The sequence below is a fragment of the Triturus cristatus genome, chromosome 6, assembly GCF_964204655.1.
Source record: "Triturus cristatus chromosome 6, aTriCri1.1, whole genome shotgun sequence".
NCBI lineage: Eukaryota > Metazoa > Chordata > Amphibia > Caudata > Salamandridae > Triturus > Triturus cristatus.
This window is the reverse complement of record NC_140589.1, coordinates 1,924,398,339-1,924,542,517: the sequence shown is the minus strand read 5'-3', so window position 1 is coordinate 1,924,542,517 and position 144,179 is coordinate 1,924,398,339. Positions and strand designations below refer to the sequence as shown.

The following is a 144,179-nucleotide window of genomic DNA, read 5'->3' as shown; positions in this document are numbered from 1 at the left end:
TTCCAGACTTCCCCGAGGCTACCCTAAGTCCACAGCAAAGCTAAGGCCCGTGGCTATCGTGGGTGACGTGGACTTTGCAGCAACACTATCTTCCTGGTCCTCCTCGAAGTTGTGCATTGGGCTCCGAGTAGCCCCAGCCTTGAGCACCTCCTGCACCGAAGATTGTTGGCCTCCACTCCACGAGTGACCCGCGGGCCAGCTTCAAGTGCGACCGCTCGAGGCTCCTACGCGATCACTAGCCCGTTGTCTAGCAGGTCCCCACGAAGGCAACTCCTTTTCTGATTGGGCGTTCCTGGTTTCTCCAGACATGCCCTGACTTACCCTCGCTGGGTGAGTCCCTCACACCTTGCTGGTCTGCACCGCAGTCCTTTCTCTGAATTCCAGTGACTTGCCGTTGCCAAGGCTTGTTGGGTCCATTCTGGTCGCCGACACCACAGCACTCGACAGACTTCATGGAACAGCTCAAATCTGGCTCATGGACTTCTTCAACGCCTCCTGGACCTCGTGGCTGAAGAGTCAAGACACCCATCAACTCACCTGAAGCACCCGACATCTGTGGGCATTAGTCCATCTTGACCTTGTCACTGGCTAGTGACCCAGACTCTGTCCCCTCTGCTTTCAGGTTACTTCCATCCTAGATCCAGGCTTGGATCTCTTCGGACACTTCTCCTCTTCACGGCAGCAGCAGTTCTTTGCAGGCTCCCATTGAAATCAACGACGCGACCCGACACCAAAAGACACCTATGCACCCGGCTTCCCTGGGTGAGGTAACTCGAGTACTCCGGTGCTCTCGTGGGTGCTAGCCCTAGAACTTCTTAAGTCCAAAAGGGTTTGGTCCAGACTCGATTAAAAGTGTCCCTAATCTTTGAATTTCCAACCGTGACATTGCCCATAGAAGATAACGGGAACCCAGGGTTGTGTTTACACACTGCATACAGTCCCCGTGGGTCCCCTCTGTCACTACCTTGGGTGGTTCCTTGGGGTCCCAGCGATTCTAGAGGCTATAGGTCTAGTGTCTATTCCAGTCGCGGTTCTTTTACCACTTTTTCGGTATATGGTTTGGTATGCCTCTAGGGCTCAAACGTGTATTTGTGCTATTACTGATAATTGCTGACTTGTAATCTAAGTACTTCGAACTCCAGTCTCATAAAGAGACTAGAGGGGATGTGTTTTATACTAAATACATATATTTTAAATATATACCTGGTGTGGTTGTCTTTTCATTTGATCATTCAAGAGATTATAGACTGGTAAAACAAGCTGCTTTACATTCCTTCAAGACTTAGCCTGAAGGCTGCTCTCCATAGCTACCACTAGGATAGCTTTCAATAAAGGTTGTCTTTAACCATTTCACCATAAGGGGTTGTTTGGACTGATACAAGGTGCCCACTAGAACTAGTGGACAGCATATATCAGGCCACCTTCTCACAACGCTTAGCTATAAGTACCCTCCGGAAGCATTGAAAAGACACGCTGGAGCGGACGCGCGCAGCGGGCGCGCCGCTGGCGTGCCGAAGGCACGCCTAAGGCAAGCCCGTCTGCGCCCGTCCGCGCCCGAACGGGCCCAGGGACCAAAAACTCTGCCCTTGCTTTCAAATACTCACACAATGAGCTTCTAAGTCTAGGCACTGACGTACATCCCCTAACATCAGAAACTTTGCTTGCCCTCCAGAGAGAAGGTATTCTTAATTCACAGGTGAAGGGGACAGGCTGCGCCTCTCCCCCGCCCAATCCGGACCTCACCCACTCTAAGCATCTTATCCCAATGAAACTCGTCTCCCTCAATACAAGATCACTCCATAAACACGCCCCAGAAATTTTCACCCTCCTACAAGAGGATGCCCCCGACGCCCTCTCCCTGACCGAAACTTGGCTCGACGAGGACTCAGAACCCACGCTAATCGCATCCCTACCTCCAGGCTTTGATGCCCTTTGGCACGATAGGTCAGCAGGGAAGCGTGGCGGTGGGGTTGCCCTTATCTTCAAAGATCATCTGACAATTGAGAAGCTGTCTGGGGAAAACTTGGAGGCAGCAGACATACTGGTCACCAAGGTCTGCAACAGCGCCTCTAACATAGTCATCGTGACTGTTTACAGGCCACCTAGCTGCTCACCCTCCTTTGTCGACCTCCTCACCGATTGTATTACTAACCTTCGTTCACGCTTCCAACAAATGTTGATAGTAGGTGACTTTAACTACCACTGGGATCAGACACCCAGAGGGGGACAGGCTCTACTTATTGAGACAATGCTTACCTCCCTCGGATTCACCCAGTTGGTGTCAGGCCCCACCCATGAGAAAGGTCACACCCTTGACCTGGCATGGACTACTTCCCCCTCCGTGAACTTAATAAATATCATCCCCTGTGGGTGGTCTGATCACTACTCTATTAACCTTTTACTCCCTCCGGTTAAACATAACCCCAGTCCACCTTCTACCTGGAAGGTAGTTAGAAGCTGGAACAATATTTCCGGTCCTACCCTAGAGAGTACTCTTCGGAGTAACCCTGTCAAGAGGCCTATTACATTGGATCTGGAAAAATGGACAGATTCCATTAATAACCATCTTATATATGCCATAAACACACTTGCCCCAATTAAAAAGAAAAAAACGGGAAATAAGGGCAAAGGCTCCCCTTGGTTTTCAAACGAACTCCGAGTCCTGAAAAGCACACTTTGCCAATATGAAAGACGTTGGCGCAAAGCCTATGAACCACAAGCTCATGCAGAATATAAGGCAAAACTAGCCATCTACAAAAAGACCTTGTTGAGCTACAAGGCCAAACATTACAAGAACAAGATCCAGATGGCCACTAACAAACAAAAATAAACATTTAATATCCTCAATGAACTAAGTCAAAAACAGGTGCCAGTTGCCCCTTCTAGTAAGGAACTATGTAACAAATTTTTATCCTTCTTCTCGGATAAAGTCCAAGATATTCTGACGGACATTAACAATTCCCCCTTTAAACTCCCCCTTAACATGAGGGTGGAGGCAAAAGGGAAAGGAACTGAGCTGATATCCTGTTTCCAGCCCCTTGACTTGGAGACACTGCGAAGCATTGTGACCAAAATAAAATCCGGCTCACCATTAGACCCTTGCCCTCCCAAGATTTTCAAACTGGCCCTTCCAGCAATCGAGGATGAAATCCTGGCCCTGATGAACTCCTCGCTGGATTCAGGAAGTGTCCCACCCCAATTCAAAGAAGCTAGAGTTATCCCCCTTCTTAAAAAGCCTGGGGCTGATGTATCCAACTTGAAAAACTTCAGACCCATATCTCAGCTGCCCTTCCTCGCTAAAACACTGGAGCAATACGTCCTCCAAACCCTTTCCAAATTTATGGAGTCCCACAATCTATTTGAGGACAGGCAAGCCGGCTTCAGGGCTCACCACAGTACAGTCTAGTTCTAGATGAAATTAGGACCAAAGCAGACAACAAAAAACCCTGCGTCCTAATTCTTCTCGACCTGTCGGCAGCGTTTGACACGGTCAATCATGCCCAACTCCTGGATAGAATTAGAGACACCGGCATTGGAGGGTCGATCCTCCGCTGGATTGAATCATTCTTGTCAGATCGTACCCTCAAAATACAGATGGGGGATCTGACGTCAGAGAAGGGATCCATTCCTTGCGGTGTTCCCCAAGGGTCAGCACTATCCCCCCTCTTGTTCAACATCTACCTGGGCCCCTTGATCAGGAAGCTCGCCCTACTGGACTGCCAAGTCTTCAACTATGCGGACGACACACAAATCATTATCCAAATAGACAACAGCACGCAAGCACACGATAGGGTAAAAGATATCTTGAGATTTGTGGTCAGGTGGATGACCTCTAACTCACTTAAGATCAACCCCGATAAAACTGAGGTGTTAGCAATCACAACCAATAGCAACCCTTGGAACTCCCAGTTCTGGCCCGATGAACTGGGGGCAATCCCTGCACCAGCCACAATGGTAAAAAGTCTGGGAATTAAAATCGATGCGAATCTCTCCTTGTCAAATCAGATCACCTCCGTCTTCGGGACTTGTGTGAGCCTTCTCAGGCGATTAAGAAAACTCTCCCCCATCCTCTCTTTCTCAACAATGAGAACCGTAGTATCCGCCCTGATCTTGGCCCGGCTCGACTATGGTAATGCACTATATATTGGTCTTCCTTCCACACTACTGCACAGACTACAGGTGGTTATGAACGATGCAGCCAGATTAATATTTAAACTACCCAGACACACTCACGCTTCCCCTTTACTACAACAACTACACTGGCTGCCCATCAAGCAGAGGGCCAAATTTAAAGGCCTCTGCATCACACACAAGGCCTTGTTTGGGCATGCCCCCAAATATATTAAAGAACGTCTGACAATCTATACCCCCGGTCGCACTCTCAGGTCCTCCGCGGAGGGTCTACTAAAATGCCCACGTTTCCACTACTCCAAAACGGGGGGCCGAGCCTTTTCCACCCTTATGCCTCAAACTTGGAACAAACTACTGTTAGACCTGGCACCTTGGCGTGAGTCTCCCTTCCTCTTTTTGTCACTGTGCCTCATGTGATTTTATGGTGTTGGCCGCTCAGCGCGCTGTGCCACTGCCAACCAGTGTCGCGGTGCGAGTGCTCCCTTGTAAATTGTATAGGTTGGTTGGATTCCATGATTGGATTGTTTGATTTACTATCAGACCCCAGTAAAGTGCGCCAGGAGCGCCGGGGCATGTAAATGCAAACACCGCTGGTGGGCTTGCAGCACGGGTTGTGCCACCCACAGAAGCGGCCGGTAAAATATGTCTAAGGTCTGCCATCGCAGAACCTGCGTGCAGTCTGGTACTGACATGCTGACTGGCAAGTGCCCACACTTGCCGGTCCCAAAAACCTTCCCTTAGCTGCATGTTAGTCACCCCTCTGGTAGGCCCACGGGCAGGGTGCGTTGTAAGCCTAAGGTAGGACAATCCTGGATGCGTGGCGTGTCCTAGTAGTGAATGACCGCCATCTTGTTGTTCACTACTGCAAGGCTACCCTGTTCTCATAGGCCAGTATGGGCGGCCTGGATTGTTACACCCTATGATCCTAACCGACCCAGGCAACATGGTAGAAGATCGAGTTTAGTATGCCTGAACTCGGAATAATAAGATACATCTTTTCGCAAGGTTTATTTTAATATTCCGGGTTTGCAAATGCCGCTTTTAGAAAGCTGGCCTTTGCTTGCCTAAACATTTCAGCCGCCTCTGCGTGATGTGTATCTGATGTCTGGCTGGTGTGAGTGACAGGGCTGGGGGAACCCAGATGGGCAGGGCTAGGTAGCCTGGTGGTGAATAGAACGATCGACAGGTAGATGGGTGGGAGGAGTGCTCCTAGGCTCTGAATAGGACAGTGCTCTGCCACCTCAATGCCGGCTCCGCCCCCTGTGGAGCGTCTGAGGACTCTGCCCTGCACTCTGAAAGAAGAAGCCTGCATCGCGTAAACAAAGTGCTCAGAAACCGGACTGAACTAGGCAAGGGCCCCCCTGGCCTGGGAGAACAAAAGATTTGCTGTATAAATGGAGGAGCCCTGCTCCTAAGAAACTAGATCCGCTTTTGACTAAGAAGAATCTCTGCCTGAGGAGGAGGCTCCGGGAAAGCTGTAGGAGGAAGACTGTCCCTGTCCTGGGGGATTGGCCTGCAGTGGTGACCTTGCTGCCAAAGGGGAGAAGAGAAACTGTTGCTGAAGACTTTGCCTTATTTTTTACTTTCAAGACTTGTGCTTTTCCAAAACGATCTCCAAGGGCTTGGAACTGAGCTTGCCCCCTGAACGAGCCCCAGGACCATTGGGCTCTACCTGATCTTCACTCGCCTGCCGCTGGACTGTGGTGTCCCTTCCCTCGCCGGAGCTGTGACCCTCGTGCCCCAGTCCCTCCTTGAGCCGTGACCAGGTCTGCTTAGCCGCCCCCGCCTTGGGAAGAGCCTCGCTCGATCGGAGCCGCTCCCCCTACGCTGTGCTGGGCTGCCCCTGTCACCTCGCTCGTTGGAGGCTCGCTGTGCACCTTCACCCTCCCGCCGGAATCGGCGTTGTGAGCATCTCCAAGCCTCGGACGGCCCGGACGTATCTGCGTGCCCGGCTGCCCCGCTTTGTTCACCCGCCACCTGCAACACCCCGCTCTTGTCGTGAGCCTGAAGATCAGACCACCATCGTGAAGTGTGGGAGCCCCGGACGCCGCCTCGCCCTTCTGTCGAAGAGCCGCTGAAATCCCGCACCCACCTTCGCGTCAAGAAACAAGGTACTGTACTTACGAACTCGACCGCGAGCTCGCATCGGATCCAGGGTCCGCAACGTTCTGATTTCCCTGTCATCTGCCGCGTGCTTCCCGGGCGCTGCCTCAGAGCGAAGTGCGCTGAGGCCTACAGTCACCTTGTGCCCGCCTAAAGAACTTTCCGTAACAAAGAGAACTTTACAGTATTCCTAAGAATTGTGGCCCCATCAGTTCAACGTTACTGGGCCTTGTATTACATCTGCTGAAACTACATAAAAGCTTATTTTTATAATTCCTGATTGGTGTCCGTTTGTGGTGCATGCAAGGGGTTTACTGTATGTGTAATTGCATTTGCTTAAACGTGTACGCCTGAGACTTAGCCTAGACTGCTCGCGCCACGCACCTAGAGGGTGAGCAGGGGTTATTCTGGGGAGTCATCCTTCGCCCTGACAAGAAGTAAAGGGTCCCTGCTTGTTGTGGGTTCACACCTGCGTCAACCAGAGCCCCCTCATTTCTAACATTGGTGGCAGCGGTGAGGATTTACGGATTTGCATTTGCGGTTTGCGTATAGTGAACCACTGATCACCACGTAGTGAGAGCAGACCAGTAACACAGCCACAAGACTAGCATCTGTTTTTGTTTTGCCAAGAATCTCCGTTGTTAGAGCCATGCCTGGTTCACTTCCCGCCGGAAGGGCAGCTTCTATAATCTCTGGATTTGAGGACATAGATTGGGAAGAAGACGCACTTCAGAATCATACCAATGAAGAATTTAAAGGTTTTTGCTCCAAGTTCAGGATTGCCCAAACTGGATTGAAAAACAAGGCCCAACTCGTGAAGGCACTGAGGGCCTGGTATGAGTCAAAGGCACCAGAGAATCAGGTGGAAATGGTTCCACCAGAAAGTGTCCATGAGTTTGGCAGAGGCCTGCCGCCAGAAGAGTTGGCAGACAGGGCAGCAACCCGGGCACACGAAGTGGAGATGGCAAAACTTCATGGGCAGATGGATATGGAAAAACAAAGATTAGCCATGGAAGAAAAGAAACTACAATTAGAGCATGACATGAAGCTGAGGGAGCTGGAGCTGAAAGCAAAAAGTTTGGAGCTTAATCCCTCTGGTGGCAGCACACCGCCAGTAACGGCGGAACCAAGAGTTTATATTCCCAAGGATGTAGTGAAATGAAATGAAATGAAATGAAATCAGACTTATACCGCGCAACTTAGCCCAATGGGCGTCAAGGCGCCTAACCGAGATACAATCAGCAAAATGAGTAACAGTTGCTTATTGATAGGCTTTAGCAAAATACCATGTTTTAAGTGCTTTCTTAAAAAGAATGATGGAAGGTAGAACTTTCATCTCTAGTGGAAGGGCGTTCCACAACCGAAGAGCCACGAAGGAGTTCTTCAAGAATGACAACATCGGGCAGTGGTTCAGAGCCTACGAGGTAGCCATGTCTTCCCACCGGGTCCCTGAGAGAGATTGGGGAGCGGGGTTGTGGGGACGGTTCCTGAGTGAAGGGCGGGACACACTGTTAGATTTACCTGCTGATGTTCATAATTCTTACGCCCATATGAAGGAAGCCTTGATGACTAGGTATGGGTTGACCCCTGAGTTATATAGACAGAGGTTCAGGGGTTGCACTAAGATTCCCAATAGTACGTATGTGGAGTATGTGACTTTCTTTTGCAGAGCGCTGGATGGTTGGGTAAAGGGTAGTAAGGTAAATGATTATCAAGGGCTTCTTGATTTAATGGCATGGGAGCACTTGTCCAGTAATTGTTTTCCTGAGCTACGCCAGCACCTGATAGATAGTAGGCTGACTAACCCTAGGAAGCTTGCTGAGGAGGCGGACCGCTGGGTCAGTACCAGGGTCCACAAGGGTACCGTGGGAGATTCCGCCAAAGGTGGGCAGGGTCCCCAGCAGAAGAGTGGGGGGGACAGGGGTAAACAGAAGCAGTTCCAAAAAGGGCCCCAAAATAGTCCCCAAGGGAACCAAGGGAAGGGTTCTCAGCCTCCCCCACCCCAGAAACCGACCGGGGCCCCGACAGGTCCTCCTGTTCAGAAGGGGCCCGTAAGATGTTACATGTGTAATTTGGGGCATTTTGCCTCTGATGTGAAGTGCCCATTGTTTGGTAAACCAGCACCCACTGGTGCTCCACCCCGGCAGGTGACTAGTGTAGCCTTGGGGGAGGAGAGGGATGTCCAAGGTGGGTGGGGTCCCACAGAGATGTCCCTGGTCTCGCTAGGAGACCGTGAAGTGGTCCCTCCAACCCAGCTGCCTGAGAACACTAAGAAGTACAGGCAGTGGGTGACCATAAATGGCCATAGAGTGGAAGCTCTTAGAGATACAGGAGCCAGTGTGACAGCTGTCAGGTGTCACCTGGTGTCTCAAGAGCAGGTGGTCCCCAATGCATTCTACCCCGTTGTTGCCGCTGACAACACAGAGAGACACTGCAAGGTGGCTCAGGTTCCCTTTGAGTGGGGGGGGGTCTCTGGTACTCTTCAGGTAGCTGTGAGGCCCGCCATGCCTGTAGACTGTTTGTTAGGGAACGATTTGGAGAGCTCACCTTGGGCTAAGGTGGAGCGGAGTGCTCACCTGGAGATGTTGGGTATGCCGGATTGGGCGTGTGTCACCACACGGTCCATGGCAGCCAGTAGAGGTACTCAAGAGGTCCTGGAGCCTGAGAGGGAGGCCCAGGAACCGGCCTCAGAGAGAAGGAGCAAGGGGCGCGGGAAGCCGGCCCCTGAAGTTCCCACGGTCCAGGAGGAAGCAGACCTTGAGGGGGATGCCCTGGAGCCCACAGGGGAGCAGATAGCTGAACTGGGAGACCTGCCGGAGCTGACCCATTGGCAGCAGGAAGGGGGTCCCACCAGGGAGGACTTTTGCAAGGCACAGAAGGAGTGCCCTTCTCTCGTGGGTATGCGGCAGCAGGCTGCAGACCAGGCCGCAGGTGATCAGTCAGGATCACATTTCGTTTACTGGGAGAACGACCTCCTATATACCGAGCCTAAGGTTGCTGAGCCTGGGTCAGCCCGTGCGCTGGTGGTACCCCAGGACTTCAGAGCCTTTCTACTGGGGCTGGCTCACAATGTGCCATTGGCAGGGCATTTGGGGCAGGACAAGACCTTTGAAAGGCTTGTCACCCACTTTTATTGGCCTCAAATGCGCAGGAGTTGAGATACTCACTGCAGGACATGCCAGGCTTGCCAGGCAAGTGGAAAGAGTGGAAGGAAGCAGAAGGCTCCACTCCAGCCATTCCCTGTGGTCGGTACCTCATTCCAGCGAGTGGGGATTGACATTGTAGGGCCACTGGACCCCAGGACAGCGATGGGCAATAGGTTCATCCTGGTCCTGGTGGACCATGCCACCCGGTACCCGGAAGCCATTCCTCTGAGGACAGTGACGGCCCCCGTGGTGGGACGTGCACTGATGGGAATTTTCTCCCGAGTGGGATTCCCTCTAGAGGTGGTGTCTGACCGAGGTACCAATTTCATGTCCAAATACATGAAATCTCTTTGGCAAGAGTGTGGTGTAACCTACAAGTTCACCACACCTTACCACCCCCAAGGAAACGGGTTGGTTGAGAGATTCAACCGAACCCTCAAAGGCATGATAATGGGCCTAAAAGGACGCATGAGGCGTAAGTGGGACGTCCTCTTACCATGCCTTCTTTTCGCTTACCGTGAGGTGCCACAGAAGTCTCTGGGGTTCAGTCCCTTTGAGCTTCTATATGGTCACCCAGTCAGAGGACCTCTAAGTCTGGTCAAGGAAGGCTGGGAGCAATCTCCCAGGAAACCTCCCCAGAATGTATATAGTTACATGCTGGCCTTCAGGAATCAGACTAGGCGATTCAGGCAACTTGCTGAGGCAAATCTGGAAGCCAGCCAGGAGGAGATGAAGCGGTGGTACGACCAGAATGCCACTCTGGTAGAGCTTCAGCCTGGACAGAAAGTATGGGTCTTGGCCCCCGTGGAGCCGTGCGCGCTCCAAGATAAGTGGACCGGTCCCTTTGAGGTGGTGGAGCGCAAGAGTCCTGTTACCTACGTGGTGGACCTGAAGTCTCCTAGGAACCCCTTAAGGGTCCTACATGTCAACCGCCTCAAGCCCCACTTGGAGAGGTCCCAAGTGGGCATGCTCTTGGCAACAGATGCTGGAATGGAAGAGGAGACAGAACCTCTTCCTGACCTCCTGTCAGCCAAAGAGCAAAATGGGTCAGTGGATGGTGTCATCCTCTCTTCTACCCTGACCCCTGAGCAACAGAATGATTGTCGCCAGTTGCTGGGACAATTTTCTGACCTGTTTTCCCTGGTCCCTGGTGTCACTGATTCGTGCGTCCATGATGTGGACACTGGGGATAGTCCACCTGTGCGGCACAAGGCCTACAGGGTGACTGACAGGGTGAGGACATGCATCAAGGAGGAGGTCTCCAAGATGTTTGCACTCGGGGTAATTGAGTCTTCTAGCAGTCCTTGGGCCAGCCCCGTGGTCTTGGTCCCAAAGGCTGCAGCGCCGGGAGCCACACCCGAACTCCGGTTCTGTGTGGACTACAGAGGACTCAATTCGGTCACTAGGACCGACGCACACCCCATCCCCAGAGCTGATGAGCTCATCGATCGGCTAGGGGCTGCCCACTACCTCAGCACGTTTGATTTAACGTCTGGGTATTGGCAGATCGCCTTGACCGAGGGGGCCAAAGAGAGGTCAGCATTTTCCACCCCAGATGGGCACTACCAGTTCCGGGTTATGCCATTTGGGATGAAGAATGCCCCTGCCACCTTCCAGAGATTGGTCAACCAGGTGTTGGCTGGGCTGGATTCGTTCAGTGCAGCCTACCTGGATGACATCGCAGTGTTCAGCTCCACTTGGGAGGAACACTTGCGTCACCTCTGGGAAGTGTTGATGGCGCTGCGCAAGGCAGGCCTCACGATCAAGGCGAGTAAGTGCCAGATCCGGCAGGGTTCCGTGGTGTACTTGGGACACCAAGTTGGGAGTGGCCAGGTGGCACCCCTTCAGCCCAAGATAGAAACCATCCTGAATTGGGAGGCGCCCAAAACCCAGACGGAGGTGAGAGCCTTCCTAGGTCTCACCGGGTACTACAGGAGGTTTGTCAAGGGGTATGGCAACATGGTTGCCCCCTTGACAGCGCTGACTTCGAAGAAGCAGCCCATGAAAGTGATCTGGACTGACACCTGTCAGAAAGCTTTTGAGGCCTTGAAAACTGCTATGTGCACGGCGCCCGTGCTCTTGGCTCCCAACTTCTCCAAAGAGTTTATCGTTCAGACAGACGCTTCAGAGCATGGTGTGGGGGCTGTTCTTTCACAGATTAATGAGGAGGGCCTAGATCAACCCGTAGCCTTTCTTAGCAGGAGGTTACATCCACGGGAACAGAGGTGGAGTGCTATTGAGCGTGAGGCATTTGCTGTGGTCTGGGCGCTGAAGAAGCTAAGACCCTACTTGTTTGGGTCTCACTTCCGGGTTCAGACGGACCACAGGCCCCTCAGATGGTTGATGCATATGAGGGGTGAGAATCCAAAGCTGTTGAGGTGGTCCATTTCCCTACAGGGTATGGATTTCATGGTGGAACATCGCCCTGGTACAAATCACGCCAATGCTGACGGTCTGTCCAGATTTTTCCGCCTTAGTGATGAGGAACTCCCTGGGGTAGGGTAGTTCTCCCCACTTTTCAGCTGGAGGGGACACGTGTTAGACCTGGCACCTTGGCGTGAGTCTCCCTTCCTCTTTTTGTCACTGTGCCTCATGTGATTTTATGGTGTTGGCCGCTCAGCGCGCTGTGCCACTGCCAACCAGTGTCGCGGTGCGAGTGCTCCCTTGTAAATTGTATAGGTTGGTTGGATTCCATGATTGGATTGTTTGATTTACTATCAGACCCCAGTAAAGTGCGCCAGGAGCGCCGGGGCATGTAAATGCAAACACCGCTGGTGGGCTTGCAGCACGGGTTGTGCCACCCACAGAAGCGGCCGGTAAAATATGTCTAAGGTCTGCCATCGCAGAACCTGCGTGCAGTCTGGTACTGACATGCTGACTGGCAAGTGCCCACACTTGCCGGTCCCAAAAACCTTCCCTTAGCTGCATGTTAGTCACCCCTCTGGTAGGCCCACGGGCAGAGTGCGTTGTAAGCCTAAGGTAGGACAAGCCTGGATGCGTGGCATGTCCTAGTAGTGAATGACCGCCATCTTGTTGTTCACTACTGCAAGGCTACCCTGTTCTCATAGGCCAGTATGGGCGGCCTGGATTGTTACACCCTATGATCCTAACCGACCCAGGGAACATGGTAGAAGATCGAGTTTAGTATGCCTGAACTCGGAATAATAAGATACATCTTTTCGCAAGGTTTATTTTAATATTCCGGGTTTGCAAATGCCGCTTTTAGAAAGCTGGCCTTTGCTTGCCTAAACATTTCAGCCGCCTCTGCGTGATGTGTATCTGATGTCTGGCTGGTATGAGTGACAGGGCTGGGGGAACCCAGATGGGCAGGGCTAGGTAGCCTGGTGGTGAATAGGACGATCGACAGGTAGATGGGTGGGAGGAGTGCTCCTAGGCTCTGAATAGGACAGTGCTCTGCCACCTCAATGCCGACTCCGCCCCCTGTGGAGCGTCTGAGGACTCTGCCCTGCACTCTGAAAGAAGAAGCCTGCATCGCGTAAACAAAGTGCTCAGAAACCGGACTGAACTAGGCAAGGGCCCCCCTGGCCTGGGAGAACAAAAGATTTGCTGTATAAATGGAGGAGCCCTGCTCCTAAGAAACTAGATCCGCTTTTGACTAAGAAGAATCTCTGCCTGAGGAGGAGGCACCGGGAAAGCTGTAGGAGGAAGACTGTCCCTGTCCTGGGGGATTGGCCTGCAGTGGTGACCTTGCTGCCAAAGGGGAGAAGAGAAACTGTTGCTGAAGACTTTGCCTTATTTTTTACTTTCAAGACTTGTGCTTTTCCAAAACGATCTCCAAGGGCTTGGAACTGAGCTTGCCCCCTGAACTGAGCCCCAGGACCATTGGGCTCTACCTGATCTTCACTCGCCTGCCGCTGGACTGTGGTGTCCCTTCCCTCGCCGGAGCTGTGACCCTCGTGCCCCAGTCCCTCCTTGAGCCGTGACCAGGTCTGCTTAGCCGCCCCCGCCTTGGGAAGAGCCTCGCTCGATCGGAGCCGCTCCCCCTACGCTGTGCTGGGCTGCCCCTGTCACCTCGCTCGTTGGAGGCTCGCTGTGCACCTTCACCCTCCCGCCGGAATCGGCGTTGTGAGCATCTCCAAGCCTCGGACGGCCCGGACGTATCTGCGTGCCCGGCTGCCCCGCTTTGTTCACCCGCCACCTGCAACACCCCGCTCTTGTCGTGAGCCTGAAGATCAGACCCCCATCGTGAAGTGTGGGAGCCCCGGACGCCGCCTCGCCCTTCTGTCGAAGAGCCGCTGAAATCCCGCACCCACCTTCGCGTCAAGAAACAAGGTACTGTACTTACGAACTCGACCGCGAGCTCGCATCGGATCCAGGGTCCGCAACGTTCTGATTTCCCTGTCATCTGCCGCGTGCTTCCCGGGCGCTGCCTCAGAGCGAAGTGCGCTGATGCCTACAGTCACCTTGTGCCCGCCTAAAGAACTTTCCGTAACAAAGAGAACTTTACCGTATTCCTAAGAATTGTGGCCCCATCAGTTCAACGTTACTGGGCCTTGTATTACATCTGCTGAAACTACATAAAAGCTTATTTTTATACTTCCTGATTGGTGTCCGTTTGTGGTGCATGCAAGGGGTTTACTGTATGTGTAATTGCATTTGCTTAACCGTGTACGCCTGAGACTTAGCCTAGACTGCTCACGCCACGCACCTAGAGGGTGAGCAGGGGTTATTCTGGGGAGTCATCCTTCGCCATGACAAGAAGTAAAGGGTCCCTGCTTGTTGTGGGTTTACACCTGCGTCAACCAGAGCCCCATCATTTCTAACAACTACCAAGCAACTTGCGCTCTGAAAGCAGTCTCCTGCCCTTCAGGAGGAAACTGAAAACCCTCTTATTGGGGCCAAGGCTTCTGCGTATGGGCTATGCCGAGGACGGACTGTGTAAGCGTGGATGTGGTGCCTCAGCGACCTTTCTACACATTTTGTGGGAATGCCCGAGGGTGGAGCGATTCTGGCGTGGTGTGCATGAGGTCCTGCGAGCGGTTACGCATGTCGCGCTGTTGCCTGAAGCGAGGAGATGTCTGCTGAATGTGTGGGAACCGACCGATTACTCAGTTCCGCAGACGCGATGGGTGACTCTGGGCTATATGGTGGCTAAGCGGGACGTTGCACAGCTGTGGGGATCCCAGAGGTCCCCGGCGGTATCGGCCTGGAAAGAACACATGGATTGGTGCATGTTCCGAGAAAAGGTGGTGTATGTGGCGCGGGGTAAGCCTGGTGCATGGGTGAAGATATGGGGCCCCTGGAACGCCTTCCGCGGGGATATCTGCGAGCCGCCGTTGTTGCCTCCCGCCTCACCAGCTCCATCCCCTTAGTTTTCTCCCTTCCCTAGCTCCAAGCATAGTGTTCCCCCAGTCCTGGACTTGTTTCCCTTCCCCTCTTGGGGGTTTTCAGTGGATGGTTTGGGGTCCCCCATTTGAGGAGCACGTGCTGTCACTCTCGATCGTGGGTTGCCTTGCGGGTGTGTGTTTACTTATGTTGTTGTGTTGTAGAAAATGAAACCGTATTGCGGGCTCTGAGCCATATGGCCTGCGTTGTTGATACCTCCTGCCTTAGTGTCTATGCAAAGCTAAGTGCCTCATTGTATGTTTCTCATTTGTTATCGTCACTTTAGCGGCCGGCCGGAAGGTTGTAGGCCCATACCTGTATATATTTGAGATTGCAATAAACGGTTTCAAAAAAAAAAAAAAAAAAAAAAAAAAAAAAAAAGAAAACCCTCTTATTCACGGAGGCTTGGGCCTAAAGCCCTTGCTACAATACTTTCATTTCCTGGCACTTCCGTAGTTCTGCTCACAGCGCTTAGAGACCCGTCGGTATTAAGCGCTCTACAAATTCAAGTTAACATAACATAACATAACAAGTGAGAGCAGATAAACATGACGGGAGGGAAAGCAGTTCGTAACTCCCAGCAGAGTAAAATTGACAAATTTGTATGGCGGAAAAATCCAGAGATGGTGAACCACCCACAAGAACAAAAACAGGCCACAACATTGCCAGCTGTGGAAACCAAAGACCCTACACTTCTTGACATAATGACCGCCATCACTGCGGTGCGATCCTCCCTAGAGATCAGCATAGAAACAGTTGCATCAGAGGTCTCGTTAATAAGGGCAGACCTCCAGAACTTGGGAATAAGGGTTACTGAGATGGTGAAAAAAACTACCACATTGCAAACTAACACCAAGGCTCTCAAGAGACAAGTTGCCGAGTTGCACAGATCAAGCAAACTTCTTGAGGACAAACTGGATGATTGTGAAGGGAGGTCCAGATGAAACAATGTCAGAGTCATTGGAGTTCAGGAATGCGCAGAAGGGCCGGCAATGGATCTCTCTGTGGAGGACCTGATCCTCAAACATATACAACCCCGCGGACTCTCTAATTTCTTATCAGTGGAAAGAGCACATCGAGTGCCAGGTGGCAAACCCAAACCGGGGGCTCCCCTACGACCTATCTTGGCTTGTATTTTCAACTTCCCTGACAGAGATGTCATATTGCAGATGATACACAGTGCCCCATTAGTAAAATATGAGAACAGCACCATATCCTTTTGCCTGGACTTTACTATCAAAGTGCAGAGACAATGGAGAAGCTTCCTAGAGGTAAAAAAAAAGCACTGCAAGATGAAGGAATCAAGTATGCCATGCTCTTTCCTGCTAATTTGCTTGTGGAGGCAGAAGGGAAATACTGGTTCTTCACACAACCCAAGGAGGTATGGGAATGGATGGATTTGTGGCGACGAGTAGGAAATCCGAACCGCAATGCAAAAAAATTGCCAGAGACTGAGGAAACTGATGAGAGACGTGGAACCTGAATTGGGCAGAGACCGACAGAACGAGGAAATACCGCAGGAGGAGGAATAAGAAAGTACTCTTAGACTGGATTTGATAAACAAGGTAATAATAATAATAATAATAATACTGATATTTGTAAAGCGCGAACAGCTACCTCACAAGGAGGTGTCCCGGCGCTATAGACCGCTGGGGAACCCGTCCTGGCTATCCCTGTGAGATGGTCCCTTTCTGGGTATCTCCAAGGTGAAACCAGGCATCCCCAGCGTCTGTGGGGGGCCGTTGTAGAGATGAGGCAAGCTTAATGCCCAGAGTTGCCGAGTGTGTTCCTGGTTAGAGTAGGTACCGAGGCGAGAATTATCAAGTCCGTTTTGACCCTGGTCCACGACCCTGCCGCGTCGGGAATTGAACCCTGGTCCCTGGCCAATTCTCTGCTTACGGGTCTGCCGCCTCTAACCAGTGAGCCACACCTCTCTACTAATATATATTAGAAAATTAAGGGCGGACCCAGCTGATAAAATGCAGGCTTATTGGCACGTAGGAAGAGACCGAACTTTCGTGGCAGGCGGATCTGAAATAGAAGTTCGTGAGAGACAATGGAAATTCTCCTACGAGTTTGGTACCCTCTAATATATACTCTTCTGGGGTGGGAGAGCGGGATGCCCCATAGGCCAGGCCATAGCCCTCTAGTTTAAGTTGGGTAAGGATGACAGGCGTTCTGCAAACTTGGGGAGGTGGGTAAGTTTGGGTCCGTCGTGCTGGGAGGCAGGGTGGGAGGAAACTAGTTTCACCGTTGAAGTTAAATTGTTCTATAGTTTGAATAGGAGCATTCAAACAGAGACAAATTCAAAGGTTCGCCTCTGACTTCGCTTTCATACAATACACATTGTAACGGCCAGGTCTGACTACATACCTCATGTACAACTTAGCAGCAAAACTTGATGCAAGGCAATTGACAAGCGCCTCTATTCTTGACCCGTGTTCTCTATCTAGGGGGAGGGGAGTCCGGAGGGTAAGCACAACCAATACATGATGGACAAAGCATCTACCCCCACACTCAAAATACTGCCCTGGAATGTTAACAGACTGGGCAACAAAATAAAATGAGGTATAGTGCTAAAATACATCAAACGGAAAGCACCCAATGTAGTCCTCTTGCAAGAAACCCACCTAGTCGGTAACACATGTAAGGCCTAGACAGGGGGTTTACTGCTTAGCATCACATGCGGGGTTCATTTTGGGATCTCGAGGGGTAGACCATATTACTGAGGAAAAACTTCCCACTCATAGTGGAGAATAAATAGACCGACACCTAGGGCCGATTTACGGCCATCGCTGGTATCTGGGAGGAGAGGCCAATCAACATAGTATCGGTATATATACTGCCAGCATTACATTCGGTGGGGCTGCCGGAGTTGAGCACTCTGCTACTTGGACTGCCCGAGGTGGTGTAGTGAAGGCAGGACCCTGCTTGCGCACATTGCTATGTTAGCATAGGCTTGTTAGAAAGTTAAACGCCATTTTACCTTTTTGCTGCCTTTGCACACGACACTGCATGTAACTGTAAGTTAGGTTGCGTGAATTTATTCACTTGAGAATGGCTTGTTTTCAACATCCCTAGACTTACATCGCGACCTTAGTCTGCACAGTGAGTGCCAAGGCCTCCAAGGTTATCATAACAATGTTAGCTGTATTCGGGCTGATCGGCCCACGCTGTAGACACAACATGCACGCAGCTGCAGCTAACTGAAATAGCGCCTTTAATATTGCACTGCATGCGCGATTAAGACACTTGGAGAAAATCTGTTTCCAGAGAGAGAGAGCTTTTGCAGCTCCTGCTGTGATTCATCTCTACTGATCTTGGAGGTATGGCGTTCCCCATTCACGCCTAAGAGACCTTCTGTTATTATATAAAACCTAGTTCCTAGCAAGGGAGGGTGGTACACAAGGCACTATAGGACCTGTTTCCACTATCATTATAATATGACTTCTCCCTTTGTGTTTTATGGAATTGTAACAATGCTGATACTGTTATTTTTAATCATATGCCTGCTTATGTTAGTAAAAATACTGCATCTTAGAGCACGTTGTTAAAATAAACATTTTAAACTTTCCCGTGTCTCTTTTTACTCATGTTGTGGACTGGTATGAGAATATCGAACAAAAGAGTGTTCTTGATTCCCACCATTCCTGAGAGTAACCTAAGTCGCATGTTCTGGGTTGTCTAATCATTGGTTTCTTTGCTATAGGACGAAGAGCTAACGAGACACTGATGCTAGTCAGTTAGGGGTTCTAGGAACTGAGGTGCGTTTTTTGGTACACCACTATTCACTGAGGTCCTGGGTCTCTGTGCACAGTTTTGTGGATGAGCAGAATCCCTGCAAAAGTAGATCTCTTGGTTGGAGGGGACTTCAATACGACGATGTGCGACGTTTTAGATCGAACTCTCCCAAAGGTGCGACAAACCGATTTTCTGACTTTCTAGAGGCAATGGGGCAGATTCATGTTTGGCGAGCACATAACCCAGTATTGAAACAATACACATTTTATTCAGGGGCACATAATAGCCACTCACGAATAGATATTTTTCTTATGCTAGTAGACAGATTACTTAAATTCCAAGATGTGCGACACCTATCTGGGCGCAATATCAGCTAAACGGGACACAAACCAGACAGTCCATTAAATTGCACCCCTGCTATTTAAAGATCCCTCACATAAAAAAACTGACAACTACTTTAAAGAAAATGAATCCTTAGTCGATACCACTGGATCTTGTTGGAGGCCTTTAAAACAGTACTAAAGGGACAAGCTTTGTCTCTGGCTGTAGGACTCAAAAGAAATGAAAGGGCAGAAGTTGAGAAACTGGAAAGGGAAATCTTTCTTCTAGAAACAGAAGTAACTACTCAAAATACAGACAATGCTAGCCATAAACTAGAACTCAAGAGGCAGGACTATCAAGACCTAGAGAAGCAAGGGCCAGACACACCGTGACTTAATACAAAATATATGAACTAGAGAATAAAACTGGTAAATTGTTAGCCTGGCTAGATAAACGGGCCCAAGCGAGTAGCTGGGTTACTGCCCTAGAAGATGCAAGAGGGGAATAAATGCGAGGCCCGCAAGAAATAGAGGAGGCTTTCGCAAAATACTTCTAGAATTTATACTCCCCAGAGAGCACGGCTACAAAGGAGATAATCAGAGACTTTTCAGCTGACTTGCCCCTCTCGATGCTTTACTTGGAAGACAAGGAATCATTGGAATATGACTTCTCAGTGGAAGAGTTAGCAAATGCAATCTGTAACATTAGATAAGGGAAAGCAATGGGGCCCAATGGCCTTCTCATTGAATTTTATAAAATTAGTGCTACCTGTATCGCTGCCAGTCTCTTAAATATGTATGCTGAAAGTGCCAAATACGACATTTTGCCCACAGACCAACATCTCGCCTCCAAAGTTGTGATTCATAAAGAAGGCAAACCAACTACACAATGTGACTCATACCGACCTATTTCACTCCTCAACTCTGAGGTTAGGATCAAAGCCAAAATGGTGGCAACTCGCTTGATCCCTGTAATAACAACACTGGTCCACACCGACCAATCCGGCTTCATACCAGGGCGAAATACTGCACTCAATCTACGCAGACTCCACGGAATACTCGGCAGGGCTGATACAATAAACGAAGATGCGGTAATAATGTCTTTAGACGCAAGAAAGGCTTTTGATACTGTGGAATAGCTGTATCTATTCACGGTTCTAGAAAGGCTAGGATTTGGCCCAAAATACCTGAAATGGATTTGATTATTATATGCAGACCCACTAGCGCAGGTCATAGTGAATGGACGGTCCTCTCGCCTATTCTCTCTCCGGAAGGGCACAACGCAGGACTGTCCCCTCTCACCACTAATTTTTGAATCAATCCTAGAGCCCCTATCAACTTGGGTCAGAGGTGACCCATTGATTCGCGGACTCAGATGGACCCCTGATTGGGAAGACAGGATATCCTTATATGCTGATGACGTTTTGCTATACGTAGCTGCAGCATGCACCTCTTTTCATAGAGTACTTCACATCTTTACAAATTTCGGCCAGTACTCCGGTTATACAATCAACTGGGCCAAATCAGTCATCTTTCTACTGAAAGGAAAGACTTGAACTGCCAGCTAACTATGAAGTGGAGGTGGTAACGCAGGGTTTCAAGTATCTCAGGATATTTGTGACCCAGAGTTCTTCTACGAGCAAAATCTGGCTATCCCACTGCAGCGACTACAAAGGGAGGTTAAACACTGGAGATCGCTCCCCCTTTCCTTACTGGGACGCGCCGCTCTATTTAAAATGATGGCACCCTCGAAATTCCTGTATGTGCTAGAAAATACACCATACCGTGTGCAGGACTCCTACTTCCGGGCAATGGATAACGAGATCAGAAATCTACTTTGGGACGGGAGACTACCTAAAATAGCCAAACAAAAACTAGTGCGGGGTGGTACGATGGCGGAATATCGCTACCCAATATCCAAATTTACTACTGGGCGGCCCAGTTGGCAGTTGTAAATTAATGGGTCCACCTCCCAGATGATGAACCAGCATATTGGATGGACCGTCATATACTGCGACAGGGGGGCTACACAACAGCACTATACACTACTCCTAGGAAATACAACATGACAGGACCTACACTCCAGACAGTCACGTTATGGCACGACATCCATAAAAAATTGGGATGGAAGGCCACAATAACTCAAGCAACACCACTGTGGGACGCTGAAGTGCTTGGAACATTGCGGAAAGTCTAGGCTTCGAGAGGTGGGACCAGATAGGCATCTCTACTGTGAAAGACCTGTGGTCTGAAGAAGATGTAGCCCCCTTTAAAAAACATAACAAGAATATGACTTAAAGACTGCGGAAATGTTCCGGTACATTCAAATCAGACATGCGCTACACTCAGCCATACCACGAGGAACAACACCACCAGAGGCAACCCCACTAGAAGATAGATTGTTAACTGAATACATAGACCGTAGAGCTATCTCCCTTGCTTACTGGAAACTTATTAACAACTCCCCAGACCCCCTTATAAAAAGCCAAAATGGCTGGCAAGCAGATCTAGGTACACTGGACGACGAAGACTGGCAAGAGGCCGTAGCCTTGCCGAAGGATTCAATTATAACTTCTAAACTTAAATTAATTCAATTAAAGATACTTCATAGGATGTATCTATCATGTAGTGTCTTACTTGAAGATGGGAAGGGCTACTGACTCGAAATGCCGCAGGGGATGCCAGCAGGAGGGATCTTTTTAACACATACTCTGGGATTGTCCAGAAATTAAAACGGATTGGGAGGCAGTGATACAATGCATGCGGGAAGTACATGGGATAGAATTACACCCCCTACCCAAATGGTGCCTCCTGCACATATGGGACGAAACGGACCTCGCTCGTAGAGAACAGAAATGGGTAACAACGGGGATAATGCTTGCCAAACGTAACTTAGCTAGGAGATGGGGAGTGTAGAATACACCAACGTTGACTGAGTGGAAAAAAGATATGGATTGGAGCATGGTGGCTGAGAAAGCAACCTACAAAAATAGGGGGTGCCCCAAGAAATGGGAACAAATGTGGGGAAAGTGGAACACCTATCGGGGTCACATATGCCCACCCCCAATCGCTAGACCCGAGTGGGAAACACTGAGAATGTATGCACATAACACACAGGTCGTCCCAATCTAACTCCAGACACAAAGAGGACAGTTGATGAATGTAGGATGCTGTAAAATTGTATTGTAGCTGTACCGGGTGACTATCAAATAACAATGGATGTCAATGTACTTGGCTTTGTGCAAACGATGATTGTGAATTGCTCTGTTCAAATGTTAAAATAAAAAGAAGTTTTCAAAAAAAGATAGTACTTTCTAAGATGATTCTCTTCCACGCCTTCTCTATTTTTCGTCAGGGTACCGGTGTTCCATCCAAGATAATTCTTCTGGGACCTGGATCAGATGTTCGGAGATTTATTGTGAGATAGTAAACGGCACAGGGTGGCCCTTATTAAACTACAGCTACCTGTGGAACAGGTTGGATTTGGGTGCCCGTCTTTAGAGTCCTACTACCTTGCAGCACAGCTTCAATGGGTATCCCAGTGGCTGGCAGATGTGAACTTATAGGAGACCAGTGATGGAAATGGTCCTCTTCTCTTGTATATTCTCTGCCAACTACTCTTCCCTACCATTAAGTTCCTCCACTCCTGGTGCCTTCATGTGTGGATGGCCCGGAAGTGCCTCATCAGAATGACCCAACTTCCCAGACGGGTACTCCCCTACTGCCTCGCTATCCCCCTCCAGGATCTCGCTTTACAGCCAACCAACTAACAGCGTGGCATGATCGCTCTCTTGATACAGTGGGTGGTCTCTTCTAAGATGCCCATCTCCTCCTGTTTGATCAGGTACGCCATCCCCCCAGGCCAATTTCTATTACATGGGCAGCTCCTGGCAATGATTTGGACTCTGTGGGGTGCAGTGGCCAAAACACCCCACTCACCCCATCATACGCACCTTATAAACTATGGGAGACGTCACCCAGTAAGGTGGCTCTATGAGCACTTAGGAAGCACATGGGAAGCATTCATCAGGTCTGGGAAGAGGATTTGGCTCGACCCTTACACAACACCGAATGGGCCAAAACCCAGGAGTCCCCTGAAGCAATTTCACAAAACACACGCTTCAAAAATATTCAATTAATGGCGTTACACAGAGAGTATCTCACAGACTCTCTGCTGAACTGCATGTGCTCCGGGGCCAATCTCACCTGCTCTAGGTGCCAGGCCTGAGCCCATCCTCTAGCATACGCTCTGGTCCCGCCCAAGTATAGCCAACTACTAGCATGCAATACACGCCACACTGGACACAGTTACAGAACTTGCGACGTTGAATTCTTGGGAGGTTAAGGGCTTAGGTATCTTCCCTGGGGGAAATAATCAGAAAGTGCGGTCACGCTTCGCCAGTCTTGCTCAATGGGACAGCGCTAATCCGTTGTTTGGTAAGGGGGAGGAGAAAGCACCACACTACATTGAAAGGAAGCCCGGCAGCTCTGCCAACACCCCATAGCAGGTGCCTGAGATACCATTCTAATCCAGTTTAAAGAGCCTCATTTCCTCCTAGTCCACTGTGCTGCTCCCAAGATCCTGTGCCAGCTCAGAGCCGTTCTCCACCCTCCTCCCCCCGTAGTCAACAATGGTGGGCCTGAGAGCTCCTGTAGGCCTCAACTGAATCCCCCACACCCCCTGTGTCACCAGCCAACGCTCTCCTTCTTTCTCTGCTGCTCTTGCCCCTTATTCCTAGTTCTCTCCTATAATACAAGTTTCTCTTCCATTTCTTGGTTCTCCATATTTACGATAGAGGTTTCTTTTCTCTCACTCTTTTATATTGCATCCGCCCCTATGGAGTGCTCAAGATGCTTCAGTTTAGATCTTACACCACTTAACTCTATATGGATGTGTGTCATTGGGCTCATAAATTGATTCCAGATGTTTCAAATCTTTTTGGACTGTATTATTGAGACACAGTGTTTTAATTTTCATTTACAACCCAAAAAAAGGAGGAACAGGGCAAAGAATCCTGCACCAGTTGTTTATCATGTAATGTGGCTACAATTTTGAACAGAACAAGATGCAATGAGCCTGGGATGTGACCTCCATACGTCCCAAGAAAAGTGGTAAAGAAACCACTAAAACAAATTAAACATGAATTTCCCTGCACTCAAAACAACAAATAAATAATTAGTGAAGACACATTATTGTCCATAATCAAGCACAAAGGAATCAGTTGGTGTCTTCCCAAATGAAAAAAAAAAACGTCGTTTTGATTGTAGAAAGCGATTCCTTTTATTATTTTAATCCATAGATCAATTAAAATATAGCATGCAATGGACAAGACTGCCGACGTGTTTCGTCCTCCTAAGGACTTCTTCAGGGCTTAATAGGTCAATGGCATTGCTCAGAAGTTCATAGAGGTGCAACTCTTGTGTGAACAATCAGAATGAAATTACAATACGTAAATAGATAGTAATTCTCTTAAAGTCAAGTAGCGGTGTCCGGGTCCCAAGTACAAAGAAGACCGAGCACCAGAAAGCACAATATATGTGTCTCCACAAGTGATAAAGCCTGCAGGATAAGTGTCCCCATGTGTCCGAAGCGGTGTCTGGTTCAGATAATAAGATCAATCATTTTCATTTGTTTGCCATGTAAATGCTTATGTCCGTCATTTACTCTTCCATTGTTAGGATAGGACGACTAGCTATTTTCTCCTCTTTCTATATTATATAAGACATGTTATAAGTGGACCTTCACATTAAAGAAATAAAACCTCAATAAAAATTATTTAACAAGCATTTGCAATGCAATAGGTCCTGCATTTGTGAGAGTTTGCGCTATTGGCATTGTAAATGACAATGCCTCCGATTTATATGTTTTGAAAACCTGCAAGCGGTGAGTAAACACAAACTTTGTACTTATAGTCCTTGCTTATGAGAAGCAAGGCTGGCAGTAAAAGAGGAGCAGTTACTTCCAGCCTTGCTTCTCACAAGCAACGACTATAAGCACAAAGTGCGTGTTTACGCATCGCTTGCAGATTCTCAAAAGCCATAAATAAAAGGCATTGTCATCTACAATGCCAATAGCTCAAACTCACATATGCAAGACCTATTGGATGGCAAATGCTTGTGGAGCTCTGAGACAAAGGAGGCATCAGCCATAGGAAGGCAGGGACCGTGACGCCAGGCTGTGCGTTTGAAAAGCGGGAGGGCGGGGAAGGCAGCTGCAGCCAAAATAGACCTCGTCTTAGAATGCACAGCATATGGGGCAAGAGAAGAGCAAGATTTACAGCCCTGTTCACAACAGAGCTCTTCAAACTATGAGCCCTGGTCTCTAGTGCTCCAGCTTTAAGAAATAGTGCTCACAAGCTATGAATAACAACACATGTAACAGGGGCAGTCCTTGAAAATAGGCGGAGCTTTTAAAGCCCATATCCTGAATACAGCATGGCTCGCAGAGCCTAGGAGAGACCTAAAAAACAGAATAAGGAGGTTTACAGTGTTCAATCATCTAGGATTGCAGTCTGTATTTTCAGCAGATGCTTATTTCATTACAGAGCAGCATGCTAAGAAATACACTGTACAGAAGTAGAAAGAATACAATTGTTGCCTACACGTAATATAGGGGATTGGAATCACTGCTCTAACTAGAGGCCTCTTATTCATACGTTGTCCAGCAAACTGCCCTGCAATGTCTATACAAGTGGTGGCAGCTCCTGACTGCATGAAAGTATAAACCTGATGCACACATACGTCGGGGGATGGGAACCTCTATGGCCTGTGGCATCGGACTTCCACAAAACTTCACTTGTCCTCTCCCGGGCAGTATTGTTAATGAAAGAAACAAAATGCCAACCATAAATAGATTGAAGATAAGATCCTGGATAACAAACTCTCTGAATTGTATCACAAATGTCATCAAAACTGTGGATACGAGCCCTAGAAGGCCTTGCAGAACACATCTCAAATAACTGCGTAAATAGGAAGAGCCACTTCTTTTCACTAGGAAGCCAAAATAGTCCTTATACCACAGAAGGCTCGGAACAGGGAAAGAAATCTAGTTGTTGCTTTCTGTAACATTTGCATTCTGACAAAGTTTGATGCTCTCTGGAGTTTGCATGTTGTCACCTGGGTGGGAAACGGGTACGTTGTCCTGAGACCTTTTCTGGACTAATCCTTTGGCGCCTTCGATGAATTAAGCTATTTCTGTCCTTTTGTTCCATATTTTCTTTAGGTATTTCATCCCATACATCAGTGAACAGGTGTGGATGTTTTGCGGTAGCAACTGATGACTGTTTCAAATCAAAGACTTCACAATCAGTACATTTTAAACCCGGGAGGCCTTTTTGACGCCGCATCAGAGAGCATTTGGTAGGAAATGCGCTTTCACATTTATAATATTCAAATGGCTTCTCCCTGGTGTTAATTTCTGATCCAGCGTCAGCTATTTCTTTGTAATGAATGTCTTGTCACACTGAAGGCGGATGCAGTTTCTCCCTGTAATGCATGTTAATACATTAGGTTCCTCCTGTGAAAAAATGCTTTGCAAGAAACAGTTGTTTCTGCCAAAGGGACAACCTGATCAGCACCTGGTCACATTTATTGCTTCAGTTACTTCCCAGTGTGGATTTTACAGATGTTGCATTAACAGTCCCTTTGTGGTGATTGCTTTATCATGAGAAACAGTCTTTACAACGCGCCCATTACCACATAATACCATTCCGATCTATCCATAACAACTCATATGCCTTTACAGCGCTTGTCTTTACCACGCATGTCTTCACCACGCATATACCTTTACAACAGAAATGTATGTATTTTGCAGATAAGTAGGGCCAGGGTGGTTTTAGAGTGGGTTAGGGTATTGGGTGGAAAGGGAATTTTTTGTGGGCTTAGGGGTGGATTAGGGTATTGGGTGGAAAAGATATTTTAGGGTGGGTAGGGGTATTTGGGTGGCAAGGGTATTTTTAGGGTTTAGGGCAGGTAGGGGTATTTGGGTGGCAAGATAATTTTTAAGGTTTAGTGTGGGAAGGGGTATTTGGGTGGCAAGGGTACTTTTAGGGTTTAGGGTGTGTATGGGGATTTGGGTGGCAAGGGTATCTTAAGGGCTTAGAGTGGGTGGGGTATTGGGTGGCAAGGCTAAGTTTAGGGTTGGGAGGGCTTAGGGGCTGGGGTCGATAAGAATATATATATATATATATATATATATATATTTAGAAATCTTGGATGAAGCTTTGTTATATATATATATAAATATATATATATTAACCACAGATTGCCCAAAGCATTGAGGACACACTCGACTGCCGAAGGAACCATCAGGTTTATTCAAAAGGAAAACACGCATCAGCATTCCATGTAGCAGTTCTCCGGCCTGACGCGTTTCGAGGCTCATGCCTCTTAATCATAAGCCAATTGTCATTTTGCTCCCGCAGATGTCTCTGATTCTGCGCATGCGTTCATTTAAATACCCTCAGTGGGCCGCGCTAAAAGATATATTCACTTAAAAAAACCATAGGTTTCACACATGTTATAGTTAGGTGGATATTTCACTCGTAAAAAACCAATGAAATTCCTCCGTTATAGTTAGTTGAGATAATTATAACTCGCGCGCCCACAATCCTCTGCTCATGACGTCACATATTACATCATTCATGACATGGTCAGTGGCATCACTCATGACATCACTGATGACATCATCCTTGTGATAGAGTGGCGGTCGCGCGAGTTACAGTTATCTCAACTAACTATAACGGGGGAATTTCATTGGTTTTTTACGAGTGAAATATCCACCTAACTATAACATGTGTGAAACCTATGGTTTTTTAAGTGAATTTGCAAGGTTTTTTAAATGCTAATTCCTAACTATAACGTGTGTGAAACCTATGGTTTTTTCAGTGAATTTGTATGTTTTTTTTAAATGCTAAGTTATGTATGTATTATTATTTTTTTTATATATTTATTTTTCAATAAACTACGTATTAAAATTTATGGTTTTTCACCGTGCGCGCACCCCCGCGATTTAAAAAAAATATATATTTAAATGTTTTTTTCTGCCTTCGGGGTCCTTCAGGGACCCCCTGACCAAGGCTAGGGGGTCAGGAACTCTCTACCCTGCCCCCTTTTCACGTTCGCCACCTTCCTTTTCCACTCTCGCACTGAAAACAAACAAAATGGCGGCCGACACTTCCTGATTTCGACCGATTCGAACGTTGACTGACATGTAACAACCAATCAGAATTACACTCGCGCACGATAGGGTGCGCGGCTATAGATATGTATGTGCTTTTTACTGCAATTTTCTCTGGAACTACTGAACAGATTGACTCCATATATGCAATAGGCACATGCCTGACCTGAGGACTACCTCTCTGACAAATTTCAAGTAATTCTGTTCAGCCGTTCGGGCTGTACCTTCGACTAAAGGTCCTATGGGAAAATGCATGGGGAAAACGCGTTTTGGGACCCCCCTTTTTTCTCGGCCCCCGCTTGACGAATCCCCCCGAAACTTTCAGGGTAGGAGCTGAGCGGAGCGCCCCATTAGTTTTGAATATTTCGCGAAGATTTGTCAAACGGCGCCAACGATATTCAAAATAGAATTTTGAAATTTCCTATGGAAACACGGTCCTAACTATAACTATCTACTGGCGACCGCCAGTAGATAATATATATATATAGATATTAAATTCATTCGGAAACAAACTCACAAAGTATTTTACCATCAAGCAAGGAGTTGACCATAACACTCCACCTCACACAAATGGGAACTGTGATAATCTACAAGTATCTGATGCATCAACACTGCTAACCCTGCATGACTAAGGTAAAGCTCGATGCAAACAAGATTACAGGACATTGGTATCCATTCCTCCACAGCTGCTATTAGTCCATTCAAACCTAGTTCGACATTCATGCCAATGATGCCACGAGACGCAGTGGACATTTTTCATGATCGAGTAATAGAAGAAATTAATAAAGTATACTCTAAAGCTCGACATATGTCTCAGAAGCTAAAATATCGTCAGGAACAATATGCAAGTCTGATGAAAAAGCTAAGGGACAACAATGAAATTGCAATCAATAAATTAGATAAAGGAGGGAACATAGTCCTCTGGCCTGCACAACAATACTTACAAGAGGCTAAAAGACAACTTAACGACAGCCAATACTATGTGAGATCAAATCTTCAACATTTTAAATCTATCAAGGAAGGACTTAAACAAGATCTGATGAAATGGAAGCACGAGGGCCTTATTTCAAAAGATGAATTTTTATATCTGCATAATGAATTTCCTGTGTTGCCGGTGATATACTTTATTACGAAGATCCATAAAAGAGTTTCCCCAATACCGGGTAGACCCATTGTATCGGCAAAGAATGGTCTCTTCGAAAAGATTACCCAATATGTGGATTTTTTCCTGCAAGAACATGTTCAAAGGCTGTCTTTGTATATTAAGGACACCGGAGACTTTTTAACCAAATTGAATGAAGTGCCTTGGTCGGATGACTATATCCTCATCACCTTGGACATAACATCCGTGTACACCAGCATCGACCACCAAGATGGCTTGATGACGGTACAACATTTTTAAAGAAAAATACCGATTAACATGAACAGTCATAACAAGATGCTTTTAGAATTAATCAGATGGTGTCTAAAAAACTATTTCATCTTGTTTGGGAAGGAAGTATTCTGGCAAGTGAGGGGTGTAGCGATGGGAGCCTGTTTCTCCCCCAGCTATGCGTGTTTACGTGTGGGCTGGTGGGAGGAAAAGGTTCTCAGGGTGGCTCATCTTGTGGAGTATGAAACACATGGGATTAGGTGGTTGAAGTACATTGACGATGCTTTTATAGTGTGGAACCGCTCTAAAGATGCCATCATAGGAAAAATTTACAATAATAATCTCAATCTAGAATTTACTTTGCACAATGATGAGTACTCTTTAGATTTTCTGGATGTACATATTTATGTGCCGGACAAAAAACTTTAGACAATGCTACATCGTAAAAATACAGCAGGTAATTCCACACTACATGCGACCAGTTTTCACCGTAGGTACTTAATCAATAGTATTCCCTACGGTGAATTTTTAAGATTGCAAAATATTTGCAGCTCTGACAAGAACAATGTCAAAAAGAAGTTAAGGAGAGATTCTTGGAACGGGGATACAGTAATAAGATTATAAAACAAGCTATTTCCAAAGCAAATACAATACAGAGGGAAAATATTCTTGTGCCAGTTAATTATAGCCCAGATTCCAGGGTTAACACCAGGACAGCCAGGAAGTGTGAAGATTCTAAGATTAGGCTCATCACTTCCTATAGTTGACGGGAGAGAAAGATAAGGTCTATCATGAACAACCAGTGGCTCATCGTATTAAGGGATGCGGTGTTGGGCCAAATACTACCTGATAAACCCACTCTCACATTCAGGCGAGCACCGTCCATGAGAGATACACTGGTAAAGAGCAGCCCTGAGTTAAGTATCAACATTACCTGGCTCATACCAAAGAAAGGGTTCTACAGATGTAGCTCTTGCAGGGCATGTAAATTTGGTATTAATACCACCCAATATACCACACCATCTAGGGCCAGATATACAACCCTTTTTTGCAGCCACAAACGGGAGATCCTCCCGTTTGCGGCCACAAAAAAGGGCAATAGCATGTACAAATGCTATTTTGCGAGTCGCTGACCCACAAAATACCATTTGCGACTCTCGCTATTAGGAAGGGGCGTCCCTTCCTAATAGCGAGTCAACATGCTATGTACTAATGTTTTGCGGCTGCATTTGCGGTTGCAAAACACTTGCAGTTTACCACCTACAGGTGGTTGTTTTTTCGTTCTGATTTGATATTAATGTTTTATGTGTTCACTAAATAGTAATTGAATTATATGGTGAAATAAAAACACCAAACCACTTTAGTTGGTAAAGTGGTTTCGTTAAAAGTGGTCTAAATTTGAGCTACACACCCTAACACTATATTATTAAAAAAGCAGTCACAGACATTGCGCTTGCCTCATTAATATTAATTTGCTACTCCATTAGGAATCGCAAACAGTGTCTGAGACACTGGAGTGCTTTCCAATTAGCGAGTCCCTAATTGGCGGGTCGTACATCTGGCCCTTAGTCCTGAACCTTTGGCCTTAAAGGGTAATTACAATTGTCAAACAGAATTCGCTGTGTATGGTCTTGAGTGCAGAAAACAAAGCAATATGTGGCTGACCACAGTTCTGCACCTCGGTTCCTAAATCAATAAATTAGTAAAATGTCTGTGCATCCACATCCGGAGTTCGCCGCACTTTCACTCCACTGCAAACCAGATAGAAGAATTCATAAAGAAAAGGATTGTGCACCAGGGTGGAGTCATTGAGCTTCAAAATTCTGAAGAATTTTGAAGCTCATTGACTCCACCCTGGTACACCATCCTTTTCTTTATGGTCTTGAGTGCACCTGTGGGCTGCGCTATATGGGTAGCACAAAGCTACAGGTTCACATGAGAACTCTGCAACATCTAATGGCAATTGTTAACTCAGATCCCACATACCCGGTGGCTAGACAAGTCAAACTAGAACATAACAATGACCTCAAATGCCTCACATACCTTGTAATCAGAGCAATACCACCACAAAGAAGAGGAGGCAATAGAGAAACAATGCTCCGCCAGCTTGAGTTGCGTTTCATTTTGGAATTAGATCCCAAATTACCATTCGGTCTGAATAATAACGAGGATTTGCACAATTTTCTATGAAGTTGCTTTTAAATATTTTTGTGAATACTTTTGTATACTTATAAATGTATTTAGTTAGATTTTGTATAACCGCTATTATATTATATATTAGCCAATGTAATCTTTTATGCAAATGGGCTGGTTCAATGCACTGGGTCGTAACTATATGATAATGGAAGGTTAAAGACAACTGTAGCAAAGGTCTGAGACACATCAGAATGCTTAACACAATAAGACTCAGTGACGAGTTCAAGTTCCTCTTAGCTGCTTTAATACCCTCCCTCAGTAATACTTACTGTCATTTAATTTAGCACTTTGGTAGCACATTGTACTTTATTATTCATTATTAGCACTTTAGGTACACATAAAGGCACTGATGATATGGGGTCTCTTGCAATTATAATTGAATGAAAATGTATTACTTAGCACATTCAATATTTAATGAAGCAGTGATGTTTGTTTATGGCCATAGAAATTAGAGTCAGGTAAATTCCACAGAGAACATTTGTTAGTTAACTTTAGGAAATGAATAACCTATAAATTCAATTGAGCTCCGTTAATAGTCTATTTTCATTGTTTATCTTATGATGTATCACGTGGTAACACAAAGGTTTCCTTTAAAAATTAACACTGCTGCAAAGCGTTTTCCATGTGATCAAGGCTGAGGTGACAGAAACGCGGCATGACATGTAACGAGAAATAAATGTTATACAGCACCAGCAACATCGGAGTCCATGCCCGTTCTTATCCGCGAGCGATGGATTGCATTGGGAAGTGATATATATATATATTACCTACTGGCGGTCGCCGGTAGGTAGTTATAGTTAGGACCTATTTTCCATAGGAAATCCGCAACATTCTATTCCCAATAAGTGTGGCGCCGGTTGACGAATCTTCGTGAAATTTTTCAAACTTTTGGCCAGCTCCGGTCCGCTCCTATCCTGAAAGTTTCGTGGTGATTTATCAAGCGGGGCTGAGAAAAAAAGGGGGTCCCAAAACGTGTTTTCCCCATGCAATTTCCCATAAGACCTGTTGACGCAGCTACAGCCCGAACTCCTGAAGAGAATTACACTAAATTTGGCAAAGAGGTAGTCCTCAGTTCAGACTCGTGCCTTTTGCATAAATGGTGTAAATCCGTTCAGTAGTTCCTGAGAAGGTTAGAATAAAAAAGATAGATATATCTATGGCCTCAGAGGATCCGCGCACCCTATGCACACCTTCCCGATCACGCGCTGAATGCTAATTGGCTGTCAAGTGTCTGTCTACATTCGAAACCAGGAACTATTGGCAGACATTTTGTGCCTCGGTAGAAGCGAGGCTGATTAAGTAAGGTAAATAAGTGTGTGAAAGATGTAAAGGGGGCAGGGTAGAAATACTCTGACCCTCTAGTGTTGCTTATGGGGTACCAGAAGGACCCCATGGGGCCCCCCCCTTTTATTTTTTTAAACGGCGCAATGCGCGCAGGGTGCGTGGTTCCTAACGCGTTGGGTGCGCGGATCCCCAAAAAATGGAAAAATAAATAAATAAATAAAGTTTTGAAAATATAGTTTAAAAAATATTTTAAAAAATATAAAAATATATTTTAAAACATTAACAATATTTTTTAAATAACCAATAAAAACAATTTTTTTTAATTTTTAAAAGAATTAATTGAAAAAATAAGTTACAAAAAAGGTGATAAAAAAGTATTTTAAAAAAACATAATTAAAGGAATTGACACACTGAAATTGAAACATTTAGAAATTCAATGAAAATCATTAAACATCATAGCTTTAGAAATAAATTATAGATAGGAATTAGCATTTAAAAAACCTTTGAAATTCACTGAAAAAACACATAGGTTTCATGCACGTTATAGTTAGGAATTGGCATTTAAAAAACCTTAGAAATTCACTGAAAAAACCATAGGTTTCAGGGGTGTTATAGTTAGCTGGACATTTCCCTCATGCAAAACCCTAGAAATTCCCCCGTTATAGTTAGTTCAGCTAACTATAACTCGCGTGCCCCCGCAATGCACTGCTGATGATGTCACATATTACATCACTCATGACATGGTCAGTGACATCACTCATGACATCACTGATGACATCTCAAATTACATCACTGATGACATCACTGATCACGTCATCCAGTGAGTCTATGTTTCTGTAGAGTTTTAATATGCTTAATATATATAGGGAAAGACCTATGGAAGAATGAGTGGGTGTATAAGTGTGTGAATGGATGATTTTCTAAGTGTGTGACTGACTCTATAAGTGAGTCATTAAATGTATCTTACTGCAGACTAGTGACTAAACTGTGTGAATGTCTGTATCTGTCTGTTGGTGTATAAGTGGCTGCATGGTTTTGTGAATAGCTATATGAGTGTCTATATGGGTTATTGATTGGTTGTATGAGTATCTGTATGGGTGCCTGAGTGTTTGTGTGGGTAGGGTGTGTGTGACTCTGCATAGATGTGTGAGTGGGTGATTCTATGGGTGCATGGTTTTAAGAGTGCATCTGTGATGGACTGTATGGTTGGGTGAGTGTATGTATGGGTGTGTTAGTGATTGAATGTATATCTCAGTGGTACATGTGTGAGTAACTACATATGTGAAAGGCAGGGTATATGTGTGTAAGAGTATATAACTGGGTATATGTGAGAGTGGGTGATTGTGAGAGTGGCTGTATGGATGAGCGTGTGCTTGTATCAGTAATTGTATAAGAGCGTAAGAATGTGGTAGTATTTTTATGAGTAAGTGAACGTGTGTGTGTATAACTGTATAGGTGAGTAAATTGGAGAGTGATTAATTATTTGCATGATTGACTAGGTGTGTGAGTATGTCTATGGATGATTGGCGGTGTCTGAGTGTCTATATAGGTGTATAAATGCATATGATAGTCCTGTACTGAGTGACTGTAAGTATGAGTGACTCTACAGGTGAGTGAGTGGAGGTGTGTGTAGACCTAAGAGTCAATGAGTGGGTATGTAGTTATTGTTATTGGAGTATCTATGGTTTTGAGACTGGCCGTCTGAAATTTTGAGTCGGTGTATCAAAGGTTATATTAGGGTGTAAGAAGATGCACTAATTTATTACATGGATGATGTCATCAGTGATGTCATTTGAGATGTCATCAGTGATGTCAATGACCATGTCATGAGTGATGTAATATGTGGCGTCATCAGCAGTGCATTGCGGGGGCGCGCGAGTTATAGTTACCTGAACTAACTATAACGGGGGAATTTCTAGGGTTTTGTACGAGGGAAATGTACATACACACACTTATATAGATCAAAGACCAAAGGTGCCCGGTTAGAAGGAAGCCCACAACAGGTAAGTTTCAGCCAAATTTCTTTACTTGGAGGGAACAACAAGGAAATAAGGTTCTAAGGCACAGGAGTATCGTCACAGCCGCCTGACGCGTTTCGTGATCTTCACTTCTTCAGAGGCGATGAATTTGTGAACCATGAGGCAAGGCACATTTCAGGCACTTAAAAGTCAATTGCAAGCTCCGCCTCAGTGGGCGTGATCACATCCCATGGCATGATGGTAGTTGCAGTGCCATATTCTTACTTCAGTGAGCAGCCATTACCTCACAGTCAAAATGTTAAAATTAAACCACAGTGGGTGGTGCCGCAAAGCTCGTAACCTTGTTGGCACTGCGTATCTCCAAATAACAGGCAACCTGTTCCTTGAACAACGGCGTCAATTGGCGTCGCTGCAGGGGTGCTGGGCACCGGTGCTTCCTCCGCGGCTTAGGCGAGGCCGCTAAACATCAAAGACCAAAGGTGCCCGGTTAGAAGGAAGCCCACCACAGGTAAGTTTCAGCCAAATTTCTTTACTTGGAGGGAACAACAAGGAAAAAGGTTATATTAGGGTGTAAGAAGATGCACTAATTTATTACATGGATGATGTCATCAGTGATATCATCAGTGATGTCATTTGAGATGTCATCAGTGATGTCAATGACCATGTCATGAGTGATGTAATATGTGGCGTCATCAGCAGTGCATTGCGGGGGCGCGCGAGTTATAGTTACCTGAACTAACTATAACGGGGGAATTTCTAGGGTTTTGTACGAGGGAAATGTCCAGCTAACTATAACACCCCTGAAACCTATGGTTTTTTCAGTGAATATATATATATACATACACACACATATATATATATATATATATATATATCTCGTAGACCTGTGAACTCCCACAACTTCCTCCCGGTGAAGAAAGATTGGCGGACCCAAGATATTTGGCAAGATGTTTTTATTTTCTCCTCACAGACGATGCTGCGTTTCGGGCAACAAGTACACTTGTTCACATACGGAGCGCAGTCCGCCATAACGTTTTATAATTGCTTAGTGCACACACCCCTATCTTCCGTGTCATGTGATCATAAACAGGGAAGACATACTCTAATTCTTTCAGTAACAGGAGTTCCATTCATTCGATCAACATATGTGATTTTGCAAATCAACAAAAACCACATATCAATTCACAGACAGCAAGTAAATAAATAATTAAACTGCTTGCCCAAATTTAAAAATATGTAAATATATAGATCCACAGATTTGTAAAATTACCTATATGGATAATGGGTAAAGCACCGCCAACCTATTTGTTGGTATATTTCAAGTAATATCCTCCTACCTAATTTATTTGCATAAATGCTGGAATTATTGATCCTTGGCTCCAATACCTTGCTTGTGATGTTACAATTACCTTATACTTTCAATAGATCGTTTTTATGTGTTGTAAAATATATCTGTATTATATATACAAGACTTTACACTAACCTGCAAAATACATAAACATTTTTTGTTGTAAAGGCATGTGTGGTAAAGGCATATGTGTGGTAAAGGCATATGTGTGGTAAAGTTTTGCATGGCAAAGACACGTGATGTAAAAGCATAAGCATTGCTAAGGATGCGTTGTAAAAGCATGCGTTGTAATAGCATGCATGGATCCATCATACAACCCTTTGCCACATTCAGTATATTCCTAAGGAGTCCCACTAGTACTGCCTTTCTTTATGTTGTATTAGCTTTGCCTTTGTGAAGGATGCGCTGGCGCATTGAGTGCAGTGATATGCATTCTCCACCGTCAGGACTTTCTCCTCTCTTTTGACTTACTGTTATTGTATTAGCTTTGTGCTATCAATAAATTGTCACATTCAGTACCTTTATATGGTTTCTCCCTAGGGTGGGCTTTTTGATGTTGTGTTAGGTCTTTTTTGACAAATGCCTGGACAAATTTGTTGTGATATGCCTTCTTCGTGTCATGAATTTCTTCCCTGTGTGGACGTTGATGGTACATTAGCGGTGCCTTTCTAATAACTGCTTTATTGAATTCAGTGCAGTCATATAATTTCTATCCATTGTGAACCTTCTGATGTTGTGTTAGGTTGCTTTTTCAACAAATAGGTTGTCACAGTAAGTGCACTGATATGACTTCTCCTGTGTGAACTTTCTGATGGAAATGTGGCTGTACCCTTCTAATAAATGCCTTGTCACTTTCTGTACATTCATACAGTTACAAAATTTAGAACACTTTGTCACATTCTGTACATTCATACAGATTTTCCTCAATGGGAGCTTTCTGATGCTGTTTTAACTCCCCCTTGCTAATAAATGCTTTGCCACAATCAGTGCAGTCTTCAGTGTGGACCTATAATGTTGCATTAGCTCTCTTGTTCTTATGCATGCATTGTCACGTTCAATAGTTTTTCTCCTGTGGGAACATTCTGATGTCATATGATGTCATATTACATTTTGTTTTGCAATATATCCCTTGATGCATTCAGTACATTAATATGGTTTCTCCCTAGTGCAGACTTGTTGATACTGCATTAGCTTATTCCTCCTGCAGAAGACTATTACATTCGGTAAATACATCGGATTTCTCCCCATGTGGATTTTCTGATGTCGCTTCAGTTTTCCATTTGTTATGAATACTTTGTGACATTCAATACATTGATATGGTTTCTCCGCTGTGTGAAATTTCTGATGTTGCATACAATTTTGCTTTGTAAAAAATCCCTTGTCACATTCTGTACATTCATATGGTTTCTCTCCTGTAGTTTTAAACGTCACCTTGTAATAAATGCCTTGTCACATACTGTACATTATTGAGGTTTCTCCCCTGTGTGGATTTTCTGATGTCGTTTCAGATCTCCTTTTCTTATAAATGCTTTGTCACATTCTGTACATTCATATGGTTTCTCCCCAGTGTGGATTTTCTAATGTCGTTTTAGCTCTCCAGTTCTTAAAAATGCTTTGTCACATTCTGTGCATTTATATGGTTTCTCCCCAGTGTGGACTTTTTGATGTATTTTTAAACTTTTCTTTTCAATAAATGCCTTGTCACATTCAGTACATTCATAGGATTTCTCCTGTGTGGACTTTTTGATGTTGCATTAGCTGTGACTTTCTAATAAATGAAATGAAATGAAATGAAAAGAACATTTGTAGAGCGCGATAGCTACCCTGAGGCATCCTAGCGCTATATACAGTTGAATGTGGAGAGACGGAGAGGGGACCTAGTCTGAGTTGTTAAACAGCAGGGTGTTTAGCCCCTTTCGAAAGGATAGGTGATTGGATTCTGAGTGTAAATGTAGGGGAAGAGAGTTCCAAAGTTTGGCCGAGTTATAGGAGAACGACCGGCCCCCGGATCTAGTTCTCTTGATTTTGGGCACTGTGGCCAGAAACATGGAAGCCGATCTGAGTTGTCTAGTGGGGAGAAATCAGGTAATGGTTGATAATAGCGCCCGTTTTCCAAAAGGCGCGATGATCAATACATAGGCTCTTGAATGATATTCTTTCCCTGATTGGGAGCCAGTGAAGTTTCCTTAATTCAGATTTAACCGAGAGACGGCGAGGCATCTGAAGGAGAGTTCGCCCTGCACAATTCTGGATGACCTGGAGCTTATTTAGAGTAGCCTGGGGGGGCATTCCCAAAATCCAGACGAGATAATATAAGACCTTGGATCATGATTTGTCTGGCTTTAAAGGGTAGTAGAGGAAGAATGTTCCGGGTGAGCCTAAGTATGTCGACACAGGTTGCTGAGAGTTTAGCTGCCTGGTGGTTAAAGTTAAAAGATTTGTCCAACCATATACCCAGGCTTTTGATTGAGTCCTTGGGAGTGGGGGTTGGTCCGAGGCACACTGGCCAGAGGGAATTGATGGTGATGTTAGAGGAATTACCTAGGAGCATCAGCTCTGTCTTGTCCCCATTTAGTTTCAGACAAGAAGAAGTCATCCATGAGGTCACTACTTCTAAGCAGTCCCTCAGGTTGTTGTTTGTCCGGATGTGAGGTTGATTTAGGGCTACCACTAACTGGGTATCGTCCGCATAGGTGACAATTTTTATCCCAAAGGGGCGGACGATCGCAGCGAGGGGGCTCATATAAATTTTAAAAAGCGTAGGGCTAAGAGAAGAGCCCTGCGGCACACCACATCCGAGTGGTTTGCTGGGAGAGGTGACATCGCCCTCAAAGACCTGGAAGGAACGGTCAGACAGGAAGGATTCAAACCATCTGAGAACATTAGTTGAGATTCCTAAGTTGGTAAGTCTCTGTAGTAGGATGCTATGATTTACAGTGTCAAAGGCGGCACTTAGGTCCAGGAGGAAGATGGCTACAGTGCCTCCCTGATCCATAATCCTCCTAGCCTCCTCAGTCATGGTAACAAGGGCGGTCTCAATCCCATGCATGGGTCGAAATCCTGTCTGGGAGGGGTCAAGCAAGTGATTGGTCTCGAGAAACTCCGTCAATGTCTTATTGACGTGTTTCTCTAAGATCTTGCTGAGCCAGGGCAGTAAGGAAATTGGACGATAGTTCCCAGGGTTATTTCTGTCCAGGTTTGGTTTTTTTAAGAGAGCTTTAACCATAGCCCGTTTCCAGGGGAGCGGGACTATACGGGTAGCTAGGGAAGCGTTGAGCAGATCCAGAATAGTGGGTAGAATATGTGAGGTGACTGACAACAGAGAGCACAGGATCATTGGGAGAACCAGATTTAACCTGAAGCATAATAACCTGCAACATGGAACAATCGAGAGAGGGGAGTTTATCAAGTGTTACTGAGGAATGAAGCTCTGTCTCAATAGGTTTAGGGGCCGATGTGGGGATCTGGGTGTGAGGAAAGGAAGTATAGATCGTTTGGATTTTATTGTAGAAGAACTCTACCAGATCATTGCAGCGGGATTGGGCGTTAAGGGGGTTTGGAGGTTTTTCTGGAAGTTTAAGAAGGGTTTTTGCAATTTGATAAATTTCCCTAGGCTTAGAGGCTGCTGCGTTGATCTTATTTTCATAGAAGGCTGCTTGCGAGGTTATGATTTCATTTTTATAAGATTTTATCGCAGCTCTATATGCGATTTTTCTGGGGAGTGAGTTGTCCAGACGCCACTTCCTCTCCAGTTTTTTGCAATGACGCTTGCTTTCTCGCAAGTCTTGGGAATACCAAAGGGCAGTCTTAGTGCCACGCTTGGGTTTAATTCATTTTATGGGGAGTACAGAGTCTAAAGAATTTAAAATCCATCTATTATAGTTTTGGTTGGCTAGGGTAGGATCAGGGTTAAAAGATGGCCTGGACGCTTCGAGGGTCAACGCCCAATCAGCCCGGGAAAGTTTTGACCAATTACGTTCATTCCGAATAACTGTAGAAGAAGGAAGAGGGCTATGTACAGTGGCCCAAAAGATGGGGATCAGGAAATGATCCGTCCATGGCAACGGGGAGGGACGTCTCACAATCAGTACAGTTGAATGGTCTCTCCCCAGTGTGAATTTTCAGATGGTGTGTTAAATTTTGCTTTACAATAAATGTTTTGTCACATTCAGTACATTCATAGGATAAGGATGTCTCTCCTGTGTGGACTTTCAGATGTTGTGTTAGTTGTGACTTTCTAATAAATGCCTTCCCACATTCAGTGCAGCTGAATGGCCTCTCTCCAGTGTGGACTGTTTGATGTGCCTTCAGATATCCATTTGTTTTAAATGCTTGGTCACATTTTGTACATTGAAATGGTCTCTCCCCAGTGTGGACTGTTTGATGCCGTTTTAGTGCTCCATTTCTTATAAATGCTTTGTCACATTCTGTACATTGATATGGCCTCTCTCCAGTGTGGACATTTTTATGTCGTTTCAGCACTCCATTTGTTTTAAATGCTTTGTCACATTCTGTACATTGATATGGTCTCTCCCCAGTGTGAACTTTATGATGTTTTGTTAGATCTTCGTGGTTAAAAAATGCCTTGTCACATTCTGAACATTCATAGGGTTTCTCCCCGGTGTGGATTTTCTGATGTCGTGTTAGACGTGACTTTGTAATAAATGCCTTCTCACATTTAGTGCAGTTGAAGGGTCTCTCTCCAGTGTGGACTTTTTGATGTTGCTTCAGCTCTACATTTGTTATAAATGCTTTGTCACATTCTGTACATTGATATGGTTTCTCTCCTGTGTGGACTTTTTGATGTCGCTTCAGCTTTTCATTTGTTATAAATGCTTTGTCACATTCTGTACATTGATATGGTCTTTCTCCAGTGTGGAGTTTTTGATGTCGCTTCAGCTTTTCAATTGTTTTAAATGCTTTGGCACATTCTGTACATTGATAAGGTCTCTCCCCAGTGTGGACTTTTTGATGTCGCTTCAGCTCTTCATTTGTTTTAAATGCTTTGTCACATTCTGTACATTGATAAGGTCTCTCCCCAGTGTGAACTTTCTGATGTTGTGTTAGACTTGACTTTATAATAAATGCCTTCTCACATTTAGTGCAGTTGAAGGGTCTCTCTCCAATATGAACTTTTTGATGTCGCTTCAGCGTTCCTTTTTCTATAAATGCTTTATCACATTCTGTACATTGATATGGTTTCTCCCCAGTGTGGACTTTCTGATGTTGCATTAGGAGCCAATTAGTAATATATGCCTTGTCGCATTCTGTACATTCATAGGGTTTCTCCCCAGTGTGGATTTTTTTATGTCGTTTTAGCTCTCCATTGGTTATAAATGCTTTGTCGCATTCTGTACATTCATACGGTTTTTCACCAGTGTGGATTTGTTGATGTTGCTTTAGAATCCTCTTCCTATGGAACACTTTATTACATACTGTACATTGATATGGTTTCTCCACTGCGTGGACACTCGGATGCTGCATTAGGTCTTTCATTGCAAAGAGCACTTTTCCAGTTAGTCCATTGATATGGTTTTTCTCCAGTATGAAGTTTCTAATGTCGCACTTGCTCTTTCCCTGCCTCATAAATGTGGTGCCACATTCTAGATATTTCTTGCTGATACCAGGTTAGTGCTTCTTTCGTAATGAGTACCTCATTAGACTTGCGTCAGTATGTCAGTGTGTTATGTCTTCAAAGTATATCTGCTGATGCAGAAGAACCAAGTACAGACCTCATCAGGCTGTTTGGGTTTACGGCTGCAGGAAAAGACTTTGACGAGGCATTAGCCTTCAAGGGTAGAGATTTAGAGGCATACTGTTTTTACATCACTTCCTACGCCAGTGATGTTTAATGCATTTACCTTTTAATTTATTACTGCATTTATTTCACCTGTTAGATTAAGAAAAAGACACAGTGAATAAGCTGAAATGCAGAGTCAATCACAAAAATCTATTGGCATTTAATGAGACATTTAATCGTCCACATAGACAAGAGCACTGAAGAAATTATAGATTTAATTTTCAATGTAAAAATGCAATAGGCGGAGTAAGGGCATATGATCCTTCCGTGATCACCTTTTTTCAAGGAGAGTGGACTGCAGGAGTAAACAAGGCACGAGAGAAGGTTCCTTGTTCAGTGAGTGAGCCCTCTTCCAACGACACACTACAATGTTAAATCCACAGCAACAAGATGTCTACCTTCTTATCCAGGGAATGCTTCCTATTATCATATGGCCTAACAAATAATACAAGAGGAAGCATTTTCCAGAGAATGGACCCTGCAACACAGAGCATCACAATAACAGCGGGAAAAATAAGCAACTGCTGCAAGAGTCTGTAGGGAACTGGACTCTGTTGCAGTACCCCCCTCTCCCTTTAGCCTGGTATCTGGTACAACTTTGACTGAACGTGTACTGGGTTCCTGCTAACCAGGTCCCCAGTACCAGTGTTCTTTCCCTAAAATGCACCACTCTCCACAATTGGCACCCTTATGGTATCCCAGTAAGTCCCTAGTAAGTGGTACCCCTGGTATCCAGGGCCTTGGAACTAAAGAGGGTCCTTAAGTGCTGCCGCACACATTGTGCCACCCTAAGGTGCCACTCACTAAGCTACTGAAAACTGTCATTGCAGCCTGCATGTCTTGGTGCAGAGAAAAACTAAGAGTCATCAAGGTACCCACCCCTGTGTGCCATGCAAGGAAAACACTGCATGTGGTATAGGTACGTCACCCCTACAGAAGGCCTTACAGGCCTAAGGCAGGGTGCACAATACCCCACGTGTGGGCATATCTGTGGGAGTGGATGTGCCCTTGGGATATCTCATCAGAACCTTCGATATTACAAGTGCACAGGGTAGCATAATGAGTACATGGGCTGGACACTCGTGATTACGAGTTCCCCAGCTACATGGTGGCTTTACTGTACCCCAAGGTGTTTGGTATCAAACACCTCATCTTAATAAACTCACACTGATGCCAGTGGCGGGTTTATTAAGCAATGCACCTAGAGGGCACCTCAGAGGTGCCCCCTGAACACCTATCAACTACAAGTGTGTTGACTGGTCTCGACCAGCGAGCTCCCATAGACAGGTTTCTGACTACCAGGTTTGTGAGTGGCCCATCTGTCTTTATTTTGCCCCTGCGAGCTGTGTCTACATGACTGCAAGGAGCATTTTTGTGCACCCAGCCAGGCTGACCTAACCACTCTGCACCTGAGCCACCCAGCCCAGGTCCCGAAAAACCAGCTGTGCACCCTTGCTTCGAAACCCCTTGCAACCCAAGCTTCCATTTGGGAGCTCTCGGACCTGTCCCCAGGTCCCCTTGTGGAGCCTGTTTTTGGGTGGCTTGTAGTACTTTGGACCTTGGCCCACTACAACTCAGAACGCCGAAGGTGAACCCCTGAAACCAACTGTGCCTACCTTTATCATTACTTTTTCTTCCATAGATTGCATTGTGCGTAAAGGTGCACAACTTTAAAAGCTTTACTTGTACAAATTGCTATTGAAAACAGTACTCACCTTTGAAGTTCTTTGTTTTGAAACATATATAAAACAAGCATTGGCATAGCCAATAGGTCTCGCCTTTGGAACCTTATAAGTGTTTAGGCAGAGCTATTGGCTTTGCGAATGTTATTAAGCTATGTTGTAGAGCAGTGTGGCTACTGTGCAGTATGTTGAAAAGGTATAATATAAAAGTGTTATAAGCATTTTTGTTACCTTAAATATAACCAAGAAGACATTATGTACAACTGAACTTCCCTGTTAAAGAAAGAATATAAAATGTCTTCTAGTTTTTTGTCCTTGCAGTGCTGGCAACTTCTTGCCTGTTCCAGTACTCGTTATAGGTTTTATGTAACTCCTTCGCTCCCCCCCCCTGTGCGAAGCCTTTTTATGGCTATTTGGAGGAGTTCTTGCTTAGGTCCCTGTAACTTTTTGGCCATAAAAGGTATACACGCCAAATGATACGTCCTTTTTTTCCAACATCATGGGGATTTTAAAGGTACCTAGGGTTTGTGGATTCCCCTGGAGGGGACCCTGAAATTAGCCAAAATACAGCTAATTGTTTTTTTTGTTTTTTTAATTGGAAAAAAGGAATACAGATGAAAGAATCTGTTTTTTCCCTGCAAATGGTATTAAAAAAGGGGTTGTGGTGCTGAAATCACCATCTTCCCAGCTTTCAGGGGCAAGCAGACTTTTGTAAAAAAAACAGTTTTGGCAATTTTCTTGGACACAGCCTATTTTTGCTATTTTTTGTGCTTTCAACCTTACAGTTAATGGTAGAAATGGGTATGAAAGCAATAATGGATCCAGAAAGCTATGCATTTGAGAAAAGTAGACAAAACTCTGAATTCAGCAAGGGGTCATTTGTGTATATTCTTCAAGGTTTCTTTATAGAAACTAACAGTTAAATATAAGAACATTTTTAAATTAGTTGAAAAAAACAGCCATTTGTGTCAACGTTTTCACCTGTTACTTCTTTTAATTATGACAGCTGTTTGAAAGTAATATACCGTTACATCCGCTGAACCTTTCTGGTTGTGGGGATATGTATTTTAGGCTCACCAAGAACCCGACGAACCCAGAGCCAATAACTGAGCAGCGTCTTGCAATGGTTTTTTATTATGTACCGGGTATATAGCAATAATTCTAGGAAAATGTATACATAGAAAAATCGGTATGAAAGACACCTATGTATTTCCGAAATGGGAACAAAAAATAGAGTTTAGAAACAGTAGATATTTGCACATTTCCGAAATTGGGAGTACCCATACTAGCATGAGAATTATAGGTCATTTTTTTAAATGATTTCTTTTTTACACATTGTCTTTCATTTGGAAGGCAGAAATGCATCGAAAGTCAATAGGTAATAACAGTTGCTCTACAATTCTGTGTTACCCAGAGTCTTCCGATAAAAATGGTACCTCACTTGTGTGGGTAGGCCTAGTGCCCGCGACAGGAAATGTCCCAAAAGGCAACGTGGACACACCACATTTCAAAGTGCCTAGCTGTAGTTTTTGAACCCTAGGTCTGCCGGCACCTAGGGAAACTTAGCAAACCTATATATTTTTTAAAACTAGACACACAGGGGAATCCAGGATGGGGTGACTTGACTGGCTCTCACCAGGTTCTGTTACACGGAATCCCTTGAAAACCTAAAAAATTGTCCAAAAAAACCACATTTTCCTCACATTTCTGTGGTGGAAAGTTCTCGAATCTGCGTGAATCCACAAAATTCCACCCACCCCGCGTCCCCCAAAGTCTTCCGTTAAAAATGGTCCCTCACTTGTGTGGGTAGGCCTAGTGCCAACAACAGGAAACGGCGCAAAACGCAACGTGGACACACCACAATTTCACAGTGAAAAATGACCCTTTTTTTGCAAGGAGCCAAGCTGTCGCTTTTTAACCCTAGCTCTGCCGGCACCTAGGGAAACCTAGCAAACCTATACATTTTTGAAAACTAGACACCCAGGGGAATCCAGAATGGGGTGACATGACTGGCTCTCACCAGGTTCTGTTACCCAGAATCCCTTGCAAACCTAAAGAATTGACCAAAAAAATCAAATTTTCCTCAAATTTCTGTGTGGCAAAGTTCTGGAATGTGCGTGGATCCACAAACTTCCTCCCACCCAGCGTTCCCCCAGGTCTCATAATAAAAATGGTACCTCACTCATGTGGGTGGGTCAAGGACCCGCAACAGGCAAGGGCCCAAAACCTATTGAGGCGACATCAAAATTACCAATCACAAACCAACCTGGTTTTGCAAGGGGGGTCACATGAGTTTTTGGCCTGGGGCTCAGCAGCCATCTAGGGAAACCTACCAAACCCACACATTTCTGGAAACTAGAAACCCGGGGGAGTCCAGCGAGGGTCCCCCAATATTCTCCTACCCAGAATCCCCTGCAAACCTCAAACTTCACTGAAAAAACTCACTTTTCTGTGTAGGAAAGTTATAGAATCTGTTTGTAGCCACAAATTTCCACTCACCCAGCATTCCCCCAGGTCTCCCGATAAAAATGGTACCTCACTTGTGTGGGTAGGTATAGTGGCTGCAACAGGAAATAGCCCAAATCGTACTGTGGAGACTTTGAGGTTTGCAGGGGATTCTGGGTGGGAGAATGTTGGGGGATCCACGCAAGCCAACCGTGGCTCATGACGGAACTGCTCCGTCATCAGCACCGAAGGGGTTAATATAGGAGGGGGGTTGTAGTTTGGGAAATAGTACCTGCCCCAAACCTTCAACAGCGTTTGCTGAATCAAGTGGTGTTCAGGGTTCGCTGCTGCACAGAGGCTATTGGAGACCTTGTCCTTACCAACAAACAGAACAAAGTGGCCTGCTGCCACTTCAACAAAAGGACATGACATTTTTTTAATGGAACGAAAGTAGCAATGCACTACCATGGGTCTCGACGGTGCACAAAATGAATGGAGCCCACCAGGGCTTTAAGTGGGCCGGGTCCTACTGGCAGTTCTAAAAAGCCGGTACTCAGACGGGTAGCTATCGGGCTCTCCATTTCTGCCCTCACCCTCAGGGTGAAAATAAAAATCTTAAATCTGGAGCAGTGCCACCATTCCCTGCCTTTGATGCAACTTCAAAGAGAATATTTATAGTTCTTTCAAACTCTCATCATTTCCAAACTGAAACATTTTCAATATTATATACAACGAAGCCATAGTTTTTGCTTAATCATCTTATGCATAACACCACTGACAAAGCCAATAGTCCTGACTTATAGGTAGGCTGTCCGGAATTCGGTTTTAACCGAATCTAACCGACAGTACCCTACCGGACGAAAATCAGCGGACTCGGTTTAAACAGAGTGTCACTGATTTTCGTTGCTGTTGCACCACTTGGCCACTTGATGGAGCCAAAGCGTTAGATACTGTAGCGTGTACTGTACACAGGGAGACAAGTAAGTGGCCTGCGGTTGCAACTCCCTAAATGCGCCTAATACGACTTAATCCTCCAGGGACGATCTTTTCATGCAGTATGGAGAGAACTAGTCCCTTGCACCGAAGACATTGATGCAGCCCGTTATTGCGTTGGGAGAAATAGTCCATGGGATAGCAGCGCATCCATTCTAATAAGAACAGCAGAGAACTGTTCTCATAGACCTGCCGACAGTATAGATATTTCTACCATGTGACAAGAGGGTGCAGGGCCTTGGGGGGTCGTGGTCAGGAAATGGGGCAGGACTTTGTGTCCATCACTGCTTTAGAAAGCCTAGGAGGGGTGGGCCATGAACCAAGGGGTAGGGTTTTCGAGCTTGTAATATGTAAATGCACTTCGACCGCCGCTTCTGACACCGACACCCTGGTTGGCGTTCGCTCTGCAGATCATACACACCGCTCTGCGTTTTCCTTTTAACTTACTTTTTCTTTCACCAGGGAGACTGTCTAAAGAGAGCTGATTTTAAATGGCACACAGTGACACCTTATTTCTTAACAGATCTGCTCACATATGCTTTTGCTTTCCTTCCAAGCTTTCCCTCGTTATTATTTACTTGCAGAGTTGGACTGGGACAGAAAATAGGCCTGCCACCAAATTAAAATTAGCTCTCGTTAGTGAATTAGATAGCTAAAAAACATGACCCATACTTGCTAATTGGGGCAGTATTGAACTTTTCAAGGCACACTGGTATAAGTGTTTTACATGGCATTGACGACTGCATGGATTTGAGTATGAGCCCACTGTGTGAAAAAATGGTTAAAAGCAGCAGCACCCACTGTTGGGATTGACAACGTAAAAGACCGACGCTGGCATGGAAATAATAATCTCCAGCATGTGTACTGTACATAGGGAGACAAGTCAGCAGACATGCCAACCCTCCTTATTCAGGCGAGAGACTACCGATTTCAAGGATAGTCTCCCGCCTCCCGATTCAAGCATCCAGAAACCCGATTCCTCTGGGTTTCAGCAGACAGGGCTTGGTATTGTGTAACGTGCTAATTCTTCCAGCAACAGCCAGTGGCGATGCAGGGGCTCTAGATGAGGTGAAAAACCAACAAAGCCTCATTAACAAGCGAATGGTCTTTTAAAGACCTGTGAAGTACTCGGGGGCGGCTGTGTGCGTGCCCGGGGGTGTATGCACTGCCAGCAACCTGCCAGGCCAGTTTACAATACTTGCATCACCCTCTCTCTGCCTGCCATTGCGCTCCATGAAGAAAAAAAACGTGCATTTGCGTTTCAAATGTCCGATCCTGCAGCAGCACACTTCCAAAGCCCATACCTGAGAGTAACCCGATTCAAGGCCCCATTCTCCCGATTTTTTCTAAAAAATCTCCCTCTTTGCTCTTCTGAAATGTTGGCATGTATGAGTCAGTGTTCCGCGGTCGTAATTCCCTAAATATACCTAGTGCAACTTCACCCTTATCTGACGAGCAATATGGAGAGCACCAGTCCCTTGCACCAAAGACATTGATGTGGTCTATTATTGCTTTGGGAGAAAGGGTCAAGGGGCCAGCAGCTCATCTTTTCAGATTGGAACAGCAAAGAAAAGTGCAATGGTCATAGGATTTTACTATAAAGGAAACAACTGAAAAGGTTTAAAATAGCTCAGCACTGCGCTGGAACTATAAAGACACATTTCCAATAATGCCTGTTAAAAGTTATTAGCATGAAAGTTGATCTTACTATAGACCCCACTTACTTGAAGATGACAGCGGTCGACACACATCGTAGGGTTTTAGCTTCAAGACTGATGATCGAATAAATGGATTTTGCAAAAGTCCCTGGGAGTGCAGCATCTCCTTTTGTAAAATAATTTGTAATGGGTTTGTGGTCTTATACCCCCAATGTTGCATCAGCATTAGAGCGTGTTGCTTGGAGACCACATTGTGAAATAATGTTTTAAGGCGGCAGTGCCCGGTGTTGGGATTGACAATGCAAGAGACTGAAGTTAGTGTGGAGATACTAATCTCCAGTGTTTGTATTGTAAATATGGAGACAAGTCTCCCCCAGTCGTAACTCCCTGAATGCATGAGAAATGGCTAGCTATGATGCATAGAAATGTCCCTTCACCAACCATGGCGTTTGAAGCCAATGAAGCCTCACTTTGGTACTCTGCGCAAGTGTTAGATCCCTTCCGTAAAGGGGAATTTTCGCCAGACTTTGCGAAGTACAGCTTCATTTTTGACCGCTTTAAAACCTCTGAGGGCATATGCACCCAGTTCAACTCATATGTTTCAGAACCTGGCCCAGACAATGTCAACCTTGAGGTGCACCAGTATTGGCATGGAAAGCTACGTCAGTGGCCAGAGTTGGCAAATTGTGTACTGTCTGTTTTGGCGTTGCCAGTCTCAAGTGCCAATGTCGAGAGGGCCTTTTCCCAAATAAAAGTGTACATGGGTAGGAAAGAGAGAGTGCGAATGACCAAAGATTCACTGAAGAAATATTGTATGGTGTACTACAATAAATTCGACTTGTAAAAATGTATTTTAACCTCATATACACTGTACATAGACTGTCTACATTCCATGCACCAATTAAGAAAGCAAACAATAATAAAAGCAAAGCGTCCCATAAACACCGGTAAAACACCGTTTCAGTTGTTTTTTATGGCGCGAAAATTAGTAACCACTCAAAAGCACTGTTTTTTCGAGGTATTGAAATCACTGGAAAACACTGAGAAAACACCACCAGAATTTACCAAAAATAGAAACTGAAAACAGGAAAGCCTACTTATAGGTAAGATGTTGCTTGCTGTGAGATATATATCTGGATGCAATGACTAAAATACCAGTTGGGTGGCACACAGTGCCAAGCATAGTTTTTTTAGCTTAAGTGTTTTTAAGCCACACCCTAAATTATACAGGCCACGCCCCTTTGAGAGACTCCCCATGTTTGTCATCTCACTTAAAGCTGATGCACCAGATAAGAGTAATATGTCGTCCGAGAAAAACAAATAAGTAACACAGCATCCTGGATAAGCAAACACCAACAGCGAATGCAGGTTTAATTAAAGGATGTGCTATAAGAGCAGGGGCGACATGGTATGCTTTAACGTTTTTTACCTCTATCGTCCAGAAATAGATCAGTGCCTTTTGCATGAAGAGTTAAGGACATGAATATGGGGCCCGAAAGAGACCAGTTTCAATGTCCGTTTTAAAATACTACCGGGTCAGGGACCCGGAGTGACCCGGCCCACTTAAAGTCCTGTGGTGCATCATTCCAACGGAGTGGCCTCCATGTGTTTACAACTGTCATGTTCCGTGATCGCCGGCACCGCCACGAAGAACCCGGAAGAACTACACGTCCCAGAGGCGCCGCGGCCGCCCGATCACGTGACCTCCCCGCAACGATTAAAAGACCACAGCCACCCCGGGGGCGTTGCCTATGATTCTTGCAATCTTTACAACGGCTCTCAGACTGCCAGCTTCGCGGTTTCCAGCCCGCCAACCTCTGCAGCACATCGGAATTTCCAGCGTCCGTCCGAGCCTCCGCCTTCCTGTGCCGGTGAGATCGCCGACGCCGTCGCAGTGAGGTGAGTGACTCAGTACACTCAGCTACCTAGCTACGCCGCAAGTCCTGACCCCCAGCCCGTCGGCAACTTAACGGACACCACCACTTCAGACCCCTGACACTCCCACTCAGCCCACGGATTTCCGGGCGTGCAACACCTCGGAGTGCGCTCCTCTGCTCACGGAGGATCCGTGAGCATCGAGTAGAAGCGCGGACATCTCCGAAGAGATTTCCCGCAACCCCTCTACAGCTTGCTGCTCGTTTCTCCCCAGACTATCGGGAGGGAACCAAGCGGAACGCTCCACACCTCACTCCGTGAATAAGGGGGAGGGGGAGAGAACCTTCCTGGCTGGCGCTCCTCTGCTCACGGATTTCCGAGCGTGGAAGTAGTAGCGCCACCCCGAACCTTGCTTCCTCGAGTCGTGGTGACCCTCGAATCCACCACCTGCAGCGTGGAGAACCTCTGCCTTCTAGAGTCTGGTGTACCAGGTACCAGGGTCTTTACACTCCAAGAGAGTTATAGGGAGGGGTACAGGTGTCCTAGCTCCCCTTCTCACCCTGTGCTTTTTTTCTTCCAGGTCTCTCTCTCCCGGCGGTTCCCATCCCGTTTTCCCTCGCTCACCCGTCTCCCTAGTCCGCGTGTATACTACATTCTCCGGGCTGGGGACGGATGGGAGGTGGACCCATACACAGCATCAGTGCCATCCCGAGGAGAAGATCATAGATCGCATTGACAACAACAGGGTGCAACTTAGTTTTGGCTGAAGGCAGTGCGAGTGCCTGTCAGGGGCAAAAAGATGCTCAGAACACGTGCTCATACAATCATTGGCATCTTTAGAAAGCGCACGGAGCAATGGTCACGTATACCAGTTGCAGTTGCGATTCTATGCAAATGTGTGGGTACGGTGGCACTCTAAGCAAATTTTAGTGTATATGGTTAAGACCCGTCCTTAATAATATAGGCCCTGCCCATTTCAAAGACCCCCCCCCCCACACTTTCTGCATCCCACTTAAACCCCTGGCGACCTGGATTGCCCATGTTTGCAGTAGTGCAATGTGTTTGCGACCCAGTGGGGCTCTTTAAGAAGGACAGGGCAGGAGGAGCGTGGACTCCGGAGAGCAGGCTCGTGTGCACAGAAGGGACACATATTGACTCTGTGGCACACTCACTTTACAGCTCAACGTGTTCTCCGGAGCAGACAGGTGAGGGAGGGTCACATGGGGAGAAGCCGTTTACCGCCTCCGGCCCAGAATAGACCAGCCCCACGAGCCCTCCCCAAACATACACTCACACAGTGGGGGTGAGGGATTGCTTCATATGTAGGGGTAGCAGGGGGGTAGCTCCCATTAGTGCAGCAGGTTCAGTGGCACCCGGGTCTACAGACCAGTGGGGCACATATAAATAACTTTGCAACAGCAGTGAAAGGAACCACCTTCCTTGCTTGCACCAGGGCTCAGAACGCACACACACGCACCCCAACCCACCCAGCCCTCGTATACTTCGGGGGGTACCGAGGAATACCAAGTCTTGCCAGGTTACAAAGATTTATACAGAAAGGCAGTCCTCCTGCTGGGGTGCAGGGACATAAAAATGTGTACTTCGCAACTGTTGATGGGCAGCAACACACCACCAGTTGTGTCATGGCCTGGTCATGAGTCTGAAGTCTCCTGTGATAAAAAGGCACCACCATCTTTGTACTCCTATTTTCAACACAATCTACCACTGGTGGTGATGAATAGCCAGAATCACGGTGAGCATTCGTCAGGGAATTCGAGACATAGGTCTGAAGCACAGAAAAACATACCGGTTAAGTGAGAATGACAAAATGAGGAGCAGGGTATCGAACACGTACTGTGCGAGGGATTTTCGACCCTTACCCTGTCCGTGCATAACCTCACTCTGCCTCCACTTCACAATCCCTTCTGCGTGGCTTGCCTTGGCTCACCTCTCTTCTGCCTTGTAATATTCGCTTCTCACCACTTTCAACATTTGTTTGCAACGCTCTGCTTCTTTCAGCTAGGTTGGCGCTATCCTAGTCCTATACATTAGACGGCAAACTCGACCGTGTTACGTGCTGCTGTTCCGACAATGTGATGGTGCAGCACAATCGTGTGATCTTGCACAAACCAATGGAGCTGTAACAAGGCGGGATTGCGCATGACACAGAGGGTTATTTATTGAAGTCCGGGCACTCAGTGATTAGCTGCAGTTGAAAATGGAATGACCGGGCGCAGTGCCAGAAACCCCCGGTCTTCACATAGCACGGTACCCAGTCAGGTAAGATCAAAGGGGCACAGCCCAGACTTAGAAAATGATGGGCGGGGTGTGGGCGTGGCTTCTCTTACGTACTCAACTACCCCAGATCAACCCCAGAGCAGCGCTGGCGCGCTGGCTCAGGGCTCGACCTAAGAAGGGTTATTTTTATAAATTGGTCTACAATTTATTCTTTGAGTGTGTCCGTCATTTATACCTCTGTGAGTACAACAAATGCTTAGTAGTACCCTGTGATAAGCCTAACTGCTCGCCCACACTACACAAAAAAGAGCATTAGTATTATCTACTTTAGCCTCTGTAAACCAATTGGGGACCCACTGGACTCTGCACAGTGTACCTCTTGTTAGTACACGATATAGAACGCCAGCTTCCTAGAGAGACCTTCATACCATCACGGAGCCAATATTAAACAACCCAGCCTGGATTATCAATACCTCCGAGCGGCGTGTGTTCTATTTAAACAACACCCCTTTTTTTATGAGAAAAAAGAGATTTTGTAAATTCCTCAGACAGGCTATTTGGCTTTGGCTAAATTTGATTTTTTCATTGCCACAGTTACTAAATTTCTTTCTTACTTTTTCTTTCTGATCACTGCGCACATGAGCACCACTACATTCACTTTCCTTTTCACTCTATTTGGAGCAACCAATATGGAGTAAATTGGATGGGTTCCTTTGGTTAATATAATGTTTATGACCTTATGATATATAAAATTTAATGTGACTGTTCAACTCAGTATTGTGACTCCTTTATTGTTTGATCTTTGCTTCTTGCTCGCCTACATTGCAAATTAAATGTTGCATCTTTGATCGCGTACCAGTGGAACCTTACTGTTTTACATCCCATATGCAATCCAGGTTCTAAGGGTTCTTTTGGGGTACCCCTGTAATTTGTAACAAAACCCAGTATCAGTGGGGCAGTTATTCTTCAATCTTTCTGAAGTCGCGCATCTCGACTGACCCTTGACTGCAGTCGGTGTTTGAACATTTTATGAATCTGTGCTATATTCACAGTGGGTCTAGGCGCTTTGGAAAACAGACACACTAGAGGTAACCCAAGCTGGGCAAGCTTAGGTGTTAACTGAAGCAAGGCGAGTCTGGGCGCTGTCACTCACAGAGCGACAACAGGAAAACCCAGAGCACAACAAATTAAGAACCCGAGCAGAGAGGGTGAGGGTTCTATGTAGAGCAAAGTGGATCTAAGCGCTATTTATAGCAGAGAGAGAACAGGAATATTAAAGGAACAATAAGGTAGGACCCAGAGCAGGTGTAGATGCCACCCAGAGCATCGGGTCTAGGCGCTAATTCACTGCACATTAAGTGTATGTGCAGCACAGTGGGTCTAGGCACTATCTATAGCAGAGGGGATATAGGAATATTAAGGTCATAATAAGATATGACCCAGAACAGAAGACATGTAGATGCCATCAAGAAGCAGCAGGTCTAGGTGCTACCTATCGTGGCGCCAGTGCATGGGCTAGGAGGAACACAGTGGGTCAAAGGTACTATGGAGGGTAGAGCAGCACCAGGAATAACCAGAGCAGGGCGGGCATAGGTGAGATTTTAAACACTATGGGTCTGGGCACTCTCTCTCTCTCACACACAGAGCGACAATAGGAATATCCAGAACACAGAAAGTTAGAACCCCGAGCAGAGCAGACGAGAGTCCTATGCAGAGCAAAGTGGATCTAGGTACTATCTATAGCAGAGAGAGATCAGGAACATTAATGGCACAATAAGGTACGACCCTGAAAGAATAGATGTAAGTGACATCTAGAGCAGCAGGTCTAGGCGCTACCCACAGCGGAGCCAGATCACGGGCTATGAAGAACACAGTGGGTCTAGGCGCTACCCACAGCGGAGCCAGATCAGGGGCTGTGAAGAACACAGTGGGTCTAGGCGCTACCCACAGCGGAGCCAGATCAGGGGCTGTGAAGAACACAGTAGGTCTAGGCGCTACCCACAGCGGAGCCAGATCAGGGGCTGTGAAGAACACAGTGGGTCTAGGCGCTACCCACAGCGGAGCCAGATCAGGGGCTGTGAAGAACACAGTGGGTCTAGGCGCTACCCACAGCGGAGCCAGTGCGGGGGTTTGAAGAACACAGTGGGTCTAGGCGCTACCCATAGCGGAGCCAGTGCAGGGGCTTTGAAGAACACAGTGGGTCTAGGCGCTACCCACAGCGGAGCCAGACCAGGGTCTGTGAAGAACACAGTGGGTCTAGGTGCTACCCACAGCGGAGCCAGAGAAGGGGCTGTGAAGAACACAGTGGGTCTAGGCGCTACCCACAGCGGAGCCAGTGCAGGGGCTTTGAAGAACACAGTGGGTCTAGGCGCTACCCACAGCGGAGCCAGTGCAGGGGCTTTGAAGAACACAGTGGGTCTAGGCGCTACCCACAGCGGAGCCAGACCAGGGTCTGTGAAGAACACAGTGGGTCTAGGCGCTACCCACAGCGGAGCCAGAGAAGGGGCTGTGAAGAACACAGTGGGTCGAGGCCCTACCCACAGCGGAGCCAGAGCAGGGGCTATGAAGAGCACAGTGGGTCTAGGCGCTGCCTACAGCGGAGCCAGAGCAGGGGCTATGAAGAGCACAGTGGGTCTAGGCGCTGCCTACAGCGGAGCCAGAGCAGGGGCTATGAAGGACACAGTGGATCTAGGCGCTAACCACAGCGGAGCCAGAGCAGGGGCTGTGAAGAACACAGTGGGTCTAGGCGCTACCCACAGCAGAGCCAGAGCAGGGGCTATGAAGGACACAGTGGGTCTAGGCGCTGCCTACAGCGGAGCCAGATCAGGGGCTGTGAAGAACACAGTGGGTCTAGGCGCTACCCACAGCGGAGCCAGTGCAGGGGCTTTGAAGAACACAGTGGGTCTAGGCGCTACCCACAGCGGAGCCAGTGCAGGGGCTTTGAAGAACACAGTGGGTCTAGGCGCTACCCACAGCAGAGCCAGAGCAGGGGCTATGAAGGACACAGTGGGTCTAGGCGCTGCCTACAATGGAGCCAGAGCATGGGCTATAAGGAACACAGTGGGTCTAGGCGCTACCCATAGCGGAGCCAGAGCAGGGGCTATGAAGGACACAGTGGGTCTAGGCGCTACCCACAGTCGGAGCCAGACCAGGGTCTGTGAAGAACACAGTGGGTCTAGGCGCTACCCACAGCGGAGCCAGAGAAGGGGCTGTGAAGAACACAGTGGGTTGAGGCCCTACCCACAGCTGAGCCAGAGCAGGGGCTATGAAGAGCACAGTGGGTCTAGGCGCTGCCTACAGCGGAGCCAGAGCAGGGGCTATGAAGAGCACAGTGGGTCTAGGCGCTGCCTACAGCGGAGCCAGGGCAGGGGCTATGAAGGACACGGTGGATCTAGGCGCTACCCACAGCGGAGCCAGAGCAGGGGCTGTGAAGAACACAGTGGGTCTAGGCGCTACCCACAGCAGAGCCAGAGCAGGGGCTATGAAGGACACAGTGGGTCTAGGCGCTGCCTACAGCGGAGCCAGATCAGGGGCTGTGAAGAACACAGTGGGTCTAGGCGCTACCCACAGCGGAGCCAGTGCAGGGGCTTTGAAGAACACAGTGGGTCTAGGCGCTACCCACAGCGGAGCCAGTGCAGGGGCTTTGAAGAACACAGTGGGTCTAGGCGCTACCCACAGCAGAGCCAGAGCAGGGGCTATGAAGGACACAGTGGGTCTAGGCGCTGCCTACAGCGGAGCCAGAGCATGGGCTATAAGGAACACAGTGGGTCTAGGCGCTACCCATAGCGGAGCCAGAGCAGGGGCTATGAAGGACACAGTGGGTCTAGGCGCTGCCTACAGAGGAGCCAGAGCATGGGCTATGAAGAACACAGTGGGTATAGGCGCTACCTACAGCGGAGCCAGAGCAGGGGCTATGAAGAGCACAGTGGGTCTAGGCGCTACCCACAGCGGAGCCAGAGCAGGGGCTATGAAGAGCACAGTGGGTCTAGGCGCTGCCTACAGCGGAGCCAGAGCAGGGGCTATGAAGAGCACAGTGGGTCTAGGCACTACCCACAGCGGAGCCAGAGCAGGGGATATGAAGGACACAGTGAGTCTAGGCGCTGCCTACAGCAGAGTGAGTATGGGAAGAACTCAGAACAGAGAGAGCATCAAGGATATGAATGAGGCAGTGTGTGGATTGCACGGCTGTAATTGCGTGGCTGTTATTAGAAGAAGAGCTGTGGCGGTGTCTAGGCGCTATCAATAATATATCGACTGGGTGTTATCATGAACTGAGCGACTTTAAATGTTGTCAGACATGAGATTAATCAAGACATTGATTTACAGAAACGCAAAGCCATCTCAGCATCTCATTCATTACTACTCATTAACACAGCAGCCAATCAAAAAACAGTAAACATTTCCATACTACAAGTCCCATGAGGCTTTGAACCACGCCTCTATCAAAATCAAACACCAATCGCAACAGTCCAATGTCTACAAAATAGCGAGGCACCATCTTACTGCCTCTTTCTTTGCTGCTCCGCAGTAAAGAGAAGTGCCTCATTATTTTGTACACTATTCGATTGCATGTCATACTTGCTTCATGGTTATTCACTTATTGCTATTTAATGATGCTTATTGATAACTGATTACTTGCGGGTCACTCGCTTGCTTCTAACCGCGTCTCTTTCGAGGTGACCCTCCCTTCTCTGAGCTTTTGGCGCGTATTGCACCGCCTCCCCTTTCTTTCCCCATCTCTCGTTTTATTACTTTTGCGCGGTGCGGCCGTGCCGCTGCAGTGCGAGCTCCTTGGCCCCTCCCATGGAGCGAGGACGCATAGGCAGCCCAATTGGGCTGCACACGCATAACCTCTCAGTAGCCTACAAGCGGGCAGCCTCCCGATACAAAGTTGGAAAACGCCTCTCCCCGGGCTAAGAAAACAGGGATTATCAAGCCTTGCAGTGTTTTGCCGGTACCGGGCCTCGTAATGCTTGCATACTGGACCTTTTTTCATACCATTTAAAGAATTTACTTCGATGCCAATATATCGAAGACATATAATATAATTTTTGGAACTCTTAGCTGTGCTCTTAGGCGATCTGGGCTCTGAGCTCCCAGTAAGTCCTATAGAGACAGCTTGAGGTACCTTTTTTGGCCTCTCTGCTCCAGCCTTTTTGCTCCCTTTTGACGCCCTGTTTCATAAGCTGCTCAGGGTTGTATAAAATGGCTTCCCCCTGGGGATTTTTGATAAGGATACAGATACTATATAGACTTAAACAATATGGAAGGACCCACTAAGTGTATGTATTGTAATCACTATGTGTGGTAGGAACATGGACCCATTAGGTGTTCTTAAAAGACCCCTCACACACCAACCTAGTTGGTGTCATGCTTCATCATTGGGGTCCCAACCGGGTGGCTGAGTGCCTCCCGGTTGTGCTACGACGCCTGACTACAGCGGAGCGGGTGTTGTGCAGATGTGTGATGTGGTGTAAAGAACGCCTGAGACAGAGCAAAATAAACAAATTCCAAAAAAAGACCTTAAAAAATTCTCTTATTTGAAAACATACCCTTATGCGGACACAGAATGTAAAGCTCCAAAAAGACCATAGACATCGGGTGGGTCTTCCGATGAAGACTCATCAGGAAGTAGAAATTCCAGCACAAGTAGCTACAAAAAAACGACAACAGGGCAGAGGAAGGAACACCGGTTGGCAACAACCATGGGCCCAAGGTCCACCAGGACCCAATATGCATTACCAAGCCCCGTACCCCCAGATGATTCCACAGTACGGGTACGGCTGGAACACACCCTTTGGACCACCTCCGCCACCTCCCTACATGAATCAGAACCAACGATTCCCTTTTTTAGGAGGAGGCCAAAGAGGCCGTGGAAGAAGACGACAAGGGAACCAAGTCCATTGGGGCGAGGACCAATACGAAGGAGCGCTGACGAGGAGCAAAACCAAGGATCAGCAACCAGGGCCCAGCACCAGATGAGTCTAGTCACTAACCTCTCGTCCTACTGGTGTGCTACGTTGCCTCTCTAGTAGATTCAAATCTTTGGATTTCTATAGTCGCAAAGATTATTTAATACTCTTAGTGGATGAGTATTTGGCTTCATTTTAGAACCCATGTGGGGCCCGGCCTCCTGCGTGGGCCTCCTTGACCACTAGCACCCAGCCCCAACCCATACACCACCCCTGGTCCCGGGTTATAGTCGCCCGTCCTTCCCACCCCGTAGCCACCGAAGACCCCTGGCCACCATGTCCCGATGTCCCGATGGCCGGCCCGGGGCCCCAGCGAAACCTAGACCCTGAACGCGCCATGACCGGCCAAGGGAGAGGGAACCCCCCCGAAGCAAGACAGGGAGGAGTAGTCTCTGTCACACCTCTGACCTACTCTCAACAGAGGGTTTTGATCGCCCTCCGGACCCCCAGGGAGCTGGCTCCCCGCGTGCTGGGTGTCTGGAGTCCCTCCCAGGCCAACCTGAAAGGATCAAAGAGCCGAGCGGCAGGAAATCCCAACACCGCCCCCGGAAGCCAAGACCCCTCTCTGTGTGGATGCCGGACTTCAAAGAGAATAAGGCGTATAACAGGGGGTGCTATGGGGACGGGGGTAGAGAAGACCTGAAACTAAGAGAGCCCTGCGGACCTGGTCGCGGCTCGACGAACCTGCAAAGAAGGACACTACCTGATCCTTGGAAACCATCTGAGCCCTGCTGACGTCGTCGCGGCTCCCGAGAACACTACGAAGCCCGGGGCCTGCTGAGAGACTCGCGGCTCCTCCTGACTCAAAGACCATCGGAGCCTGCTGAGAGATTCGCGGCTCCCCCTGACCCTAAGACCATCGGGGCCTGCTGAGAGACTCGCGGCTCCTCCTGACTCTAAGACCATCGGAGCCCGCTAAGAGACTCGCGGCTCCCCCCAACTCTAAGACCAGTTGAGCCCGACGAGTGAGTCGCGGCTCCCCGAAGATCTCCCGATTGACAGTTCCTTCCTACCGGAGCGCTGCGGACGTGGTCGCGGCTCGAGAATACCCTGGTCCGGCTGGACCCAAGCCTGTACCGTGTCCCCCGGCTCGAGGATTGAGAGCTGTGCAAAGGATACTCGGCATTGACTCTGAACCTAGAACTGTCCCGCTACCCCAATCCCCTTTGTCAATGACTTACCAAGCTTGTTGTATTGACCAAAGACTACCTTGTGGATCATAAAGATCCAAAGAATCTTAGATAAAGATCTCCGTTTACTGGACCCTACTGTGTGGTGTCCCTTTGTCAAGTAGTGCCAGCTCAGCGAGTGCGATCCTAAAGTACGACTCCCTTTCCTAGAAGAGCCTCCCCGCCGGTGCTCGGCCTGATTCTGGGAGAGGTGGGTCACGGGGTGGTCAGGAACGTGTTCCGTAACCCGCCTGAGATCGCCCCTTCCAACAACCCAAGAATACTGTTTGATCTTCTACTGTTTGACAATACATTCTATGTACATCTAATGAGGTGCAGATCACTATAGCATATCCACTAAGGTCTTTATTGTTTGTTAACCTCTCGTCCTACACCGTGACACCCACAGAACTAGCAGTCCTTGAAAAAGGACTCAGGTTTGTACCAACGGCGAGACTTGACAAATTCCAGCTACACTGTGAGCTAGCAGAGTTCTTCCGAAAACTCAGATTGAAGGCTTTTTTTGAACATTCGCCCTCCCAACCAGCCCCCGAACAACAGGGAGACACACACCTCAGAGTCAAATCTACCTTCATGCCAACACCGAGCGCCATCCCTCCGGAAGTGGCTGTTTATGAGCAAGCAGTCTTCAAGGAAATTGAAGCACTAAACGAGGGTCACACCTTTCAGAACACTAGCAACATTGCGCGTCAAGCCACACAATCGCTGAGATCAAACCACTCAATTGTCATAAAGCCTGCTGACAAGGGCGGAGGCACAGTTATCTTAAACAAAGAGGACTACCAACTGAGATGCATGAGACTACTCAACGACACCAAAAACTATGAAAAACGTACTCAAGATCCAAGTGAAACTTTGAGATCACGTATTGACACGCTAGTGGAAGAAGCAGAGGCCACTGGAAAAGTTACGCCTAGTGAAGCCAAATTCCTAATGACAACCCTTGGAAAGATACAATACTTCTACATACTGCCCAAAGTACAAAAAAGTAAGTCACCCCCTCCGGGGCGCCCGATTGTATCAGGGATAGGGTCCTTGCTGGAACCTCTTTCCTGGTACTGTGATTTCTACTGAGGCGTGGGTACCCAAAGCACATTACAGAAAAAGCCAAGAAAAGAGCACAAAATCAAAACCGTGAAGGGCTCTTCTTAACACAGCCACGTGAAGCTACTCCAACCCCATTGACATGTGTCACGACTTTCAACACTGTTTCCAACAAAGTCTCTCAGATCTTAAAGAAGCATTGGCGTATCCTGCAAACAGGGAACCTAAATTGGAACCCTCCTCTACTATCCCACAAAAAAGCCAAATCCATAAAAGACGCCCTGGAATCGACACGACCAGTAATACAGCAAAAACCTGGAAACACAATTCTCAATGCATGGGGACTCCCGAAAGTCATTGGCCACTTCTCGTGTGGCAATTGCAGTGTGTGCCACGTGTCTGAAACAACTAAACATCTCAATCTAAAACCAGGCAAGACCTGACAACTACGACAACATACTAACTGCAACACTGCACATGCAATATATCGCATCAAGTGCCCCTGCAATCTCACCTACATTGGGATGACAAACAGAAAAGTGAAGACCAGAATCTGCGAACACCGCAGTACAATAAGGTGCAAAAAGAACACTACCAAACTTACCAACCACTTCATTGTAGCCGGCCACGCTACAAATGACATGCGATGGGTCATTATTGAGGCACTTGACCCAAGCTTACCCAACATACAACATTAACCAGTGGAGAAGGAACAAAGATGGATCTACCGCGTATCTAGCCACAAGACGGGCCTTAACGATAACATCCCTTGGCACAGCCTCAACAGGCCAAGATCTACACCAGAACGTCCAGCTAGAAGGCCATTGGCATGATGATCACATCTCAGGACTTGAATATGTGATGTTCACATTACTTCGCCATCGCTGTATCTCTTGGATGGTCCTATATAATAACAACACATGGGCTTAGCAGCCTACCAGGGCCATTGCTTTGACATCCTAACTGCATTAGATTCCATTATACTCTCACCCACTGTGGCCTGTGCTTGCCTCATAATTCCTGAATAGGACTATCACATTCGCACTTTTGCCCCATGTATGCCTGCCGGTTTTATAAACATTAGTGTCCTTGGTTCCTAGTAGTATTGGGGACCCCCTCTTCACTAAGCGCAGCCGAACACTGGACTCACTCCTGCACAGACTTGGTGATCAATAACATTTACCCTGTCCCAAGATGTCCACCGCGTTCTGACAGTCACAGAACCTCGGGACAGCCACCTTCGGCTCATGCGTGCGCATGCGCGCAGGATTACAGCTGAATCATGGTCAGGAAATCATGCTGCCCGGCACGTACCTGTCATTACAGCATAGCTACTTAAGCCCAGTCCTGCACAATGTGCGTTACCAGCCGGGACGACGGGGGACCTCTCTAGGTTTGATACGGGGCACTCACACGAGACCAGGTAAGACAGTGCACGCTCCAGCTTGTGGGTGTGTGTACCATTTGGGTTTTGAGCCGCTCGAGCCCACACGGACGCTCTAGCTCTTTTTTCTCAACTGTTAGATTGGGGCATCGGAAGAGAACGCCCCCCCCCCGAGCCTCGATATTCTGCAGAATATCTCATAATAGTGTAACTATGACTGCTTAACACCATGCATGTTTCTATCTACCTTTTTAATTTTTGTAATTATTTTATTAGTGCACTGAGTCACAATACTGCATGCTATTGCTAATACATGCAAGTATATTGCACCGCAGACCACTAAGCACATTTCCTTAGTGGCCCTCACTAACAGCACGGTGCCACATTATTCATAGCCTACGGGCTTCAAAGGGCACTACCTTTACCGTCAATAGGCCACCAGGCCTAGGCAACTATTGATTTGTAACCGCCTGATCGTAATTAGCTACAATTGCTGGTCGAGACGCCTGATTTCACATTCACCTACTTTAAGTAAACTGATTATCGTTTTAGGGCATGTCAAATCCAGCATGAGCCACACTTCAACGCGACAATCACTATGGTAGTCACAGAGACAATGACTACACCATCTCCTAATATTGCCTTCCTAAAAGATTGCATTTTATGTTGCTGCCACTATATGTCTTGTCTTGTCCTTTTTCTCCCATTACAGGTTATTTCGCAGGTGTCAGTGAGTATGCTGACTCCTTTACCACACACCTTAGCGCATGTGTAGGTACTTTCACAGGTTTCACGTGGCTACCTCTGAGGAACTTCGATTTTCGATCACGATCCCGATACACAAAGAAAGATGGTGTTCTCAAATGGCCAGAAAACGGTAGTTTTGATCCTGATGTACTAGATAATTTGGAAGCAGTTTTATTCAAAAGAAAAGCCCGGCCGGCAATGTTTGACTCTTTCCGCCTTTGGCGTAAGGAAGCCAAACAGAAAGAAATTAAACAAGCAAAACGAGATAGGAAAGCACAGGGTATGACAATTATACAGGCTGCCCAACAGTTCAAAAATGATGAAATTGACAATGCGACTGAAATTTCAGAAAGACAGCATCGTATGGCGATAGATAAATGCTATCCGGTGTTGCCTGTTTCCCCTTCTGATAATAAGAAAGATATAGAAGAAGATCCCCTAATGTCCCATTTATTAAGGTTGCCTCCGCCCTATGTGCAAAATGCCAATGTACCTCAGCTGTTACAGCCTGTCCAGCTGCCAGTGGTACCTCCGCCGGTTCCGGCTCTTCAGCATTTGCCTCCTCCAGTATTACCGCCCTTGCCGGTTTTACCGTTAGTCTCAACTTCTTTGCCCTCATCCCCTGATCTTAGCTCTCCTTTGCCTTCTGCTCCTCGTGCAATTACCAGTTCTTCTCCTGTTAGTTCCCACAAATACTCTGTCTCCAATTCTTCTGTCTAGTTCACCGTCTGTGCGTAAGCGTCTCACAGTCTCTGTCACCAGTATTCTATCTCCTTTCTTTGGAGCTTTAAATGTGTCTCCGGCTTTTGCTCGAAGACAATCTCGTACTCAGTTCCCAGATTTTGAGGAACGAGAGAAGTTAGACTCTCTTGCACGAAGATGGATCAAGAAGGGTCCACAATACAGTGTGCTTGATATTATGCCTACCTTTTTGCAATGGAATGCGCCTACGCAAAGATACGTTTTCAATGTAATGTGCGACACTCTCATTAAAGAATGGGAATATGTGAGTTCGAGTCCGATCTCACAAGATCTGTTAAATGTTCAGGCTGATTTTGAAAAAGGACTTATTGTAGGTTCTAAAGTTGAGGAAGCTGTAAGGACGCTTATCTCTTATAGATCCTTATTGTTTTCTCAGATTTTTCTTGATTCCGATCCGTCGGTTAGACTGACGTCGAAAAATTACCCTATGAGAGAGGTTCCTCCAGTATGGAAGGAGGCAGTTGTGGCTGTAGGTGCTAATGCACCTATTCCTGCTCATTTCCAACGTATATGGGTACATGTCCCTTGGAAGAGATCTGAAGTTTTGGCCCTCAAGCAGACTCTACCAGATCCTTGTAAGAACCCTGCAGGTTATTACAAAGAATTATCGCAGACAATTGATGCTTGTATTATGAATCTAGCAGATATTGACATGCTAATGGGTAATGTAGTCCCACAGACAATGTGGGCTAAGATTCGTAGAGAGGATCACGCACAGGAACTAGGTGCTACTTGGGATGTCATAACTAATACAGATAGAGACCAAGTGGGTGGCGCAAAGCCTGACGCTCTGATCTCGGAACTTCCTGGTAGAATCATTACGTTAATGAAAACTATGATGCCTGCACTGAGAGTTCATTGGGATAAACTAGCAGCATGCAAACAAAAGAAAGATGAAAGTGTCTCTGACTTCTTTACTCGTTTCGAGGAGACATTTATCGACCACAGTGGTCAAGACATGGCTACAGAGGGTGGACAGCGATTATTCGTGGACAAATTTGTATTTAATTTGCTTCCCGAGCTGTCACACAAATTAAAAGATTCAGAAAGTTCATGGGCTGTTTCTTCTTCTGCTCAGATATTGGCTACTGCGCAATATTATGAGAATAGGGACAAAGAAGAAAGAGAAAAGCAAGAGAAAAAGACGAAAGATTTAAAGACGAAGGTTCTCTTGCAGCAAGCCTATCCGGCGAGAATGAGAGTCTTCATGCTAACTAGGGCAGCCATGGACAAAGTAAGGGAGTTGTGCCAATCCCAGTAGATCAGAATGGACCTTATGTTAACGTCACTACAATGGGTGTTTCAGAGCCATTTCTTCTAGATACTGGGGCGATGAGAAGTTCTAGCATTCATTCTAAACTCCCTGGGCACCTTTGTCTGGCTTAACGAATGTCTCCGTAGGATTTTCTGGCGCCCCTGTTCGCAATCCAGTTTCTTGCCCTTTGCCTATTTCAGTTGGTCCTTATGATTTGGAAGCTCCACTTCTATTGACGAATGGTTGCGGTGAGAATCTGTTGGGTCTAGACCTATTGAAAAGAATGCATGCTACAATATATTGTTCTCCTTCAGGCGTACATCTTACTCTAGGTCAGAAATTGGTCTCCCCAATGTATTTGTCCAAAGATCAGTTTCCTCCTGAATTGCTTTCTCTTCCAACAGCACTTTGGGCCACGGGTCCGAACGATGTGGGTTGTCTTGAAATTCTGCCTTATGTTGTCATTCTCAAGCGCAATGTTGAATTACCACGCTTCCCACAATATAGAATTTCTGCTGAAGGTAAGAAAGCGCTTTTGGAAATCATCCATGACTTGATTCGGAAGGGTGTGGTTGAAAAAACAAGAGGTAACACATGCAATAGTCCTATTCTTCCTGTTCTTAAACGCACTGATCCTTCTCAGCCTCCTGTGTACCGTTTTGTTATTGATCTGCGAGAAGTAAACAAAATTGTGATTCCACAATTTCCTGTTGTTCCAGATATCACTGCTTTGTTGACAATGATACCTTCCACAGCGACTTGGTTTTCCGTTATTGATCTAAAGAATGCCTTCTTTAGTATTCCCATTGCAGAAGAGAGTAGGGACATTTTTGGTTTCTCTCTTGGAGGCCGAAGCTTCCGGTTTAACCGTGCACCCCAAGGCTATTGTGAAAGTCCTTCCGTTTACAGTCAAGCTTTAAAATGTCATCTCGACACTTTTCATTTGCCGTCTGGTGCTGCTCTTATTCAATATATGGATGACTTATTAGTCGCCGCTGATTCAGAAGATATCTGCAAAGATGTCACTGTTGCTTTGTTACGCCACTTGTTTAAACTGAATCACAAGGTTTCTCCTTCCAAACTACAATATGTTTGTCGAGAGGTTACCTATTTGGGTCATCTCCTCTCAAAGGAGGGACGACGATTGACACCAGAACGAATTCAGCCGATTGCACGAATGTCTGTACCATCCACACAAAGGGAAGTACGTGCCTTTCTGGGTATCACTTCTTATTGTAGGCAGTGGATCCCTAACTTTTCTCTAATTGCCAAACCTTTGTTGGCACTCACTTTAAAAGATACGCCTCAGCCCCTTCCATGGTCTGATAAGTGCCAAAAGAGTTTCACTGACTTACGTATTGCTCTGTGTTCTGCTCCTGTACTAGGCACTCCAGATTACACTAAGCCTTTTACGCTCTATGTGCATGAGAGAGAAGGTTGTGTATTGTCAGTTTTAGCGCAGCAGTTTGGAGACAAACAGCGGCCATGTGCCTATTTTGCGGCTACGTTAGATCCTGTAGCTAAAGCATTGCCCAGTTGTCTCAAAGCGACAGCAGCAGCAGCAATTTCTATCCGACAGTCTGCTGGAATGGTGTTGGATAACACTCTCATTGTCATGGTGCCACATGCAGTGGATACCTTGCTAAACAGAACAAAAACACAGCATCTTACGAGTGCACGTCTAACTGGTTAAGAGCTGACGCTTTTGGCTAGTCACATACACATTAAGTGATGTAATACCCTAAATCCAGCTACTCTGTTGCCCTTTCCAAATGAGAAAAATGTTGAGGATCAGCATGATTGTTTCTTCCGTACTGAGGAAGAAACAAAAGGAAGAATTGACCTGAGAGACACACCGCTAGAGAATCCGGATGGAACTCTATGGGTAGATGGTTCTTGTTTTAAGATGCCTAATGGAGATACGGTTTCAGCCTATGCTGTAACTACCTTACATACGGTTGTGGAAACTGCACGTATTAGACACAATTCAGCGCAAGCAGCAGAATTGATAGCACTAACGAGAGCTTGTGTATTATCGAAAGGGAAAAGAGTGAACGTATACACTGACAGCCAATACGCTTTTTTTTTTTTTTTTTTTGAAACCGTTTATTACAATCTCAAATAGTTACAAGTATGGGCCTACAACCTTCTGGCCGGCCGCTAGAGTAGCAGTAGCCTATGACATACATACAGAAAAATCTCTTGGCGGTGCGAAAAGAGTAAATCAGGAGATATCAGCAGTGCAGGCCACATAACTCCGAGCCAACAATACGGTTTCCTTTTGGCAAAACACAACAACACAAAAACAACCACACCCGCAAGGCAACCCGCAATCCCAAGTGACAGCACGCGCTCCTTAAGTGGGGGACCCCAACCAATCGCCAAACTCTGAAGAGGGGAATGAGAACAAATCAGGGACTGGGGAACCACGTGCCCATGGCTGGGGGAGGGGGTCGGCTAGGGGGACGGAGCTGGTGAAGCAGCCGGCAGCAGCGGCGGCTCGCAAATACCCCCGCGATAGGCGTTCCAGGGGCCCCAGATTTTCACCCACGCCCCAGGCTTACCCCTCGCAACATACACCACCTTTTCACGAAACATACACCAATCCATGTGTTCTTTCCAGGCCGACACCGCCGGAGGCCTCTGGGATCCCCACAATTGAGCAATGTCACGCTTAGCGATCATGTATCCCAGAGTCACCCACCGCGTCTGCGGAACCGAGTAGTCAGTTGGCTCCCACACATTCAGCAAGCATCTCCTCGCTTCAGGCAACAGCACGACACGCGTAACCACTCGCAGGACCTCATGCACACCACGCCAGAATCGCTCCACCTTTGGGCATTCCCACAGAATATGCAAGAAAGTTGCCAAAGCACCACAGCCACGCTTACACAGTCCATCCTCAGCTAAGCCCATACGTAGTAGCCTTGGCCCCGTCACATAGACCCGGTGGAGGATCTTAAGCTGGACGAAGCGAAGGCGAGCCGGGATGGCCACCTCCTTCGGAGAAGCCACCGCGGACATCCAGTCCTCGTCGTCCAACTCCAGCCCCTCGGCAACCCAGGCCTCGCGGAGGCCAGTCAGCAGGCCCGATCGGTCGTTAATCAGTTTTTTGTATATGAGGGAGATCGTGCTGTCTGGGACATGGCCATCCAGCACTCTGTCCTCCAGGGGGGAAGACTCCGGAATGGACGCGACATCCGGGAAGACGGAGCCCAGCGCGTGGCGGACTTGTAAGTACCGGAAGTACTCACTGCCTTGCAACTGAAACTCCGTCTGCAGCATCTCGAAAGTTTTGAATCCCCCCCTCGTCCAGAGATCTCCCACTGTGCTGATGCCGATCGTGTCCCATTTCTCGAAGCCCTTCGAGGTCCACAAGGAGCCCAACCTCGCCGATGCATATAGCGGTGACGCCCGGGTCAAACGGTCCTTCCACCCCATAGCTGCGTTAGCCGCGTGCCACACACGCACCATGACATGCGTCGGTCCCGTCAGGCGAGGGTCCGGCGCGCCAGAGTAAAGCGCCCGATTGTAGTCGCCACCGGGCAGGAGCATCTTGTCCATTTCAAATGCCGGGTTCAGGGCGGGCCCGTAAAGGCCATGATTAATCGCAGCTAGCTGGGAGGCCCAGTAATACCGTTTAATATCCGGGAGGGCAACCCCCCCATCGTACCACGGGAGCGTCAATTTAGCCAAGGCGATACGTGGCCTCCCGTCCCAGAACAGGCGACGCTGCAAACTCTCCACCTCTCGGAAGTAGCGCGCCGGAACCAAATCCATAGTGTTCTGGAGAGCGTACAGAAAGCGCGGCAACGACATCATTTTAAACAAGGCCGCTCGGCCAAGCGGCGTAAGCGGCAGACGCCGCCAACGCACCACGTCCTCCTTCAAGCGCTGGAGGGGGGGCAGCAAATTCCGCTCGTAGCGGGCCTCCGGGTCCAGAGTAATATATATACCCAGGTACCGAAACCCCTGGGAGGCGATCTGGATCGGACAGTCCCGTGGTAGGACCGGAGCCTCCCCGGCAAGCACATATACACAGGATTTCGCCCAGTTGATGACGAGGCCTGAGTTGCGACCGAATGAGCGCAAAACATCAACTAGGACGATCAGTGATTTACGCGGGGAGGCAAGATATAGAAGGATATCATCAGCGTAGAGGGACACACGGTCCTCATGCTCGGGGGTCCAACGGAGACCACGGATGGAAGGGTGCCACCGCAGCCACTCCGCCAGGGGCTCCAGGGCCAGTGCAAACAGGAGAGGCGACAGGGGGCAGCCCTGTCGCGTACCCCGTCCCAGTGCGAATGGGGCCGAAACTCGTCCATTCACCACCACCTGTGCCAATGGGCCGGAATACAGCAATTTGACCCAGCTGATGAAGCCCGGTCCGAAGCCAAACTTCGCCAGCATCGCCCAAATGTATGGCCACTCAAGCGTATCAAACGCCATGGTGGCATCCAAGGACGCCAAGATGGCCGGTTCCCGCACGAACGGAACACGCGCGAGCACCCCGTGCAAGCGTCGCAGATTAAGGGCCGTGTTACGATGGGGTATGAAGCCGGACTGGTCTTGGTGGACCAAATCGCCCACCACGCCGACCAGCCGGTTGGCCAGCACCTTGGCGAGGATTTTGGGCTCCGCATTCAAGAGCGAGATAGGCCTATAGGATGTGACCCGCTCACGGGGCCTCCCCTCCTTGTGGATCACCACGATCGTGGCCAGACGCTGGTCCGGCGGAAGGGAACCCCGCGAGCAGGTCGCCAGGAACATCGCGCGCAGGTGGGGCGCCAGCACATCCGGTCGCAGCTTGTACAGCTCGATAGGAATGCCATTGGGGCCCATGGCCTTGCCAGATGCGACCGAGCGGATAGCAAGGGCAATTTCGTCCGAGGTGGGAGGAGCGTCCAGCGAATCCCTGTCCTCCACCGAAAGGGAGGGCAGCGCGATGTCCCGAAGCAGGGCATGGGAATCCTCCTCCGAGCAGGGAGATACAGGGGAATATACCTCGCGGAAATAATCCGCGAAGCAGGAGACAATGGCGTCCGGCTCGGTGACACATACACCATCCATCCTCTCGATCAACGGAACCACACGACTCGCTCTCTCCTTTTTATCCAACCACGCTATCAATTTACCAGCCTTATCACCCACATCATACAGTCGCCCCTGTTGCTCTCTACTGAGGCCCCTGGCCGCCTCCGTGACGAGGGCCCTATAGGCCGCCTGCTTGAGGTGTAGAACATGCAATGTGGCATCCGTCACCCCGCTCCCCAGGTCACCCTCTAGTTCAGTAATTTCGGCCTCCACCCGGGTTACCTCCTCCCGCTCGCGCCTCCGGGCATGGGAGATAAAGGAGAGGGCCTCCCCCCTAAGAACTACCTTAAAAGCCTCCCAAAGGGAGATGGCAGAAGGGACAGACCCCACATTCTCCTCAAAGTACCGCTGCAAGGATTTGATCAATTCGGCTCGAATAGTGGGGTCGCGCAGGTACCAGGCATTAATTGGGGCCACCCTGCCCTCCCCCCTCGGGAAGACATCCAGATGCAGCAGTAGTGGGGAGTGATCTGAAATACCCCGCGCCAAATGGCGCACCTCTCCCACCCTCCCAGCAGAGGCCGCAGGAACAAGGATATAATCAAGCCGCGAGAGGCTACCATGGGCGCCCGAGTGAAAGGTGTATTGCAGCTGAGCGGGATGCTTTAGTTGCCAGCAATCCACCAATCCTAGGGTATCTAAGAGGCCGGACAGCCACGCCTGTGCCCGGGGGAGGTCCCTGGGGGGATGACGATCCATAGACCCTGAAGCCACCGCATTGAAGTCCCCCCCAACTACCAGAAGCCCATCCGGGAGGTCAAGGAGGAGGCGCCCCAGGTCCGCAAACGTGGTAGATTGCAACCCCGGCGGAACGTACACTGATACAAAAACGACCACTCTGCCCTCCATTCTACCTACCAAGACAGTGTAACGTCCCCTCTCATCATGGCGCACCTCATCAATCTCCAATGGGAGCGAGTTCTTAATCATGATGCCCACCCCCCGCGAGCCCGAGGTGAAGCCCGAATGGGCCACCAAGCGATAGCCTCTCCGATTCATGGCATGAAAGGAATTACCTATAAGGTGTGTCTCCTGCAGGAAGATCACATCTGGTGAAATTCGTTTCAGATACTGCAGGACCACACCACGCTTAATCCTATCCCCCAGTCCGTTAACATTCCATGATAACACAGTCAGGTCCCTACCCCCCATCATACATGGAAGCCATCAATCGTCCCCCACAGAGCATCTCAAAAACGACAATACAGTAAAGGGTTCGCCTTGCGGTGCAAACAAACAACACTCCACCCCCACCCACCCATCCCAACAGAACTCCCCCCTCCCTGCACCCCTGCATGAGCCCAGACAGCCCCCCCAAAGTGCAGTGTGCCTGTCGCCCCATAGATGAAAAACTAACTAGTCCCCCAGAGGAGGAGGGAAAGCCCCCAACGGACCCCGGACGACCTCCATAGGAGGGGAACATACACGATCAGTGAATGGTAACCAAAATGTTGTCCAGAGCAAGGCCTACTTTTCACCCCTCAGTTCTGATCCGGTGCGCCCTCCCCGCCAACCGCACCCCCCCACCCCCCCGGCCCCGATCCCCAGGCAGAGTATCCAACCAGTCCCCAGCCGCCTCGGGACGGTCAAAAAAATGCGTGCGACCATCCACCTCTACCCTCAGCTTAGCTGGAAAAAGCATTGAGTACTTAAGGTTCATGTCCCGTAGGCGACGTTTAACTCCGAGAAAACTCAGTCTCTGCTTTTGGACCGTCGGAGTAAAGTCAGGGTAAAAATTCACGTCCATATTATCAAGCTTGACCGGTCCCTGTAGCCTGGAAGTCTGCAAGATAGCGTCTCTGTCCCGAAAGTTAAAAATCCGGGCAATGAGAGGCCGCGGCGGAGCTCCGACCTTAGGTCTTCCTCCGGGGACCCTGTGAGCACGTTCCACCGCAAAAAGTTTACTCAGCCCCCGGGGCTGGAGATGGGCGAGGATCAGGTCTTCCACAAACAAATCTGCCGCCTCCTCCTCCCGTCCCTCCGGCACCCCGACAATACGAACGTTGTTCCTCCGGGCCCGACCCTCGGCGTCCTCCAATCGACGGTCCATCATGGCGCTCGCCTGGCCAAGCCGGTGCACCTCCTTTTGAAGGGCCGCCACGTCTGTAGTGAGACTTAAGGTGGTGTGGGCCAGGGAATCGACCCGGTCATTTGTTTTAGACAAGTCGGCTCTCACCAGGCCCACCTCCACCAGGGCCGAGTCTATCTTTTGCGCCAGAGTATCAAAGCGCTGGTCCACCGAGGCCTTCATTTCGGCAATGGCGCCCATGACGTCCCGGAGGGTCAGATCCGCGGGTTGAGCAGACGCCTCAGCCGGGCCCGCGGGGGATGTACGCTGTGCCTCTGGGGATCCCTTCTGGAGGGTGTAGCGGTCCATACTGTTTGACTGAGGTGCCGGGCCGCGGCGGGTCGATTTCACCTTGGCCCGGTCGCCATCTTGCTTTGTGGACATGTCGCACTCCCGAAGTCGTGCCAATCTCCTCGAAAGGGCCGCTAAACCAGTTCACAGGTTCCGGGGGGGGGGTTGACCACTGCACCGCAGGACAACTCACAGCCGGCGGGTCAGCCGGGCACAGGGGCCAGGCCACACCACCGCACCCCGCTCCGCAACCCTACCTCGCTTGAGGGCAAGGAGGGCGCAAAAGCGAAAGTGAAAGCGCGGGGTACGCGAGTCGCCCAGCCCTGCCCGCCGTTGTTGTTCGCTTTGTCCCCGGATCGCCCCACAACTCCAATCCGGGGGGCCGGCGCGGAGAAGGCCGCAATCTTCGATCGGTGCTCCCACCAGTGTCCGGGGTCCGATTCGAAAACGGAAAACGGGTGCCGCCTCAGCTCGGGTACACAGACACAGTCCCCTCGTCAAAGACAGGATATAATCAGGATTAATTCAGGAGGTCGCGGAGGTCCTCGGGAGCTTCGCACCTACGCGGCCATCTTGGTTGCGCGCTAGGCTCCTCCTCGCCAATACGCTTTTGGTGTAGCGTTCAATTTTGGGCGTCTCTGGAAAGAGAGGGGTTTCCTTACTTCACATGGCACCAAAATACAACATGGTCAGTTAGTGACTGATCTCCTTGAGTCACTTGCCTTACCCATCCAAATAGCGATAGTGAAGTGTAGTGCACACAAAAAGATTACGGATGATGTTGGTCGAGGAAATGCATATGCAGATGAAATAGCGAAGAAGACAGCGAGAGATTCAACAAGTCGAATGTATGTGGCAGGTCCTGCGAATTGGGTCAGAGAGAGAGGAATGTATGAGAATACAGTGGAAAGTGTAAAAGCGATTCAGAAAGAGGCTTCAGAAAGAGAGATGAGCAAGTGGAATGAAAGTACGGGAATGTTAGATGAAATGGGTTGTTGGGTGGAATTATCTGAACATCAACGTTGGCTGTTACCAGATGCCTATGTTCTCCCAGTGGTTACTATGGCACATGGTCCAGCCCACTTAAGTGCAAAAGGCATTTGTAAACTTCTGGCTCCAGTGTGGCAAAATGAGAATATCCCGAAATGTGCAGACAATGTAGTGAAGCACTGTATTGTTTGTTTAATGTACAACCCGGGAAAGGGAACCCCAACTCCAGCAGGTCACTTTGCTCCTCCGACATATCCATTTGAGGTGTTGCAAATCGATTACATTCACATGGAGCGATGCAACAACCTCAAATATGTTCTGGTGGTAGTATGCGCCTTTTCGAGGTGGATAGAAGCATACCCTCTAAAGGATAACACAGCCCTATCCAGAGCTAAAATCCTTCTAAAAGAGTTCTTTCCCAGGTTTGGTTTGCCGCTCATTGTCTGGAGCGACAATGGGAGCGAATTTGTTGGCCAAGTCATGCAGAAAGTTTGTGCAGGTCTTGGTATCAAGCAAAAGTTCCACGCAGCAAATCATCCACAGTCAGAGGGTTTAGTAGAATGTTACAACAGAACCTTGAAGTTGAAGTTAGCAAAGGTTCAAGCAAGTACAGGACTCAATTGGCCTGATGCTTTGCCGTTAGCTCTGCTATCCACCAGAACTGCAGTACACTCTCGTTTGGGACTTAGCCCTTACGAAGTGGTATTTGGCCGTCCGGCCAACGTATGGGGAATACCTCTCCCTAAGAAATTCTCAGACTTGCCATATCCAATGTTGATTGATTATCTGCATGACCTTACGACTAAATTGCGTGTTCTTCATCAACAGGTTCAGAGTGCTCTGCCGGAGGCTTCCACAGACCCAGGTCACTCCATCCGACCAGGTGACTGGGTATGTGTGAAGAATTTTCAGAGGTCCAGCAATCTGCAACCCAGATGGCGGGAGCCGCGAATGGTCTTGTTGACTACAAGGACAGCAGTTAAAGTCGAAGGAAAGAAAAATTGGATTCACGGTGTGCATTGCAAGAAAGTGCCTTTGCCTTTGCCTTTTGATCAATGGGTTCGTAGAGGTGTTGGTGACTGTGAAGGCGTAAAGACTCCACGATTCGTACCCTTCAGTGATGCACACCTGAATGGGACACTGTCTGAGAAAGAGGACGACGACATTTTACAGGAAGCAATTCCATCGCATCGTCGCTTGGATACGACTGAACCACGAACATTGTTCCAAAATCAGAATGTTCCGGGGAAGGAACACTACAATTTGAGACCCAGGCCAAAGAACATTTAAGACTCTCTTCTCCCTTGTGTAGAATTCTGTTCCGGTTGCAGGGTCACGGTAGGAGTCTAGGTCACGACCTGAGTAGCGGCAATAGGTCTGCAGGATCTTCAGTGTCATAGGACGGTAGAGCATCGTTACTTCAGTGATTGAAGAAGATTGCCATGAGCATCCATTAGTAAGATGGAAACTACACTTAGTAATAAAGAATGAAGAGATGAAATGAAGAAAGCATCCTGTAAAATAATGTACAATCGTTTTAGTATAACATTATGTGTTTTTATATCATTATGTATTGTTTTGGCGATTATTAGTTGGATAATTTATGCTTTGCAGCCAAGAAATGCCTCCCCTTCTTCCTCTTTGCCTTCTTCTACTGTCTCTCCACACCTCTTTCATACTCTTCCTTCACATGAACTTGTCAGAAGAACCGAGTAATATAACAATTCCTTTATCCAGCTATTACATCAGCACCAATTAGTGATTAATACAACTGATTGTTGGGTGTGTGGTCTTATGCCACATGCCACAGAGAAAGGAATGCCATATCTAGTTCTTCCTTTTTCTTATGAAGGTTCTGCTTGGGCTTACTTCGTCATCTTCTCCAATGCTTATCAAAGTAAGTTCAGACGATCTGTTAGTTCACATATTAATTATCCGGATTTTAGTCATAGTTCTTTGATTAAGCAGACCCCCCAGGATTTCGCGATTTCGCGATTTGCAAAAAAATCGCGAAATCGGCACTTTTGTAAAAATGCCGCGATTTTTACAAAAGTGCCCGCGAAATCCTGGCATCCTGGCGGCATCCCACCCCCATCCAGCAGCAGACAGCAGATCACGCGCCTCTCTTCCTCTTCTATTGTTCTATTGGGCCAGTGGCTCTTGCCACGGGTCCAATAGACCAATAGAAAGGGGTTAAGGGGGGGTCCTCACAGCAGGCAGTGCTGACGACTCGATGACGACGAGACTCACCTGGTCTGGAGCGGCGCTGCTGGTCTGGATCGTCATTGTATCGTTGTCTGGCTGGTGGTGGATCGTCGGATCGTCGTCGTCGTCTCGGGAGGCCCAGGTAAGCTGCTGTGAGCTGGGAGGCGTCTCTCGCCCTTAACATTTGCTTCCACAGGCAATAAAAGTGAAGGATCGACCCGTGCTGGCCGCCGCTGCAGAAGGGCTATAGATTGTATATAGTTATACGTTGCACTCTTATTCAGGGCCGGCTTTAGGGTGCTGGCTTCCTGGGGGCTCCGTCAATTAAAGTTTATTAAGCTTTTGAAGCACCTGCCGCAGCGTTTCTTTCCACGGGCAATGGCCAGGCCTCACATAAATGTCAAGATAACTCCTGTGATTAATTATCTTCCTGGATAGAGATCAGCATTTTGTGTAGTTCAGGGTTTGACTTGGGTGAAGTTAGTGCAGAGGGTTAATGTGCCTGCTGCAAAGAACGTGTACCAAGTAGATTACAGAATGCGTAGGATGTAAACAGATCAGCAGGTTACTGCTTTCAAAAGAGACATCCTTTTGTTACTTGCAATTTATAACTTAAAGTCCTAATATAGAACAGCGAGCTATTACCTTTCATCCCAGAACTGCATACACACCGCAAAGTATACATTATTAGAACATTGATTGATCCACTTATTTTAACTTTACAAATATCTTTAAAATATCTGTGTGTATATAAACATGGACCTGACCCATTAAGGCTACCTGACCAGCATGTAAACCCCCCACTTTTAATCAGCATCACCACAAAAGGCCCTAAGCCATGCCCATTTCTTATAGCCATTTACAAAAACCTAAGGCCTACCAACAGGTCTGGCGCGCTACCCACCTTTCGCTGAAGAGGCCCTATATCCTCTTGGCCTAGCCCTAAATGTCACTTTACCCTGCCCCGTCTTAAACCACAACCAATCAAACCCTGTTTTAATCTGGCACCCAGGGCCGGCTCTAGGGCGGTGCGAGCGGTGCTACCGCACCGGGTGCTGGCTTCCTGGGGGCACCATACTTGCAAGTTTATTATGTTTTTAAAGCACCTGCTGCCGGGTTCCTTTTCTCCGGCAATTACCAGGCCTCACAAAAATGCAAAGTTAACTCTTGTGATTAATGTTCTTCGTGGAGAGAGATTAAAGTTTTGTATAGTTAATGTTTTGACTTATGTGAAGGTTGCGCAGAGTGTTAATATGCCTGCTGCAGAAACGTGTACCATGTAGATTACAGAGTGCATATAATGTAAATAGATCAGCAGGTTTTCTGCTTTTAAAAGAGATGTCCTTTTTGTTCTTTGCAATTGATAACAAAGTCCTAATATAGAACAACGAGGTATTAACTTTCATCAAAGAGCTGCATACACACTGCAAAGCAAACATTAGAGCATAGATTAATGTTGCAAAAAGGGTTTCTTTGGGTAGAAATCGATTCTTTTTATTAAACAAAACTCCCAACTATGCGGTTTCTTTTTCGACTCTGCGTTTGTGCTTTCTCCGCACCAAGCACTCGTAAACTATACTGCCTACGAGTATGGATGACATGTGACTCCTACACTTTTAGTCCTTTGGCTTATGTAACATTTCCTATACACTGATTTACACACGTATGATTGATTGTCTCTGTGTGATGTAAAGTGCTCGGACACCCTACACTGGTATGAGTGGCGCTATATAACTAATTCAATGCATCTGAGAGAGTGTGGTTATGGTGACTTGATCACTGTTAAAGGGTGCTAGTGAAATAATCTTACACATTTTATGATTTTATAATATATAATTCCACTTATATCGCTCTCTTTTTTTTTCATTTTTATCCCTCATGCCCACACAGGGAGGGCAGGTAAGATAATGTTAGCCTCGGTGTCTTAAATAGAATTCAGATTCTCATGGCACTTTATTTGGAAAATCGCCATTTCATTACAAGACGGAGATTATCATGCATGCTGGTAGCCCCGCATTCTTTTAGAGCATAATTTAACAATGGAATTGGGCCCTTCAGCATCTACAAAATTATTTTGTCAGCCAGACGACGGTCCCTCTCAGAGCAATCCATCCGGGCATTATTGTTCCTGCATTATAATCAGCAGCACAATATTGGGCTGCATTTGGACTGCTCAGAAGAACTGCAAGATTAACACGACAAGCATACAGGTACCCTGAGCATTTATTCAGTAACAGGTTTATGTCCTATTTGTAGTCTTGAAGACAAACAAAGTCTCTACATTGTAAATAAACCAAATATACATAGCTTCATGGTGTTAAATAACTCAAAAAACAAAGAGATCTGTGTTTGTTGTAGGATAAACTGCCAAATAAAACGCCGCTAAATTGCCGCTAAATTCCCATATTTGTGCCGCTAAATTTCCATATTTGTGCCGCTAAATTTGCTAATCTATGCCGCTATATCCTGGGGGGGTCTGATTAAGGGTATGGCAGTAATGGCTAAAATCATGGGAAACAGCAAAATCTCCGTTGACGAAATAAAAGCATACACTTATTGGAACGTCACCCAATACATGTCTAGTCTTAATAGTAAGGTGGGAAAAGGAAAGTCTTTGCCAATTTGGACTATACCACATCAGGGTAACTTCTGCTTACAGATAAATGATCGCTCTTCTGACACTACAGAAAGGAATAACTGCTCCTACACGTACGTTTATTCCTCTCAAAACTCGCCTCCTCTAGTGCCGTCTCAAGGCACCTATTTCATCTGCTATGATAGAGCCTATACTTGGTTACCAACGGGTTTCTCTGGTACTTGTTATATAGCCTTTCTTCTTCCCCCTACTTACACTGCTTCCGCAAATCATCACCAAACCCGATATGGCAGAGGGATTATTGATTCAAAAGACACAGCAGGACAAGAAGGAGGAGATTTCCTTAAAGGTTTTCTTCCCTTCTGGGGTCCAATGGCTAACAGCAGAAATATAAGGCAATTGGTCCGTGTCGTAGAGACTACAATAGACATCACTGTAGGAGCCTTAAGTAACATCACGGCAGAACTACTGGCGGATCGTCTTATGACATTACAAAATCGAGTTGCCTTAGACTTTGTTCTTGCCGATCGTGGTGGAGTGTGTAAATTGATCGGGTCAAGTTGCTGTATTTTCATTCCTAATGACGCTCCGACAGTATACCAAGCTATCTCCAAGTTGCACATAATCTCCGAGTCTATTCATCAGGACGAAGGAGATTGGTCTTAACGGAATGGTTTTGGGGACTACTGTCCAAATGGGGTTGGAAAGCATTGACGTTTCTTGGTATAATTTTGACCATTATATTTTCCTGTTGCCTTTGTATGCACTGTGGTCCCGCTATCTGTGATCTTTGTGCTACTATGTGCATCCCAAAACCCAAGCCACAAGTAACAGAAAACATAAGAATGATGTTACAGCAACAGCTTGATGACCTCATGGCAATTGATGTGGACTCAGATTAACATGAGTCTATCTTGCCTGAGTTCTGGCAAAAGGAGGGTCTGAGGAACTTCGATTTTCGATCACGATCGAATCGACCCGCCATTTTGTGGCCCGTCGCCATTTTGTGTTTCCATTACTCAGGCAGCACGGTGAACAAAGTCTATTCTGCTTTTTCTGTAGCCTGGTGTCGAAATACGCCCTCGGCCTCTATTTGCAAAGCTGGTGTTAGAACTAGCCGAGTACACTAATCCCTGTCTGGCTTTTCTAATCCTCGTCTCAACTATCTGTTGGCTCACACTATTCTTTCCTGACCTTATCTTGTTGACTGGCCTTCACAGTCTCCTGCTAGCATTCTCTCGTGTCACGACTGTCCTCCAAACACACACAAACGTATCTCGCCACCTGCAAGTTAGTTATGAATCCGTTAATAAATTAGTTTGAGGGTGGGGTGACAAACACAGTTGGAGGAGAGGTCTCTTCGAGTCATCTGATATTTCTGTTTTCAAACCTTTCCTATTGGTTCCGCCTTGTTTTCCAACTTTCCTTATTGGCTCTTTCTTGTATGCTTTGGAAGTGTATTTCGTCAATAATTGTATCATTGTATAGTATTTCACCTGATGCGCCACAGAGTGAAGTGGCAGTCTGCTGAGAACCTACTTTGTGTACTTCTAGGATAACTGTACTAGCTGCAGCTAAATAAATCTGATCTTCTAACGCCGACAGAGTACACCGTGTCTCTGTGTAGCGAAGCAGGTGAACTCCGGAGACATTGGGCGTACCCTGCGCCGCCTGGCCCAAAAGGTTCTGGTTCTTCACCTCCACCTTTTTCACTCACTTGGTCCTGAAGAAAGCCCTCTCACTTTTTAACAGGGTGAAACATGTAGACTGCGACACATAGTCAACTAACCGGACATAATCTCCTGATAGTTGCACCACATAGTTTTCTTTTCAATCATATCCTGAGCCGCCAATATTAAAGTCTAAAGGCAAGGCTTCTCAGAGGTATTTATAATTCACATCACACATCTGCACAACACCCGCTCCGCTGTAGTCAGGCGTCGTAGCACAACCGGGGGGCACTCGGCCGCCCGGTTGGGATCCCAATGATGAAGCATGACACCAACTAGGTTGGTGTGTGAGGTATCTTTTAAGAACACCTAATGGGTCCATGTTCCTACCACACATTGGGCCATATGTAGGTAAAACGTGTTTTGCGATTCTCTAATTGCAATTTTTAGGGAATCGCAATTAGAGAATTGCAAAACGGAATATAGGTAGGATTAGCAAAATATTTTGCGATTCCCACCTATTCCTTATTTGCGAATCCCAAATTGAGAATCGCAAATAAGGAATACCTCGCCATTCATTCCTATGTGCTAGAAGGCCCATAGGAATGAATAGGAAGACATTCTCAATTTGCGATTCTCAATTAGAGAATCGCAAATTGAGAATGCAATTTCAAGGTTGCAAGGGTGTCAATAGGACACCCTTTTGCACCCCTGAAATAAACATGTGTGCACATGTGGCGCACATACATGCGCTAAGGGCATGTATGTGCGCCACATGGCACTTTGACAAATGACAAAAGTGCATTTTTCAAGGAAATCGCAAATTACAACCAACCTGAGGTTGGTGGTAATATGCGATTCCTTAAGCCAAAATTGCACAACTTGGGTGCTTCCTACATTGCATTTAAGGAATCGCAATTTGGGATTCCTTAAATGCATTAGCAAAATAAGGAATCGCAAATTTTGCGATTCCTTATTTTGCGTGTGGGTTTTTGTGTGCTACATAGCACACTGCCCAAATTGCGATCGCAAATGCCGATATTCTGCGAATTTCAGCATTTGCGATCGCAATTTGGCTTCCTACATATTGATTACACTTGTTATAGTGATTACAATACATACACTTAGTGGGTTCGTCCATATTGTTTAAGTCTAAGCTTGCCTTCCAGGGGACCAGGACGTACCCCCTGTTCTATCCCTTGCTCGCTCCTTGTTTTTTCTACAGGTACTATGTCCCATAAGATGTCTGACTATGAAGTCTATGAACAGGACTTCTCCGCATATGATCCAGCAGAAGGTGAAGATTACTGATATGACGAGAATATGGAAACCCTCAGAGATAAAACCTTAGATAAGAAATTAGATAAAGCTTTGTCGTCAGCCCTCCTACCTATTTCACAACAACTTGACCAGCTGGTAGGTAGCGGCCCGTCTATCCCTTTTTCTGAACCCCCATCCAATACCCACCTCCCTCAGAGCCCTCCGTACCTTTGTGGCCTCATGAAAAGATTTAAACCAAGGTTACCCAGAAGGCCAAGGATTAGGACTACAGTGCCGACCCAATGACCCCTTCGCCACCGCCTCCCAAGTCTAACCCCCCCCACACTGACATGGACACTTCATCCTCACAAGAGTCCCGTCCTCGCAAGCGTTCCAAGAACTGCAAATGCACCTCCTCTCCTATGACCCCATCCCCGTTCGATCCTTCTTCCAAAGTTCACCCCAGATCCTCTGATTGTACCCCGGCCCGGAGTTGGCCGAATATATGCAGCTTAACCTGCGTAAAAGCTTTGACAGAGAGGTCAGGTCCCACATCAGGTCATAGTAGTATTGGGGACCCCCTCTTCACTAAGCGCAGCCGAACGCTGGACTCCCTCCTGCACAGACTTGGTGATCAATAACATTTACCCTGTCCCAAGATGTCCGCCGCGTTCTGACAGTCACAGAACCTCGGGACAGCCACCTTCGGCTCATGCGTGCGCATGCGCGCAGGATTACAGCTGAATCATGGTCAGGAAATCATGCTGCCCGGCACGTACCTGTCATTACAACATAGCTACTTAAGCCCAGTCCTGCACAATGTGCGTTACCAGCCGGGACGACGGGGGACCTCTCTAGGTTTGATACGGGGCACTCACACGAGACCAGGTAAGACAGTGCGCGCTCCAGCTTGTGGGTGTGTGTACCATTTGGGTTTTGAGCCGCTCGAGCCCACACGGACACTGAAGGACTGGGCAATTTCTAAGACCCAGCGGTGCCAGGGGACACACCTGAAACCTTCGGGGTTCACCTGTTTTGGCGTACTTAACAAACAGAGACACGGGACTCTTCCTCCGGCGTCAAAAGATCGTCTTTAATGACTGCAGTCAGGAACAGAAGTCACTGAAGTAACATACGAGATAGATTCTAAGGAGACTGCTCGATTTGTACAAAGCAGGTCGCTCCTTAAATACTGAATATTCTGTTTCGGGCAAACATTCATACAAGTTTACAATTATTCCCGTTTCTGTATTCCAAACAATAAGATCACACAACATCACATTCCCATCTCCAGGTGTCGGACCGCCCCATAATAAAATTGGTCACCTCCTCATCATAAAAGGCTAGAGGGAAATACAGGGACAGATGTAGAAAATAGAGGAGTCAGATAAGACATATTCGTAGGCAAATAAAAGAAGTGTGGTCTATTGTATCAGGGCCAGTAATCTTGTTCAGGCAGGACAGGACAGAAAACCAGTACGGCAGGGTCCGCCTCAGGCGACAGGGTCAGCTTTCGCCAAGTCATGCAGAATTTGGCAGAGCGCGCGCTAGGGACTACGTGCCCTCGAGGTTACCTAATCAGGGTCATTGTTCGGACATCGCCCATTCACTGACTATGTGAGGGCAATGATACAAAATGGACGTTGTGCACGAAATGGAACCCGTAGGTTCGAACACAAGAATCAGCAATACATGACGAATCCTTCAGTGCAGCGTTGCGAAAACGCTCTCTTTTTTTTTTTGGGGGGGAAAACCTTTATTGGTCAGTAGCAGATAGTACACAGCTTTTTGCCTACAACCATGGTACCAGGCCAGCAGCAACAACACGCAGTTCGACAGACTTATAACACTTGGTAAACAGGAGTAATTTAAGAACACCGCGTGTTGCCTACAACCCACATGGGCCGGCCGCGGAGTAGTGTATACCAGCTGTTTAAGGATGTATACATTGGCAGCAATAACAGCAAGTGGTGCTCGACCAGTGACTCTATGAGGTTTCTTTTCATTTTGTGATAACCAACCTTGAACTCCAATAAGAACTGTGCTCCCCCAGTGCATATCCACCATACTTAGTATGTGGCGTAAGGAACTGACCAGTGCAGGGCCATAGTGTGAAGCGTCCCATTGCTGAGTATGGTCCAAGCTCGGTGTGATGTTGCTCTGCACTTAACTGACCCAGCCAATGACCTGGGAGGAGATATCGTTAGTGCAATTAGTGAACGTGAACTGGTGCTACATCTATCAATGCCACGCAGCATGCGCTGTGGTAGGGTAGGTTTTATGGTGTCCGTAGACCCGGGAGACTTCTACCTCACCCCCCCTCCCACCCGTGTAATCTGTGCGAAGAATGCCATCTTGCCAGAAAGCGGGTACCCAATCGGGGCGTATGCCATCCGTGGGGAGGGAACGAAGGAGAAAGGGGGCCATGGAAATCAATCTGCCGCCGTAGTCAACAGGGGAGGGTCAAGACAATGCGTGGCGGATGAGCTAGCTCCCTCTACAGTCCCGGTCCCGCCGTCCTCGGAAACGTCATCATTCCGAGCCCGCAGGAGGTACGCAACGAGGGGCCCCCAGAGATCCCTAGGCCGCGACTTGGGGGGCAAGAGGTCAGCATACTGATGAAGTCTTTCCTGCCAAGTGGACATCGTACCCAGCCAAGTCTTGAATTTAGGCGCACGCCCACGTCCCCATCTGCACGCCACGTGTCGTTTTGCCAGCAGAAGACCCAAAGCGAAGAATTTCCGATGTGCCTTCAGCGCCGGGTGCAAACTGCCCAGCAGGGCAAGCGCAGGGCAAGGCGCGGTGACCACCCCGATCATCTCGGACAGGGCCGTGAAGGCCTCCTCCCAATAAGTGGCAACGGCTGGGCACGACCAGGCCAGGTGCAGAAAGTCATCGCCCGTCCCCCTGCACCTCCCACAGCGGTCGTCATCCCTCAGTCCGTACCAGCACAGTTTGGCAGGGGTATAGTAGAGGTGGTGCAAAAATTTTAAGTGAACTAGTCTAAGTCGAGCATTGCCCGTCACTGCAGTGGCATGAGAACAACTCTCCTCCCATTGTTCGTCCGATAGTTGGGCCCCCAGGTCGCTGTCCCAGTCCGCGCGTGCTCGGAGGGAGGGGGGCGGAGCCGCCTGCACATGGGCATATAACATGGAGACCACATGTTTCGGAGTGCCTGCCTGCAACAGAGTATGAAGAGGCGCCAATACAACTGGCTCCTCCGGGAAATTAGGCGTAACCACCTTTATATTTTGCCGCAGCCGAACGTAAAGAAAAGTATCCATCGCCGACGGGGAATTCTCGCCAAAGAAGTGTGCCGCCGTGCGGAAACTCCCATGGTGAAATAGGTCCCCCTACGTGCGGGTCGCGAGCCTAGTGAGCATTTTGCGACCGAGTCCCTCTCGGGCAACACTCAGTCTGGGGTCATGAGCTAGGATCATACGAGGAGAATAGAGGAATTTGACCTCCAGATGTTCCGCAATGCGTTTCCAGGCCCGTACCGTGCAGTCCACCGTAGTGGGGTCACGATCCCCGAGCCGGACCTCCGAATATAGATAACCTGAAGGTTGCTCAGGCCTCATATACCCATCTTCCACCGCCAGGTGCGCCATAAAGGGTGGGGGGTGTAGCCAATAGGCCGCAAAGTGCCCTTGGGCGCAGTCGTAGTAGCGCCGAAAATTAGGCACATCAAACCCCCCCTGGTGGTAAGGCAGCGTGAGGGTCCGCATCCCGAGCCTGGCCTGTTTCCCACCCCAGATTAGACGCGACATTTGGGAGTTAAGAGCCCGGAAGAAGTAGGAACCTGGGTTGTATGGTATGTTGGTAAAGAGGTATAACAATTTGGGAAGAACCACCATCTTGATCAGGGAAATACGCCCTCCCATAGACAGCGGGAGGTGGATCCATTTAGTGACATTATCAGAAATTTTGTCAAGTGCCGTCCCATAATTAGCCCTGAGAAGGGTCTCCCGATTTCTGGTCACCCTGATGCCCAGGTATTTAATCTCCTCCGACTCCCACACCAAGGGGTAGTCTAGAGGGAACTGCAAGGTCCTGTCAGTCAAGGGGAATAAGGCCGACTTCGCCCAGTTTATCTGAATACCAGCTATGGCTCCAAATTTGGTTATTTCCCGCAGTAAAGGGTTTAGATTTTCTTGCGGCTTGTGCACATAAAGGGTTATGTCATCCGCGTAAAGGGCAATAAGGAGCTGGCGTTCTGGATATATAAGAGAGCGGTGGTTGTGGTGCTGCCTGAGTTTGGCCGCCAAGGGTTCAATCGCGATAGCGAACAGCACCGGAGAGAGGGGGCACCCCTGTCTGGTCCCTCTGCGGATGACAAAGGGGGCAGAGCGGGCCCCATTAAGCAAGACCGTAGCCTGTGGCCGGCAATATAACAATCGGATCCAGTTCAGGAAGCTGAAGGGAATGCCCATCCGCTCCAGCAGCGCCAAAATGTAATCCCACTCCAGGGAATCAAACGCCTTAGTGGCGTCCAGGAAAACCGCGGCGGCCTCGCACCGAGGGTCGATATCCTGTAGCACAGCCTGCAGGGTGCGCAGGTTATGTGCAGTCGCACGATTAGGAACAAACCCCGCCTGGTCTGGGAGGAGCAGGCGTTCCATCAGAAGATTAAGGCGCGTGGCCAGTACCTTTGCAAGTATTTTAATATCCGCATTCAGCAACGACAGAGGTCTATACGAATCACATTGCTCTGGTGGCTTCCCCGGTTTCAACAATGACGCGATAAGGGCCTCGCGCATGGTCGCCGGAAGGAAGCCCTCCTCCAGCGCGGTGTAGTATACTTGCTTCAGCACCGGGGCAAGGACGTGAATGAAAGCTTTATAAAAGTCGATCGGTAACCCGTCCGAACCCGGTGCTTTACCCGAAGACATGGACATTATAGCTTCTTTTATTTCGTCTAATTCGATTTCGTGGTGTAGGAATTGTTGCTGAGAAGGGCCCAGCCAGGCAATAGCCGTGTCATCGAGATACTCATGTAGATTGATCGGTGTCGTCCTGTGTGAGGTGTAGAGTCTGGCGTAATGGTCCGTAAGAATCCGAAGCTGATCCGGGAGGTCATGCTGCGGGACGCCCTGTTCGTCTAGCAGGGAGGCTACGTAATTGCGATACCTAGGGGGACAGACTGCTGCGGCTAACGCTCTACCGGGTCTGTCACCTTCGCGGTATACCCGCGCCACAAACGGCTTCCCTAGGAACTTGCTTTCCTTATCCGCCGCTACAGTATATTCCGTCATTTTCTCTAGTAGCTGCGCTGCCGTTACTGCCTCCCGCGGGCGCCGCGCCAGTTCGCCCTCCAAGTGGCGCAGCTCAGTTTCCAGTTTGCGCAGATCCCCTCGCAAAGATCTAAGGACCCCCCCCCTTTAGCTATACACCAGCCTCTCACAGTGACCTTGAATGCTTCCCAGACCGTGGAAAGACTGGACACCGAATCAACATTACGTTCGAAAAACTCCTGAATATCTTGCTCCAGTGCCGCCCTGAAGGCCGAATCCGTGAGATGCGCCGGGTTTAGGCGCCAACTCAAATAAGGGGACATCGCTACGGGTATGCGTAGTGAAAGGAGGACCGGAGAATGCTCTGAGAAAGTGCGGGTAAGATGCAGTGTCCGAGCCACCCATGGAGAAAGACCGGCTGACAGGAATATGTAATCTATGCGTGCCCATGTAGAGTGCACTGCCGAGTAATGAGTACCCTGTCTGAGCGAGGGATGTGAGTGCCTCCATGCGTCGACCAGGTTGTGTTCGTCAACTATGCCTAACAGTGTGCGTTGGGTGTGCGTGTAGTGTGACGACTGAGGGTGTGATCTGTCCGTCGCTGGCCGATGCGCGGTGTTGAAATCGCCCCCCAATATGACATGAGCGATTCCCAGGGTTTGAATCTTCCCCCACATTGTAAGAAAGGGGGCCGGATCGTCCACGTTGGGGCCATAGTAACAAGCAAAAAGCATTGTGTGTGAGTGCAGCGTCCCCCAGACAAGCAGTACCTGCCGCAAGAGTCCACCTCGGTCCCGGCAGGTATGAACCCCACCCCCCCGTCTTACCAAAATCGTGACACCCCTAGCATAGTTCGAATAGGATGAGAACACTCTACATGACGCCCAGCGTGATGCAAATAAGGGGGACCCACCCGGTAATAGGTGCGTCTCCTGTAACATAGCAACAGACACCCCCTGCCTGTCTAGATACCCCAGGACCTGTCTACTCTTCCTCGGGTTGTTCAGCCCTCGTACGTTCCATGATACCAGCTGAAATTGCAAAGTGGGCCGAGAGTCAACTACGTCTCCCATTCATACAGACATAAAAATCCGTGGCATATTGTCATAACATATAAAGTTGTGTAGCACACAGTTTCACCAAGAGAACAAACCCCCCTAACAACTGCCGCCCCCTCCCAGCTCCATGTGTAGAGTACTGATAAGGCTAAGATCTCTGAAACAAGGCGGAGTTGGCACCCTCCCACACCGGCACTCCCTACTGACCGGGTATATAGCTCCCTCCCTACCCCTCCCGCCCCAACCAATACCAACCACAACAACAAAAAGGAAATAACTAATGTCCCCTCTCTACTGAGGGATGGGGTGTATGGGGGTTCGCCCATTGGGGGATTATGCCTAAGGGCACCAAACCTGCCCACCGCCTCTCTACTTACACCCACTAGAAACCAGAGAAGCTTCTGGAATCACAATGCGGGACGGAGGCGGGTGACCGGGCACGGATTGCAAGATATATCAGTTCCGCAGACAGCAGTTCTAAACATTATAAATGCCTCACCGGGATATGTACTTCTAGTCATGACGTGTATATTCAGCAGCGGCGGTCGCTCGAGTCCGGAGCGTCAGCCTGGCACGATCAGTCCTGCTGTGCCGTCGGCGAAGACGCCCCAGAGCGCCTCCCGCCCGCCCCAGAGCGCCTCCCGCCCGCCCCAGCTTCGGCTATGTCTTTCTTATAATGCTTGAGGAAGTCCTCCACCTGCTGTGGAGTCTGGAAAAAATGCAGCCTGCCTTGATGTGAAATTTTTAACTTCGCAGGGTAGAGCATGGCATAGGGCAGCTCCAGGGTCTGTAGATTCTTTTTAACCCAAGCGAATTTCCGCCTGGCCTCCTGTACCGAGGCAGTGAAGTCGGGGAAGAAGGATAATGTGGCATTCCCATACACCACTGTGCCAATCTCCCTCGCGCGTCTCAGCACCGCGTCTCGGTCCCTGTAGTTAAGGAAGCGCGCGATGACGGGCCGCGGCTGAGCCCCAGGCGGAGGTCGGGCAGCCAGAGATCTATGGGCTCTTTCCACGATGAGATGTGAGGAGAAGGATTCTTTCCCAAACAGTTCAACGACAAGGTTCTCGATGAAGACCTCCATTTTCCCTGTGTTGGTGGACTCCGCAAGGCCCAGAACGCGGATGTTATTGCGACGGGACCTCGCCTCTAAATCCTCATTTTTGTCCGCGATGATTTTGAGGAGCCTGTCCATTTGGGTCACCTGCTTGTCGGTAGAAGTGGCTCCATCTTCAAGGGTAGAGATCCTGTCCTCAGTTTCCTTGATACGTGTGTCATGGTGCTCCAGCTTAGCAACCACACTGTCCAATCGGGTATTGATGGTGTCTATTTTTGAGTCTATGGACGACAGGCTGAGCTTCATGCTCACTAATAGGGACTTCCAGTCATCGTCCGGGGCACTAGCGGCAGTAGCGGCAGATGGACCGCTCCCCGACTCTGGCGCCGTCATGGGGGCCTTCTTGGTCTCGAACGGCAGCTTAGACTGCCTGGCATCGCTACGTCCCATGGCCCGGCCCGTCCGTTCCGGAGACCAGGCCTCCTCAACAGCCCGGACGACAGGAGGATCCCCACGGACCGGGGGCGAGAACAGACCAGTCCGGTGATGCAGGCCTCGAAGGGCAGCGTGAGGGGTGGTGCCTCGCGGCCCCCGTGCAGTGGGCGAGTGGAAGGAGGGAGCAGCAGGCAGACCCCGCCGCGTCCGGCCCCCTCAACACAAGGGCGGCCGAACCGGCGCCAACTCAGCGGCGATCTCGAGCCGTATATCGGGGCACGTAGAAGGCTGGGCCCACCCCCGTCGCAGGCCCCGGTAGTGTGCGCGCTCACCTCCCGACCGTCAGGCGGCCCCGCCCCAGTATCCCGGGGCGGGAAGCTGCCAGACCGCACCCCAGAACTGGCGCGCCCCCGCGTCCGGGGCCAGGCAAGCCAGCAGCCACGACGCGTTGTTCTGCCGGGGGGCCACAGAAGGGGAGAGGGCAGGAGGGGGGCGGCCGCGTTCAATAGTTCAGTCGGGCCCAGCTCGCCTGCCTCCACCGCAAGCCAAGGGAGAAGGCGCTCCCCCGCGTTTCCACTCACCCCCAGGGCAGTTGGGCTATAGTGACTCCGGGCCTCGCCGGCCCTCAATCCAGGTGGGTAGACGGACGGTGCCCGGATCCCGGCCGGGTAGGCCGCAGCGCGCAGCGAGCTCCTCCCCTCCCCCACGCGGGCCGCGGGAGGCCTGATAGCACCCCACCGGCGCAGGTCAGTCCAACAGAAGGGTGGGGGGCCCACTCACAGCCCGGTAAATCTTCCAAGGGGCCAAAGCAGCGTCGGGCGAATTATGGCGGTGTCCGAGACCCCACAGCCTCCCGCATCCAGCAGTGAGTCGAAGCCGCCCGAGTCCCGGGCCACAGCCGATCGCGCTGTCACATCCCCAAGCGCGGGGGAAGACTCCTACCTCCAGGGCACCGCAGGCGCTGTCATCCCCTCCGAGACCTCACCGGCTCATTCTCGTGCAAGGCTCTGCTCGTGGGGCGACGTCTCTGTCGCGGCCTCAAGGCCGCAGAAAGCCACGGACTTTCCTGGCTGGCCGACGCCTCGCCTCTGCTGGCCACAGCGCCACCAGTCTCTTCGCCCAGGCGAACACACGCCGATTCACCAGCCGGACGCCAGTTTTCAGCGACGCCGCTGATACCGCTTTGCTCCACAAGTGTTCAGGCGTCCATCGGAGATAGCAAAATGCAGGATAGGATGATCAGGATGCTCTAAAGGATAGAAAAAGTGCTCGGTCGGGCGAGAGCCTTGCTAAAGCGCGGCCATCTTGGTTTGGCGCCACCTAGCGCCCCCCGCGAAAACGCTCTCTTATATTAGACTCATCATTTGCGATTCGCTAATACCAGAATCGTCATGGTACCATTAGTTAAGAAACACGGGTTCAGTTTTCACGGAACCTCAGATCCTCCTTTTGCCCTTACATAGGCAAGCACTAATCGATATCTGAGTCGATACCTATTTTCATCAAATCACTGAGGTGTTGCTGAAGCATCATCTCTAGTAACAGGTGGCCTTCTTATACACGTTGTAGCACAAAGGCCACATAAGGCAGGACCACACTGAACACAGAGACAGCATGAAAACAGGAGAACTAAAGCAACCGCAATGACCATCAGAATCTTCCATCCCCACGCAGATAATAGGTTCCAAAACCATTCAGTTAGCGACCACTCCCCTTCATCCATATGTATAGAATCAGAGATCTTATGCAACTTGGAAATGGCCTCATAAACTGTCGGAGCATTATCCGGAATGAAAACACAGCAACTCGATCAGATCACTTTACACACTCCACCTCGATCTGCAAGTACCACATCTAGAACCATACGGTTCTGCAACGTCATAAGGCGATCCGCTTGAAGCTCGGCTGTCAAGTTACCAAGGGCACCAGCCGTTACATTAACAGTGGATTCAACTACACGAGTCAGGAAACCCTTGAGGAAGTCTCCCACTTCCTGACCAGCAGTATCCTCCTGACTAACAACACCCCTCACAATTCTGGCCTTGTGATAATCAGGGGCAGCCGTAAATGTCGGCGGCAGTAAGTTAGCAACATAACATGTTCCCGAAAAATCAGGGGGCAACCATGTGTATGCTCGGTCATAACAGACAAAGTATGTACCCTTGGCAGCCAAAAACGCAGGAGAAGACTGTGATGGGAAAACGTACGTTTCAGTACAGTCACTCTTCCCTAGTTGAGCTCTCGGATTCTGACCATTACCTTGCAAACAAAAACGACCTAAGTGTGGTACGACCCAAATCGGAGACGAGCTCTTGCGCTGTTTCTCACACAGACTAATGCTATACCCAGTCGCATTCCAACCCACATAAGCTCGCAACTCATCCTTAGGAATGGATGAATATGCATCGATATCTCTACTCATATCGGCAACTCCTCTTACCAAGGTTTTATTGCTCGAGCTATATCTTGTGGAGCGCGGTGGTCGCGGGGGATAGGTCTCAAGCGCAAAGAAGAACATAGTCTGGAAAGCCCACGATGACCCATTATAGCTAAAAGGCAGAACTAGATACGGGATACCTTTATCAACGGTATGCGGCATCAAACCACACACCCAGCAATTAGTCATATTCATCACTAGTTGGTGTTGATGCAGGAGTTGAAGAAATGAATTGTTCACAAACTCAGAACGTCTAGCTTGTTCGTGTTCAGGTAAAGGGTGGAAAGAGTGCGAAGAAGCAGTGGTAACAGGAAGGGAAACGTGAGGAGGCACCGTAGACATAGCAGGTACAAAAATTAACTGGGCACCAAAAACAATTCCACCCATCAGATTCACCAAGACAATCAAAAACATTAGGGCACACTGGATCAGGAAATATTTGTTGTGCAATATTTCATGCAATTTCACTTTACGCTCAATCACAGTATTAACACCTCGCCGCGCAGGAAGCTCCATCCTCTACTCGAGCCGTCCGTGGCGGTTGGTTTGTACCTGTTCGGAAATGCGTCCGTTAGCCTTGGGAGTTCCCAAAGACCAACCGGGGAAACCGACCTAGTGTCTGGTAACCTGCAAATCAAAACTAGGCACACGTCACGGCCCTACGGCGAACCCGGATGGCCGGTTCAAAAACACGCACATAGCAAACTTCCTGGCTGAGGAGAATACAATTGTCCAAAGATGAGTTGTCAGGGCAGAGGGGGCAAAGGAAAACAAGAAAGGGGTATTCACTTTATTAGTCCTTGGAATGGGAGCGTAAAGAGTAACGATGTCTTCCAGGTTGTGTCTGTTCTTCGAACAAGGGACCAGATGGCGAAACAGTGTTCAATTGTTCAGGTGAATGTTTGAACGGAGTAATGTTCGAATGCAGGGGCAAAGGCACAGTTCCAGGTGAAGCAGCAGCGTTCTTTAGTTTAGCAGACTCAAGACCTTTAAGTTGTGCATCGCTGAACGGGAAAAGCCTAGGAACACACTCTGTCTCAGAATTACCAATTCCCTGTCTAATCGATTTGTCATACGGTAAAGGAAGCGGTACACGTTTCGTATGGGCAGCGTGTACCCAATGCTTTCTTCCAGCCAATCAAACAGCAGTTCGTGTTGACAACAGGACCTGGAACGGTCCGATATATCTTGGATCCAAGTTTCTTGATTTCCCAAAGTTCTTTACGACCACGAAATCGCCAGGCTGTAACTTGTGTCCTGGTCCCTCTGTTGGTTTTGGCAGAGCCTCAAAAACCTGTTGATGAATGGCACTTAGTTTAGCAGTCAAGTCATAAAGGTAATCGATCAACATGGGATATTCGAGCTGGGTGAATTCCTTAGGTCTAGGGACTCCCCAAACGCTCGCAGGACGACCAAACACGATTTCATACGGGCTAAGCCCTATTCGAGAGTGAACAGTCGCCCTAGTGGATAGGAGAGCCAAAGGCAATGCATCTGGCCATGACAATCCAGTAGTCGTTTGGATCTTGGCTTACTTTAATTTAAGAGTCCTGTTATAACCCTTAACAAGACCTGCGGACTGTGGGTGATTTGCACTATGGAACTTCTGTCTAATCCCCAAACCCACACACACACTCTTCATAACCTTTCCCACAAACTCACTTCCATTATCCGACCATACAATCCGTGGCATGCCAAACCTAGGAAAAAACTCTTTGAGAAGGACTTTGGCTGTGGACAGGGCTGTATTATCCTTCAAGGGGTAGGCTTCAATCCATCGTGAAAATGCACAAACTACAACAAGGACATACTTAAGGTTGTTACACCTTTCCATGTGAATGAAGTCTAATTGGATAATCTCAAAGGGACAAGTCGGGGGAGCAAAATGACCAGCTGGAGTTGGAGTTCCCTTGCCAGGATTATGCATCAGGCACACCATGCAATTCTTAACCACCCTCTCCGCACACTTAGAAATTCCATCATTCTTCTATACTGGGGCCAACAACTTGCAAATTCCTTTCGCACTAATGTGTGCCATTCCATGTGCCATTGTAACTACTGCAAGCACATACGCATCAGGTAACATCCATCTTTGATGTTCAGACACATTCTTCTCACTCTCAGTAGCCTCATTCTGAATTGACTTCACACTCTCAATCGTGTCTTCACACATTCCAGCATCCGTAACCCATCTTGCAGAACTTGCAACATACATTCGACTCGACATGTTTTTTGCCGTATTTTTCGCAATCTCATCTGCAAATGCATTACCACGACCAACATCATCCGTGACCTTACGATGAGCACTACACTTCACAATCGCAACTTGCTTTGGCAAAGTAAGTGATTCCAGGAGCTCATTCACCAATTGTCCATGCTGTATTTTTGTCCCGTGGGACGTCAAAAATCCTCTCTCTCTCCATAATCGTCCAAAACTGTGTGCAACACCAAACGCATACTGACTATCGGTAAACACGTTCACTCTCTTTCCCTCAGCCAAAACACACGCTCTCGTCGACGCAATTAACTCTGCAGCTTGTGCAGAATTCTGACTTACTCTCGCGGTCTCAACAATCGTACTCAATGTCGTCACAGCATACGCGGCAGTCACATCACCATTCGGCAACTTGAAGCACGAACCATCCACATACAAAGCACCATCCGAATCTGACAACGGGGTATCTTTCAAATCGATCCGACCCTTCGTTTCTTCTTCAGTTCGCAAACAACAATCATGTGGTTCTGAATCACTCGACTCTACAGTAGTCGGCAACAATGTGGCTGGATTCAACACGCTACATCTCTTAATCTGAATATGACTTGCCAAGAGTGTCAGCTCATAGCCTGACAACCTAGCACTCGTGAGATGTTGAGTTTTCGTTCTGTTCAATAAAGTATCTACTGCATGTGGAACCATTACCACTAACATATTATTCATGACCAGACCAGCAGACTGTCGAATAGACACAGCAGCTGCCGCTGTCGCTCTAAGACAACTCGGCAATGCTCTTGCTACTGGATCCAAGGTTGAAGAAAAATACGCACACGGACGCTGTTTATCACCAAATTGTTGCGTCAACACGCTCAACGTGCAACCCTCTTGTTCATGAACGTATAGTGTAAATGGTTTACTGTAGTCGGGGGTACCCAACACAGGAGCTGAACACAACGCATCGCGTAGCTCAGAAAAACTCTTCTGGCAGTCATCAGACCATGGCAGAGGATTCGAAACATCTTTGCACGTGAGAGCTAACAAAGGCTTTGCTAACAATTAAAAATTCGGGATCCATTGTCTGCAGTATGATGTGATACCCAAAAAGGCACGTACTTCTCTTTGAGTGTTTGGCTCAGTCATTTGAGCAATTGCTCTAATTCGTTCTGGGGTCAACCTTCTTCCCTCCTTTGACAAAGATGGCCTAAGTAGGTTACCTCTTGGCAACAATATTGCAGTTTAGAAGGTGACACCTTGTGATGTAAATCAGACAAATGCTGTAGCAAAGAAATCGTAGCTGCTTGCAAGTTGTTTTGTCATCAGCAGCCACTAAAAGATCATCTACGTACTGGATCAAAGCAGCCCCGACAGGCAATACAAAGGTATCAAGCTGGCTTTTCAGAGCCTGACTATATATCGAGGGACTTTCACAATAACCTTGAGGTGCGCGCTTGAATCTGAAGCTACGATCTCCCAAGGAGAAACAAAAAATGTCCCTACTTTCTTCTGCTATCGGGATGCTACAGAAGGCATTCTTCAAGTCAATCACAGAGAACCAGGTAGCTGAAGCAGGAATCAATGTCAATAAAGCTGTGATATCGGGAACCACAGGAAACTGCGGAACCAAAATCTTGTTCACTTCTCTAAGATCAATTACGAAACGATACACAGGAGGTTGGGAAGAATCGGTACGTTTCAAAATCGGCAAAACAGGACTATTACACGCGTTACCTCGTGTTTCTTCGATCACACCCTTCTTGATCAAATCGTGGATGATCGCTAAGAGTGCTCGTTCACCATCGCTCGAAATTCGATATTGCGGAATTCGCGGTAACCTAACATTCGGTCTGAGCTGAACAACATATGGAGGAATTCCCAGAAGACCCACATCATTAGGACCCGTAGCCCAAAGAGATTCGGGGAGCGAACGCAATTCTTGTGGAAGCCTATCTGTCGACACATACATAGGAGAGATCACTTTCCTGCCCAATGTAAGTTGTACTCCCGATGGGGAACAATGCAATGTCGCATACAATCGTTTCAACACGTCCAAACCCAGCAAGTTCTCACCACAACCAGTAGTCAAAATCAACGGTTCTAACTTACATGGTCCAATTGAAAGGGACAAAGGACTAGAGACTGGATTACGAACAGGGGCGCCAGAGAATCCTACTGAGACATTAGTTAAGCCAGACAAGGGTGCGCCAGGGAGTTTAGAATGTATTATTGAACTTTTTGCCGCACCAGTATCCAACAGAAAAGGCTCAACCACACTTGATAAAGCTACTGAAACGTAAGGCCCGCCCTGATCAACTGGAACTGACACTACTCCCTCTCTTTGTCCATGGCTATCCTAGCAATCATTGTACGCAGTACTCTCGCCCTCGACATAGTAATCATCTACATGGTACTGCGGAGATCTATCAGATTGCACCTTTGATTGGTCAAAACAATTAAGAGAACTTTGTGACGGGAGAGAACGCTCATTCTGAGAAGACGTGACACCACGCCCTCTACCTCTAGAGACTTGGTGAAAACCACGACCTCTCTGAACTGGCACACCATTCATACGCTGTCGCAGAGCAGGGCACTCGTTCTTATAATGACCTTCTTCCTTGCAGTATGCACATTGATTCAATCCTAACAAGGGCCTGGAAGCGAAATACTCCGGTCTCAGTTGTACTTTCGGAAACGGTGTCTGTTGCTGAAATTGCGTACGTTGCTGCGAATCGTTCTGATTCGAGCGAGGCGGATACGCCTGCTGCAACAACACCTTAGTCTTCAGGTCCTTCGTTTTCCTCTCTACACGTTCTTTTTCTTCCTTATCTCTGTTCTCGTAATATTGGGCTGTGGCTAGAATCTGAGCCGTCGAAGAGACAGCCCAAGCACTTTCTGAGTCTTTCAATTTGTTGCACAAGTCAGGCAGCAAGTTAAACACGAACTTATCAACAAATAGTCTCTGGCCTCCCTCTGAACTCATATCTTGACCTGTGGTCCACAAAAGTCTCCTCAAATCGCGTGAAAAAGTCGGACACACTTTCATCCTTCTTCTGCTTACAAGCCGACAATTTATCCCAGTTTACTCTCAACGCTGGCATCAGCGTCTTCATTAAATTAACTATCCTATTTGGTAACTCCGCTACTAGTGGTTCGGGCTTTGCCCCTCCTACTTGGAGAGCATCCGCAGCTAAAATAGCAGTCCAGGTACCACCTAACTCGTTCGGATGATCCTCATGGCGGATCTTTGCCCATATCGGTTGTGGCACTACATTGCCAAACAACATCTCAATATCTGCAATGTTCATAATACAGGCGTCCACTGTCTGGGACAATTCCTGGCTTATAGTAACCAGCGGGATTCTTACGTGGGTCTGGCAAAGTCTGTTTTAATGCTAATACTTCAGACCTTTACCATGGGACATGTATCCAAATTCTCTGAAAATGTGCCGGAGCGGCCGCAATACCTCTCCCTGCATCAGCCTGTACTGCATCACGCCATACTGCTGGAACCTCTCTCATAGGATACTGTCCTAACGTCTTCTTTGCCGAGGAATCATTCGCAAACAAAACTCTAGACGGTAATACAGACCTATAGGCAAGAAGCCGTTCTAACGCATGTCTAGCATCAGAGCCCACAATCATACCTTTCGCAAATTGACTCTGGAGGTCGAGCATTTCAGCAGGGGCTGAGTCTAATTCGTCTTTGTCCCATTCGTCTTGCAACAATTTACACATCTCCTCAAACACATATCTCTGAGTCGGTTCATTCCACTGAGAAAATGTATCGTTAACTATACGACAACTATACCTATCGGGTTTCAAAATCCACCTATGAGCCATCAAATCTAATAATGCTCGTTCCCTAGACTCGGGGAGCTGGCTACGTCTCTGCATAGAATCAGGAACGACGGGCGCAATTAGCGACCCAAAAAGAGGAGTCAGAAAACTAGGGACGGTGTTGGTTACTCGCCGACGAGCGGAACATGAAGTAGACATAAGAGCAGGAGAGACAGCATTCAGCGAAAGCAAAGGAGCAAAAGGGGTAACAGAAACAGGAGTGACAGACGTAGTAAGGTGAGGTGTAGCAGTTAAAGACGAAAAAGGCAACCCAGGAAGAGGGGGTGCCGGAGGAACATAACCCTGCTGAGGAACAGGTGGTGGGGGAGGAACTACCACGGGCTGACCAGCAGCCGGTTGTACAGCAGGGGGAACCAAAAGGGCTGTAGCACCTTGTACATAAGGAGGTGGCGACTTCAATAAATAAGATATCAGAGGATCCTTTTCGGGGTCCTCTTTCGGCTTATCGGGGTATGATGGCAGAACAGGGTAACACTTATCAATTGCCATGCTATGTTGTCTAGTGAAAATCTCGGTCGTTTTCTCTTCTTCATCTTCCTTAAACTGCCTAGCAGCTTGCATAATCGAGACACCTTTTTCTCGTTTATCCTTTTTAGCCTGTTTGATTTCTTTCTGCTTGGCTTCTTTGCGCCATAGACGAAAAGAGTCAAACATCGCTGGCCGGGCTTTCTTCTTAAATAACTTCGCCTCCAAATTATCCAAAATTGCAGTTTCAAAACTACCATGTAGTGGCCATCCGAGAACACCATCTTTCCTCGTATAGCGGACCCATACCTCGTTATACGTGATAGGGCCCACACCATGCTTTGAATAGAGCTCATAAGTAGGATGTTCCAACCGGAGGTATCGGACAAGAGTCATCCAATCGGGAATCCTTGTTGCAACATCCAAGACAAGACAAGAAACCAAGACTACGGTTAGGCATTTTCGCTCACTAACCGAGTTTCAAACTTCAAGGGGCTATCTCTACCGATACACTCGTAAATGTACGAGACCCTCGGTTTTTGGGAACTGCAGCTACCAAAGAATCCTAAGGACCAAACTAAACCAAATGCAATGGAACCATGCAAACCAAAACTAAGGACCAAAGAACTCGAGTTACCAAACAAAAGAACAAACCTAAGGATTGGGAGCGACCCACTTATACTTAACTGAAAGATCAATGACGTCACCAGGAAGACCCGTCTATCGTCTCGCCGTACTAAGGACTACGCCAGGCTCCAAATCAGGTCGACAGTCAGGGCGCCAGTCTTTTGCAGCCGTCTGGAAGCGGGAACCTTCGCGGGAAAAGACCTTCGGACCACTTATGCGACATACATGGATCGATGAAGTGGGGTGCACCTCCCTCGGAAATTTCACACGAAGCTCCTCACAATTCTTCAGGCTAGGACCGGAACCGCTTAATGTCGCACCACGCTAGGGTGCCAACTGAAGGACTGGGCAATTTCTAAGACCCAGCGGTGCCAGGGGACAACACCTGAAACCTTCGGGGTTCACCTGTTTTGGCGTACTTAACAAACAGAGACACGGGACTCTTCCTCTGGCGTCAAAAGATCGTCTTTAATGACTGCAGTCAGGAACAGAAGTCACAGAAGTATCATACGAGATAGATTCTAAGGAGACTGCTCGATTTGTACAAAGCAGGTCGCTCCTTAAATACTGAATATTCTGCTTCGGGCAAACATTCCTACAAGTTTACAATTATTCCCGTTTCTGTATTCCAAACAATAAGATCACACAACATCACATTCCCATCTCCAGGTGTCCGGCCTTCAATCACATGTTTCTGACATCCCTCTATTGAAAGGCCGGTCTGCCCCATAATAAAATTGGTCACCTCCTCATCATAAAAGGCTAGAGGGAAATACAGGGACAGATGTAGAAAATAGAAGAGTCAGATAAGACATATTCGTAGGCACATAAAAGAAGCGTGGTCTATTGTATCAGGGCCAGTAATCTTGTTCAGGCAGGACAGGACAGAAAACCAGTACGGCAGGGTCCGCCTCAGGCGACAGGGTCAGCTTTCGCCAAGTCATGCAGAATTTGGCAGAGCGCGCGCTAGGGACTACGTGCCCTCGAGGTTACCTAATCAGGGTCATTGTTCGGACATCGCCCATTCACTGACTATGTGAGGGCAATGATACAAAATGGACGTCGTGCACGAAATGGAACCCGTAGGTTCGAACACAAGAATCAGCAATACATGACGAATCCTTCAGTGCAGCGTTGCGAAAACGCTCTCTTATATTAGACTCATCATTTGCGATTCGCTAATACCGGAATCGTCATGGTACCATTAGTTCAGAAACATGGGTTCAGTTTTCACGGAACCTCAACGCTCTAGCTCTTTTTTCTCAACTTTTAGATTGGGACATTGGAAGAGACCCCCCCGAGCCTCAATATTCTGCATAATATCTCATAATAGTGTAACTATGACTGCTTAACACCATGCATGTTTCTATCTACCTTTTTAATTTTTGTAATTATTTTATTAGTGCCCTGAGTCACAATACTGCATGCTATTGCTAGTACATGCAAGCATAGTGCGCCGCAGACCACTAAGCACATTTCCTTAGTGGCCCTCACTAACAGCACGGTGCCACATTATTCATAGCCTACGGGCTTCAAAGGGCACTACCTTTACCGTCAATAGGCCACCAGGCCTAGGCAACTATTGATTTGTAACCGCCTGATCGTAATTAGCTACAATCGCTGGTCGAGACGCCTGATTTCACATTCACCTACTTTAAGTAAACTGATTATCGTTTTAGGGCATGTCAAATCCAGCATGAGCCACACTTCAACGCGACAATCACTATGGTAGTCACAGAGACAATGACTACACCATCTCCTAATATTGCCTTCCTAAAAGATTACATTTTATGTTGCTGCCACTATATGTCTTGTCTTGTCCTTTTTCTCCCATTACAGGTTATTTCGCAGGTGTCAGTGAGTATGCTGACTCCTTTACCACACACCTTAGCGCATGTGTAGGTACTTTCACAGGTTTCACGTGGCTACCTCTGAGGAACTTCGATTTTCGATCACGATCCCGATACACGAGGAAAGATGGTGTTCTCAAATGGCCAGAAAACGGTAGTTTTGATCCTGATGTACTAGATAATTTGGAAGCAGTTTTATTCAAAAGAAAAGCCCGGCCGGCAATGTTTGACTCTTTCCGCCTTTGGCGTAAGGAAGCCAAACAGAAAGAAATTAAACAAGCAAAACGAGATAGGAAAGCACAGGGTATGACAATTATACAGGCTGCCCAACAGTTAAAAAATGATGAAATTGACAATGCGACTGAAATTTCAGAAAGACAGCATCGTATGGCGATAGATAAATGCTATCCGGTGTTGCCTGTTTCTCCTTCTGATAATAAGAAAGATATAGAAGAAGATCCCCTAATGTCCCATTTATTAAGGTTGCCTCCGCCCTATGCGCAAAGTGCCAATGTACCTCAGCTGTTACAGCCTGTCCAGCCGCCAGTGGTACCTCCGCCGGTTCCGGCTCTTCAGCATTTGCCTCCTCCAGTATTACCGCCCTTGCCGGTTTTACCGTTAGTCTCAACTTCTTTGCCCTCATCCCCTGATCTTAGCTCTCCTTTGCCTTCTGCTCCTCCTGCAATTACCAGTTCTTCTCCTGTTAGTTCCCCTAATACTCTGTCTCCAATTCTTCTGTCTAGTTCACCGTCTGTGCGTAGGCGTCTCACAGACTCTGTCACCAGTATTCTATCTCCTTTCTTTGGAGCTTTAAATGTGTCTCCGGCTTTTGCTCGAAGACAATCTCGTAGTCAGTTCCCAGATTTTGAGGAACGAGAGAAGTTAGACTCTCTTGCACGAAGATGGATCAAGAAGGGTCCACAATACAGTGTGCTTGATATTATGCCTACCTTTTTGCAATGGAATGCGCCTACGCAAAGATACGTTTTCAATGTAATGTGCGACACTCTCATTAAAGAATGGGAAGATGTGAGTTCGAGTCCGGCTGAGTTAGACTGACGTCGAAAAATTACCCTATGAGAGAGGTTCCTCCAGTATGGAAGGAGGCAGTTGCGGCTGTAGGTGCTTATGCACCTATTCCTGCTCATTTCCAACGTATATGGGTACATGTCCCTTGGAAGAGATCTGAAGTTTTGGCCCTCAAGCAGACTCTACCAGATCCTCGTAAGAACCCTGCAGGTTATTACAAAGAATTATCGCAGACAATTGATGCTTGTATTATGAATCTAGCAGATATTGACATGCTAATGGGTAATGTAGTCCCACAGACAATATGGGCTAAGATTCGTAGAGAGGATCACGCACAGGAACTAGGTGCTACTTGGGATGTCATAACTAATACAGATAGAGACCAAGTGGGTGGCGCAAAGCCTGACGCTCTGATCTCGGAACTTCCTGGTAGAATCATTACGTTAATGAAAACTATGATGCCTGCACTGAGAGTTAATTGGGATAAACTAGTAGCATGCAAACAAAAGAAAGATGAAAGTGTCTCTGACTTCTTTACTCGTTTCGAGGAGATATTTATCGACCACAGTGGTCAAGACATGGCTACAGAGGGTGGACAGCGATTATTCGTGGACAAATTTGTATTTAATTTGCTTCCCGAGCTGTCACACAAATTAAAAGATTCAGAAAGTTCATGGGCTGTTTCTTCTTCTGCTCAGATATTGGCTACTGCGCAATATTATGAGAATAGGGACAAAGAAGAAAGAGAAAAGCAAGAGAAAAAGACGAAAGATTTAAAGACGAAGGTTCTCTTGCAGCAAGCCTATCCGGCGAGAATGAGAGTCTTCATGCTAACTAGGGCAGCCATGGACAAAGTAAGGGAGTTGTGCCAATCCCAGTAGATCAGAATGGACCTTATGTTAACGTCACTACAATGGGTGTTTCAGAGCCATTTCTTCTAGATACTGGGGCGATGAGAAGTTCTATCATTCATTCTAAACTCCCTGGGGCACCTTTGTCTGGCTTAACGAATGTCTCCGTAGGATTTTCTGGCGCCCCTGTTCGCAATCCAGTTTCTTGCCCTTTGCCTATTTCAGTTGGTCCTTATGATTTGGAAGCTCCACTTCTGTTGACGAATGGTTGCGGTGAGAATCTGTTGGGTCTAGACCTATTGAAAAGAATGCAAGCTACAATATATTGTTCTCCTTCAGGCGTACATCTTACTCTAGGTCAGAAATTGGTCTCCCCAATGTATTTGTCCACAGATCAGTTTCCTCCTGAATTGCTTTCTCTTCCAACAGCACTTTGGGCCACGGGTCCGAACGATGTGGGTTGTCTTGAGATTCTGCCTTATGTTGTCACTCTCAAGCGCAATGTTGAATTACCACGCATCCCACAATATAGAATTTCTGCTGAAGGTGAGAAAGCGCTTTTGGAAATCATCCATGACTTGATTCGGAAGGGTGTGGTTGAAGAAACAAGAGGTAACACATGCAATAGTCCTATTCTTCCTGTTCTTAAACGCACTGATCCTTCTCAGCCTCCTGTGTACCGTTTTGTTATTGATCTGCGAGAAGTAAACAAAATTGTGATTCCACAATTTCCTGTTGTTCCAGATATCACTGCTTTGTTGACAATGATACCTTCCACAGCGACTTGGTTTTCCGTTATCGATGCCTTCTTTAGTATTCCCATTGCAGAAGAGAGTAGGGACATTTTTGGTTTCTCTCTTGGAGGCCGAAGCTTCCGGTTTAAGCGTGCACCCCAAGGCTATTGTGAAAGTACCTCCGTTTACAGTCAAGCTTTAAAATGTCATCTCGACACTTTTCATTTGCCGTCTGGTGCTGCTCTTATTTAATATATGGATGACTTATTAGTCGCCGCTGATTCAGAAGATATCTGCAAAGATGTCACTGTTGCTTTGTTGCCACTTGTTTAAACTGAGTCACAAGGTTTCACCCTCCAAACTACAATATGTTTGTCGAGAGGTTACCTATTTGGGTCATCTCCTCTCAAAGGAGGGACGACGATTGACACCAGAACGAATTCAGGCGATTGCACGAATGTCTGTACCATCCACACAAAGGGAAGTACGTGCCTTTCTGGGTATCACTTCTTATTGTAGGCAGTGGATCCCTAACTTTTCTCTAATTGCCAAACCTTTGTTGGCACTCACTTTAAAAGATACGCCTCAGCCCCTTCCATGGTCTGATGAGTGCCAAAAGAGTTTCACTGACTTACGTATTGCTCTGTGTTCTACTCCTGTACTAGGCACTCCAGATTACACTAAGCCTTTTACGCTCTATGTGCATGAGAGAGAAGGTTGTGTATTGTCAGTTTTAGCGCAGCAGTTTGGAGACAAACAGCGGCCATGTGCCTATTTTTCGGCTACGTTAGATCCTGTAGCTAAAGCATTGCCCAGTTGTCTCAAAGCGACAGCAACAGCATCAGCAATTTCTATCCGACAGTCTGCTGGAATGGTGTTGGATAACACTCATTGTCATGGTGCCACATGCAGTGGATACCTTGCTAAACAGAACAAAAACACAGCATCTTACGAGTGCACGTCTTACTGGTTACGAGCTGACGCTTTTGGCTAGTCACATACACATTAAGCGATGTAATACCCTAAATCCAGCTACTCTGTTGCCCTTTCCAAATGAGAAAAATGTTGAGGATCAGCATGATTGTTTCTTCCGTACTGAGGAAGAAACAAAAGGAAGAATTGACCTGAGAGACACACTGCTAGAGAATCCGGATGGAACTCTATGGGTAGATGGTTCTTGTTTTAAGATGCCTAATGGAGATACGGTTTCAGCCTATGCTGTTATTACCTTACATACGGTTGTGGAAACTGCACGTATTAGACACAATTCAGCGCAAGCAGCAGAATTGATAGCACTAAAGAGAGCTTGTGTATTATCGAAAGGGAAAAGAGTGAACGTATACACTGACAGCCAATACGCTTTTGGTGTAGCGTTCAATTTTGGGCGTCTCTGGAAAGAGAGGGGTTTCCTTACTTCACATGGCACCAAAATACAACATGGTCAGTTAGTGACTGATCTCCTTGAGTCACTTGCCTTACCCATCCAAATAGCGATAGTGAAGTGTAGTGCACACAAAAAGATTACGGATGATGTTGGTCGAGGAAATGCATATGCAGACGAAATAGCGAAGAAGACAGCGAGAGATTCAACAAGTCGAATGTATGTGGCAGGTCCTGCGAATTGGGTCAGAGAGAGAGGAATGTATGAGAATACAGTGGAAAGTGTAAAAGCGATTCAGAAAGAGGCTTCAGAAAGAGAGATGAGCAAGTGGAATGAAAGTACGGGAATGTTAGATGAAATGGGTTGTTGGGTGGAATTATCTGAACATCAACGTTGGCTGTTACCAGATGCCTATGTTCTCCCAGTGGTTACTATGGCACATGGTCCAGCCCACTTAAGTGCAAAAGGCATTTGTAAACTTCTGGCTCCAGTGTGGCAAAATGAGAATAACCCGAAATGTGCAGACAATGTAGTGAAGCACTGTATTGTTTGTTTAATGTACAACCCGGGAAAGGGAACCCCAACTCCAGCAGGTCACTTTGCTCCTCCGACATATCCATTTGAGGTGTTGCAAATCGATTACATTCACATGGAGCGATGCAACAACCTCAAATATGTTCTGGTGGTAGTATGCGCCTTTTTGAGGTGGATAGAAGCATACCCTCTAAAGGATAACACAGCCCTATCCACAGCTAAAATCCTTCTAAAAGAGTTCTTTCCCAGGTTTGGTTTGCCGCGCATTGTCAGGAGCGACAATGGGAGCGAATTTGTTAGCCAAGTCATGCAGAAAGCTTGTGCAGGTCTTGGTATCAAGCAAAAGTTCCACGCAGCAAATCATCCACAGTCAGTGGGTTTAGTAGAATGTTACAACGGAACCTTGAAGTTAAAGTTAGCAAAGGTTCAAGCAAGTACAGGACTCAATTGGCCTGATGCTTTGCCGTTAGCTCTGCTATCCACCAGAACTGCAGTACACTCTCGTTTGGGACTTAGCCCTTACGAAGTGGTATTTGGCCGTCCGGCCAACGTATGGGGAATACCTCGCCCTAAGAAATTCTCAGACTTGCCATATCCAATGTTGATTGATTATCTGCATGACCTTACGACTAAATTGCGTGTTCTTCATCAACAGGTTCAGAGAGCTCTGCCGGAGGCTTCCACAGACCCAGGTCACTCCATCCGACCAGGTGACTGGGTATGTGTGAAGAATTTTCAGAGGTCCAGCAATTTGCAACCCAGATGGCGGGAGCCGCGAATGGTCTTGTTGACTACAAGGACAGCAGTTAAAGTCGAAGGAAAGAAAAATTGGATTCACGGTGTGCATTGCAAGAAAGTGCCTTTGCCTTTTGATCAGTGGGTTCGTAGAGGTGTTGGTGACTGTGAAAGCGAAAAGACTCCACGATTCGTACCCTTCAGTGATGCACACCTGAATGGGACACTGTCTGAGAAAGAGGACGACCACATTTTACAGGAAGCAATTCCATTGCATCGTCGCTTGGATACGACTGAACCACGAACATTGTTCCAAAATCAGAATGTTCCGGGGAAGGAACACTACAATTTGAGACCCAGGCCAAAGAACATTTAAGACTCTCTTCTCCCTTGTGTAGAATTCTGTCCCGGTTGCAGGGTCACGGTAGGAGTCTAGGTCACGACCTGAGTAGTGGCAATAGGTCTGCAGGATCTTCAGTGTCATAGGACGGTAGAGCATCGTGACTTCAGTGATTGAAGAAGATTGCCCTGAGCATCCATTAGTAAGATGGAAACTACACTAAGTAATAAAGAAAGAAGAGATGAAATGAAGAAAGCATCCTGTAAAATAATGTACAATCGTTTTAGTATAACTTTATGTGTTTTTATATCATTATGTATTGTTTTGGCGATTATTAGTTGGATAATTTATGCTTTGCAGCCAAGAAATGCCTCCCCTTCTTCCTCTTTGCCTTCTTCTACTGTCTCTCCACACCTCTTTCATACTCTTCCTTCACATGAACTTGTCAGAAGAACCGAGTATTATAACAATTCCTTTATCCAGCTATTACATCAGCACCAATTAGTGATTAATACAACTGATTGTTGGGTGTGTGGTCTTATGCCACATACCACAGAGAAAGGAATGCCATATCTAGTTCTTCCTTTTTCTTATGAAGGTTCTGCTTGGGCTTACTTCGTCATCTTCTCCAATGCTTACCAAAGTAAGTTCAGACGATCTGTTAGTTCACATATTAATTATCCGGATTTTAGTCATAGTTCTTTGATTAAGGGTATGGTAGTAATGGCTAAAATCATGGAAAACAGCGAAATCTCCGTTGACGAAATAAAAGCATACACTAATTGGAACGTCACCCAATACATGCCTAGTCTTAATAGTAAGGTGGGAAAAGGAAAGTCCTCGCCAATTTGGACTATACCACATCAGGGTAACTTCAGCTTACAGATAAATGATCGCTCTTCTGACACTACACAAAGGAATAACTGCTCCTACACGTACGTCTATTCCTCTCAAAACTCGCCTCCTCTAGTGCCGTCTCAAGGCACCTATTTCATCTGCTATGATAGAGCCTATACTTGGTTACCAACGGGTTTCTCTGGTACTTGTTATATAGCCTTTCTTCTTCCCCCTACTTACACTGCTTCCGCAAATCATCACCAAACCCGATACGGCAGAGGGATTATTGATTCAAAAGACACAGCAGGACAAGAAGGAGGAGATTTCCTTAAAGGTTTTCTTCCCTTCTGGGGTCCAATGGCTAACAGCAGAAATATAAGGCAATTGGTCCGTGTCGTAGAGACTACAATAGACATCACTGTAGGAGCCTTAAGTAACATCACGGCAGAACTACAGGCGGATCGTCTTATGACATTACAAAATCGATTTGCCTTAGACTTTGTTCTTGCCGATCGTGGTGGAGTGTGTAAATTGATCGGGTCAAGTTGCTGTATTTTCATTCCTAATGACGCTCCGACAGTATACCAAGCTATCTCCAAGTTGCACATAATCTCCGAGTCTATTCATCAGGACGAAGGAGATTGGTCTTTAACGGAATGGTTTTGGGGACTACTATCCAAATGAGGTTGGAAAGCATTGACGTTTCTTGGTATAATTTTGACCATTATATTTTCCTGTTGCCTTTGTATGCACTGTGGTCCCGCTATCTGTGATCTTTGTGCTACTATGTGCATCCCAAAACCCAAGCCACAAGTAACAGAAAACATAAGAATGATGTTACAGCAACAGCTTGATGACCTCATGGCAATTGATGTGGACTCAGATTAACATGAGTCTATCTTGCCTGAGTTCTGGCAAAAGGAGGGTCTGAGGAACTTCGATTTTCGATCACGATCGAATCGACCCGCCATTTTGTGGCCCGCCGCCATTTTGTGTTGCCATCACTCAGGCAGCACGGTGAACAAAGTCTATTCTGCTTTTTCTGTAGCCTGGTGTCGAAATACGCCCTCGGCCTCTATTTGGAAAGCTGGTGTTAGAACTAGCCGAGTACACTAATCCCTGTCTGGCTTTTCTAATCCTCGTCTCAACTATCTGTTGGCTCACACTATTCTTTCCTGACCTTATCTTGTTGACTGGCCTTCACTGTCTCCTGCTAGCATTCTCTCGTGTCACGACTGTCCTCCAAACACACACAAACGTATCTCGCCACCTGCAAGTTAGTTATGAATCCGTTAATAAATTAGTTTGAGGGTGGGGTGACAAACACAGTTGGAGGAGAGGTCTCTTCGAGTCATCTGATATTTCTGTTTTCAAACCTTTCCTATTGGTTCCGCCTTGTTTTCCAACTTTCCTTATTGGCTCCTTCTTGTATGCTTTGGGATTGTATTTCGTCAATAATTGTATCATTGTATAGTATTTAACCTGATGTGCCACAGAGTGAAGTGGCAGTCTCCTGAGAACCTACTTTGTGTACTTCTAGGATAACTGTACTAGCTGCAGCTAAATAAATCTGATCTTCTAACGCCGACAGAGTGTCCCGTGTCTCTGTGTAGCGAAGCAGGTGAACTCCGGAGACATTGGGCGTACCCTGCGCCGTCAGGCCCAAAAGGTTCTGGTTCTTCACCTCCACCTTTTTCACTCACTTGGTCCTGAAGAAAGCCCTCTCACTTTTTAACGGGGTGAAACATGTAGACTGCGACACATAGTCAACTAACCGGACATAATCTCCTGATAGTTGCACCACATAGTTTTTTTTTCAATCATATCCTGAGCCGCCAATATTAAACTCTAAAGGCATGGATTCTCAGAGGTATTTATAATTCACATCACACATCTGCACAACACCCGCTCCGCTGTAGTCAGGCGTCGTAGCACAACCGGGGGGCACTCGGCCGCCCGGTTGAGATCCCAATGATGAAGCATGACACCAACTAGGTTGGTGTGTGAGGTATCTTTTAAGAACACCTAATGGGTCCATGTTCCTACCACACATTGGGCCATATGCAGGTAAAACGTGTTTTGCGATTCTCTAATTGCAATTTTTAGGGAATCGCAATTAGAGAATTGCAAAACGGAATGTAGGTAGGATTAGCAAAATATGTTGCGATTCCCACCTATTCCTTATTTGCGAATCCCAAATTGAGAATCGCAAATAAGGAATACCTCGCCATTCATTCCTATGTGCTAGAAGGCCCATAGGAATGAATAGGAAGACATTCTCAATTTGCGATTCTCAATTAGAGAATCGCAAATTGAGAATGCAATTTCAAGGTTGCAAGGGTGTCAATAGGACACCCTTTTGCACCCCTGAAATAAACATGTGTGCACATGTGGCGCACATACATGCGCTAAGGGCATGTATGTGCGCCACATGGCACTTTGAAAAATGAAAAAAGTGCATTTTTCAAGGAAATCGCAAATTACCACCAACCTGAGGTTGGTGGTAATATGCGATTCCTTAAGCCAAAATTGCACAACTTGGGTGCTTCCTACATTGCATTTAAGGAATCGCAATTTGGGATTCCTTAAATGCATTAGCAAAATAAGGAATCGCAAATTTTGCGATTCCTTATTTTGAGTGTGGGTTTTTGTGTGCTACATAGCACACTGCCCAAATTGCGATCGCAAACGCCGAAATTCGGCGAATTTCAGCATTTGCGATCGCAATTTGGCTTCCTACATATTGATTACACTTGTTATAGTGATTACAATACATACACTTAGTGGGTTCGTCCATATTGTTTAAGTCTAAGCTTGCCTTCCAGGGGACCAGGACGTACCCCCTGTTCTATCCCTTGCTCTCTCCTTGTTTTTCCTACAGGTACTATATCCCATAAGATGTCTGACTATGAAGTCTATGAACAGGACTTCTCCGCATATGATCCAGCAGAAGGTGAAGATTACTGATATGACGAGAATATGGAAACCCTCAGAGATAAAACCTTAGATATGAAATTAGATAAAGCTTTGTCGTCAGCCCTCCTACCTATTTCACAACGCCTTGACTAGCTGGTAGGTAGCAGCCCGTCTATCCCTTTTTCTGAACCCCCATCCAATACCCACCTCCCTCAGAGCCCTCCGTACCTTTGTGGCCTCATGAAAAGATTTAAACCAAGGTTACCCAGAAGGCCATGGATTAGGACTACAGTGCCGACCCAATGGCCCCTTCGCCACCGCCTCCCAAGTCTAACCCCCCCCCACACTGACATGGACACTTCATCCTCACAAGAGTCCCGTCCTCGCAAGCGTTCCAAGAACTGCAAATGCACCTCCTCTCCTATGACCCCATCCCCGTTCACTTTTGATCCTTCTTCCAAAGTTCACCCCAGATACTCTGATTGTACCCCGGCCCGGAGTTGGCCGAATATATGCAGCTTAACCTGCATAAAAGCTTTGACAGAGAGGTCAGGTCCCACATCAGGTCAGAGTGTCATCGGCCAGACCTTCCTAACAAAACTGCCCTCACTCCCGACATAGATACTTCAATACAACCTTTCTAAAGAAATACAGTAAAGACTCCAAGAAAGGCATCGATAGAGCTCTGAGAGTGTGCCGGGACAAGCTCCTAGATGTTTCCGGCCTGTTGGTAAAAATCCTGGAACTGGCCTTTCAGGCTCAAGAAACGGGTGAAGTCCTTGCTGGTTGGACTCAAAGAGCGATTTGTCCTCTTGGCAAAGCAAACTGCGTGCTCTCCTCCGAGAGACGTAAGTCTGTTCTTTTGAGGATTGATCCACAACTGGCTGAATTAGCCTCATCAGAACTTGGCCTCTTAGCGGAGGGGCAACTATTTGGAGACCGCTTTGTCAAGGTCATTGCTTCAGCCAACAAGGTCCTCACCGTGGGTACAATCCAAGACACAGAGGATACGCCCAAGACCCAGCCCTAGCTGGCTTCTACCCCACTAGGTCAGGGGGCTTCAGAGGCCACTTCAACAGAGGTGTCAATAGAGGCTTTCGAAACAATGACACCCAGTCTTCAGGTAATGATTCAACTGCTTCTTCCTTCTATCCCCTTGGAGGACAGGCTGATGTATTTTGTAAACAATTGGGCAAAAATTACTTCACACAAGTGGGTGTTGAACACCGTTCAGGGGTATCAGATAGAGCTGTCATTACCTCCGACCCAAGACTCTCTTCCTACCCAGCTCCATTTTTCCCCAACAAGAAGAGTCTTTTATAGACTTCGGGCAGCTAGATCTTTTGGCAAAGCAGGCCATTGCTACTGGAATTCTTATGCCAGAGGGTTTTTGCAGCAACGTCTTCTTGGTTCAAAAGAAAGGAGGTGGTCATAGATTAGTACTAAACCTCAGATCTTTCAATCCCTTTGTGACGTATCGCCATTTCAAGATGAAGGGATCCATCTTTTGAGAGACCTTCTGTTAGAAAAGGACAGGATGGTCTGGCTATATTGAAAAGATGCATATCCGATCCCAATCTATCCTCCTCATCAACGTTACCTCCAATTTCTTTGGAAGGATCAATGGTTTTGGTATCAATCCCTGCCATTCGGCCTTTCGTCAGCTCCCTGGGTATTCACCAAACTATTGAAACCTGTGGCATGTCGCCTAAGAGAAATGGGAGTTCACATGATTGTCTACCTAGACGACATGCTTCTTCTAGCACAGGACCGTTCTTTGCTGATACTACATCTGCAGTAGACAGGGTCTCTCCTCCAGGGCCTGGGTTTTGTCATAAATCTCAAGAAGTCCATGACGACCCCTTCGCAACAGGTGGACTTCTTGGGATTTCTGATCAAATCCAGAATGGGCTAAATTACTCCTCCCTCCAGCCAAAATAAAATCCATCAAGAGAGAACTCTGATCGACGTTGTTGAAACAGATGATTTCTTTGAGGTCCCTAGCAAGGATTGTTGGCCTGCCAGCGTCCTCTATCCAGGCGATTTTCCCTGGACCACTCCATTACAGAGTGATACAATGCCTAAAGATTCATTACCTTCAACAGAGTTTCAGCTAAGATCACACAATTCCGTTGACAACGACGCACAAGAGGAGCTTCAATGGTGGCTGACACACATGGACGCATGCAATGGCAAGGCCATTTTCGGTGTGTCTCCAGATGTAGTCATCGAACCCGATGCCAGCCGATGGGGCTGGCGAGCCAGATGCGGATATTTTGCTACCGGCTGTCGTTGTGCAGCAGAAGAATTAAAGCTACACATCAACTGCCTGGAACTAATGGCAGGGTCGTTTGCCATCAAGTTGATATCTCCAATAAAGAGCAATTGTTACATCCTGCTTCGGATGGAAAATGTGTCAGAGGTTAGATCTATGTATCGTCTAGGAGTTACCAGATCACGTCTTTTAGCCAACATAGCTCGAGAGTTTTGTCACTTCTGCCTCTCGCAGAAGATTATGGTTCTGGCAGAGTATGTCCCCGGCAAAGACAACTTAGTGGCAGACTGGAATTCCAGATTCCTGAAAGACTGCAGCGACTGGAAACTCCATCCTTCTCTATTTCAAGAGATGACTGTTCAAGGCCCATGCCAGGTGGACCTGTTTGCCTCTCGACTGAATGTCCAACTTCCCCGGTTCTACAGCTGGAGACTGGATCGGATAGAGTTGGAGACGGATGCATTCCTTCACAATTGGGGATCACTGACAAATTACGCCTTTCCCCTGTTTGCAATGATCCCGAGAGTAGCGGCACATGGCCGCTTACAGTCAGCATCACTTGAGTTAGTCACACCACTATGGAAGACACAATCGTGGTTACCCACTCTCTTGGAATCGTCGATAGACCTGCCTTTTCATCGCCTGATTTTTCCTCAAATGCTTCTGGACCCAGTCGGGTCTCCTCATCCGTTGCTTCTGCAAGGTCAACTAACAATTCATGGTTTGGAAAATCTCAGGAAACACAAACAAATTGAAGGACTTTCATCGGCGGCTGCCGAGTTTATACAACAGGGTTGGGCTCCTTCCACCTGTAAAAGATATTCTGCTGCATGGAAACGTTGGGTGGTTTGGTGCCTTCAATGGGATGTGGATCTCGTGGGATCCGATTTGAAAGATGTCCTGAATTTTCTGTCAGAATGTGCAGAATATGGATAATGTTACAGATCAGTGAACAACTTTAGATCTGCACTATCAGCCAGACATAATCACATAGATGGGAAACCTATTGGTGTTTATCCGGTGGTATGCAAACTTCTAAAAGGAATAAGATCCTTATGGGATGTTACCAATGTATTATCGTTGTTGGAGTCATGGCCAGAGAATAAAGATCTATCGTTCAAACAACTTTCAGCTAAGCTTACCATGCTTTTGTGTCTTATTTCCTGCGACGAGTATCAGATGTGCGCGCATTGGACCTAGCAGTTAGGTTATTTTCTCCACGTGGTTTATCCTTCATTTTATCCAGGAGAACTAAGACTATGTCCTGCTCCATTGATTACCCTGCATTTCCTCACAATGATAAACTGTGTGTGGTTAAATGTCTTTAGATTTATGAAGAACGTACCTTGTCTCACAGAACCGAACCCTAGGGTCTGTTACTTCTGTCAATTCAAAAGCCTTTCAGACCTGTGTCGGCAGCTACTTAGGTTTGCTGGGTTCATTGGGTCATGTCTGAAGCTGGTGTAGACATATCTGTGTATGGTGCTCGTTCCACTGGAGGTGCGATGGCGTCTAAAGCCTTTGTCATGGGATCCTGGTTAGAGGATTTCCTTAAAGCGGCTGATTGGTCATCTAACTCCATGCTTAAAATGTTCTATTACAAACCTATTGTACGTGCTTCATCGCGTGTTGTTGGTGAGCTTTGAACCAGCATAATCTGAGCCTCCGGTCCTGACACAGAACAGAACGTTTTCCGGCATATGTGACAAAAATGTTAGATTCTATTAAGGACACAGAGGCGAGGATTATCCCATCCGTTGGGACAGGTAAGAGTTGTATTTCAACTGTCATGATGTTATATGATTGAATATGACATAATTGTTCTCTCCCTTGCTTGATATGTTTAGGTTCATACATTCCATAGTATTCAAACTTGCTTCTGATTTCTGGCGCAGATTCAAAACAAAACTGAATTCTGGAGATTCCTAGCTGTTTGGCAGTCGCTGTCTCGTTATGGAAAAGTTGTCTCTGCCGAGACCCTGTCACAAGGAGTTTGCTCTCCATTGAAACACTTCAGCAGGTGCTTTTATACCTATTATTAATAAAAGATCAGCACACTCCACCCCGACCTCAGCGCCAGGTTCGGCTGAACCACGAGTAACAAAGGGATCTCTGTGACAAAAGCAGCAACCCACCGAGCTATCCATATAAAATCCAGTCCTGTAATATGCTGGCAGACTCTCTGCAGGAGGAGCATTAACCCACCGAGCTATCCATATAAAATCCAGTCCTGTAATATGCTGGCAGACTCTCTGCAGGAGGAGCATTAACCCACCGAGCTATCCATATAAAATCCAGTCCTGTAATATGCTGGCAGACTCCCTGCAGGAGGAGCATTAACCCACCGAGCTATCCATATAAAATCCAGTCCTGTAATATGCTGGCAGACTCTCTGCAGGAGGAGCATTAACCCACCGAGCTATCCATATAAAATCCAGTCCTGTAATATGCTGGCAGACTCTCTGCAGGAGGAGCATTAACCCACCGAGCTATCCATATAAAATCCAGTCCTGTAATACGCTGGCAGACTCTCTGCAGGAGGAGCATTAACCCACCGAGCTATCCAGATAAAATACAGTCCTGTAATATGCTGGCAGACTCTCTGCAGGAGGCGTATTAAGCCACCGATCTATCCATATAAAATACAGTCCTGTAATATGCTTGCAGTCTCTATGCAGGCGGCGCATTAACCCACTGAGCTATCCGTATAAAATACAGTGCTGTAATATGCTGGCAGACACTCTGCAGGCGGCGCGTTAACCCACTGAGCTATCTGTATAAAATACAGTCCTGTGATATGCCGGCAGACTCTCTGCGGGAGGCTTATTAACCCGCCGAGCTATCCATATAAAGTGCAGTCCTGTGATATGCCGGCAGACTCTCTGCGGGAGATGCATTAACCCGCCGAGCTATCCGTATAAAATTCAGTCCTGTAAAATGCCGGCTGACTCTCTGCGGGAGGCGCATTAACCCGCCGAGCTATCCGTATAAAATTCAGTCCTGTAAAATGCCGGCTGACTCTCTGCGGGAGGCGCATTAACCCGCCGAGCTATCCGTATAAAATACAGTCCTGTAATATGCTGGCAGACTTTCTACAGGAGGCACATTAACTCACTGAGCTATCCATATAAAATATAGTCCTATGATATGCTGGCAAACTCTCTGCAGGAGGCGCATTAACCCACCGAGCTATCCATATAAAATACAGTCCTGTAATATACTGGCAGACTCTCTCTACAGGAGGTGCATTGACCCACCGAGCTATCCATATAAAATAAAGTCCTGTAATATGCTGGCAGACTCTCTGCAAAAGGCGCATTAATCCACTGAGCTCTCCATATAAAATACAGTCCTGTAATATGCTGGTAGACTCTGCAGGAGGCGCATTAACCCACTGAGCTATCCATATAAAATACAGTCCTGCAATATGCTGGCAGACTCTCTGCAGGAGGCGCATTGACCCACCAAGCTATCCATACGAAATACAGTCCTATAATATCCTAGCAGTTTTGCTGCAGGAGGCGCATTAACCCACCGACTTCTCCATACGAAATACAGTCCTGTAATATGCTGTCAGAATCTCTGCAGGAGGCGCATTAATCCACTTAGCTCTCCATATAAAATACAGTCCTGTAATATGCTGGTAGACTCTGCAGGAGAAGCATTAACCCACTGAGCTATCCATATAAAATACAGTCCTGTAATATGCTGGCAGACTCTCTGCAGGAGGCGCATTGACCCACCAAGCTATCCATACGAAATACAGTCCTATAATATCCTAGCAGACTCGCTGCAGGAGGCGCATTAACCCACCGACTTCTCCATACGAAATACAGTCCTGTAATATGCTGTCAGAATCTCTGCAGGAGGCGCATTAATCCACTAAGCTCTCCATATAAAATACAGTCCTGTAATATGGTGGTAGACTCTGCAGGAGGCGCATTAACCCACGGACCTCTCCATATAAAAAACAGTCCTGTAATATGCTGGCAGACTCTCTGCAAGAGGCGCATTAACCCATCGAGCTCTCCATATAAAATACAGTCCTGTAATATGCTGGCAGACTCTCTGCAGGAGGCGCATTGACCCACCAAGCTATCCATACGAAATACAGTCCTATAATATCCTAGCAGACTCGCTGCAGGAGGCGCATTAACCCACCGACTTCTCCATACGAAATACAGTCCTGTAATATGCTGTCAGAATCTCTGCAGGAGGCGCATTAACACACCGAGCTCTCCATATAAAAAACAGTCCTGTAATATGCTGGCAGACTCTCTGCAAGAGGCGCATTAACCCACCAAGCTCTCCATATAAAATACAGTCCTGTAATACGCTGGCAGACTCTCTGCAGGAGGCGCATTAACCCACCGAGCTATCCATATAAAATACAGTCCTGTAATATGCTGGCAGACTCTCTGCAGGAGGCGCATTAACCCACCGAGCTCTCCATATAAAATACAGTCCTGTAATATGCTGGCAGACTCTCCGCAGGAGGCACATTAACTCACTGAGCTATCCATATAAAATACAGTCCTGTGATATGCTGGCAAACTCTCTGCAGGAGGCGCATTAACCCACCGAGCTATCCATATAAAATACAATCCTGTAATATGCTGGCAGACTCTCTCTACAGGAGGTGCATTGACCCACCGAGCTATCCATATAAAATAAAGTCCTCTAATATGCTGGCAGACTCTCTGCAAAAGGCACATTAATCCACTGAGCTCTCCATATAAAATACAGTCCTGTAATATGCTGGTAGACTCTGCAGGAGGTGCATTAACCCACTGAGCTATCCATATAAAATACAGTCCCGCAATATGCTGGCAGACTCTCTGCAGGAGGCCCATTGACCCACCAAGCTATCCATACGAAATACAGTCCTGTAATATCCTAGCAGACTCGCTGCAGGAGGCGCATTAACCCACCGACTTCTCCATACGAAATACAGTCCTGTAATATGCTGTCAGAAACTCTGCAGGAGGCGCATTAACCCACCGAGCTCTCCATATAAAATACAGTCCTGTAATATGCTGGCAGACTCTGCAGGAGGCGCATTAACCCACTGAGCTATCCATATAAAATACAGTCCTGTAATATGCTGGCAGATTCTCTGCAGGAGGCGCATTGACCCACCAAGCTATCCATACGAAATACAGTCCTATAATATCCTAGCAGACTCGCTGCAGGAGGCGCATTAACCCACCGACTTCTACATACGAAATACAGTCCTGTAATATGCTGTCAGAATCTCTGCAGGAGGCGCATTAATCCACTGAGCTCTCCATATAAAATACAGTCCTGTAATATGCTGGCAGACTCTCTGCAGGAGGCGCATTAACCCACCGAGCTCTCCATATAAAATACAGTCCAGTAATATGCTAGCAGACTCTCTGCAGGAGGCGCATTAGCCCACCGAGCTATCCATATAAAATACAGTCCTGTAATACGCTGGAAGACTGTCTGCAGGAGGCGCATTAACCCACCGAGCTATCCATATAAAATACAGTCCTGTAATATGCTGGCAGACTCTCTGCAGGAGGCGTATTAAGCCACCGATCTATCCATATAAAATACAGTCCTGTAATATGCTTGCAGTCTCTCTGCAGGCGGCGCATTAACCCACTGAGCTATCCGTATAAAATACAGTCCTGAAATATGCTGGCAGACTCTCTGCAGGAGTGCATTAACCCACCGACCTATCCATATAAAATACAGTCCTGTAATATGCGTGTAGATGCATTAACCCACTGAGCTATCATCATAAAATACAGTCCTGTGATATGCCGGCAGACTCTCTGCAGGAGGTGCATTACCCACCGAGCTATCCGTATAAAATACAGTTCTGCAATATGCCGGCAGACTCTCTGCAGGAGGTGCATTAACCCACCGAGCTATCCGTATAAAATACAGTCCTGCATTATTCCGGCAGACTCTCTGCAGGAGGTGCATTAACCCACCGAGCTATCCATATAAAATGCAGTCCTGTGATATGTTGGCAGACTCTTTGCAGGAGGCACATTAAGCCGCCGAGCTCTCCGTATAAAGTGCAGTCCTGTGATATGCCGGCAGACACTCTGCGGGAGGCGCATTAACCCGCCGAGCTCTCCGTATAAAGTGCAGTCCTGTGATATGCCGGCAGACTCTCTGCGGGAGACGCATTAACCCGCCGAGCTATCCGTATAAAATTCAGTCCTGTAAAATGCCGGCTGACTCTCTGCGGGAGGCGCATTAACCCGCCGAGCTATCCGTATAAAATGCAGTCCTGTAATATGCCGGCAGACTCTCTGCAGGAGACGCATTAACCCGCCGAGCTATCCGTATAAAATACAGTCCTGTAATATGCTGGTAGACTCTGCAGGAGGCGCATTAACCCACTGAGCTATCCATATAAAATACAGTCCTGTAATATGCTGGCAGACTCTCTGCAGGAGGCGCATTGACCCACCAAGCTATCCATACGAAATACAGTCCTGTAATATCCTAGCAGGCTCGCTGCAGGAGGCGCATTAACCCACCGACTTCTCCATACGAAATACAGTCCTGTAATATGCTGTCAGAATCTCTGCAGGAGGCGCATTAACACACCGAGCTCTCCATATAAAATACAGTCCTGTAATATGCTGGCAGACTCTCTGCAAGAGGCGCATTAACCCACCGAGCTCTCCATATAAAATACAGTCCTGTAATATGCTGGCAGACTCTCTGCAGGAGGCGCATTAACCCACCGAGCTCTCCATATAAAATACAGTCCAGTAATATGCTGGCAGACTCTCTGCAGGAGGCGCATTAACCCACCGAGCTATCCATATAAAATAGGAGTCCTGTAATACGCTGGCAGACTCTCTGCAGGAGGCGCATTAACCCACCGAGCTATCCATATAAAATACAGTCCTGTAATACGCTGGCAGACTCTCTGCAGGAGGCGCATTAACCCACCGACCTATCCGTATAAAATACAGTCCTGTAATATGCTGAAAGTCTCTCTGCAGGCGGCGCATTAACCCACTGAGCTATCCGTATAAAATACAGTGCTGTAATATGCTGGCAGACACTCTGCAGGCGGCACGTTAACCCACTGAGCTATCTGTATAAAATACAGTCCTGTAATATGCTGGCAGACTCTCTGCAGGAGCGCATTAACCCACCGACCTGTCCATATAAAATACAGTCCTGTAATATGCTGTGTCGATGCATTAACCCACTGAGCTATCCACATAAAATACAGTCCTGTGATATGCTGGCAGACTCTCTGCAGGAGGCGCATTAACCCACTGAGCTATCCATATAAAATACAGTCCTGTAATATGCTGACAGACTCTCTGCAAAAGGCGCATTAATCCACTGAGCTCTCCATATAAAATACAGTCCTGTAATATGCTGGTAGACTCTGCAGGAGGCGCATTAACCCACTGAGCTATCCATATAAAATACAGTCCTGTAATATGCTGGCAGACTCTCTGCAGGAGGCCCATTGACCCACCAAGCTATCCATACGAAATAACGTCCTGTAATATCCTAGCAGACTCGCTGCAGGAGGCGCATTAACCCACCGACTTCTCCATACGAAATACAGTCCTGTAATGTGCTGTCAGAATCTCTGCAGGAGGCGCATTAACTCACCGAGCTCTCCATATAAAATACAGTCCTGTAATATGCTGGCAGACTCTCTGCAGGAGGCACATTAACCCACCGAGCTCTCCATATAAAATACAGTCCTGTAATATGCTGGCAGACTCTCTGCAGGAGGCACATTAACCCACCGAGCTCTCCATATAAAATACAGTCCAGTAATATGCTGGCAGACTCTCTGCAGGAGGCGCATTAACCCACCGAGCTATCCATATAAAATACAATCCTGTAATACGCTGGCAGACTCTCTGCAGGAGGCGTATTAAGCCACCGATCTATCCATATAAAATACAGTCCTGTAATATGCTTGCAGTCTCTATGCAGGCGGCGCATTAACCCACTGAGCTATCCGTATAAAATACAGTGCTGTAATATGCTGGCAGACACTCTGCAGGCGGCGCGTTAACCCACTGAGCTATCTGTATAAAATACAGTCCTGTGATATGCCGGCAGACTCTCTGCGGGAGGCTTATTAACCCGCCGAGCTATCCATATAAAGTGCAGTCCTGTGATATGCCGGCAGACTCCCTGCGGGAGACGCATTAACCCGCCGAGCTATCCGTATAAAATTCAGTCCTGTAATATGCTGGCAGACTCTCTGCAGGAGGCGCATTGACCCACCAAGCTATCCATACGAAATACAGTCCTGTAATATCCTAGCAGACTCGCTGCAGGAGGCGCATTAACCCACCGACTTCTCCATACGAAATACAGTCCTGTAATATGCTGTCAGAATCTCTGCAGGAGGCGCATTAACACACCGAGCTCTCCATATAAAATACAGTCCTGTAATATGCTGCAGACTCTCTGCAGGACGCGCATTAACCCACCGAGCTATCCATATAAAATAGGAGTCCTGTAATACGCTGGCAGACTCTCTGCAGGAGGCGCATTAACCCACCGAGCTATCCATATAAAATACAGTCCTGTAATACGCTGGCAGACTCTCTGCAGGAGGCGCATTAACCCACCGATCTATCCGTATAAAATACAGTCCTGTAATATGCTGAAAGTCTCTCTGCAGGCGGCGCATTAACCCACCGAGCTATCCATATAAAATACAGTCCTGTACTATGCTGGCAGACTCTCTGCAGGAGGCGTATTAAGCCACCGATCTATCCATATAAAATACAGTCCTGTAATATGCTTGCAGTCTCTATGCAGGCGGCGCATTAACCCACTGAGCTATCCGTATAAAATACAGTGCTGTAATATGCTGGCAGACACTCTGCAGGCGGCGCGTTAACCCACTGAGCTATCTGTATAAAATACAGTCCTGAAATATGCTGGCAGACTCTCTGCAGGAGTGCATTAACCCACCGACCTATCCATATAAAATACAGTCGTTTAATATGCGTGTAGATGCATTAACCCACTGAGCTATCCACATAAAATACAGTCCTGTGATATGCCGGCAGACTCTGTGCAGGAGGTGCATTACCCACCGAGCTATCCATATAAAATACAGTTCTACAATATGCCGGCAGACTCTCTGCAGGAGGTGCATTAACCCACCGAGCTATCCGTATAAAATACAGTCCTGCAATATTCCGGCAGACTCTCTGCAGGAGGTGCATTAACCCACCGAGCTATCCATATAAAATGCAGTCCTGTGATATGCTGGCAGACTCTTTGCAGGAGGCGCATTAAGCCGCCGAGCTCTCCGTATAAAGTGCAGTCCTGTGATATGCCGGCAGACTCTCTGCGGGAGGCGCATTAACCCGCCAAGCTCTCCGTATAAAGTGCAGTCCTGTGATATGCCGGCAGATTCTCTGCGGGAGGCTTATTAACCCGCCGAGCTATCCATATAAAGTGCAGTCCTGTGATATGCCGGCAGACTCTCTGCGGGAGACGCATTAACCCGCCGAGCTATCCGTATAAAATTCAGTCCTGTAAAATGCCGGCTGACTCTCTGCGGGAGGCGCATTAACCAGCCGAGCTATCCGTATAAAATTCAGTCCTGTAATATGCTGGCAGACTCTCTGCAAGAGGCGCATTAACCCACCGAGCTCTCCATATAAAATACAGTCCTGTAATATGCTGGCAGACTCTCTGCAGGAGGCACATTAACCCACCGAGCTCTCCATATAAAATACAGTCCAGTAATATGCTGGCAGACTCTCTGCAGGAGGCGCATTAACCCACCGAGCTATCCATATAAAATACAATCCTGTAATACGCTGTCAGACTCTCTGCAGGAGGCGCATTAACCATCCGAGCTATCCATAAAAAATACAGTCCTGTAATATGCTGGCAGACTCTCTGCAGGAGGCGTATTAAGCCACCGATCTATCCATATAAAATACAGTCCTGTAATATGCTTGCAGTCTCTATGCAGGCGGCGCATTAACCCACTGAGCTATCCGTATAAAATACAGTGCTGTAATATGCTGGCAGACACTCTGCAGGCGGCGCGTTAACCCACTGAGCTATCTGTATAAAATACAGTCCTGTGATATGCCGGCACACTCTCTGCGGGAGGCTTATTAACCCGCCGAGCTATCCATATAAAGTGCAGTCCTGTGATATGCCGGCAGACTCTCTGCGGGAGACGCATTAACCCGCCGAGCTATCCGTATAAAATTCAGTCCTGTAAAATGCCGGCTGACTCTCTGCGGGAGGCGCATTAACCCGCCGAGCTATCCGTATAAAATGCAGTCCTGAATTATGCCGGCAGACTCTCTGCAGGAGACGCATTAACCCGCCGAGCTATCCATACGAAATACAGTCCTGTAATATCCTAGCAGACTCGCTGCAGGAGGCGCATTAACCCACCGACTTCTCCATACGAAATACAGTCCTGTAATATGCTGTCAGAATCTCTGCAGGAGGCGCATTAACACACCGAGCTCTCCATATAAAATACAGTCCTGTAATATGCTGGCAGACTCTCTGCAAGAGGCGCATTAACCCACCAAGCTCTCCATATAAAATACAGTCCTGTAATATGCTGCAGACTCTCTGCAGGAGGCGCATTAACCCACCGAGCTCTCCATATAAAATACAGTCCAGTAATATGCTGGCAGACTCTCTGCAGGAGGCGCATTAACCCACCGAGCTATCCATATAAAATAGGAGTCCTGTAATACGCTGGCAGACTCTCTGCAGGAGGCGCATTAACCCACCGAGCTATCCATATAAAATACAGTCCTGTAATACGCTGGCAGACTCTCTGCAGGAGGCGCATTAACCCACCGATCTATCCGTATAAAATACAGTCCTGTAATATGCTGAAAGTCTCTCTGCAGGCGGCGCATTAACCCACTGAGCTATCCGTATAAAATACAGTGCTGTAATATGCTGGCAGACACTCTGCAGGCGGCGCGTTAACCCACTGAGCTATCTGTATAAAATACAGTCCTGTAATATGCTGGCAGACTCTCTGCAGGAGCGCATTAACCCACCGACCTGTCCATATAAAATACAGTCCTGTAATATGCTGTGTAGATGCATTAACCCACTGAGCTATCCACATAAAATACAGTCCTGTGATATGCTGGCAGACTCTCTGCAGGAGGCGCATTAACCCACTGAGCTATCCATATAAAATATAGTCCTGTAATATGCTGGCAGACTCTCTGCAAAAGGCGCATTACTCCACTGAGCTCTCCATATAAAATACAGTCCTGTAATATGCTGGTAGACTCTGCAGGAGGCGCATTAACCCACTGAGCTATCCATATAAAATACAGTCCTGTAATATGCTGGCAGACTCTCTGCAGGAGGCCCATTGACCCACCAAGCTATCCATACGAAATACAGTCCTGTAATATCCTAGCAGACTCGCTGCAGGAGGCGCATTAACCCACCGACTTCTCCATACGAAATACAGTCCTGTAATGTGCTGTCAGAATCTCTGCAGGAGGCGCATTAACCCACCGAGCTCTCCATATAAAATACAGTCCTGTAATATGCTGGCAGACTCTCTGCAAGAGGCGCATTAACCCACCGAGCTCTCCATATAAAATACAGTCCTGTAATATGCTGGCAGACTCTCTGCAGGAGGCACATTAACCCACCGAGCTCTCCATATAAAATACAGTCCAGTAATATGCTGGCAGACTCTCTGCAGGAGGCGCATTAACCCACCGAGCTATCCATATAAAATACAATCCTGTAATACGCTGGCAGACTCTCTGCAGGAGGCGCATTAACCCACCGAGCTATCCATATAAAATACAGTCCTGTAATATGCTGGCAGACTCTCTGCAGGAGGCGTATTAAGCCACCGATCTATCCATATAAAATACAGTCCTGTAATATGCTTGCAGTCTCTATGCAGGCGGCGCATTAACCCACTGAGCTATCCGTATAAAATACAGTGCTGTAATATGCTGGCAGACACTCTGCAGGCGGCGCGTTAACCCACTGAGCTATCTGTATAAAATACAGTCCTGTAATATGCTGGCAGACTCTCTGCAGGAGCGCATTAACCCACCGACCTGTCCATATAAAATACAGTCCTGTAATATGCGTGTAGATGCATTAACCCACTGAGCTATCCACATAAAATACAGTCTTGTGATATGCCGGCAGACTCTCTGTAGGAGGTGCATTAACCCATCGAGTTATCCGTATAAAATACAGTTCTGCAATATGCCAGCAGACTCTCTGCAGGAGGTGCATTAACCCACCGAGCTATCCGTATAAAATACAGTCCTGCAATATTCCGGCAGACTCTCTGCAGGAGGCGCATTAACCCGCCGAGCTCTCCGTATAAAATGCAGTCCTGTGATATGCCGGCAGACTCTCTGCAAGAGGCGCATTAACCCGCCAAGCTCTCCGTTTAAAGTGCAGTCCTGTGATATGCCGGCAGACTCTCTGCGGGAGGCGCATTAACCCGCCGAGCTATCCGTATAAAGTGCAGTCCTGTGATATGCCGGCAGACTCTCTGCGGGAGGTGCATTAACCCACTGAGCTATCCACATAAAATAAAGTCCTGTGATATACCAACAGACTCTCTGCGGGAGGCGCATTAACCCACTGAGCTATCCGTATAAAATACAGTCCTGTGATATGCCGGCAGACACTCTGCAGGAGGCGCATTAACCCACTGAGCTCTCCATGTAACATACAGTCCTGTAATATACTGGCAGGCTCTCTGTAGGAGGCGCATTAACCCACCGAGCTCTCAATATAAAATACAGTCCTGTAATATGCTGGCAGTCTCTGTAGGAAGCCCATTAACAATAACCCACTGAGCTCTCCATATAAAATACAGTCCTGTAATATGCCGGCAGGCTCTCTGCGGGAGGCACATTAACCCACCGAGCTCTCCATATAAAATACAGTCCTGTAATATGCTAGCAGACTCTCTGTAGGAGGCGCATTAACCCACTGAGCTCTCCATATAAAATACAGTCCTGTAATATGCCGGCAGGCTCTCTGTAGGAGGCGCATTAACCCACTGAGTTCTCCATATAAAATACAGTCCTGGAATATGCTGGCAGACTATCAGCAGGAGGCGCATTTACCAACTGAGCTATCCGTATAAAATACAGTCGTGATATGACGGCAGACTCTCTGCAGGAGGCGCATTAACCCACCGAGCTATCCATATAAAATACAGTCCTGTAATATGCAGGCAGACTGTCTGCAGGAGGCGCATTAACCCACCGACCTCTCCATATAAAATACAGTCCTGTAATATGCTGGCAGACTCTCTGCAGGGGGCGCATTAACCCTCTGAGCTATCCATATAAAATACAGTCCTGTAATATGCTGGCAGGCTCTCTGCAGGAGGCGCATTAACCCTCTGCGCTGCTTGATGCTGAGAGTGTAAACTTCCAGTAGACTGAGCACATCCCCATCCCCCTCCCCCTTCTAATCCTCACCTCTGATTCACAGCGGTTGGAGATAAAGCCTCTACTTCGGCGCGCCCCTGGGACTGCAGCCACGAAAGACGTCATTCCCGGAGTGGTGAGTGGAAATGTGCGCATGCGTTGAGCTCGGGTTACTAGTTAGTAAAGAGACTGAGAGTTACAATCTGCGCATGCGTGGAGCTCGGGATACAAATTTGCAAAACGACTTGCGCGGACTCAGAGGAGGGGAGGTTGTGAGGGTAAGTTTGCGCATGCGCCACTTACTGCCCGCGGACCCCGATGGTCTTCACTTGCCTCCGTACATGCGTGGATGTGTGGTGGTTAAAAAAAACTGAGCATGCGCTTCTCGGCCGGGTGCTGTTAGTTCTGAGCATGCGCAGTTTAAAGGTAACTTTATAACTGAGCGTGCGCAGTCGTACATACGTGGCTGGAATGTGAGTATGCGCTGTTTACAACCGATTTGTCTCCGCCAGAATGTTTTTTTTTGGGCGTGCGCTGTTCCCAGCCTCCTGCTTCCTTTATAACTGAGCATGCGCCGTTTGTACAACGTGCCTCGTATCCAAGCGTGCGCAGTTTGCAATCTGTGTTTTTGGATTTGAGCATGCGCAGTTTGCAGATAGTGTCTCGTGTGGGAACACATAGTTTGCAGTTAGTGAGTGTAGTTCATGAAAAGGCTCAGTTTGCATCTGAAGCTCAGTCTCATGGCAGCTCACGTTTGCATTGCAACCGAGTCCGGCTGAGTGCCACGCATCACGAGTTAGCATAACGCATTGAAATGCATCTCACGCACACTAGGCCCTGCAGTTACGGCGGTGATGCAACGTGTTTATAATAAACGCTGGGCTGTCACTGCTGCCCAGTTGTCTGTGTCAATTTCAATTTTCAATTTAATTCCTTTATTCGATATTTAAAAAATATCATAAAAGTACAAATATACAGTTAAAAAACAACATTCAGTTCATTACAAATCCAATAACTGCACAGAGACCATTATCATCAATTCATTCCCAATTCACATTTAAATCAAGGGAGTCCCTTGGTTTTCCTAAGTCTTATGGCAACTTTAATAAAATTTAAAATACAAGCCAGTGCTAGTGGGTTCTCAGATATTTGTAAATATAAAAGAGCGACCTTAGCATGTCTAAACTTCATTTGTTTAAGAATCCTTACTAAATATGTACGTCTAGGTATCGAATAAAAAGGGCATAATAAAACGAAATGAAGGGTATCCTGCGGAGACCTATTGTCGCAGCCGCAGGTACCCTTCTCTTCGACTGTGACAGTAAAACCAAGCGGGTCAGCCAGTAGATGATGTAGAAGGTTGAACCTAAATCGTGTAATTAGGAACCTGTCCTGTGCATTGTGTACGAGGGCAAGGTACGGTTCCATACCTTCTACTGTCTTTACCATTATGTGGGCGCGGACTGTAGGCTTACTTTCCTCAAGGATCGCTCTTCGTGTGGTCACTTTTTCGAAGAAAATTCTTTTAATTCTGGTTTTGTCCTCGGGAATTATTGTTAGCGGGTTATAAAAAAGATCCATACACCCTAAACTCTCCAGGGTGACTCTAACGTAGTTCAGCCATGGTATGCACATTCCCTTATCCCTATTCATGCAGTCAATGACTATTTGTCTGCTCAATCCCGCCTCTGGATTGGTCCAGATTTTTAGCCAGGCCATAATAGGTCTGATTTTAATCAGATCTTCCATATATGTTCTACCCAATTCGTCATGGCAAATAAAGGCCGATATACTCTGAGAGGTTTGGAGAATCTTTCTCAGAAACTTATTCTCCTCAATCTGTATTTGCTGGGTAGCTACAAAGCCCCACACTTCTGCCCCGTATAATATTTTGGGGCAACAGATGGAGCCATATAAGTGCATAACCTGCTCAGGGGACCACCTGCCCAGCCTGCGCCCATAGCTCATTATGGCCCCTGTGGATACCACTAGCTTTGACCTACGCTCTTCAGTTAAAAATTTAAAATTTAAAAGCCCATCAAAAAGTATACCCAGATAGGAGAAGGTTTCAACCTTTTCCATTTTATGTGTGCCTATTTTGTAAGAAAATCTTTTGCAAGGTTTAGACCCAGCCAGCATCACATAAGACTTGGTGGGGTTGGCCGATAGATCTAAACTGGCCATGAAGCTAACAAACCCGTCTAGCAGGCTCTGAAGACCTTTAGGTGTGCGGGCTAAAAGTACAGCGTCATCCGCGTACAGTAGCACGGGAACTGGTCGGGAACCTAGTCTGGGGGTGTCCACGTTCATCTCACACAGTGCTCGGTCTAACTCATTTATGTATAGAGAGAACAAGAACGGGGCCAAGATGCATCCCTGTCTCACCCCACTTGTGCAAGGGAAGGATGCTGTCGTGTCACCCTCCAAGTTAAAGCGCACTTTAGCAGAAGTGTTCCAGTGAAGTGCTCTTAGAATATCCACTAGGCCCTGCTCTACCCCTAATCTAATCATCAGAGCCCAGAGTTTTTCCCTGTTGACATGGTCGAAAGCGGCTGAGAGGTCCATAAACCCCAGATATACCGCCTGATCACTTGCAATGGTGTATTTGGCCACTATTAGGTAAAGGTTCAGGCATTGGTCTGTTGTTGATTTTCCACTCCTGAAACCATATTGCAAATCCGTGATTATTTGGTGTTCAGTGGCCCAGTCTAATAGGCGATTCAAAACTACACGCCCCAGGACTTTAGCAGTCACATCAATTAGTGATATGGGGCGGTAACACTGCGGGTCGTCCTTTTTCCCTTTTTTAAAAATTGGGACTATTGTAGCCTCAGACCAAGATCGTGGCAAACCGGTTGCTATTCCTGTATTTATTACTCTTGTGAGAATTGGGGCCCAGAGCTCAACCCTACTTAAATAGAGGTCGGGAGGGATTCCATCCGGGCCGGGGGCTTTATTTTTTGTAAGACCTTTAATGCCCTCTGCTATTTCCTCCAGCGAGAATTCAATATTAGATGCCCATGGGCAAAGATTTCCATCGCCCCTCGAGTTCACATTCGAGTGATTGTACAGTAGTTCAAAGTGTTTGGACCATTGCTCTGGGAGAATAGATGTGCCAATTACTGGGGCAGCAGTGTCCTGGAAACAGGGTTTATTAATTATTTTCCAGAATGCACTTGAGTCTCTTCTATCAGCTGCGTCCCGCAAGTCTTCCCATACCTGTGTTTGCAATGCCAATTTCCTTTGTTTGATTGCCTTTTTATATGCAATCCTACACTGTGCAATATCCCTCTTGTTTTTTGGAACTATTTTTAAACATTCTTTTAGCTCTTTGTGGGCCCGGGAACAGTTTTTGTCAAACCATCTAGGGAAAGTCTTGACTACCGGTCTCGAAGATGATTTAAGTAAACCATCTATAAGGTGTGCCATAGACTCGAACGCTTTAACCACCACAGGACCTTTAAGTGATGGATCTAAGCACACCTCAATCATCTCTTTGCCTTTCTCTATTAGAGATTTATAAAAGGCCTCCCCATCCACTTTTGCCCATCTGAGGCGTCTCCCTTGGTCAGTTGCCCTCATTGTGCTAATAACCTCGGTCCTTTTCTTCACATTTCGGGCAAACCAATTTTTGATATTCAGTACTAGTGGGTTGTGGTCACTGAATATGCTCCATTCAATTCCTACATCATTTATCCAATCCCTAAAATGGTGAGAGACAACTATGTAGTCTATAATAGAGCATTGCCCTCTCCCCTTAAATGTAGGTATGACCTCACAGCTATCTTTGAAACCCATCAGGTCTAATGTATGCCTCAACATATGGTTTTCCAGGACCCTCTGTAACTCCAGCCCTCCCGGTGTGTGTTCAAAGTGCGCCCCTTTTGCCAGTGTGCAGCCGGTCCAGGCACCCTTTGATGGGCTCAGATTTGGACACAGGTGACAATTTAAGTCTCCTGCTATAACCACACATGGCTCCCTACCTATCTTCCTTAGGCTCAGTTCTCGGGTCAGGTAGGTGTCCACGTCGTGTATTATTTGCCCTTTCCCACTCCCTGCTATAGCATTGTATACGTTAATTAGGACAGCGTTTATCCTGCTTGCATTAAACCCAATAGCTTGAATGTTGGGTGAGTTCCAATTTAAATCAATCCATGAACCTTCTAACTTTAGGTCCACATAGGTGATTAACCCTCCCATTGCTCTTCCCGGGGCCAGTTTTTTTGCAGAAACAGCAAAGCATTTGGATCCTGCTAAATGGTAAGGATTGTGGTCCACAACCCAAGTTTCTTGCAGGCAGATTATGTGGAATCTGGAAATGTATTGCCTCCACTCCTGATTGTGAAATTTGGAGGACAGCCCAGCTACATTCCATGAGACCAATTCAATCCCCTCCTGCAATATTCTCCCTATTGGGGCAGAGTTTTTAGGGATAGTGTGGTCAGACTCTCCCAAGTTTCCATCTGTATTAGGCACTAGTGGGGTCTGAGTAACTTGTGGGTGCTGTGTGTGTGAGGCCACGTGAGTAAGTTCCTCATTAATCTCAACCTCCTCTTGTCTTTGACCTAGGCTATCCAACCTATTCACTGTTTTGTGTTTGTTTGCAATAATTTCCTCTGGGGACCTCCCTCTAGTTGGATGATGAATGCAAATTTTGCTCCTCTTGGGATGACAGGAGGTCATAACGACGGGAGTAATTTGTGCAGTGTTTAGTTGTATCGGTGTTTGCTCAGCATAAGCTTTAACCCCGTTCAGTCAATCCACCTCCTCCAGAGACTTAAGGGGGTCAAATCTGTTCCTTAGGGCAATTCTGCCTTGACTCCCCGGGGGGGCATATGACTTCATTTCGTGATGAGCCCTGCCATCCCACAAATACTCATCTTTATCATAACTGCCCCCATTTCGGCGGTATGTGCTTCTATCAGCAGCATAGAAGAGCCCCAGTGGTAGTGAGCTTATGTTACTGCTTTGAGCCGCCGGACCCCAGCTTAATATATGATCAACTATCCTGTAATCCCTTAAATTCACCACCACACAATCACCAACTACATTCTTTTGCCTATTCCCCAGCCATCTCACCCTTCTTACATGTAGGATTTCTCCCTGTACGTCCCTCGGCAATGGCCTATTCTTATTTAGCCAGTGTGTGACTTTGTTCTTGAGTTCATCATGCGATTCTGTGTACCCAGGTTTTAACTCTGGGACCCCTGTAAGTATGATGACATACGGGGCTGCATCCGGGGGCAAGTGTATACAGGGCCCAATGGAAGTAGGTTTAAATGGGGGTAATTGTGTGCGGTGTGACAACTCCGGCGGAGTGTGCAGTAGTGCTGAGTTTACGTGGGCTGTGTTCGCGGGAAGGCCTGTATGTGTCCTATCCGTTTGTAAATGAGTCGTGTTTGGCAATAGTAAGGTTCTCGTGGTAGCATTAGAGGGCCCTGCTGGGGTGTTATCAGGTGGAATGATAGGCATATTTTTATTGGGCTGATCTTCAGCTCCAGGTTTAGTTATTTGAGCGATCGGCAACTCAGTGGCCGGATTGTTGCTCAGTGGTGGTAATGGAGTGTTGCCTGTCCCTCCACCCCTTATCTTCACTAGAGAAACAATTTTGTCCAGCCTGCTCAGGATTTGTTTCATCTGAGTGTTGATCAGTAGCTCAAAATGTAACTGTAGATCATTAATAGTCTGGGACACCCACCCCGGGGGAGCCTGTGTGCCCAATGCTTGGTCACGAGTAGCTTCTCCAATTGGGGCGTCTGGATAATTGGAGGTCGTGCGGGTTCTAGTCTTTTTGGGTCCCAGTGGCCCCTTGCTACTCCCCTTTTTCTTCGTCGCTCGGGTCTTTCCCCCTTTGCCATAGTCCAGTGTATCACCAGTGGGAGTTATTTGTGGCGGAGAAGTATTTATCAGCGGGGCCTCCGGGGACGAGTCAAGGGTGATCGCGGGCATATTAGTAATAGGTGAAGCGAGTTGGCTCAAATGGGGAGTTAGTGAGAGCCGTCTTTCTGTGCGCTCGATCTCGTTCGAAACTTCACCAATGGCCTTAAGCAACATTCTGTCAATGGCAGTCTGCTGTGCTGGGACTTGGGCGGGGGTACCTTTTGAGCTGTTCTTTTGTGATGGAGTGACATGGTCCTTCGTGCTCAATTTGGAAGATCTGGTTCGAGTGTTAGATGCCATTCTGCTCATGCAGTTATAGGATTGATATCACTACGTAACACAATGCAGAGGGTGTCCCTGCAACAGGCCTCTTTGTTACCTAGTTAACCAATGCAAACAGCAGAATGGGGGCAGAGGGCCACAATAGCTTGACGATTTCGCAACAAATGAACAGTACCTTAATGTTCTTTCAGCGACCTCAGCAAGATGTTAGGGACCAGGCCCAGCCCAGCCTCGGCCGGCCCCGGACGGCCACAGACGGCCCGCCCTTTGCCAGGGCTTAGCCCGCGCGCGGTCCCCGCGAGGCGGGGGGTGGAGTTGCTTTTCAAGCGCCAAACGCGCGCCAAACACAGTGTCCACACTTCCGATGCCCTGAGGGAGCCTGGGTAGTGTAGTTTTTCCGAAGCCGGTGATCGCCGTTCTCATCAGCGCTACAGCGTCGTAGATGCCCCCAGTTTGTCAGGGAGGGAACAGGTAATGCCAGCTGCCTCGTCCGTGCACCAAAGGAAATGTTTGAAACAGACCCCACTCAGCCGGGGGTGGAGTTGCTTTTCAAGCGCCAAACGCGCGCCAAACACAGTGTCCACACTTCCGATGCCCTGAGGGAGCCTGGGTAGTGTAGTTTTTCCGAAGCCGGTGATCGCCGTTCTCATCAGCGCTACAGCGTCGTAGATGCCCCCAGTTTGTCAGGGAGGGAACAGGTAATGCCAGCTGCCTCGTCCGTGCACCAAAGGAAATGTTTGAAACAGACCCCACTCAGCCGGGGGTGGAGTTGCTTTTCAAGCGCCAAACGCGCGCCAAACACATTGTCCACACTTCCGATGCCCTGAGGGAGCCTGGGTAGTGTAGTTTTTCCGAAGCCGGTGATCGCCGTTCTCATCAGCGCTACAGCGTCGTAGATGCCCCCAGTTTGTCAGGGAGGGAACAGGTAATGCCAGCTGCCTCGTCCGTGCACCAAAGGAAATGTTTGAAACAGACCCCACTCAGCCGGGGGTGGAGTTGCTTTTCAAGCGCCAAACGCGCGCCAAACACAGTGTCCACACTTCCGATGCCCTGAGGGAGCCTGGGTAGTGTAGTTTTTCCGAAGCCGGTGATCGCCGTTCTCATCAGCGCTACAGCGTCGTAGATGCCCCCAGTTTGTCAGGGAGGGAACAGGTAATGCCAGCTGCCTCGTCCGTGCACCAAAGGAAATGTTTGAAACAGACCCCACTCAGCCGGGGGTGGAGTTGCTTTTCAAGCGCCAAACGCGCGCCAAACACAGTGTCCACACTTCCGATGCCCTGAGGGAGCCTGGGTAGTGTAGTTTTTCCGAAGCCGGTGATCGCCGTTCTCATCAGCGCTACAGCGTCGTAGATGCCCCCAGTTTGTCAGGGAGGGAACAGGTAATGCCAGCTGCCTCGTCCGTGCACCAAAGGAAATGTTTGAAACAGACCCCACTCAGCCGGGGGTGGAGTTGCTTTTCAAGCGCCAAACGCGCGCCAAACACAGTGTCCACACTTCCGATGCCCTGAGGGAGCCTGGGTAGTGTAGTTTTTCCGAAGCCGGTGATCGCCGTTCTCATCAGCGCTACAGCGTCGTAGATGCCCCCAGTTTGTCAGGGAGGGAACAGGTAATGCCAGCTGCCTCGTCCGTGCACCAAAGGACAAAGGAAATGTTTGAAACAGACCCCACTCAGCCGGGGGTGGAGTTGCTTTTCAAGCGCCAAACGCGCGCCAAACACAGTGTCCACACTTCCGATGCCCTGAGGGAGCCTGGGTAGTGTAGTTTTTCCGAAGCCGGTGATCGCCGTTCTCATCAGCGCTACAGCGTCGTAGATGCCCCCAGTTTGTCAGGGAGGGAACAGGTAATGCCAGCTGCCTCGTCCGTGCACCAAAGGAAATGTTTGAAACATTGTCAGCGGGTCCTTTATTAGGGCTCCCAGCGTGACTTTTTTAGGTTGAGCCTAGCGGCAGTCCGCATGCCCTGCTCGCTCTGCGAGACTGCTGTCATAGAGTATGGGAGAGAAGCGGCGTCCATTGTATGGCAGGAGATGGAGGCTTCCGATTATGCTTCTCTTTCCTTTACTGCTCAAAACACAGCAGCCAATCACAATAGGAGGTGGGTGGGTCCGCCGTGGCGGTGGAACTTCTAGAGTAACCAAAGAATCCCCAATCCTCTGCACTTCCGTATTCGTGATGCAGCAGAACCGATTGCGCTAGCTGGGAGAGGACCTCAGCCGACGACCCTTTAGAAGTTCTGCGGGCAAAACCTGCATCCTGCCAGGCCATATCACCCCTAGACGTGCCCCTTACTGCGCCCAGTAATTCTCGCCAGCCATACCTTTACAGTGGTTGGGTAAACGGGTGTAGGGCTTTAATAAACGCCCGGTCCACCGAGCATTGTACTTGGGAATCAAGTGCCTCCACAAGACGCTCCTCCATGTCTGGCTCAAATGGGACTTCAGAATATTCTAGATAGTCCTCACCCACGTCGTATTGGTAAGCCGTGATTGTTACTTTGACTCTTTTCCTTTTCGTTAATTCCCTGTTGAAAACAGGCTCAGAGGAGGTTCCAGGGGGGGAGAGAAAAGCCGCAGTCAGGTGCAAGCTAGTACTGGTAGCACAAACGGGGTCAAACAGTCCCCAAAGTGGTTGCCTGTATTGAGTGTGGAGGGAGGCAGCTGCTTTCCTAGGGCGTGGCCCTTATCAACGTAAGTTCGCACTGTCTGGCATTCTCTGGGACTAGAAGCGGTGTGTGCAGCTCTCGAGGTTGGCGCGCAGTGAGCTGATGGGAAATAATCTGATTTCAGCCTCACTGCGCATGCGTTAGTGCCTGGCAACGAGACGACACGGACCGGGTAGTGCGTATACAGAGCGAACCTCTCCCACTCCACGGCAACAATTATACGGGCAACAGAGGTCCCGCGTATCGCGCTCAATCGACAGCGTTAGCGCTCGCTTTCTCACTCACATACAAACATGAATAAACCAATAAGCAAAATGACTTAATTGCGGCCACTGCATCAGCAAAGAAAGAGGAAGTGAGATCGTTACATGGAGTTTTATATGTATTGTGCCCCTGTGATTGGTGGTTACAGGACTACTGGGGCTTGTGGGAAGTGTAGTTTTTTGTTATACTGTAATGTGATTGGCTGCTGTGTTTTGAGCAGTAAAGGAAAGAGAAGCATAATCCTCGCCTCCTTGTCCTTAATAGAATTGAAAATTATTCATGCGACAGCAAGAATTTTTTTTACTCTCCTCCCATATTTTTCATTGGCTTGTGTCATTGTCTTTCGTAAATGCTGCTTTCGGATTCGTCAATAGGCTTGTTAGTCCCTCCTTAGTACGGCCTTGTCTTCATTTGTAACCTAAAATGGCTACTGGCCCTTTTTCTTTGGTTGTTACACAGGACTTGTTATTTGGTCTGTAAGCACTATTTTCTTTATTGAGATTCTCTTATTGCAGGGCGGACATGCGCTGCTTCAGCTGAAACCGCTTGTGTTTTTTTGAAGCAGCACGGCCACCCCCGTAACACAGGTGCCTGCTTTTAATCAATTTCACCGGGCATTATCATGTGTCTGTTTCAACCCCCCCCCCTCCCCACCCCCCAAGTAAAATGGATTTAGAAATGATGAGCGAATTAAGTCATGTGAATTCCAGGTAGCACATAATCCGGTGCCAATGGGCTGAGCTGACAACAGTACATCTGTGTTACATGTCATCTGTACTAAAGCCACCTGACTGGTTGTTTTCAAAAACCATTTTTATTAACAACACCCCCACCGACAATACCACCAACACCACCACCAACAATGCCACCACCATCAATACCACCACCTCCACCAATACCACCACCAATACCACCACCACCAATAACACCACTGATACCACCACCAATACAACCATCAATACCACCAATACCACTACCTCCACCACCAATGCCACCACCATCAATACCACCACCAATATCACCAACACCACCACCAATACCACCACGAATGCCACCACCACCAATACCAACACTACCAATACCACCACCACCAATACCACTGCTAATGCCAATACCACCATCAATACCACCACTAATACCACCTCCACCCACACCACCACCACCACCAATGCCACCACCAATACCACCAATACCACTACTACCACCACCAAGACCGCCACCACCACCACCAATACTGCCACCACCACCAATACCACCACCAATATCACCACCACCAATACCACCAACACCACCATCAATATCACCACCACCACCAATACCACCCCCCCAATACCAATACCACAACCACCACTAATACCACCACCAATGCCACCACCAGTACCACCACCAATACCATCACCAATACCACCAGTACCACCACTACCACTAATACCACAAACAACACCACAACCTCCACCACTACTAATACCACTACCAATACCACCACCACCAACACCACCACTAATACCATCACCAATACCACCAATACCTCCACCACCAATACCAATAACACCACCACCAATACCACCACCACCAATACCAACACCACCAATACCACCACCACCATCAATACCACTGCTAATGCCAATACCACCAATTCCACTACCACCAATCCACCACCACCACCACCACCAATACCACCACCAGTACCACCACCACCACTAATACCACCACCACCAATACCACCACCACCAATACTACAACCACCACCATCAAAACCACCACATCCACCACCAACAATACCACCACCACCAATACAACTACCACCAATACCACCATCACCGATACCAGCTTTATCAGTACCACCACCAACATCAATACCACCAATGCCACCACCACCAATACCAACACCGCCAATACCAACACCAATACAACCACCACTACTGATACTACCAACACCACCACCACCAAACCAATAGCACCACCCCTAATACCAATACCACCACCAATACCACCACCACCAATACCACCACCACCACCAATACCACCATATGACTGTTCCGTGACTGCTTGGGGTTTCAGGGCTATGGAGGTCCTTCTGGAGGTATACGCATCATTCTAGGAATTCAAGGCATGTGCGGTGAAGTGCATGTAGAGACACATCTAGTGAGGTGCATTTAGTGAGACCGAAAGAGAGTAGTCATGATGTTTGTTATGTTATGCTTTGTGTAATCTTTTGTTACAGGTATCCTTTTCCCCGCTGTTCCCTTCCTAATTCCTTTCCCTCACCTGATAGCCCTAGCACTCTGTGTTGGTTTAAAGCCAGAGTCGGGGACGTCTGGAGGTGGAACCTTTGTGCTTCGGTCAAGACCAACGGAGACGCAGTGGAACGTGACAGAATATATATTGATACATGTAAGCATGTATATATGTATATAACCTACTGGCGGTTGCTTTCTTTGAGGAATGCTGTCTTGCACACTGTGCAGGATAAGGTTACAATGGAGAGCCTTCGAGTGACAAAACTTGTGTATTAAAATAAGCTGAGAGAAAGGAAGATAGAATATATGTCCAAAAATTGGCAAACAATGTTAGAAGTGATACACACAAATATAAGATTATTCTGGTGAATTATAAAAGAGGGAAATGTACAAGGGGAAATGCGATGCTTAATGGGAGAAGACGATTGGGTTAATCACCTGAGTAACTTATATAATGGGAAAAGGATGAAAAAGACCCCGGTGATAAGATCTATGGAGTTAGAACAATTATTGCCGTACTTCTCTTTTCAAAATATAAAAGAAACCATTTGATCTTTAAAACTAACTAAAGCCCGAATCGCCACCGGCGGAGGAGACTCATTTCCTGTGATAGGTCATAGATACGCTATGGGAGGTGGGGGTGCAATGGTGGGGAGGCTCAGGGAGATCCATTCGCCAGGCTTTGCATGCAAGATGGCACAGGTTGGACTGTCTGCCGTTTCACTTGTAAGAAGTGCTCCCTTTACACGAGCAGTGGCGCTTGAACGCCAGTAAGGATAACAAGGACAGAGGTGGACTTTGCTTCCCGCACTCGAGCTGACCTAAACTTTTGACAGAAAATGACATATACTTGCTTTTAAATGCCTTGAAGAACTCTATGATGTAATGCACAAGATTTTTAATTGAGACTAAGAAAGCCTTGAGAAAGCCAAGGTCGTACTGACCAGGGGGCGAAACACGTGTCGGCTGTTTGGTTACTGTATCATCATAAGAATCATATTTTATTACATTAATAAAGACTTTATTCAAAATCAATATTGGACAATTGTCTTCCTCAGGAAATATTGAATTAAAGAAATATTGGCAAATACGTAAAGAGGAGTAAATACTCAGAACTTAAAATTATGCATGTATGGGGGGCAGGAATGAGCAGACCTTTTGCGATCGGGGGAAGGGTGGGGGGTGGGGGGAATTGAGGTTTTCAATTTATTTGTTGCATATATATGTTCGGACAACATTGGAAAAAGTCAAAGTCATCATATCTATATGGGTTGATTGGGCAGATGTCTCTGGGATGCAGAGCTCTGCAATACAGGTGCAACTTGACAAATAAAGTTTATTTTAAAAATAAATGAACTAAAGCCGCAGTGCCAGATAACCTACCAGAAATTATATTAAAAAATAATACTGACTGGTGGGCAAGCTTTCTAAATGTGACCTTCCAAAATATTTTAACCTCTGGGATTTTCCCAGAAAGTTGGAAGGGGGCCATTGACCAATATATAAAAAGGAGGACGCCACATTGCCCCAGAACTATTGCCTTATAAGCCAGCTGGATTTGAGGGTGTTCCGGGTTCTCTGGTTGACACAGGTAGACACTTGTGTCAGGCAGGGAACCTTTCCTCTAGTCAGGGTAAGGGGTTACACTCTAACAATAACCCCTGCTCACCATCTATGTAGCTTGGCGCGAGTAGACAAGGCATTATCTTAGGCGTAATGGTTAAGCATTGGTGACCACATACAATAACTTCATGACACCCCCACAAATGGACTCCACCCTGGGTCTATCAAAAATATACGTTTTTATAAAATCAGACTTATCACAAGACCCAATAACGTTTTAGACGGGCCCACAATACTTTGCACAAGGAAACGAAAGAATTCTTGAGGTTTAGCGTATGTTCAGGTTCTGTGCGTGTTGGGCCTCTTCGTACGCTTCGTACGCGGTGAAAACAATGCTTGAGACCGGGTCTCACACACAGTACCTTTATCTTGGATGTAGCAGGGGCGTACTACGGCACGTTGGGCCTTGGGTCGCGGCTGCTTGAGGGGACGGTGCGGAGGTCCGGTGCGCGTGAGTTCTGTGGCGGCGTACGCGCCGTAACTTGGGATCGGCACCCTTCTTGGAAGCGCAATGTGGAAGCGAACAGTACGATCCGCTCAGGGGAGACTACACAGCTACTTTACGCACCGCAGCCTTTCCGAGCAGGGGAAAGGAGCGTACGCTGAGTAGTACGGTCCGTAGGAACTATAAGCAAATACGATGCACAGTCTGTCCTTTACGTTGTACGCTATGACTCGCAGGAGCCTTTTAGTCGCGTTGCTCGGGCCGGACAGGTCCTTCCTTTGCATTGCGAGCTACGGCTCGTTGGGGGCTTCTAGGCACGTTGCTCGGGCCGGACAGCAGGGTCTAGGCTTCCGATGGTACGCTTCGATCGTGGAGACGTATCCGGCAGTTCGTTTCTTCGTTACGGGGAAAACGGCAGTTCTCCGGTGCTCTCTTCACAGCGGTGAAGTCCACTGGTCCTGGGACTTCGTTCAGGGGGCAAGCTCGCTCACAAGCCCTTGGAGATCTTCAGCACAAGTCAAATAAAAGTTCCTTTAGCCTTTTCTTCCTCTTCTTCAGCAGCAAGGCAACCACTGCAGGCCAATCCCCCAGGTCAGGGACAGTACTCCTCCATGCAGCTTTCCCGGTTCCTCCTCGTCGGACAGAGGTTTCTTCTTGGCAGGACAGGATCTAGTTTCTTAGGAGCAGGGCTCCTACATTTATACCGCAAATCCTTTGTTCTCCCAGGCCAGGGGGGCCCTTTCCTAGTTCAGTCCAGTTCTGGAGCACTTTGTTGATGCGATGCAGGCTTCTTCTTTCAGGTTGCAGGGCAGAGCCATCAGACGCTCCACAGGGGGCAGAGCCAGCATTGTGGTGGCAGAGCACAGCCCTATTCAGAGTCCAGGTGTACTCCTCCCACCCATCTATATGTCAATCTTTCTATTCACCACCAGGCTACCTAGACCTGCCAATCTGGGTTTCCCCAGCCCTGTCACTCACACAAACCAGACAGCAGATACACATCACGCAGAGGCAGGCTGAAATGGTTAGGCAAGCAAATGCCAACTTTCTAAAAGTGAGTAAACCTGACAGAGCCATACATTTGTGCTCCTATTACTGATGCACTGCTAGAAGCGGGAACAACTCCCTCCGATATGTAATGTTCATCCTGGTATTCCATAGTACTCGTAATCAACCTGTACGTTTCCAATACTCGCTGTATGCCATTCCAGGCTTCATGCAACAGTACGTGCAGATTGACCTCCATATCCATATTTAATAAGCACACTGAATGAGGACTCATTCAGTGCAAGTACGAGCAAGTACGAGGACAGAGTTGTCTGAGGAGAGATGTTGAAAATCCCCTGACGAAGAGCCCTCCGGGCTCGAAATGCATTGGGATATTATAAGGTGTGCTTATTAAATATGGAGGTCAATCTGCACGTACTGTTGCATGAAGCCTGGAATGGCATACAGCGAGTATTGGAAATGTTTAATAAAGATACAGATTGAACTTATCTGTCTCCGTTGTGGTGAAGAACAAGATGAAATAATTAGCAGTAAAGGACGATAAACGTACAGGTTGATTACGAGTACTATGGAATACCAGGATGAACATTACATATCGGAGGGAGTTGTTCCCGCTTCTAGCAGTGCATCAGTAATAAGAGCACAAATGTATGGCTCTGTCAGGTTTACTCAGTTGTATCAGCGGCTCATGGGCGATCCGCTTTACTGGTCGCACGCACGTTTCAATTAAGTTTGCAAGTTGGTGTCGTTTTAAGAGAAGGAGTGCATCCTCATTATCATAACTTTCTAAAAGTGGCATTTGCAAACGCGGAATATTAAAATAACCCTTACTAAAAGGTGTACCTTATTATTCTGAGTTCAGGCATACTAAACTCGAGTTTCTACCATGTTCCCTGGGCATGTTAGGATCATAGGATGTAACAATCTTAACAGCCCAGTCTGGCCTATGAGAACAGGGTAGCCTTACAATAGTGAAAAACGAAAACGGCTGTAATTCACTATTAGGACATACCACACACATCAGGGCCTGTCCTACCTTATGCTACAATGCACACCCTGCCCTTGGGCCTTCCATAGGGGTGACTAACGGGAAGGTTTAGGGACTGGCAAGTGTGTGCACATGGCCAGTCAGCATGTCAGTACCAGACTGCACGCAGGTTCTGCAATGGCAGACCCTAGACATATTTTACCAGGCCGCTTCTGTGGGTGGCACAACCAGTGCTGCAAGCCCACCAGCGGCATTTCTATTTACAAGCCCTGGGCACTCCTGGTGCACTTACTGGGGTCTGATAGTAAACCAAATAAGCCAATCATGGAATCCACTCAACATATACATTTTACATAGGGAGCACTTGCACTGTGGCACTGGTTGGCAGTGGCACAGTGCGCTGAGCGGCCAACACCATCAAAACACATGAGGCACAGCGACAAAAAAGTGGAAGGGAGACTCACGCCAAGGTGCTAGGTCTAACAGAGGGGAGAAAGTATTCTCTAAGATATTGTTAGGCGTATTGAACACCGGGGCGGAACAGCACAATCTGATACCAATAGAGCAAGCGGGGTTCAAAGACGGCCACTCAACTATAGACCATTGCCTTATTTATGGGCAATGGCAAAAAAAGGCAATGAAAGTGCGAGGAAATCTGTTCTGCTGTTTTGTTGATTTGGGAGCCGCCTTCGACTAGGTAGACCATAATCTACTGTGGATTATGCTGGCAAACCTCAGAATCAACAAGTCAGTACTTTCATTAATTCAGGAAATGCATTCTCTGAACTGGGCCAGAGTAATCTTGGATACCCGTGGAGCATTATCAAAGAAAATTCAGATAAAGAATGGATTGCTTCAGGGCTGCGTTTTGGCTCCAGTTATTTTCTTTGCTCCTTTCTGATTTACCAAAAATACTGAGTAAGGCTGGTGGATTAAGCCCTAAAATGGGGGGGGGGGACCCATGTATCATGTCTGCTATACGCTGACGATCTGGTGATAACGGACATGACACAGCAGGGTTTAAAAAAGAAATTGAAATTTTTAAAAAATATTGTTTAAAAAAACACCTCACGATTAATTTAGAAAAGACTAAAAAAATGGTGCTGGGTAAAAGAAAGAGCTCATTTTATAGTATGCTGGGTGAGGTTAAAGTCGAAGAAGAGGACAAATATAAATATTTGGGTATGTGGTTCGATAGCAAGTTAAATTGGAAGGACCACATACAGTCATTAAAATCAAAGACTCTCTCTTCAGTATGGGGCCTCAAACACTTCAAGCAGAAGTATGGTGGCCCCTCCCTGCGGCCAATTTTATCAGCTTTTAATGCAATGGTTCGCCCACAATTCCAATGTGGTGGAGAGGTTCTATCTTTAGATGTCAAATTGGATTGGAATTTAGAGGAGGGTAAATGCGTGAATCAGCTCCTTGCTCTTCCTCCATCAACCATGATACAGGCTGTGAGAGTGGAATGTCATCTCACAGCCTGGAACTTTTGGGGAATGCAAGCATCATTGAATTTATGGCAGTGATTGAATAGAGAAGGCCCCCCAAAGTATCAAATCTTTGTAAAAAGGAAATAGAGGAAAGTGAACTTAACTGGGCGTCCCAAGTGAGACATAAGTTAGATAAGCTATGCGTTAAACTTTCCTTAGAACCAGATCAATGGGAAGCAGGGCAGCAGACCCCTAAGCAGGAACAACGTGATATCATCAACATTAAGGCCTGTGAAAAAGATGTACGTTACTTAGGGAGCAAATCGTCCACCCAATTCTTTGTAAACGGTTATACTAACGATCAGATGTTCCCCTATATCAAGGCCATGCCAAACCCGAACCTTAGAAATGCAGTATTGAAGTTTAGAGCTGGCCTGAATCCTTGTAATGCTGATTGGAAGATAAAATCGGCAATGACAAATGGCCAGGGTCTGTGCACATGTGGATTACAAGTAAAATGGAGTGGCCGCATATTTTGCTGGATTGTCTGTGGCTCCTGAAAGAACTTTTAAAACCTCTTTTTATTGCCTATAAATCTGATAGTAGGGACCAAGCACTCAGCTTATTGACAAATATGAGATTTTTAAATGTGACATGTGCAATGGGAAGAATTTTAATTGCAATACGGGGATCGCTCAATGAATTGGTAATTGGAGTCGGGTAGTAATATGATTTTACCGATGACCTGGGAACGTTTCTGATCATTGGGAGCCCGCATGTGTGTAGGAATGTATATTTAACGTTCAGGTGACCCTTTTCGCCATACGGCAATTAATTAAGAGTTTTATAGAGTGACATCACTTCCTTTGCATATTTTATCAGGATTTTAATGCGTTTTATGCGGCTTCTACTGGAGCATTGTTTGTACAATTCGTATTTTAACTGTGTGCTGTAGTGTGATATCTTTCTTTTTATGGCTATATGCTGCGTAAAAAATATTATTTAACGACACTCATTGCTATTCTACGCTACTTGGTAGCCACACTATATTAACTACAACTCGGCACTCTACCATGCGTGTTCTCACAAATGATGTGATCTGAGCTGCTATAAGGGTTATTGTAAAAGCTATTCATTTAAATGGTATAAGTTATATTAGAGTAGTCTAAGTTTGGTTTTTATCTAAAAAATAAATAATGTGATAGTAATTTGACCTAGTAATGTTTATGCAGTTTAAATTTGGTTTGTATAGAAAGAATAAATAAATATAACAAAGGATGTAACCTTTGTTTTTTTCACTGAATATATATTCATATATGTAAGCATGTATATATGTATATAACCTACTGGCGGTTGCTTTCTTTGAGGAAGGCTGTCTTGCACACTTTGCTCGCTTGTTGAAATTCACCTTTTAGCATTGCCCTTACAGGCAATGGGCGGTGTCAGAGGTACAAGTGGGCAGTGCCAGTGGAGGAAGAGGGCGGCACCATCCTATGAAACTTTTGGGCACCTGCATTTATGCTTTTACAAATTAGACACTGCATAGGACCGTCCATTCTTCCGGACCCCATACTCATACTGCAAGTTATTTATAGATTTTACAGAAAAGCTACCCCTTTAAGGTATCACCTACTGACTACATTTAGCTGTCTCTTGTTAAAGACTGTTGGACTTGGCCCTCTCTGCAGGGTCACACCCAAAACCTT

At 47.4% G+C, this 144,179-nt stretch overlaps 1 protein-coding gene across 1 annotated transcript; it reads right to left on the bottom strand.

Moving 5' to 3' along the window:
- Positions 1 to 40,151: 40,151 nt before the first annotated feature.
- On the bottom strand, positions 40,152 to 125,803 carry LOC146822493 (uncharacterized). Its single transcript, XM_085613604.1, has 2 exons — positions 125,701 to 125,803; positions 40,152 to 42,034 (listed from the first exon to the last, which is right to left on the bottom strand). Exon 2 carries the CDS (start codon positions 41,728 to 41,730, stop codon positions 40,156 to 40,158), a length of 1,575 nt encoding a protein of 524 aa, XP_085469730.1. The 5' UTR covers positions 41,731 to 42,034; positions 125,701 to 125,803; the 3' UTR covers positions 40,152 to 40,155.
- Positions 125,804 to 144,179: the final 18,376 nt, after the last annotated feature.

What these genes read in the sequence shown, in the direction of transcription:
- LOC146822493 (XM_085613604.1), bottom strand. Translation starts at nt 41,730, where the DNA reads ATGAGGCAGGGAAAGAGCAAGTGCGACATTAGAAACTTCATACTGGAG.